Source organism: Hylobates moloch, unplaced genomic scaffold (genome assembly GCF_009828535.3).
Source record: "Hylobates moloch isolate HMO894 unplaced genomic scaffold, HMol_V3 SCAFFOLD_6, whole genome shotgun sequence".
Taxonomy (NCBI): domain Eukaryota; kingdom Metazoa; phylum Chordata; class Mammalia; order Primates; family Hylobatidae; genus Hylobates; species Hylobates moloch.
Window position 1 is genome coordinate 95300741 of NW_026652281.1, and position 125396 is coordinate 95426136.

Here is a 125396-nt window from a genome sequence, read left to right on the forward strand (position 1 = left end):
TTTTAATTTGGGTTTTAATTATGTAAATAAATAGCAACATGAAAACGAGGAGTTCTAAGGTTTGTACATTATCTCTAGGTGAAAGGATTTCAGATTAGTTTGCTTGTAGGATGGTACCACCCAAGATAACAGAGCTCTGGTCTAGTGTTTCCTGAAGAAGAAAGCCAATTTAATACATTCAATACTGACTTCTCTCACATTTTTCTGTAGAAATACTGATTTACTCTATGGAGTTTCCAATGTTTACCTATACCTAAGTTATAGGTAACTTAATATAGGTAACTTAAATAAGTTAAGACGGGCAGAGCATGGAGTTTTCTACTTAGTTCCAGGTGAATTCTTCACATTTCCTGGCTTTTGAAAGTTGTCCTTCCACAAATCTTAAACCCCAGTCATATAATCTCTCCCCACTGACATGGGCAAACACGATGGTTTGTTGTGGATAATAGAGGGAGGCAGCTAATCCCATGAAACCAGGCGGATACACTAGCTTCTTTATTTTTGAACCTCTGGCCAAAAGGAGTCCAATAAGTCCAGCAAAACCAATAACACCAAGTCTCGGAAAAAATCCAGGAGGTGCATTTTGGAGATAGTCATAGCTGTCTAACCCCACTGAACCAAACTTTGCATCTTGGGCTTACTTTGGGAGTACGTGTCCTGACACCAGCTTGTGTATGGCTCGCAATAAGTGTCGGAGCTGTGTGAAGCTTTCTTCTAGCTGGTTCCTTGACTCCTCCACACACTGCGATTCGCCCTCGCGAAAGCTCGTCAACCTTCACGGAAGTTTTGGGAGGTGAGTCCTTTTTCGGTGCTGCACAGACTTCGAAGGTGAACAAGCTCAGGCTGGCTGGCCCCACGGACCCCTCTGAATTACCTTGAACGTGTCGCTGGCAACGGTGGCTCCGGCAGGGTCACCCCAGCCTCGGCCACGCCCACAACAGAGATGTGGCTACGGAGGCCCGGTAGGGCCTTGATTTCTCCAACCACAAGCGAGCCGTGGTGCGGGTGACTGCAGTAGGACAAACTCTGTGCGGCGAAGGCTTAGTTCAATCACCCCTGCCTATGCTCTTGATGGGACTTTCAGTTCAGGTATCCTGCTCTCCTCTGGCACACAGCGTTAATTGTTGCCACAAGCTAAGTCCACCAGTCTCTCCCTACAGGGAAATGAAGTCCTGAGCGAAGTGACACAAATATGGAAAAGGTTTAGAACTGATTTGTTCTGGTAGTCATTCCCAAAGCAGTATCCATTTGTCCTGGTTACTACACCTCCAAAATTCCAATGTCCGAATTTTGCAATGTTTGTATTCTCTTTCCAATATTTGATTGTTTACGTTCTCCTTCAGTTCTATGGAGCTGCCTACGAACCTTCCACTAACACCCATTTTTAAGTTAATTGCAGTGGTCTCTGTTGCTTGCAACCAAAAAGAAACCAAACTAATATATCGTACATGTGAAATTGTAACTAATATATTGCACATATAAAATGGGAAAAATTATACTTCACTCATAAAGGTGGTATCAGTTTTTTTTGTTGTTTTTTTTTGTTTTGTTTTTTTTGAGATGGAGTGTTGCTCTTTTTGCCCAGGCTGGAGTGCAATGGTACCATCTTGGCTGAGAGCAACCTCCGCCTCCTGGGTTCAAGTGATTCTCCTGCCTCAGCCTCCTGAGTAGCGGGGATTACAGGCATGTGCCACCACGCCCGGCTAATTTTGTATTCTTAGTAGAGATGGGGTTTCTCCATGTTGGTCAGGCTGGTCTCGAACTCCTGACCTTAGGTGAGCCGCCTGCCTTGGCCTCCCAAAGTGCTGGGGTTACAGGCATGAGCCACCGTGCCCAGCCAAGTTTTTTTAATATATAAAAATAATGTATATTAAAACTACTGGCTTGGAGAATAAAACTTAAGAGGAACCCAGTAAGTATTGTTTGCTTGGTTTTTAAGATCCTTCCTATGTATTCTCATCTTTATTCCTGGATTCTGCTGAGATGCTCAATGGATCCATGAGTCACATGCTTAATCTCCTCAAATAACTCTCTGGGTGAGAACATACGCACACCTTTTGGTCTTTTTGAGACACTGGGTCATAGTTGTTTAACCACATCCTTGACTTTGTCTTCAGAACACACTTTCCTAAGAATGAATCTTCTAGTTTTAGCTTCTTTTGCAAAATGAATAGGCAGAGAATTTCCCAAATCATGAAATCCTGGTTTTTGTTTAATAGTCTTCCGCAATTTATCTCCCTCCTCTTGCATTTTATTATAAGCAGCAAAAAGAAATCTGACCGTACTTTCAACATGTTGCCTAAAATGTTCAGAAAAACAACCAAGTTATTTGCTTACAAGTTATGCTTCCACATAATTGTAGGACACAATTCAGCTAGGCTTTCTGTCACTATATTACAAGGGTCCCTCTCTTCCAGCTCCCCAAATCAAGTTCCTTATTTTTTTCTGAGCCCTCAGCAGCAAAGCCTTTAATGTGCATATTTCTACGAACATTCTGTTGATGATAACATACATATACTCTAAGATGATAGAGACTTTCTGTCCTGTTCTCTTAACTTACTCCTGAGCCCTCATCAACAGGGCCATAATACCCGTTTTTCTACCAATAGTCTGTTTAAAGCAGTATAGGCTTTTCCTATCTAGCACCTCAAAATTATTTGAGTCTCTACCTATTACCCAATTCCACAGCCATGTTCACATTTTTAAGTATTTGTTACAAGATTTTTAAAGACATTTGTTACAGTTTTTAGGTATTTAGTTAAATATAGCATTTTACATATTTGTTACAGGTTTTAGATATGTAGTTTTTAGGTACCAAAATCTGTATGTTTCCCATGACTCCTATAACAAATTATCACAAATGTGGTGGCTTAAAACAATTATTCTCTCAAAGTTCTAGAGACCTAATATCTGAAATCAGTATCTCTAAGCTGAAATCAGGGTGTCAGTAGGGTTACTCCCTCTGGAAGCTCTAAGTGATAATCTGTTTCTTGCCTCTACCAGCCTCTGGTGGCGGCCACCCTTTCTTGGCTGGTGGTCACATACGTCTAATCTCTGCCTCTGCAGCTACATTTCCTTCTCCTTCTGTGTCAAATCTCCTTCTCATAAAGACACGTGGATTACACTGAAGGTCCACTTGGATTAGCCAAGATAATCCCCCTATTCTAAGATCCTTAATGTAATCAAATCCACAACATCCTTTTCTGCCACATAGGGTGACATTCACAGGTTCCACACGGTAGGATGTGGCTACATTTTGGGGGTCATTATTTAGCTTACCATGTGCTTCCTCTCTTTTTCTGGTTTTGCCTTTTCCAGTGCTGTACAAAGTTATCTCTGTAACCGGCCTCAGTGTGACATTCTGGAAACTTTAAAATTTAGCTGACTAAAATAATTTCACTTAGGAGAATATATGACATTGAAATTTAAATTTTGTTCAAGGGGCTTTATTTACTCTTGTTAATAGTAACTTTTAAAATATAGAACCAGATGGTGATTCAACACACATACACATACAAATACACACACATCTGCCTGTTAGCATAATGTAAATTTTCCGCTTACAATTTTACAAAAAAAAGTTGAGGACATGCATTAATCTATAGCAAATCTGGCAGGAGTTCTTCAATAAAAGATTTTATATGAAGATGAAAATGTTTATTTAGTTTGAAATGAACCAAACCAATCTGTACAGAAGAAACACATAGAATTTTACTATTCCATACAATTGAACATTATTATGTTCAAATACTATAGAGGATGAAGAAGTGAATTCCAGTATTTTTCCAATTCTTTTCCTTCTAAATAGTTGATGTACATTCTTAACCTATTTTAGCTATTAAATTTTTTTCTCTATTATTCCAGGTTTCTGTTCATCTCTTTTGATCCACAGTCTGTACATCCGAGTCTTTTGTCCCATAATTTTTAATGTGAAGTGTATACATTATTTTGTATTGCTGCTGTAAAAAATCATCACAAATGTAGTGGCTTTAAACAACCCAAATTTACACTCTTGCAGCTCTAGAGGTCAGAAATGTAAAATGGGTTAGCAGGGCTGTGCTATTTCTGTGGTCTCAAGAGAGAATTCATTCCCTTGCCTTCTCTACCTTCCAGAAGCTTCCTGCATTTGTTGATTTATGGCCCCAACTTTCTTCCAGCAACATAGCATCTTCCAATCTTTGTCTTTCTTTGCCCAACACATCACTTTTTTCTGACTCTAATCCTCCCCTCCCTCTCTCTGTGATTACAGTGGGCCCATGAGCATAATCTAGGTTAATCTCTCCATCCCAAGATCCTTAAATCAATCACATATGCAAAGTACCTTTTATCATGTGTTGTAACATATTCAGGTTCTGAGACTAGGATTAAAACATCTTTGGGGGTGGGGCACTATTCAGGCTATCACATGGAGTTTGCCAAAATTCAAATCCATGTCTTTATTACTATTTGCAAAAAATCTTCAATGTTTGCTATCACTAATGGTCAAAACTGCATTGTTTGGTTTGTGTAATGAATAACTTTGAAGTGGAATCTGAGACAAAAATTGGACCTTTCATTTGATAGAAGCATAGGCTCCATGACTCTCCTAGGGTAAGATAATTAAACATTCATCTTAATTGCAATAAATTTCTGACTTCTGTTTTAGTACTGCATGGCCCAGAATGTGTGGGCTATTTATACCCTTTTTGTGGGCCATTTATACCCTTTTTGTAAGAGGCAGAGCAAAGAAAAGGAGGGCAATATTTGGAGGAGAGGGACCCCTCTTTCCCTGGTTAAGTTAAGAAGAAATGAACAAGAAACTCAGGGCAAGATCAAGAGAGGTGATTCATCAACTGGCCTTCAACTAGAAAGGTGAAGATAGTCCTTTCTAGTGGTGTAGTGGAATGAACATGACAGAGCTCCCAGGTATGCAGTTCTTTTAGCAAGCTAGTAGTATTGGTCAACTCACTTCACCTCTCTGGGGGAAGAGGTGAGCTCAGCTCATCAACCTCTAAAATCTTAACCAGTAGTAACTCTGAAGGATTAGCCTTGACATTTACTAATGTTGCCTCTCTTGCTTAATATTTTATACTAATGAAAATATTAGTTTGTAAGTACTGGGGAGAAATGTATTTTAACACCTAACAGAATTGCTACTTCTGAGAAAGTGGTAGAGAGGGATTTATCAAAGTCATCTTGCTTATAACAATAAGAAATGTCAGCAGAGGAAAAAAGTGAATAAAACAGTTAAGTATGTTGTAATCTGAGGCTGAAAGATGCTGCCTGAGTAGTGACAATTCCTACTAAGGAAAAATTCTTCTCTTCCAAATCCCATCAGACAACCTTACATGTTCTGCACAGATTTTTACTGCTTACATGACTATATTTAACGGAAAATACGCGATTACTGGAAAACGCTGAGTGACTTGGGAAGCGCTGTGGAAATGTGTTCTTTGGTGGCAATGAGAAATAAAAAGCAGTGCTTTCAACTGTGAGGGGAAATCACTTTAATATTGCCCAGGGTTCTAGAGTGTCGTTGCACAGCATTTTAAATAAATGTGTATTTGTTTCATTTTATTTATTCCTTCATTTAATCAATCAGCAAATATTTATTAAGTGGATAGGCCACACACTATACTGAATGTTAAACAGATGTAATGAATTAGATATAAACCCTATCTTTTAGGAACTTACTGTCTGTCTGGAATAAATAGGTATAGCCACAACTAATGAGGAAACGAGGTATAAGGTATAATTTGCCACATGGACCATACAGAAGTATAGATTAAGTGAGTGTCCTCTGTAGTAAACAGCTAGAATTTGAATCCCAGCTCTACAATTCATCGGCTGTGTTACCTGAGTGAATTATTTAGATGATCTCTGTGTGTAGGGCTCAACAGTGTTGAATAAGTTACATGTAAAGTACTTAAAATAATATCTGCCCCAAACTAGTCTACGTTCTTGGAAATCAGAATAATAGTTACCTTTGGGGATAGAAGAAGGAATATGATTTTTAAAAAAAGGAGCAACAAGAGATTTCTGAGATTTAGGTAACGTTCTGTTTCTTGTTCTGGATGCTAGTTACAGTGGTATGTTTTCTTTTTGAAAATTCAACAAGCTGTATACTTATATTGTTTTTAATTATATATATTTTTTAAATTTAAAGAAGCTTTGAAAAGCAGTGCCTCCATCGTGGTATGTTCAAAACAAATATTTGTTATGCTCAAATCGCAACTCTTAGAAACTCAAAGTGAAGCAGGGAAGGTTCTTGGCTTCACTGGGAAGAAATTCAAGAGCAAGCTGGTGTAGAAAAAAACAGCTTTATTGAGGTGGGCAGCAGTGTTACAGCTCTGTGAGCTCCTGCAGAGCAAGGCTACTCCATAAACAGTCATATTTATACCCCCTTTTATGGACATATTAATTAAGGGGTTGGTTATTCAGAAAAAGCTAGAAAGTAGGCAGTAACTTCCAGGTGTTGCCATGGCAATGGGAAACTGTCATGGCGCTGGTGGACATGCCTTATGAAAACATACTTTCAGTTCCTCTTTCCAGTTCCTGCCAGTCTCCAATCTAGTCCCCACTTGAGTCCCACCTACCTCCTGCCTCTAAATGAGGGGAACAATCACTTCTGACTGAGGCAATGGGCAGTGATTTCAGGGAATAGGCCACTTCAACCAAATTCTCAAGATTAGTTGGATTATGTGTATACAAAAATAGGTGTAGAATTTCTATTTTTAAAAAAGTATGCCATGTATTCAGGAAAGCATAATGATTCAGGGTGTCGACTGTGAAGTCAGATATCTGTCTGAATAGCAGAACTATTGTTACTGGAAAAGGGTCCTGCTCCAGACCTCAGGAGAGCGTTCTTGAATTTCATGGAAGAAAGAATTTTGGGGTGAGTCCATAGAGTAAAGTGAAAGCAAGTTTCTAAAAGAGAAGAATTTTCAACCCAGAATTTCGTATCCAGCCAAACTAAGCTTCATAAGTGAAGGAGAAATAAAATCTGTTACAGACAAACAAATGCTGAGAGATTTTGTCACCACCAGGCCTGCCTTACAAGAACTCCTGAAGGAAGCACTAAACATGGAAAGTAACAACTGGTACCAGCCACTGCAAAAACATGCGAAATTGTAAAGACCATCATTGCTATGAAGAGACTGCATCAATTAACAGGTGAAATAACCAGCTAGCATCACAATGACAGGATCAAATTCACACATAAAAATATTAACCTTAAATGTAAATGAGTTAAATGCCCCAACTAAAAGACACAGACTGGCAAATTGGATAGAGTGAAGACCATCAGTGTGCTGTATTCAGGAGACCCATCTCATGTGCAAAGACACACATAGGCTCAAAATAAAGGGGTGGAGGAAGATCTACCAAGCAAATGAAAAGCAAAAAAATAAAAAAATAAAAAAATAAAAAAGGCAGGGGTTGCAATCCTGGTCTCTGATAAAACAGACTTTAAACCAACAAAGATCAAAAGAAGCAAAGAAGGCCATTACATAATGGTAAAGGGATCAATTCAAAAAGAAGAGTTAAGCATCCTAAAAATATATGCATACAGGAGCACCTAGATTTGTAAAGCAAGTTCTTAGAGACCTACAAAGAGACTTAGACTCCCACACAATAATAATGGGAGACTTTAACACCCCACTGTCAATATTAGACAAATCAAAGAGACAGAAAATAACAAGGATATCCAGGACTTGAACTCAACTCTGGACGAAGTGGACCTAATAGACATATACAAAACTCTCCACCCCAAATCAACAGAATATACATTCTTCTCAGCACCACATTGCACTTATTCTAAAATTGACCACATAATTGGAAGTAAAACACTCCTCAGCAAATATAAAAGAACATAAATCACAACAGAATGTCTCTCAGACCACACTGCAATCAAATTAGAACTCAGGAATAAGAAAATGACTCAAAACTGCACAAATACATGGAAACTGAACAATCTTCTCCTAAATGACTCCTGGGTAAATAATGAAATGAAGACAGAAATAAAGATGTTCTTTGAAACCAATGAGAACAAAGGCACAATGTACCAGAATCTCTGGGACACATTTAAAGCAGTGTGTAGAGGGAAATTTATAGCACTAAATGCCCACAAGAGAAAGCAGGAAAGATCTAAAATCGACACCCTAACATCACAATGAAAAGAACTAGAGAAGCAAGAGCAAACAAATTCAAAAGCTAGCAGAAGGCAAGAAATAACTAAGATCAGAGCAGAACTGAAGGAGATAGAGACACAAAAAAGTCTTCAAAAAATCAGTGAATCCAGGAGCTGTTTTTTTCTTGAAAAGATCAACAAAATAGACCACTAGCAAGACTAATAAAAAAGAAAGGAGAGAATAATCAAATAGATGCAATAAAAAATGATAAAGGGGATATCACCACTGATCCCACAGAAATACAAACTACCATCAGAGAATACTGTAAACACCTCTATGCAAATAAACTAGAAAATCTAGAAGAAATGGATATATTCCTCGACACATACACCATCCCAAGACTAAACCAGAAAGAAGTCAAATCTCTGAATAGACCAATAACAGGTTCTGAAATTGAGGCAATAATTAATAGCCTACCAACCAAAAAAAGTCCCGGACCAGATGGATTCACAGACGAATTCTACCAGAGGTACCAAGAGGAACTGGTACCATCCCTTCTGAAACTATTCTAATCAATAGAAAAAGAGGGAATCCTCCCTAACTCATTTTATGAGGCCAGCATCATTCTGATACCAAAGCCTGGCAGAGACACAACAAAAAAGGGGAAGTTTAGGCCAGTATCCCTGATGAACAGTATCCCTGATGAATGCGAAAATCATCAACAAAATACTGGCAAACCGAATCCAGCAGCACACCAAAAAGCTTCTTCACCACGATCAAGTCAGCTTCATCCCTGGGATGCAAGTTTGGTTCAACATATGCAAATCAATAAACATAATCCATCACATAAGCAGAACTAACGACAAAAACCACATGATTATCTCAATAGATGCAGAAAAGGCCTTTGACAAAATTCAATAGGCTTTCATGTTAAAAACTCTTTAATAAACTAGGTATTGATGGAACCTATCTCAAAATAATAAAAGCTATTTATGACAGACCCACAGCCAATATCATACTGAATGGGCAAAAACTGGAAGCATTCCCTTTCAAAACTGGCACAAAACAAGGATGCCCTCTCTCATCACTCCTATTCAACATAGTATTGGAAGTCCTGGCCAGGGCAATCAGGCAGGAGAAAGAAACAAAGGGTATTCTATTAGGAAAAGAGGAAGTCAAGTTGTCTCTGTTTGCAGATGACATGATTGTATATTTAGAAAACCCCATCGTCTCAGCCCAAAATCTCCTTAAATGATAAGCAACTTCAGCAAAGTCTCAGGATAAAAAAATCAATGTGCAAAAATCACAAGTGTTCCTATACACCAATAACAAGAGAGCCAAATCATGAGTGAACTCCCATTCACAATTACTACAAAAAGAATAAAATACCTAGGACTCCATCCTACAAGGGATGTGAAGGACCTCTTCAAGGAGAACTACAAACCACTGCTCAAGGAAATAAAAGAGGACACAAACAAATGGAAGAACATTCCATGCTCATGGATAGGAAGAATCAATATCGTAAAAATGGCCATACTGCTCAAGGTAATTTATAGATTCAATGCTATTCCCATCAAGCTACCACTGACTTTCTTCACAGAATTGGAAAAAAATACTTTAAAGTTCACATGGAACCAAAAAAGAGCTCACATAGCCAAGACAATCCTAAGCAAAAAGAACAAAGCTGGAGGCATCACACTACCTGACTTCAAACTATACTACAAGACTACAGTAACCAAAACAGCATGGTATTGGTACCAAAACAGATATATTGACCAATGGAACAGAACACAGGCCTCAGAAATAACACCACACATCTACAACCATCTGACCTTTGACAAACCTGACAAAACAAGCACTGGGGAAAGGATTCCTTATTTAATAATAAATAGTGTTGGGAAAACTGGCTAGCCATATGTAGAAAGCTGAAACTGGATCCCTTCCTTACACCTTATACAAAAATTAATTCAAGATGGATTAAAGACTTAAATGTTAGACCTAAAACCATTAAAATCCTACAAGAAAACCTAGGCAATACCATTCAGGCATAGGCATGGGCAAAGATTTAATGACTAAAACACCAAAAGCAATGGCAATAAAAGCCAAAATGACAAATGGGACCTAATTAAACTAAAGAGCTTCTGCACAGCAAAAGAAACTATCATCAGAGTGAACAGGCAACCTACAGAATGGGAGAAAATTTTTGCAAAGTTTCCATCCTACAAAGGGCTAATATCCAGAATCTACAAAGAACTTAAACAAATTTACAAGAAAAAAACAACCCCATGAAAAAGTGGGCAAAGGATATGAACAGACACTTCTCAAAAGAAGACATTTATGCATCCAACAGACATATGAAAAAATGCTCATCATCACTGGTCATCAGAGAAATGCAAATCAAAACCACAATGAGATAACATCTCACGCCAGTTAGAATAGCGATCATTAAAAAATCAGGAAACAACAGATGCTGGAGAGGATGTGGAGAAATAGGAACGCTTTTACACTGTTGTTGGGACTGTAAACAAGTTCAACCATTGTGAAAGACAGTGTGGTGATTCCTCAAGGATCTAGAACTAGAAATACCATTTGACCCCACAATCCCATTACTGGTTTTATACCCAAAGGATTATTAATCATTCTACTATAAAGACACATGCACACTTACATTTATTGCAGCACTGTTCACAATAGCAAAATCTTGGAACCAACCCAAATGCCCATCAATTATACACTGGGTAAAGAAAATCTGGCACATATACACCATGGAATACTATGGAGCCATAAAAAGATGAGTTCATGTACTTTGCATCATTCTCAACAAAGCAACACGAGAAGAGAAAACTGAACACTGCATGTTCTCACTCATAAGTGGGAGTTGAACAATGAGAACACATGAACATAGGGAGGGAAACATCACACACTGGGGCCTGTTGGAGGGTGGGGAGCTGGGGGAGGCATAGGGTTAGGACAAATACCTAATGTAAATGATGAGTTGATGGGTGCAGCAAACCAACATGGCACATGTATACCTATGTAACTAACCTGCACGTTGTGCACATGTACCCTAGAACTTAAAGTATGATAATTAAAAAAAAGAAAGTAAAAAAACAAAAGAATGGCAACTCCATAAGCAGAGCAGCCTGGAAGGCTGTTGGTTGGCTATTTTTATGGTTATTTCATCATATGCTAAACAAGGGGTTATTTCATGAGTTTTCTGGGAAAGGGAATGAGGATTTCCCAGAACTAAGGATTCACCTTCCTTTTAGACCATATAAGGGTAACTTCTGGACGTAGCCATGGCATTTGTAAACTGTCATGGCACTGGTGGGAGTCTTTTGGCATACCAATGCATTATAATTAGGTATAATATGCAATAATTAGTGTGTAGTGAGGATGACTGGAGGTCACTTTCGTTGCCATCTTGGTTTTGGGGGGTTTCTGCAGCCTTCTTTACTGCATCCTGTTTTATCAGAGGGTTCTTTGTGACCTGTATCTTATCCTGTGACTAAGAATGCTAATGTCCTGGGAATGCAGCCCAGTAGGTCTCAGTCACATTTTACCCTGCACCCACTCAAAATGGGAGTCAGTCTGGTTCTAACACCTCTGACACTATGGTTTAATATGTTTTTATACAAACTACTCAAACTTTTTGAAGCAGTTTTCTAATCTGTAAAGTGGGGATAAACATTCCTACTTCACTGGATTATTATGACATCTAAATAAATAGCCTATGCAATGCCTTTGTCATTAGAGATAAGAGCATTAGAAAAATTCAAGAAAAGTTGTGATGATAATGTAATACAGTGATATCTGCCTGAGCTGATAAACGTAAGGTTTATATTGGGTATTGATAAATAGCAGTTTCTCCTAAGGTGGTTTAGTTCATGTAGCCTATAGATCTTATTTTTTTTCATGAACTTTAAAGACGTTAGATGATTCATTAGTACCAACAGACTTTAGAGATATTGAAGTGAAAAAAATATTGTGAGATTGTATGCTCATTTTTTCAATTTTTATTTCTAACAATCATTAACATTATATTTTATGTTCTATTTTTATCTTATGTGGTACTATATTTCTGAACTTCAATTTAATTAAATAAAAAGTAGTAATTACTACTAATTTTCAATTTCCTTTGAAATTTAAAATATTACAAAAAAGCATGTACATATCTTGGTATGAAATTTTACTCAACATCTCAAGCCCAAGTGCATTATTCATTACAAACAACAACAAAAAGCTTATGGGAAAAACAACTGGAATCCACTGAAGTTGAATTATCAGGACATATTGCACAAGAGAGCATCTATCAGAACTACGTTATGATGATAGAAATACTGCATCTGCCATTCTTGATTTGCATAAAAATCAGCATAAAGAAACTTCAGTTAATTCATTTGGTCATTCATTCACCCAACACTAGTCAGTGAATATCTGCTCACATTTGTGGCTCAGGCACTAAAGGTAACATGAAATGGATTACGGGTACTTTCCCAGACTCCTCCAGTCAATACCTGCTCTTTGGAGGCACACTGACTTTCTTGTTATTCCAAGGTCTACTCACATGTTTGTGCAATTGTCTCTACTTGGAATGCCTTTGCTGTCTTTCCAATTAACCTTCTCCCTGTAGATCTCCCTTCCTTTCTATTCAAATATAACTGGCATACCTGTTTTTCTACACTGAGTACATATGCTTCTTATTCTGCCTTCGCTCAACCCTACCTCTATGTACTCAGATTCATTGTCCAGACTTTTCTTTCCTGCCCCAATGCTCAGAAGTCTGATTCCAAGTGCTTCCCCCATTTCCCTACTCTTGCTTTATGTCATTTGTTTGGGCTAAGTCTATGGTACCCAGAAAAAAATCACAAGTTGTGGGATGCAGGAGTCATTGGGAGAGGAGGCCATTCCTTCCTGTGCTCTACCTATTTTAAGCTTTGTTCCTGGCATGGCTGTGTCCTTCGATGATCCCTTTCCTGTTACACAGCCTTTCCTCCATGGCTCCAGTTCACATTGTGCTCCAGCAATTCTCTATTTCTTCTTGCTCATTTTGTAGTGTCTTTTCTGTTTTTATTATTTTTTAAAATTTTATTTTATTTTATTTTACATTCTGGGATACATGTACAGGATGTGCAGGTTCATTACATAGGTAAATGTGTGCTATGGTGGTTTGCTGCACCTATCAACCCATCACCTAGGTGTTAAACCCCACATGCATTAACTACTTATGCTGATCCTCTCCCTTCCCCCATCCCCTGACTGACAGGCCTCAGTGTGTGTGTGTTGTTGCCCTCCCCATGTCTATGTGTCCTCATTGTTGAGCTCCCACTTATAAGTGAGAACATGCGGTGTTTGGTTTTCTGTTCTGGTGTTAGTTTGCTAAAGATAATGGCTTCCAGCTCCATCCATGTCCCTGAGAAGGACATGATCTCGTTCCTTTTTATGGCTGCATAGTATTCCATGGTGTATATGTACCACATTTTCTTTATCCAATCTATCGTCGAGGGGCATGTGGGTTGATTTCATGTCTTTGCTATCGTGAATAGTCCTGCAAGGAACATATGCATACATGTATCTTTGTAATAGAATGATTTATATTTCTTTGGGCATATACCCAGTAATGGGATTGCTGGGTCAAATGGTATTTTTGGTTCTAGGTCTTTGAGGAATTGCCACACTGTCTTCCACAGGGGTCAGACTAATTTACATTCCGGCCAACAATGTAAAAGCATTCCTATTTCTCCCCAACCTCACCAGCATCTATTATTTCTTGACTTTTTAATAATTGCCATTCAGCCTGGTGTGAGATGGTATCTCATTGTGGTTTTGATTTGTATTTCTCTAATGATCAGTGATGTTGAGCTTTTTTTAATATGTTTTTTGGTCGCATAAATATCTTCTTGCTCTTTGTGTCTTAGGGATGATAATGCATTACTACTGTTGCTAGTCTTTGGGTGCTTCGTATCCCTTAACTCTGTTCACATATATGTGTGTGTTCCCTCTACATGTGGTTTCTTGGGCTGGATGTTCTTTCCTGCTGAAGGTCTTACTCATACATTAAGTACGGTGTGTAACTTTGCTAAAATTTTTAATCAAATTATAATAATCTTTTTAAACAAACAGATTTTTCTTTACAAGGATCTTCTGATTGTTAAGCATTTCTACTCTTTTTTTGAAAAGAACAGTGCCTGCATGTAGTGGGATTAAATAAATGTTTTCTAAAATATATAAATAAATACTAATTATATCTATGTGTATGTTTTTTCAACAAATTTTATGTAACAGTTGAGGAGTTTAAAGTCTACCAGATAATGTATAATACTACAGGATGAACAGTAAGTGCTTTATAGAATATTCAATACAATACGATACTTAATACTACAAGTATTAAGAGGAAACCAGAGTTATTACGAGACTTATTAGAAGTGTTGGAATTGGATTTTGAAAAAAATATTTTTAGGTATAATTGATGACTTTGAGAGAGGTTGAGGTTGGTTGCTTTAGTTCCCTACTTTTAGAGGAACAAACAATAATCTGATATGTTCCACCAAAACAATTTTAGCAGAAAGGAAGTCTGAAATTATTTTAATAGAGAAATGGTACAGGGCTGATTCATCCATTTTGGAAGTTAATGTCAGAGGTATAACTTTCATTTTATTATTTGTATAGCTTGAAAAATAAGTCCCAAATAAAAGGCCCTTAACTATGAACACATCTGCAAAGTTTATTTTGTCATGTAAGGTAATATATTCACAGATTTGTGGGATTAGGACATGGACATCATCGGGAACTTGTTATTCTGTTTATCACAGAATTTCTTATGTACGGTGCTCTCTAATGAAAATGTTATTTTCATTAGAATGATTGGATCTCTCAACTACAAATACCAGAAATACATTAAGAATTTTTGAAACATGTCATATGTCAAATTTTGGAACTCCCCGTATGGAAATTTAATGGAGCTGGTATTCATCCAACATTTACCAAGTACCAGAATGGGGCTGAGAAAAATACACAACAAAATGAAACAACAAAGTGGCAGGTAGAATTTACTTTAGTTGTCTTTTTTTGTTGTTGTTGTTGTTTGTTTGTTTGTTTGTTTTGAGATGGAGCCTCGCTCTGCTGTTGCCCAGGTTGGAGTGCAGTGGTGCAATCTCTGCTCACTGCAAGCTCCGCCTCCCAGGTTAACGCCATTCTGCCTCAGCCTCCCCAGTAACTGGGACTACAGGCGCCTGCCACCACGCCCGGCTAATTTTTTTGTGTTTTTACTAGAGACAGAGTTTCACCATGTTAGCCAGGATGGTCTCAATCTCGATCTCCTGAGCTTGTGATCCACCCGCCTCAGTCTCCCAAAGTGCTGGGATTACAGGCATGAGCCACTGTGCCCGGCTAGTTGTCTTGTTTTATAGGTGAGAAAGTTAGAAACTAGATGTCAAATGAGTTGCTTATGTTCACGTCCATAGTAAGTGATATGACAGGAATTTGAGACTAAATTTGGTTTTAGAGTCAGTGATGTTTTAAGGGTACCACATAATTTTAACTCCTACCATTTTATAGTAATGGATTATATGTGGTCAGCAGGGATCAAATAATATCTAAGTTAGGGAATACCTGTTTTATTATATAGATTTAATATGTTTATGTTCAATATCAGTTTAAATTATAGTACAAATTAGTAATATTAGTCAAAAGTTTACAAGTCAAATTGACATGCATTATGCAAGTGCATTTTAGGGATTTTAATATTTACAAGACAAACATTGATCTACCCAGATCAATATCTACTTACTATTTTGAGGCTTTGCTAGAAGAATCTAAAACTTAAAGATTGCTATCTCCTTTTCTGCAGACACTAAATATTACCAAAAATAAATGATTACAAACGTATCAAAGATTGCTAAGTGGTTTTAGAACCCTTGCTTCTTGATAAGAATTTTTAAATTGGCATTTTTTCAGCCTCTGCTTAATACAGACTTGTTTTTACTCTAAACACAGTAAACATCCATTCCACTCTGTTCAAAGGACTGAGAAGTGTTTCAAAGATAGCACACAAAATATCACATTATTTTCTGAGTATAGTCTTTAAAAAAACTATCTTGCAATCACTATTTACCATGATCAGTCAATATGTAGTCTTTGAGAAAAGAACATTAGCTTGTTGAACCATAATTCAAAATAAGTCACAATTTAATCTTATTTTAAAAACACTCTAGTTAATTGTAATTAATGTTTGACAGTTTGAAAGACATCTGTTATATTAACATAATGGTCTTATTGCACATGAAATGCTGCACATTAAAAACTCAGCAGAGTTGAATGAGTATTTTGCAAGGAAAGGAAGAAAATCCTTGATAAAAACATGTAGTTCTGTCTATTGTTTGCTAAACAAATAGGACTTTTTTTCTCTTAACATGATAATTAATGAAATGTATCTATTTCTTTAGAAGGGAAATAAACTTCCTGCTGTTTTGTTACAAATTGATCATTCTAAAGACAGTTTGGTTCTATGTTTTACAGTTTGAAAGTCATTGCTATACTTTGTAATTTCATGAATTTACTCATTGCCAGCTGTGATTATTAGAGGTCACTTAGACTCTTGGATTATTCCATGCTATTTCAACAGTATTCTAAATAAACAAATAAATGAATGAAGCAAAATTCCTATACCAGATTTCAGAGATGATGCTAAACATCCTATAGAAAGCCTCTTCCCCTCATCCAATCTAAGATGTCAATAGTGCCATGGATGACAAACCCTTTCTTAAATCTATAATAAAAATCAAAAAGAAGATTTTAAAACATCAATATATTGATGCAGTAAGGAGTAACTGACATAAGAAATGCGTGGAGGCAAACTTTATAAATGCAAACAAATCTGCATTATTCTCCTGTCTATTATCTATAGATTTGTGTTATAAAAAGTTGTTTTCAAATGTAGCCTTGTCACTCACCTTCCAAAGCAAAAAACCTAGGAGTGACTAATTTGGCAAAGAATTTAGTTCACTAGGTGTTAATGTCTCTCCCTATTTTAAAAAAATTAGGAATCTGAAATAAAGACACTAATTTGGTGTATTAAAATGATAAAAATAGAATAATTTTAAATTGGGACAATGTTAATACACAAAAGTGAACACTTAACTAGAATTGGGCTGAATATTTTACTTAAGTTTCCTCTCAGGAAATTTAAAGAGGAACTCTTGGTAAGATGCAAGACTTTCAGGATCCATAAATTTAATATTACCTATAGTTGATCCTACATTATTCAAGTGTTAATTAACACAATGCCTGAAATGTAAAAGTCACAAATACATATGTGCTGAATTATTCAGTTTGCTGTAGACAGTGAGCAAAAAGTGGTTTGAAAATTCTTCGTAAAACTACAAGCCACTATTTAGAGGCATGGCCCAAATATGCCACTTCTATGCTCATGCTTCCACCTTTCCCAGAAATTTATTTCCCTACCTTCTGTGCTTTGGCTACCTCCTACACATATCCATGTGTGCATGGGCACATATAGCACAAAACAGTCTGATAGGTAAACAAAAAATCAAACTCTTCACTAGGCATAAGACATAGCTAACACTACATACTAGGCGCTGTTCTGGTGCTTAACACATTTTGATATGTTTATTTTTACAATAATCCTATGTTAAAAATACTTTCACCCTATGATGTAATATTCTCCATCTTTTAAACAGTGTCCATAAAACATTCCTCTAATACCCCCCAGAGTTGATAACTATGGGATGGTTCTACTTGCTTGGAATACTGCTTTGTAAATACTATTGGTTGAATTTTAGTTCCTCCAAGGATCAGACCAAAAGCCGTATCTTATAGAAAAAATATGTCCCTATTCTCCCAATTCTGGGAGCTCTTCTCTTTACTCTTAAATAAATTTTATGAGAAAGATACGCAATGTATCAGTTAACTTTATTTGTATAAAAAATCCACTCCCAAAGTTAATTGCTTAAAACGGCAACCATATATTAGCTTTTGTTTTTGTAGTTTGGCAATTTGAGCTGGGCTCAGCTAGATGGTCTTTTGGTCTTGGCTGGGTTTACTCATGCATCTGTGGCTCTGCTTTAGAGACTTGGCTGGCCCTTGGCTGCAGTGATGGGGAAAACTGGGCCATATGCCTCTTGTCATCCAGCAGGGTAGGCCAATTTATAGTGACTAGACAAGTTTCCAAGAGTGAGCTGATGCACTGACTCTGAACGGGCACAGTGTTACCTATGTTGCATTCTACTTGTCAAAACAAGTCACATGGACAGCACGGATTCAAGGTGGGAAATAAAGTCTACTTCTTGGTGGGAGGAGCCATAGAGTCACATGCAAAGGGTCCTGTATACAGATAGGGGAATAATTGTAGCCATAGTTGCAACCAATCTATTCAGTCCACCAACATGTTGGATAATCTCCTTGAAGTTAAGCACATCATTTTGTACAGAGGGCCTGGAATATATTAAAGGTTAAATATAAGATTTATGTCAGTGAATGGTGATTTTTAATTGCATACTTTTCCTTTATTCTTGGTTAAAATGATTTAAAAAGGAATCCAAATCACAGCTAATTTCCTGGTTGTCTGTAATCACTTTGGGTCTTAAATCAAGACTAGCGTGTTTCTAATAGTTAATGGCGTGATTTCTCATTCTCACAAGAAGTATAATTTAAAGGTGAGAATCTACCAATGCATGATACACTTGGAATTAATTTTTTTCTGTTTACATTTTTGTGGAGAAGTAGATAGCACTACACATCAAAGTTAGAAGCATCTACTTTTGGTCAATGACACTTCTAGTAACTAATCCAAAGGATGTTTTGTCTTAAAGTTACCAAAGACATGTTTAAAATGATGTCTGTAGTATTGTTGTTTATAATATATACTTCCCTTTAGTTTCATGCTAAAATGTATACTTCTCTTACATATAAGTGAGATCGTACAGTATTTATCTTTGTGTATTTGGCTTATTGCACTCAATATAATGTTCTGTATGTTGTAGCAAATAATGAGATTTCCTTATTTTTTAAGACTGAATTGTCTGTGAACATATATATAGATCTCAACTTATTCATTCATCTGTCAATGGACACCTAAGTTGATTCCCTATCTTGGCTATTGTGAATAATGCTGCAATAAACATAGGATTGCAGACATTGTGCTTAAGAAGATGATTTCATATCCTTTGGATATATACTCAATAGTGGCATTGCTGAATCATATGCTTGTTCTATTTTTAATTTTTTAAAAAAGCCCTGTAATGGCTGTACCAATTTACATTCCCACCAACAGTGTAAAAGAATTCCTTTTTCTCTACATCCTCACCAACACTTACATTTCGACATTTTCATAATAGCCATACTAACAAAAGTGATGTGTTATCTCATTGTCATTTTGATTTACATGTCCTGATGATTAGTGATGTTGAGCACTTTTTCTTATACCTTTTGGTCATATGTATGTCTTCTTTTGAGAAACATCTATTCAGATCCTTTGCTTATTTTTAAATAAGGTTGTGTGCTTTTGTGTTTTTGAGTTGTATGAATTCCTTGTATGTTTTAGATATTAACTCCTTATTAAATATATGTTTTGCAAATATTTTCTCCCAATTTGTAGCTTGCCTTCACATTTTGTTGATTATTTCCTTTGCTGTGTATACATTTGTAGTTTGATATAGTCCCAATTATTTATATTTGCTTTCGTTGCCTGTTTTTGGTGTCGTATCCAAAAAAAATCATTGCCAAGATTTATGTGAAAGGATGTTTCTCTTAAGGATCTTTTTCTATGTTTTCTCTTATGTTAGCTTCTAAGAGTTTTATGGTTTCAGGTCTTACATTTAAGTCTTTGATCTATTGAGAGTTGCTTTTTACGTATAGTGTGATGTAAAAATCCAATATCATTCTTCTGCATGTTGAGATCCTGTTTTCTCAACATCATTTATTGAAAAGGTTGTCCTTTCCTTATTATGCATTCTTGGTGCCCTTGTGAAAGGCTTATTTATCAAATATGCATGGATTTATTTCTGGGCTCTCTGTTCTGCTGGTCTTTGTGTCCGTTAGTATGCCAATACATACTATTTCAATCACTATAACTTTATAATATAGTTTGAAATAAAAAAGCATGATGCCTCCAGCTTTGTTAATGTTGTTCAAGATTACTTTGGCTACCTGTGGTCTTTTGTGGACCATGTGAATTTTATACTGTGTGATATTAGGTGATTTTATATATATATATATATAAAATATATATATACAGTTTTTTTGTCCATGTTTCCTGGCTCATAACACCCATTGCCTTTGTTACAATATTTTGTTATAATGTTTGGGTGCTTTAAGCCTTAGGAGCAGGCCTCAGGAAATAGAATCTCTCTCTCCCTCTCTCTCTCTCTCTGTCTGTCTCTCTGTCTCTGTCTCTCTGACCTTATCCTTCCCTCCTTTCACCTGCCCAAGGTAAGACTCTAACCTGATTTTGAGGCATAAGACCCTTATTCCAGAAAGTGTTCTGCCCATACTTTGGAAAAAGAAATGCTAAACAGAGAGACCAAGAAGAATCTGTACAGGCAGCCTTGCTGGGTTTAGATCGTACCCTTTTTGTCCAATCACATTTTGACATGGTTGTCCATGCTTCAATCATGGTCAACCAACGACATCTCCATAAAAGACCCAAAGGACATGGTTGAGAGAGTTGTGGACAGCTGAACACGTGAATGATCCTGGAAACTGGCGTGCTTAGGGAGGGCATGGAAGCTTCGTGCCCCTTCCACCATACCTTGCCCTACCCATCTCTTCATCTGTATCCTTTGTAATAAACTGGTTAACATAAGTAAGTGTTTCCCTGAGTTCTAGGAGCCACTCCAGCAAATTAATTGAACACAAAAAGGGAGTTATGGGAACCTCAACTTGAAGCCAGTCTGTCAGAAGTTCCAAAGGCCCAGACTTGATTATTGGTGTCAGGATGGGGCAGTGCAGGAATTATGGGGAGTCTGGGAACTTAGCCCTCAACCTGTGGGGTCTGACACTGTATCTCTAGGCAGATAGTGTCATAATCGAATTGGAGAATACCCAGCTGGTATCCACCACAGAATTGATTGATTGTTTGCTGGTGGGGAGAAATTCTCATGTATTTTGGGACCACAGAAGTTTTCTGTGTTGATAGTTGTTACGTTGGTAGGAGAGCAGAGGAAAAACATGGTCTGAAGATTTTTCCAGAACAGATTCTTTTTTTCTATTTCTGTGAAAAATACTGGTAGAACTTTGACAGAGATTGCATTGGATCTGTAGATCACTTTGGTAAGTGTGGACATTTAACAAGATTAATTCTATTGCATAAGTGCTGCATGTCTTTTAATTAATTTTTCAGTTTATTTCATCAATGTTTTAGTTTTCATTATGCAAGTCTTTCACTTCCTTGGCTAAATGTATTCCTTAAATATTTTGTTACTTTTGATGTTATTGTAAATGCAATTGTTTTCTTGATTTCCTTTTAAATAGTTCACTGTTGATGTAAAAAAATGCTACTCATTTTTGTATGTTGATTTTATATCCTGCAACTGTACTGAATTTGTTTATTTCAACAGTTTTTAAAATAGAGTCTTTAGAGTTTTCTACATATATAATCATGATGTCTACAAACACAGATTTTTGGTCTTCCTTTATTATTTGGGTGCCTATTATTATTAGTTTTTTTATCTAATTTTTCTGGCTGGGACTTCCAGTAGTATATTGAATAAAAGTCACAAGAGTGGGCATTCTTGTCTTCTACTGAATCTTGGAAAGAAAGCTTTTAGTTTTACTTCATTGATTGTGATGCCAGATATAGACTTTTCACTAAATGGCCTTTTGTGTGTGCGTGTTGAGATAAGTTCTTTCTGCACCTATTTAGTTGAAAATTTTTATCATGAATGGATGTTGAATTTTGTCAAACATTTTTTCCCATATCATTGAGATTATAATATGGTTTTCATCTTTTATTTTATTAACGTAATGTATCATATTGATTGATTAGTGTATATTAAACTAACTCTGCATCGCAGGGATAAATACTACTTGCTTAAAGTGCTTTCAACACTTTGAATACTTCATCTGATTCCCATCTAATCTTCAAGTTCTCTACTGAAATATTCTATGCTAGTCTAACAATACTCCCTTGTATAAAACTAGTCACTTTTCTGTTGCTGCTTTCAAAATTCTTTTTGTGTTTATTTTTTGACAGTTTGATAATAAGGTGTCTCAGTGTGAGTCTCTTTGGATTCATCTTATTTGTTGTCTTTTGGGTTTCCTGGATCTGTTTATTTCCATCTCCAGAGTTGGAAAGTTTTCTACCATTAACTCTTTGATTAAGCTTTCTGCTTCTTTTACTTTCTCTTCTCTTTATAGAACTCTCATAATGTGTATATTAGCCTACTTTACAGTGTCCCGTAAGTCCCTTAAGTTGTCTTTATTCTTTATTTTTCTCTACTCTTTATTCTTCATTTTTATTTCCTTTTTGCTTCTCTGACTGGGTGATTTTTAGTTCACTCATCCTCTCTTCTGCTTGACTGAGTATGCTGCTAAACTCCTCTACTGCATTTTTAATTAAGTTATCATAGTCTTCAGCTCTGTTTTCTGCTTGGTACTTTAAATACTTTTTTTCTATCTCTTTGTTGAAATTCTCAGTTTGTTTATTCATTGCTCTTACAACTTTAGTGAGCACCTTTATGACAGTTATTTTGATTCTTCTTGGATAGATTACATATCTCCATTTTATTAGGATTGGTTTCTGGAGATTTATCTTGTTCTTTTGTTTGGAGTATATTTTCCCATTTCTTTAGTTTCCTTAATTCTTCCTTTGGTTTCTACACATTAGATAAAATATCTGTCTTTGCCCCTCCTCACAGACTGCCTTGTACAGAAGATGAACCTCGCCAATCAGCCCAGACAGATATTCTGTTTGCCTTCCAAGCTTTGGTGCTTGTCCAAACCACTGCCTTTGTTCTTGGTGGCTCCCAGTAAATGAGAGTATGCCAAATTCCATCAGTGCACCAACACAGGTGAGACAGAAACCAGTTTCTTGAGTAGCAGCCAGAAAAGTTGGAGGTGCTAGATGCATTAGATGCATGGCCCAATTCCTTCTTTCATCAGTGAGAAGCTAGGAGTTGAAGTTTATTATCTGTTTGTAGTGAGCATGGAGAAGAATTGTGGCAAATGCCTGCATTCTCCCTCAGATCATATGCAATTTCAAACCATTGCTTTGCTTTCTGTCCCCCATGGTCCTAGCAAATGCTAGGCCCCATCAGTTCTCAGAGACAGGAAAGTTAGAGGCAGTCCTTGGGTAGTAGCTAGAAAAGTTGGGGGGATTGATGACTATAAGCCCAGTTCCTTATAGTGAGAAGCTGCATTCTTGGTGCAGCTCATTCCATGAGCTGAGAGGAGAGGAGCCAAGGGAAGTGCTCACATGCCTGTTCAGTCTCTAGGCCACAGGAAGTGTCCACATACCCATTCAATTTCAAGGAAACTAGTGATTTCTTGCCCAGTCAGCTCCTGGAGACAGGCAAGTTAGAAGCCAGATCCTCTGGAAGCAGCTAGAAAAGTCAGGACATTGGATGTGCGGTCTAACCTCTTCCAGCGAGAAGCTGAGAGTTCAGCTTTGTTGCCTGCTTGCTTGGTGATGAGCTAGGAGGAAAAGGCAAGGAAAGTGCTATGCATTTGTTTAAAGCCACCTCTTTTTTCTTTCTGGTCCATGGGGACTAATAAATGCTGAACCTCATTCAGAGATAGATGAGTGAGCTTGGAGCCAGTCCCTTGGGTAGCAGTCATAAAAGTTGTAGTGCTAGATGTGTAGTCTAAACAAACTCTTTGTTCCTCAGGGAGAAGCTGGAGTTGGGGATTCCCTCCCAGTTGTATGGTGCTGTGCTGAGAATGAGATTTATGACAAAAGTATGTCTTACCCATTTTCTACCCATGTCAATGTGGAATAATTTTCTCATTTACCAAGTGTGTGGGAGACTTTCAACTAGTTTATGGATTTCTCTTAGAGGTATTGATCCATGCGTAGCTGTTTATTCAGTGTATCTGTAGCTAGAGGGAGAGTCCAGAGCCTACTCCTCTTCTGTCATGTTGCTGATATCACCCGAGATAACTTTTCAAACAATGATAATTACTTTCCCAGGGAATAATGGTGGTGTTTGGATTCCTAAGTGTTTGTTCTCTCAATGTCCCTCGCATTGAAATTCTTCTGATTAATTTTAGTATTAGGCTGTTACTTCTTTTCCCATTCCTTTAAATTTCTTTCTTTCTTTTTTTTTTTTTTGAGACAGAGGCTCTCTCTGTCTCCCAGGCTGGAGTGCAGTGGCATGATCTCATCTCACTGCAAGCTCCGCCTCCTGGGTTTTACGCCATTCTCCTGCCTCAGCCTCCCGAGTAGCTGGGACTACAGGCCTGCACCACCTATGCCCGGCTAATTTTTTTTGTATTTTTAGTAGAGACGGCGTTTCACCGTGTTAGTCAGGATGGTCTCAAACTCCTGATCTCGTGATCCGCCCGCCTTGGCCTCCCAAAGTGCTGGGATTACAGGTGTGAGCCACCGTGCCCGGCCCCTTTAAATTTCTTCATATCTTTTAGTGTGCCTAACTCAGGTGTAAGAAAACAGCATGTTGCATGGTGAGAGTGATGCCACCTTGAAGCAAAACTGCCATGATGACCACTGTCTGACCCTCACATAGGTATTCTGCAGGAAGGTCTTTAAACAGTGCCTGTAGCATAGATAAAACCTCAGAAAGATGCTTCTCTAACCTACCCAAACATTCATGATCCTTTGGCAAGAAAGTTTGAAGACATGAACAGCTTCACCTGTCTTATCCTAAAAGCTTGCTACTTAAAGGCTATTTTCTGGATGGTGAATATAGAGGATCCACTGTCTCACAGTCACTCAAGGCGTCATTTCTGTTCTTTAGTCCCTATTCCTTTATTTCTTTCTGAAAAACTGGATTTGTCAGCCTCTTTATTTGGCCTCTCATCTCCCCCAGCCTTTGGGAATAGGTTTGCATATACACGAGTTCAACCCAGAACACTCTGGTAACTGATATTTTTAATTTGATATTTTTAATTTAATTTGTAAACCAGGATATCAAATAGCAACCATTATCACAATTGTGGCAAGACAGGAATACATGGATTCTGAGTGAATATTCAAGAGACTCCCTTTTAGCAAAGAGTAGTTGACCGCAGTGCATGGCCTCTGCAACATACATTTTAGAAATCCTGAGTTCTTTTTGCGCTTTTTTTTCCGATACTCAGTTGTGCACAAAGAATATTGAACATGTTTCTAGGCCAGAAGATTTTCAGCGAGAGAATTTTTAACAGAAATAACATAAATGTTGCAATTTACAGAGCATTTAGGAGTCTCAACATTTGTAACCTTGAAGAGTAGAGGGGAAAGGAAATGAAAGAACTTGAAATTTTAACATTTTCAAAGCTGTTCCCTTCATAAATTTTTCTTGTCTTAATATGGTGAAAAACTGATCTAACTAGTCATATTTCATGGCTGGCTTAGATTTTTTACCAAGCAGTATTTCCCTGGCCAAATGGACCATTTACTTATTTATAAAAAGTGTTGTGGTGAGAAAGTTAAAACATACTTTCTCATTCTTACCTATATGAAAAGAAAATAGATTGTTCCCTTAAGGACCTTCTCCAAATTGTCTATATTGTACATCACACTTACTATTTATTGAGCCCTTGGTAAATGCACATCATTGTGAGAAATATTTTTCTTGAATTAACTTGCTTTGGATTTTTAAATGATCCTTTGGGAAGGAGAATATAATAATACTGATTTTATAAATGAAGGTACTGAGGCTCAGAGAATTTATGATATAGAGGTGACAATGAGACAGAATGAGATAATTAAATGTCCAGATAAGTGATTTTTGAACCAATATTGATTTTCATGGGGGCACTTTGGAGTCTTGATATCTATAATTGTGAAGAGCAGATAGGGTCCAAAAGATTACTATGAACTGGCCTGAGTTATTTTAAATCACAGATATAGAGGAGGGACTTACTACCAAAGTGACCTTACTACCAAAGTGACTACCAAGGCTACGATACTTTCTTGGAAACACAATCCTAGTATTATAGACTGGATGGTTTGCTCTGGATGTGAGACCTTTGGGAAGGAAGAGTGTCAGTCCCCTTGATCTATCTGAGAGTATCTCTGTTATGTTGATAACTCATCTATTAAATATTTGGCTTAGTTTAGGATACTCTATACCCTCAAGTTCAACCCTTTGTAGGGTGGAGCAAAGATGCCCCTTGTAAAGGGAGGGACAATTTGGAGTTTTACGTCATGTGAAGTGGTACATTGGATTTAATCCAGCGTCATTTATATCAGCCTACTCTAAATGGGAGGCTTTAGGGAGAAGTCTGGCTAGGAGCGGAATTGAGAGTTGCATCAGTTTTTACATTTTCTTTAATAGACAGCTTAAAATAAGAAGAAAAACACTGTGAAGTTTTGGATGGGATGAAAATTATGGAGATGGGTATGTGCAAAGTCAATGTGACACTAAGTTTCGAATGAGATCCTGAAAGAGAAAAGCTTCTGTCCTTGGCACTCAATTAGAAAATATTAATACTGGGAAGATAATCGTTTTTCCTGACAGGTAGAACAACATTGGTGGAAAGACCAGTGCAAAGAGAAAAGAGAATAATTGATGAGATAACTATCCAACCCCATTTCCTGAAAAAGCAAGCCCACTTCTTCAGAAATAACAGGTAGAGCCAGCATAACTTAAAAAAGACCAGTGATGTCAAATCTATGACTATTCAAGCTGCAGAATTTAGCCTTGGCAAATAAAGAAAAGGCTCCCAAGATATCAAGGGAGAAATTGTCATCAGGGGATGCTGAGGAGAATAGACACTGTCAAGGAAAAATAAAATTCATTCAATTAAGCGAAACTCACTTGCACACTTTGGTACTGAACATTGTGATAGGCTGGGAAAACAATGATTGCAGGATGTAATCATTACCCTCAAGGCAAATTCAGTTTGATAAAAATGAGGTTCTAGGAGTTGCACTTAAAAGCCCCAGAGTTACACAACTTACTCATTCTCATTCTCTTTTACTCACTCTCACTTGATTACACTTTCCAAGCAACAGGTGCCATTGCATAGTGGCTTTCATATTTTTAAGATGTAATTTACAGAAAAGGTTGCACACTTTTTTCTACCTGCATGTCAGATTTTGTGGGGCAGTAGAGCCTCCTGCTGAGAAGAGATGTAAGTCATGAATGAACTCTGTGGGAAACAGCATTATGAAACAGAGATTTGGGTATAAAATGACAGCAGGGATGCATGTATACCACATACTCACCTCTTCTGTCTGTTAGATCTTTTGTTTTACAGAAACCTGTCTTTGGAATATTGAATATAAAAATGATTTGTGAACTTCCATGTACTGTACAAGCATAATGATTAATCATACTTTATTATTTCTACAGTCCACTTTTATGTGTGAATCAGTGAGTGAGTCTTGGTGCCCTGTGCTAAAACTTTAAGGCCAAATATCTTCTTTATTTGGTCCTTGTAGGAGTAAGCAATAAAAAATGTTGCACACACCTCAATTCCTCTGAAAATCTTTCATAATAGGGCCTTATTTTTACCTTTGTTATAGTACTTAATAAGTCATAATACATTTTGGAAGAGTTCTCAGGCTATTCCAAAATGAGATGAGTTCCTTAGGGAAGAAGTTGTGTCATTGATTCTGGATGTCACTTTTATACACAAAACATTTTCAAAAGATAAATGAACAAAGAAATTATTACAAGGGAAATTGAAAAGAAGAGAGGAAAAATGGGAGGGAGGAAGGAAGGAAAGAAGGAAGGAAGCAAGGAAAGAAGGAAGGAAGGAGATTTCTGTTAGAAAAATTAGAAACAAGGAATAAACAACTCATACTTTCTTTGCTTATGAAACCACATGTTTTGTAGCATTAGTATCACCTTTCTACTACTGGTTGGAGATGAGTTCTGGGGTGAAACATGCAGAAATGGATTAAAAACGATGTGCTATGGGTAATGTTGCATGCACTAATATTATATGCTTCACTGCTCATCTGGTTATTCACTTTTTACACCAGTCCTCAGGGACCACATAGATGAGACATTTGATGTCATGGTTTTGTGTGATGATCATTGTTAATTTGGAGGCAATGTTTGCCTTCTCTTTAGTTAAGTTGATAGGCCCTGCTGGTAAGCACGGCGTATTAAGCAGAACCTTGAATAGAGTAAATGTGGATTGAATATTGATAACAGATAAGCTTTCAACCTGGGCTCATGTGGAGAGGAAGAGAATGTGGAATTATGGTACTTAAAGGCCCAAAATGTTGGTGATGTTTTCTAATGCAGGGATTGGCAAAGTTTTATGGTAAAGGACCAGTAATAAATATGGTGAGTTTTGAAAGTCATACTCTGTTATCACTACTCAACTCTGCCATTATAGTATAAAAGCAGCCATAGACAATACATAAACGATCATGGCTGTGTTCCCATAACACTTTATTTACAAAAACAGGTGGCCAGCCCACAGGCCATAGTAGACAGTAATATAATATCCATGTGCTGCTAGAATTATAGTACTGCATCACTGTTAGTCATCCAGCCTTTTAAAAAATTATTCTGGTATCTCACTACCATATGAGTCAAGCTTTTCTAAATAGAGATGTGTGCGTGTGTAATGTGAAATTGTCATTTTTGTTATATGTCTGGACTGTGACCACACATTAATTTAGATCTGATCTTGGAAACAGCAGTGGAGAAGACAACTGTTTTCATGTGAGATCCGCTCCAATATTTGAAGATGGCTGCCATATTCTTTTATTTTAAATAGTCTTTTAAATTTAGAACACTTTTATGTTTACAAATATCATTGTAAATATAATACAGAGACTTTCTACATATTCTATATTGTTTCTTCTATTATAACAGAATAGTACACTTGTCACAATTAATGAACCAATGTTGATACATTATCATTAACTTAATTTTATACATTATTCAGATTTACTCATTTTTCCCTAAATGTCTCTTTTTTTCCTCCAAGATCCCATCCAGGATACCAAATTACATTTAGTAGTCATGTTATATCACACTCCTCTTTCCTGTGACAATTTCTCAGACATTCCTTATTTATAATGATCTTGAGAGTTTTGAGAATTACTGGTCAGTTATCTTGTAGAATGTCTTTCAATTGGGATTTGTCTGAAGCTTTTCTCATAATTAGACTGGAGTTTTGGGTTTTCAAATGAAGACTATAGGAGTAAAATACCATTCTCGTCACATCATATCAAGGGCACATACTTTCAACGTGACTTACCACAGTTGATGTTAATATTAATTACCTGTAGATGTTGTGTTTGTCAGGTATCTCCACTGGAAAGTTATTCTTTTTTTCTCCTATTCCACACTGTATTCTTTGGAAGGCAATTGTTATGTGTAATCAACACTTGAGTGAGGAGTTATGCTCTGCTTCTTTAAAGGTGAAGTGTCTTCACAAACTGCAATTCTTCTGCGTTGGAGATTTGTCTATCTCCCATTTACTATCTATTTATTTAATCATTTATATCAGTTTAGACTTATAGACATTTATATTATATTTTGGATTATAATCCATAGCTACTTTATGATGTTGCTCAAATTGTTCCAGCTTTGGTCACTGTGAGTTCTTTCAGCTTGCTCTTGTGTCCCTTTGACATACCTCAGTGACTGAATGTGTGTGTGTGCGTGTGTGTGTGTGTGTATTTATCACTTCCTTACCTTCTGGATCTATAAGATGTTCCAGGTTCATCTTGTATATTTCTTATCCCAGTCCTAAAATTAGTCATTTCTCAGAGAAACCCTCATTCTTTCTATTGGAGAATGGTATTAAAAACCAAGTTCTGAGTATTGGATGTGCTCATTGCTACTGAGATGTTACAGCTTCCAGGACCTCTCAGTTGACAAGGAGTTACGTGTGTATGCTAACCCATGCACACACACATACCTACAAGTATTTCTGTGCCTATAGTAAGCTAAACGTGAGTTTATACTGATGTCTCCAATTCAGATCCATTACTACATAAAATGCTCTTTTCATCTTCCATTACTTATCTGCAATATCCCTTTCCAACAGTGAAAAAACTTGCTTCTACCTCTACCATCCATGTACTTAATTATTCAATTCCAGTATACATGACACAGTGGTTTTAGAACCATTAACTTGTATACTTCTGGGGAGCAACTTTATCAACTAGAATATAATACTTATGTACACTTCCTTTTGCCTCTAGTCCTACAGACTTTATTCACATTTAAAGTTACTTGTATCAGCAACTTATTCCACCTATCCGACCACCCACTTCAGTGAGGTTGTTTCATAAATCTGTAATGAATTGTGGTTTTGTCACATTCTACATTGGATCTTGAGATTCTCCAGCCTCTTAAATTTTTTTAAATTTGCATAGGTTAAGTATATTCATTTCTGAAAATGTGATTATATTAAGTATAGTCATCATTATAGTCATCATTACAGTGGCTTACAGAATAGTTTCACCACCCTGAACATGTTCAGTGTTTAATTTATTTAGCCCTCTCCTTTTCCCCACCCACTGTATTCCTGGCAAGCACTGATCCTTCATTATCTCTGTAGTTTTGCATTTTCCAGAATGTCATATAACTGCAATGGTACAGTATATAGCTTTTTCAGATTGACTTATTTTGATTAGCAATATGCATTTAAGATTCATCCATGTCATTTCAGGGCTTGTTAGTTCATTTTTTAAAATCTCTGAATAATATTCTGTTGTATGAATGCTCCACAGTTTATTTACCAGTTCTTCCTTGGCAGAACATCTTAGTTGCTTCCATTTTTATGATTACAAATAAAGCTGCTGTAAACATTTATGTGCCAGTTTCTGTGTGGACATAAATTTTGAAATTAGTTGGGTAGATGCCTAGCAGTGTGACTACTGAATTGTATAATAAGATTTTGTACAGTTTCGTAAAAATCTGCCAAGCTATCTTCCAAAGTGGCTGTACCATTTTTCATTCTTGTCAGCAATGGATGAGAGTTCCCGTTCTTTCACATCCTCACCAGTAATTGCTATTGTTAAGCTTTTGGATTTTAGCCATTCTAACAGGTGGAGAGTGGTATCGCATTTTTTAAAAAATTAATTCCCTAATGACAAGTGATTTTCAATATCTTTTCATATGCTTTCATTTCATATGCTTTCATTTGCCACATGCATATCTTCTTTGGTGGTGTCTTAAATGTTTTATCTATATTTTAGTTATTTTTATCATAAGTTTTTAGAGTTCTTTGTCTACTTTGGATACAAATTCTTCATTAGATATGTCTTTTGAAAATATTTTATCTCTGCCTATGGCTTGTATTTCATTTCCTTAATGGAATCTTTTGCAGATACTTTTAAAATCATAACGTTAATAATGTTCAATTTATGTTTTTTTCTATTATATGGTGTATTATTATTATTGTATTTTAATCTCCCCCCACTAAACCCAAGGTGATGTATATTTTCTCATATGCTTTCTTTTTAAAATTTTAGAGTTTTTCATTTTAAACTTAGATCTTATGATTCATTGAAATGAGTTTTTGTGCAAGGTTTAATGTCTGGCTTTGGGTTTGTTAATATTATTTTGTACATCATTATTATTTAATAGAGTGTTCAGTGTTTCTGGATTATTTCTTGTAAAGACTATCATTTCTCCTTTGAATTGCCCTTTGCTCTTTCATCAAAGATACATTGACCATATTTTGTGAGTCTATTTCTTGGCTCTCTTTTCTGTTCCATACTTCTATATGTTTTTTCTTTTGTTCCTACTGTACCATCTTATTTACTGTACCTTTTAAATAAGTCTTGAAATTGGGTAGTGTAAATCTCCCAGCTCTGTTTTTCTTCAGTATTGTGTTGGACATTCTAGGTCTTTCCTCTTTCCATATAAACTTTATAACCAGTTTTTCAATAGCTACAAAAGAGTGTGCTGGGGTTTTATTGAGGTTGCTTGGAACCTGTAGAGCATGTTGGGAAAAATGACATTTTAACAAGATTGAATCCTCCAATTCATGAATCTAGAATATCTATTTCAGTCAAAGTATTTATTAATTTAGATTTTTTAATATTCTTATCAATATTTTTATAGTTTTCTCCATATATATCTTATATACATTTTCTTAGATTTATACCTAGATATGCCATATTATTGTGCTATTATAAATAGTAATTTTAAAATTCAAATTGCAATTGTTCATTACTGGTATGTAGAAAACCAATAGACAATATATACTAACCATATATCCTATCTCCTTCTGTACTTGCCCATTAGTTACAGAAGTTTTGTTGTTATTATTGTTGTTTTGATGATTTTTTAAAGACGTTCTAGATAGATAATCATATCATCTGTGAAGAAAGCTTTATTTCTTACCTTCCAGTCTGTATACTTTTGTTTCCTTTCTTATTTTATTGTACCAGCTAGTAATTCAGTGCACTGTTAAATAAGAATAGTGGCAGGAAACATCTTGCCTTCTTTTCTGTCTAAGCAAGAAAGCATATGGTTTCTCGCCAATAAGTATAATGTTAGCTGCAGAGTTTTTGTAGATGTTCTTATCAAGTTGAAGAAGTTTACCTGTGTCATTAGTTTGCTGAGAGACTTCCTCATGAATTAATACCGGGTTTTGCCAAATTTTCTGCTTCAGTTAATATAATCATGTGTTTTTTTTTTCATCAGCCTGTTGCATTGGTTACATTTATTAATCTTGGAATGTTAAAGCAAACTTGGATACTTGGACTAAATCCCAACTGGTTGTGGTATGTTTATTCTTTTTATCCACTGTTCAATTTGCAAATATTTTATTGAGAATTTTTGTATCTGTATTCATAAGAGAGATTAGTATTTAAGTTACTTAATTGTTATGTCTTTATCTGGTTTTGGTATTAGGGAAATGCTCACTTTAAAAAATTTTCTTTTCTTGTTCTAATTGACAAATAAAAATTATGTATTTATGGTGCACAACATGATGTTTTGAAATAGGTATATGTTGTAAAATAGTTAAATCAAGCTAATTAACACAATCATCATTTCACATATTTATTTTTGCAGTGAAAACACAAAATCTACCCTCTTAGTAATTTTGAAGTGTATAATCAGTTGTTATTAATTATAGTCATCATGTTGTCCCATACATTTTGATACATTATGTTTCTATTTGCATTTACTTCAGAAGATTTAAAAATTTCTCTTAACACTTCTTTTTTTGAAGCACAATTTTCCTGGATGTAGAATTCTAGATTTGTGTTGTTATTTGCTTTCAACATTTTATTTCACTCTACTCTCTTTTTGAGTGCATGATTTCTGGCAAGAGGTCTACTGTAATTCTTATCCTTGTTCTTCTTATAGGTAACTTGTCTCCCCCACCCCCACCAACTGACTTATTTCAAGATTATCTCTCTGTGTTTGGTTTTGTGTATTTAAATATGACATCCCCAAATGTAGGCTTTCTTTTGTTGGGGGAGAGGGTATTATCCTATTTGGTGCTTTCTTAGCTTTTTAGATCTGTGGTTTAGTGTCATTAATTTTGAAGAGTCCTTGTCCATTATTACTTCAAATATTTCTTCCACTCCATTTTTTCTTTCCTCACCTTCAAGTATTCCAATTATGCCTATATTACAGCTTCTGAAATTGTCTTATAGTTCTTGGATACTGTTGTACTTTTTATTCATTTTTCTCTTTGCATTTCTGTTTAGGATATTTCCATTAACCAATGTTTAAACTTGCTAATTTTTTCTTTGGCCATTTTTAATTACTAATGAGCTCATCAAAGGCACTCTTGATTTTTGTTATAGTGTTCTTGATCTCTAGCATTACCTTTTGATTCCTTATTGGAGTTTTTCCTCTCACTTGCTTATATTATCCATTTGTTCTGGCAACTTACCTATTTTTCCTATTAAAGCCTTTAATAGATAAATCAAAGTTATTTAAATTCCTTATCTGATAATTCCAACATGTATGTCTTATCTAAGTTTTGTTCTGATGTTTGCTTTGTTTCTTCAGACTGTTTTTTGGTGTGTTTTATAATTTTTTATGTTTAAAGCTGGACATGTTATATTGGGTAACATGGAACTGGAGAACATAGGTCTCAAGTGTTAGGATTTTGTGAATCTGGCTAGGAGTTAGGCTTTGTTTACTGTTTGCTGGTGCTGTACAGTTCAGAGGCTTTAATTTTGTTTAGTATCATTGTTTTTGTCTCTCTTCTTGACTTTGAACTTCCCCAAATACTCCTCCGAGGGTCTATTTCTTGCAGCTCCTTTAACTGTTATCCACTGTTGGTATGGTGGTAAGGTTTGGAGCAGGGAAGTTCTATATAATCTTTTAATTAAACCTAAGTCTTTTAGTGGGTCTGTTTTTCTTACCTATGACCTCCAAGATGTTTCTTCTTATATAGCCCCCTCTACTGTCTTCAGGTAATATAGAGAGACTGTATGTGGCTGCATGGCAAGGAATTCCCTTTTCCCATGTCTCTAGGACAGGCTCTGATAAATTATTTTTGCCTGGAGAGTTATAGATAAAATTTTTGGCATAGTCACAATTATTCTTTATTCCTCCCCCTGCAGGGCCATGTGAGGATCTTTCTTATATCTTTCTTTACCAAGAGCACTTGGTAATGTTTCTGAACACAAAGCCCATGAATATGTGGGGCCCTCCGCAAACTAGTCCACCGTCAACCTCTAGCAGTTGATCAAAATTGCCCTTTAAATGTTTCTACTTCTTTATGGCTTCAGTAGCTTCTGCTTCAGGTAAGCAGATCCTGGCTTGATTCTCTGGATTTGCCCATCTCTCCAGGTTTCAGACTCTTGGTTTGTCCTGCTAACTCTATTCACAAATAGCCCCCCCAAAAATTATTGTTTTTCAATTTGCCCAGCATTTTCTTCTTGTTAAGGATGGGACTGATGACACCCAAGCTCTTCCAGCTAAAACTGGAAGTCCGTCATATGCTTTTCAGGGTTTCTTTTTCCTTTGTCTGTTTAAATGCCAGTTCTTTCAAATTTTTTTTTATAGTTTATGATTTTCAGGTCCTTTGAAAACATTTGAAGGGTGGCCAAGAACAAAATTACTCTCTTAATTTGGGATGAACCCAACTGGCATACAATATTCCAGGTGTAGTCTAAGTAATATAGAGAATGATCATCTCATTTATTAATGACCTGAAATAGCTTTTTTAGAAGGTTTAGTATTTTGTCTTCATTTTCCTCAGTGTTGACTATGGTAGTGGAAATATTATGGACACTTAATAGATTCTGTTTCTGGATGATTTTATGGAACATTCTGTTTTAAAATAATTCTTGTAAATGTGTAGAAAAATCATGAGCTATGTTATCAGGTTTTTTATGTATGTGTGGTATTAAAGTAGATTAGGTAATTCTTCTACATTTTGTGAAGAAATTAAAGTTTTATCCAACAATTTACAGAGGATTTTACAATATACAGTTTTTAAAATTATATCAACTTTCCAGGCTATAGAACAGGTCTTCTGTAAATTGCAATGCAAACACATCTTCCACGTACCTTTTGGGATTGTTGAAGGATTCAATTTAATTTTTGAAAATATCTGGTAGAATGATTTGTAAATAGTAAGAGAAAATCAAACTATAGCTTGTCTCATCCTCATTTTATTGGTGAGAAATCTGTAGTGCTGGAAAACTACTCCCATTCCCAAAGTCATGCAATTAGTAGACAGATGACTAAACCTTTTATTGGATTCTAGTCTTTTCCCACCTCTCTATCAGACACTTTACAAAACACTACTATTATTTTGGGATATTTTTACTCTTCTTCTTCCGATTGAAAAACTACAGAATAAACACCAACAGTTCCAAGACCCTGATTGTATTTGATGTATGCATGAATCCCTTTCACAGCAAAATTTTCAAGAAATGTAAGCTGGACTAGGTTTTCTAAAATCCAGGTAGAGTGAGTCCTTCCGCATTCCCAAGAGCGTGGCTGTGCTCACAGCAGCAAAGGACGTTGTTTGAGCCTCAGCCACACAGCAGTGTAGCCTTTAATTAAATGATGCTAAAACATATGGGAATTAACAAAGAGATTAAGAAACTAATAAAGCAGAACGTAGTAATGTTGATGTAAATGGAGGGGGACTCCATGTTGGCAAATCAAAAAAAAGAGAGAGGGAGAGGATAACCCATGACAAAGTATAGGATTATAGAACAAGGATCTAAGTAAGCATTGAGTGGTAAACAGGAACCTAAGGTCATTTAGCCCAAATCAGATTCTATATTCCAACTACTGAGGACTTTTAATGGGGAGGTTGCCTAAATGCTTTTTGAAAACTCAAGTGAATGGAAAGACACAACGTTAAGAGGCAGCTTATTGCCTTACATCATTCATTTTCTCAGTCTCCGAAGTTCTCATTACTCTGTTCAACAGATGCCTATTGAAGCTTATCATGTGCCCCTGCTGTCCTAAGCATAAAATTTATGGGAAATAAAGACAGACATGGTTCCTGAACTCATGAAGAACACGTTCATGCCTGTGAGAAAGAATTTCTTATATTAAGCCACGATGTGTCTCTAATTGTTCCTCATCATTTCTTTTAATCCTTTCAATTCTGTAAGACAGTATAATTTCTTACTATGTGACATTGTGTCAAATAATCAAAAGTAGCTATTGTGTTCTAGAATATCTTCTACCTTCTTGGCTAAATGTTCCCATTTTCTTGAATGTCAGGTTATATATTTTTGGATTTATAACAAAGGTATTAAGTTATCCAGATAATTTCAGAAGGAGTAAAAGGGAAAGGACCTATCTTTATTGTATTTCTACCATGTGCTAGACCCATGGATAGTCTCGTACATCCAAAATGTGAGGCCCAAGAGTGTATAGATCTTGTTCGCTGCTATATCCCAATTCCTCAAGTGGCATCAGGAATATACTATGCACTCGGAACATATATGAAGAATGAAAATACCCGATCTTTATATCCCTTTTAAGATGAGGAAATTTGTCAGGTATACGAGAAGTATTATTCCAGCATAGGTTGACAGGCCCTACATAGAACCTAGTATAAGCAAAGTACTGCTACTATGGCCCTCACTAATACTACTAATATCAAGAATTATTATTTAATACGTCATAAAGATGGGAAGTGACATAACTAGATCTAGGCGTTCAAACGATGTCTTCAGAGATGTATTTTCTTTCTATCTTGTAGCGTAGCTTGATTTCCACTCACTTATTGTTTTCTTTTCTAAAAGCAACATCTTCTCTAAGTACTAAGAGGGACCACAAACAGCTCTAGGCTTACTACACAAACCTGTTATGAGTCACAGTTTTAGCACAATGCATAACTTTGAACAATGCTTTGAACAGATGTATTCATGAAAAATGTTGCAGACTAAGTTTTACTTTTAAAAATTATTTTTGTTGGAAAGAAGACAAATTTCATGGAACATGTAAGTTATTTAGTTATAGCAGAATTGTGGAATAATCAAAATATTCCAAAGAATTGAATTCTATTTTGTAATGTTTGGAGAAACTGATAAAACAGGGCTGCTCCCTAATTGGATTTACCTGGGCATGGAAAAACAAAAAAACAATGTCCGTATTTCCTTGAGAGACTGATGACGGCTGGAAGGCAGTGAGCACTGGTACAAATGACAAGGCCAAAGGATAAGCAGTATGATCTTGAATTAGAGTAGTACAGAAGATCATTATTATTCCAGGCAAGGTATTAGGGAGTGAAATGTTACCAATGTAGTGGGTTTCACCTAATTTTCATGTTGTATTACATATGCAATAACAGAGACATAAGAAAAATAGCTAACAATTATTGAACACTTCATGTCAAGCACTACTTTTTAAAAATTTTTAGTATATACCTTTATAATCCTTACAAAAGCCATGTGGACTGGCAAACTACATTTCCATATTTTGGATACAAATAAGATGCACTGGTAGATTAAGAAATGTACCTAACGTTAAGGTTGCACAGCAAATATATAATGAAGCCAAGGTTTATAATCTGACAATCTGACTTTAGAACCCACACAGTTAAGCATTAAAATATACAGCTTGAAAATGCAATTCCAAGATAGAGTTAATTTAGTGAAAGCTTTGATTAATTACATTGCAGTAGTGCTTCTAAGAGTAGTTGGATTTCCAAGGATAAATAGAAGATAAGGGAATGGACATTTTAGACATGTGCAAAGGCATGGCATATTTGGGGAATCATAGTTCGGTATTCTTCACTTTTAATGGGTGAGGAGAAAATGATGGAAAGATATATTGGAAAGAACAATATGGACACTTTACATCATTTCTTTTATGCCATATTAATAATGAAAACCACATTTTGAGTCACTGCATTTTCAGAGTATTTTTGAACTCAGAGATATCAGTATTTACCACTCTGTATTTCTCTCCCCCACTCTGTTCCAATTTAGAACTTGGTCAAGGGGAAGGAGAATAAATGAGCAACTCCAAAAAGGAATTACTACAATTCACAGTATCTCACCACAGCCCATTTACTGTATATGATTTATATGTTCCATGAAAGTGTTCACATTTCAGAGCATTTAAAACAAATGAGACATTTATTAGTGTAACCTTTATTCTGGTGATGATTTAAGCCATTTCAAAAGTAACTAAAAGAGAATCACCATTTCCCTCACACTTCAGTCTTCCCCATGTCCCCATCAGCCCACAAAATGCTTCAGTAATTTTAACTTTCTATACATCTTCCCAAATACGTAAATAATCTATTGTTCTAAAGGTCACAAAGGTAGAAGATCACTTTGAAATGTCAGGACAGTAAATGAATTGGCAATGTGGTGCCATAAGTTTGGAAATGTCTATTACCTCTTTATCTTTAGATACAGGTGGGCATTGGAAGACATGAGATAGTTGACCTGCATGTGAAAGCTTTGGGGGTACTTCAAGAAACAGAAGAATACCTAAAATTGTGTAGGCTCTAACATAGCCTAACCACTTCTCCCCAGAACGAAAACTATCAAGTGTCTAGCAGACATAGCATTTTTGCTGGCCTCCTTGTCTCTGCTCAGATGGGATAAAACCTCATTAAAACACCAAGTCTTAAAGACATAGTTCAGTCACAGACCTATTTCACATTAAAGGCCACCCCGTGACCATGGTCTTAAGAGTTCACTCACAACTTTCAAACATCCCACGAATTTGCAGTTAATGGGAAGTTTGATAAATTCTCTCTCATCTTAACTGCTTTTCAGAACTGCCATCTTTCTTGATAGATGTCACAGCCTAAAGAAAAGATTTCTAATATGTTAAATATCACCACAGGGTTGAACATCCCAAATTATTTTTGCATATTACCTGGGTAACTTTTAATCACATTCTCATAGACATATGGGGCATTAGAATTGGACAGATTGTGCAGACCTCAGAGCCACATCTGAACTATGAGGCTTACTGCGGGCAGCGGGGGGCACAGTGGGGAGGGCAAAGACAGATCAGGTACATAATAAAGGACTCAGAAATAGGATAGGAACCATGAACTCTTCCTAGAAATTCTGTGTTTTTTCCAACATTACAGGGGTGCCCACGCTCCCACTTTGCAAATTAACCACTTTCCCATGTGGGCTGGAGACCAGAAGACTAAACGACCTCAATTATAGCCTGTAGCTGTAAATAAATAAATTTTTTAATTTGAAAGTCTCCCTCCAGTACCATCTGTCAGAACTGAGCTATGTCCAGCTACAGAACTATGAGGGCAAGGTCTATTGCCCATAGAAAGCTTCATCCTCATTTTGTCCTGGTGAATTCACAGCCCATTTCTCAAGCAGGTACTAATCTTTCAGACTGGGATTTTGATCAAAATATTTTGTCTGGCAATGGTTGTACTGAGCACACCTTTCTGCAGTTATTATAAGACAATCAAGGGTGATTACACCATACTTGATCATTTTCTTTTGTCAGTCTTTACTATTCCCAAATTCAGACAAATCTTTATGGTGACTCATGATACTCAGACTCAGTGAAAAACTGCTTTTTACTTGGGTGGCAAAATAATCTGTACAGCAAACCCCCATGACACACAATTTACCTATATAACAAAATGGCACATATGCTCCTGAACCTAAAATAAGTGTAAAACAAAACAAAACAAAACAAAACAAAACACTAGATTCAAATGGGAAGAGAAAGGTCTGAAGCATCTATTATGTGTTACACAATGTGTTAGCTCCGTATTAGTAATGTAGGTAATAATAGCCCCATTATTCAGGGGAAGAAGGAAGGTTAGATAGCTTGTCCACATTATTACACAGGTGTTACGCAGGCCCAAGGTGTTACACAGGTAGTATGTAATAGACTTACACTTGAACCTATGACCATCTGACCCATGAATGGAAAATTACAGCTTAGCTAAAGAAGAACCCCAATTTAAAAAAAAGCAGATCAAGCATTGCCTAAAAATAGAGTTAACATGTTCTCTCAGTTTAGCATTCTTATTTATAAAATGTGTAGAAGAAAATGTTTTCACAAGAGAAGTAACCCATAAATCAGTAACCCATAAATCACCCTCTAAGAGCTTTAAATGTATATTTAGGTGCAAAACATAATAATAATGTGAAATCATGAACTATTTTCAGTCTTAGAACAAAAGCCTTGTTTGTCAATTTCTAATGGGGATGTAAATAGGAAGAAAAACAGATCACACATGTGCTTCTTGTGGGCCAATGTGTGCTCCTGGTGAAAATGTCATCATGGCCCTCCTTGACTAGAAAACTTTCAAAGCATTCCCAATGAAAATGGGATCTGGGTCCTTATCCCGACATACACAAACTTGCCTTCCTCTCCAATTTCATGTCTTCCCCCACTTGCTCTCACCTGATTCTCACCAGCCTGTACCAAGCCTGAAGCTACCTCTGCACATGCCAACATTTTCCTGTTTAAGGATCATTACTGGAAAGCTCTTTCCTCTAAAATCTCTGTGGCTCACACTCTCCCATCCTCTGAGTTCACACTTACATAGCACCTACTCAGGGAGCAGTTTCCTGTGCTTCCCTTGTCACTCTCTACTCCCTTGCCCTGATTTATTTTTTATTCTAAGTAACTCATTTACATTATTTTTATCTTATCTGCCTAGCTGACTAACTCACAAGCTTGATGAAGACAAGGGCTTTGAGTGTCTTATTTATTTATTTATTTTTATTCCCATATGTTTTCGAGGAACAGGTGGTGTTTGTTTACACAAGTTCTTTAGTGGTGCTTTGTGAGATTTTGGTGCACCCCTCACCTGAGCAGTATACACCGTAACCAATTGGTAGTCTTTTATCCCACACCTCCCTCTTACTCTTTCCCTCAAATCCCCAAAGTCCATTGTATCATTCTTATGCCTTTGCATCCTCCTAGCTTAGCTTCCACTTATGAGTGAGAACATATGATGTTTGGGTTTCCATTCCTGAGTTACTTCGCTTAGAATAATTGTCTCCAATTCCATCCAGGTTGCTGGGAATGCCATTATTTTGTTGTTTTTGATGGCTGAATAGATAGATAGATAGATAGATAGATAGATAGATAGATAGATAGATCGATCCATCAATCAATGAGTGGATAAATAAATTGTGGTGTATATATATAATTGTGGTGTGTGTATATAATTATATATATATAATTGTGTATGTATATCACAATTTATTTATCCACTCATTGATTGATGGACATTTGGGATGGTTCCCTATTTTTACAATTGAGAATTGTGCTGCTATAAACATGTGTGTGCAAGTATCTTTTTCATATAATGACTTCTTTTCCTCTGGGTAGATACCCAATAGTGGCATTGCTGGATCAAATGGTAGTTCTACTTTTAGTTCTTTAAGGAAGCTACACACTGTTTCCCATAGTGGTTATACCAGTTTACATTCCCACCAGCAGTGTAAAAGTGTTCCTTTCGGCTGCATCCCTGCCAACATCTGTTATTTTCTGATTTCTTGATTATTACCATTCTTACAGGAGTAACGTGGTATAAAAACATTGTGGTTTTTATTTGCATTTCCCTGGTTATTAGTGATGTTGAACATTTTTTCATATGTTTGTTGGCCATTTGTATATCTTCTTTTGAGAATCGTCTACTCGTGTCCTTAGCGCATTTTTTGATGGGATTGTTTGTTCTTTTTTCTTGCTAATTTGTTTGAATTCCTTGTAGATTCTGGATATTAGTCCTTTGTCAAATGTATACATTGTGAAGAATTTCTCCCACTCTGTTGGTTCTCTGTTTGCTGATTGTTTCTTTTGCTGTGCAGAAACTTTGTAGTTTAATTAAGTCCCACCTATTTATTACTGTTTTTGTTGCATTTGCTTTTGAGTTCCTGGTTATGAAGTCTTTGCCTAAGCCCATGTCTAGAAGGGTTCTTCCAATATTATTTTCTAGAATTTTTATGGTTTCAGGTCTTTGATTTAAGTCCTTGATCCATCTTGACCAGATGGATTCACAGCTGAATTCTATCAAACATTCAAAGAAGAATTGATATCAATCCTACTGATACTATTTCATAAGATGGAGAAAGAGGGAAGCCCCCCTAAATCATTCTATGAAGCCAGCATCACCCTAATACCCAAACCAGGAAAGGACACAACAACAACAACAACAACAAAACTACAGATAAATATCCCCAATGAATACAGATGCAAAAATCCTTAACAAAATACTAGCTAACTGAATCCAACAGCATATCAAAAAGATAATCCACCATGATCAAGAGGGTTTCAGATTAGGGATGCAGGAATGGTTGTGATACACCACATAAACAGAATTAAAAACAAAAATCACATAATTGTCTCAATAGATGGAGAAAGAGCATTTGACAAAATCCAGCATCCCTTTATGATTAAAACCATCAGCATAGAAGGGACATCCCTTAATGTAATAAAAGCCATCTACGACAAACCCACAGCCAACATAATACCGAATGAGAAAAATTTGATGGTATTCCCTCTGAAAACTGGAACAAAACAAGGATGCCCATTCTCACCAGTTCTATTCAACATAGTACTGGAAGCCCTAGCCAGAGCAATCAGACAAGGGAAAGAAATAAAGGGCATCAAAATTAGTAGAGAAGAAGTCAACTTGTCACTGTTTGCTGATGATATGATCGTATACTTAGAAAACCATAAAGACTCCTCCAAAAAGCTCCTAGAACTGATAAATGAATTCAGCAAAGTTTCAGGATACAAAATTAATGAACACAAACCAGTAACTCCTGTATACACCAACAGTGACCAAGCAGAGGGTCAAATCAAGATCTCAACCTCTTTTATAATAGCTTAAAAAAAATAAGTAAAATACTTAAGAATAAACCTAACCAAGTAGGTGAAAGACCTCTACAAGGGAAACTACAAAACATTTCTGAAAGAAATCCTAGATGATACAAACAAATGGAAACACAAGCCATGCTCATGAATGGGTAGAATCAATATTGTGAAAATGATCATACTGCCAAAAGCAGTCTACAAACTCAATGTAATTCCCATCAAAATATCGCCATCTTTCTTCGCATAACTAGAAAGACAATCCTAAAATTCATATGGAACCAAAAAAGAGCCCACATAGCTGAAGCAAGACTAAGCAAAAAGAACAAATCTGGAGGCATTACATTATCTGACTTCAAACTATACTATAAAGCCATAGTCACCAAAACAACATTGTACTGGTATAAAAATAGGCACATAGACCAATGGAAAATAATAGAGAGCCCAGAAATGAAGCCAAATACTCACATCCAACTGATCTTTGACAAAGCAAACCAAAACATAAAGTGGGGAAGGGACATCCTGTTCAACAAATGGTGCTGGGATAATTGGCAAGCCACATGTAGAAGAATGAAATGGCATCCTCATCTCTCACCTTTGAGTGTTTGGTTCAATGTTGTATCCTGCCATACGGGAGAATGCCTAGCACATTCCCCCATGTGCTAGGCAACAATAAATGGTTGCTAAATTAAGAAATGGGCTTTTATTGTCACTCCAGAATAGTCATGTCTACCCAGGTTGCCATCCTCCAAAAAAAGTCACTGTCAGTTAAACCTTGGAAACTTGATTGTAGGCTTTTGAAGACCCACAAAAACCACCAGATTATTGCCACTGTAATGGCAATAATGCAGAAACAAAGTAATAGTAGAAAAAAAAACTACTGAGCATTGATTATAAGGCTGATATTGCACTAGAATCTAAGTTCCATAATTCAGGCTTTGCAAACATCCTTACTGATGAAGAATCTGAAGCTCTAAGAAGTTACGTAACTTCCTCAAGGTCATCTATTGTTAAAATGATGTGGTTTAAATTCAAAACTACTTTATTTGTCCTTATACCCTCCTCTTTGTATAGTACTGATAGTCTGAATGGCAGTGATAAGAATAAGCAAGATTACACTTTATTATGGCAAAACTACTTTGAATTGCAGTCATTGGTCACCTTCCCCAACTTCATGTGCTACAGTAACTGAAAGATCAGAAAACTACTAACATCAAACAATGGTATACATCACATACATAATAAAAACACAATCAACACAGCTGCCCCGATGATATTTTGACCTGAAAGAATGCATGCATGAAACTTTTTTCTGTACCATGCCCAACAGACCACTTAACATTTCCAAGCTAATCAGAGGGGCAATGTGGGAAGATTCAGACCCCTGAAAAGCCTTAGCAATATCCACTGTTTTTCCATATAATGTACTAAATCCTGCCTTTCAATTTCTTGACAACTTTTTATTTGAAAATCTTTCTCATCTTCAAATACTTTACTATTTAGTTTTTTATCCATTAATTCAAAAAATATTGATTGTGATTTCTCTTACATGCCATGCACCACTGTACTAAGTGGGAAAAAAATGTTCAGATTCTCTGCATTTCAGGGGCTTGCAGTATGGTTTGGTAAAGAAATCTAAGCAAGCAAATAAACAATGATCTAATTTTAACTTGCACTAAACATCGTGAAGGCCTCAAGATGTTATGATAGAGAATAATGGGTGAGGGGTAACCCTTAAATAGGGTGGAAAATTAAAAGATGCTTTAAGTGGGAAAGGCTACATTGAGGACTGAAGGACAGGAAGAAGCCAGGCACATGAATGCCATGAAGAAACTTTCAGATAGAGGAAGCAGTAAGTGTGTAAGTCCTAACACTGGCTAGCTCAACGATTTGAAGACCTGAATGGAAATTGGGTAGCTGACATAGGGCAGGCGAATGGAAGAGTAGAATGAGCAGAGATTTGAAAAGTCTACAAAGGTCAGACTGTACAGTATGTAAGAGCTTTGAGTTTCATTTGAAATGTGATTAGATCCTTAATGCTCACCCTAGAAGAAGTTTTAAGCAGAAGAGTAAAATAGTATGCAGTATACATTTTAATTTTTTGAGACGGAGTCTTGCAGTATACATTTTAAATGCTCACTGTGTCTCCCATGCAGAGAGCAGATTTGTGTGGAGCAGGAATTAGGAGGCTGTGAGTCAGTTTGGTGGCCATGGATGTGGTAGAGGAGAAATGAAGACAACAGGACTGCAAGCCTATCAGCTTAAAATTTGAGACAGATGGATTTAAGGTGTGTGATGGACTTCAACAAATTTCTTTTTCTTCCAGACTAGGTCATTCAAGCTTTCTCCTCTTAGACATGAGTTGAGTTTGGGAATAATGAGATATCATATTGCCAAAGAGAGAAACACATTGATTTTTCTTATAGTGCTAGTCACAAAATATAAAGGAGAAATGAGTGGATTATCAAATTTGCTCAAAATGACAATAATAATAATAAAAATAATCTGAACAGTTGAGGAAAATGCAGAACTTTGCCCCATTAGATCCTGTCGCTTCTTCTTCCTGCCATTCCATTTTGCAACGTGTTCGTGCAGCAGTACAGGGCTAATGGTACTCCCAGAAAGGCAAAAGAATGTGGAATAGCAAAGCATTCCCTATATAATTTCCACAAGAAAATGAAGAGAAGATTTGTATGTATGAATTAATTTCTGTCTACCATAAACAGTGAAACACATTTCATATGTGTTCTCTTATGTATTTGTGGTCCCATCTTTCAAATGAAGAAATAGATCTTTCTTCCACAGTCCTCAGCCAACAAATGGGAAATTATAGGTACAACCTTCCCTTCAATACAACAAATAGCAAGCCTTTATTGCCTTACCACATAGTTTCTTATTTGAAAATAATAGAAGTGTAAATAAAATGTTTTGGCTTTCTACGTTTTTATTACCACTGACATTGTAACCTTGAAAACTATAAAGGCTCACAGCTATATAAGATAATTTTAAAACACTGTCTCAATTCATAGCATTTACATCTCCTCCAGACCTACAACATTAAGTCAAAGACAAATCATAGCTATGTTTTATTACCTGGAGAGGGTTACTGCAGTATTTTAACTATGAGCACCTGAATTTCCTTCTTTTTCTGCATAGATTTGGTTTGGACAGTACTGTATAGTGGAGGTTGGCCCAGGAAAGACCGAGAGAAGAGTAGGGAACCGAGATCAGGAAGAAAGAAAAACTAATACATTTTGTATTTTCAACCAAGATATCACTGTGAGCAGCTGCAGCTGAGGTGAAACTTGCTGGGGAATACTGGAGAACAGTGTAGAATCTCAAAATTATTCTATCCAAGGGGGAGAAAGCTAGAGTATTTATATAACCATTCCCATCAATTATTGGTTGTGGGTTGCCCTTGGGGTGGTAAGGAGCATTAATTCCCTGACATTTCTTACCTGCTATGCACACTGAAAGAATGGTTCCAATGTCCAGAGATGCTGACAAAGAGATGAAGGTTCTGGGAGTAGGAGGGCAAGTAGGTGCACAATCAGGCACATAAGGGCAAAAAAGCATCAAAATGTTAACAGTGTTGTTTATTAATGGTGAGATAATGGACAATTAATACATGTATTCTATTTATGTATTGATATTATATAAATATTTTATCATAAACATGTACTACATATGAAAAGAGAATAAAATGATAGCCGAGGGATATTTTTTCCTGACACTTCAGCATTATTCTCTAGGTACCATACTATTAAGAACAGACACTTACATACTTTTTAAAAATGCCTTCTAAAGATGCCATTGCTGAAAATCTAGTGTCACATTAATTAATTGCTTTTTATTTAGTTCTTCCTTTTTAGAGGGTTCATATAAGAATTGGGTTTGCTTTCATTATTATTATCATTTTTCAGTTCACCATTTTACATCAGAGGACACACACACTGAGCCAAGACCCTAATTTATACCATCACTGTAAGACATCGCAACTGAACTCTGTGTTGTAAAATGGTGGTGGTGGGAGAAGGGCTTCCTGCAGAGGAGGGAATAGGTTTCTGTCCTATCTGAAGATTTCTGCCTGTAAATGTAACAATAATCCCTTTGGTCCAAGGGAACTATTGCCCAGATTAATATTTAGGTGTAAATTGGAAACAATTTTAATCTAATAGGAGGAAATCAGAAAGTTTTCATTATTGCATATTTTATATAGTCAGATTCACAGATATATTACCCAGTGTTGGGTATGTTACTGGTTTTGACCTAATTTCAATACCAAAAAAATCATACTAATGTATGTTCTTCTTTTATTCTTTAATTATTGTCAGAACGTGACACTTAAAAGGTGAAAAGTTTTAATAGAAGAATGATCATTTATTATTTAATTACACCGTGATAAATACTTTATGTTAAAACACAAAGAAATAAAGTTTGAAGTTCTTTTCCTATTTTATTCCAAATAAGAGATATTAATTAATTACTTCAACATTCTGTACCCATGATCCTTTTTGCCTCCTATTTATCTATCATCTAAATCTATCTGTCTGTCTGCCATAAAATGCTTAAAATTAATGACTCAAGTTTCTGCTATAAAAAGTTACAGGAGGAGGTATTTAAAATCAAGGAAAATAATATAGCAGAAATATGAAAAAAATAGAACAGAAATCTATCTAAGATAAACAACATTAAAAAATCAACAAAGCCAAAAGTTGGTGCTTTGAAAATGTTAATAAAATTATGAACACATCTCTAGTCTGAACCAATCAGAGAGCTAGAGATGGCACAAGAGTGAGAACAAGCAAGCAGGTGACCAGCAGGAGAGAGAACGTGTAAAACACGACCAAAGTTGAAGAGGAGATTCCAATGTAAACTTTAGTCATCTTCAAGGGACAGTAAGGCAATATTGGAAATTAAATTGGATAACTTAGATGAAATGTACAAATTTCCTTGAAAATCCTAACTTAGCCTAAACTGAAACACAGAAATGGTAACTTTTGTTGTTGCTGTTTTGAGATGCAGTCTCACTCTGTCACCCAGGCAGGAGTGCAGTGGCATGATCTCAGCTCACTGCAACCTCTTCCTCCTAGGTTCAAATGATTCTCCTGCCTCAGCCTCCTGAGTAGCTGGGATTACAGGTGTGTGCCGCCACGTCCAGCTAACTTCTTTTTGTAAGAAATGGTAACTTCTAAGGGCTCTATAACTACTAAAGAAATTAAATTTTTAAAGTATGATTTTATTATATAAAAATAAAAATAGAACAAACTAATATATTCTTTAAGGATATATGATAAAACTATAGAATAAAGTGAAGGCATAGTCATTATGGAAGTCAAGATTAAGGTTACCTATAAAAATGAGCTGGAGCAATGGGGAGGGCTTTTAAAGTCCTGGGAATACATTATGTCTTTAATTGGCAGGAGATTTATGTGGGTATTTCCTTTATGATTATTAAATACTCATACTTTAGTGTGTGTGTATGTGTGTGTGTGTGTGTTGTGTGTGTGTTTCAAATAATCACTCCTCTTTAGGTAGATGTTCATGAGAAATAATCAGGAAAGCTGTTTTCATTGATATTTCCCAAGGTCAGCCTCATTATCTTCCCAGGGACTTCCCACCACTCCCCTGGTAAACTTACTATATCTCTTCCCAAAATATCTCTTCACCCATAAATCCATCATCATTACTGATGGGCCCATGCTCTGGTAACCCAAGATCTGAAATCAAGCCATGCCAGAGTGAACATAGTGTCTTTTATTCCTGATCTCACTCAGAAGCCATTCAAAGGCAAAGCCAAATCCTAGAGGACAGAAGATAGTAATGCAGTCTCATTACCCTTTTGAGATCTGTTTCCTCAATCACAGCTTCCCTCAACACGCCCAACTCATAGCATCCTTGTCTCCTTCAATTCTGCTGTGCCAAGCTCTCCCCGTGGGCACTCAATCCCCATCACTTGTCTTAAAGCAGATGCCTGAGGGCCATAAACCTTTCTCATCTATCCTTTTCTAGGACCTGAGCCTTAGTGATTTTTCAATACTAAGAAACCTTCTTGAAATGGGCAAAATATAGCAAGATATTTTTGGCTTTTCTTTTTGATTATGTCCCAAGCCCTTAACAGTGAGCATTGTAATGGGCACTTTATAGATGTTCACTCATCAACTTTTAATTAATTAACTAACCCCTGTGAAGCATTCCACTCTAAACTTGTGGTTCTGGTAGAACATGGGATTGCTTTAGACACCCAGCTATCAAATTATGAATAATTTAAAACATTCTCATACAGAATCACCAATTCTAAATGGCTTCACTAGCTTTCAAGTAATAGAAAATTAATGACTAATATTATACTTAAAGAAAGACAAATGGAAAACAACAACCAAAACTTTAACAACATATTTTAAAAATTGAATTTACCAAAATATAAAATAGGTAATACATTCTGACCAAGACAGATTGATTACAAGAATGTTAGAGTTGATCAATATTTTATGCAATTTACACATTGGTGCAGAAAAAAAAGTCAAAATTTAGCATCTATTATTGATAAATACTCTCAGAAATCTAGACATAGAAGGGAATGTTCTCAATGTAATAATATGCATCTATAAAAAGCCTTAACTTAATAACATACCTACTGGTTGGCCCTTTGGGAAATCAGAAAAAAATAAGAATATCACCTCAAGCATTTCTCTTCACCATTATACTAATGATCCTAAACAAGGCAATAAGGAAAGAAAAATAAATGAAAGAATTTAGTAATTATGAAGTAAAAAATCTTTCGACTTGCAGATGATATGATTATTTATATAATCAAAAGGATCTCAAAATAATAAACAGATATAATAAGTAAAGTTAGCAAAGAAGAGTGACATCAGCAAGATGGCAGCATTGGTGATGTAGGCCTTTTTCCTCCAATAAATAACAACAAATAACCACAAATGATGTGAACCTAGTGAGAGCTCAAGGGTCCATTTAAAAATCTGCAGCAATGCAGCAGAACAAAACAAACAAACAAACACAAAACAAAAAACAGGACACTAACCACACAGAAAGAATAGCTGGGGACATTGGCATAACTGAGAAATCTGGTCATGAATAGAAACAAAGAAGGTTGGAGGCTATCAGTATCATTAATGCAGCAGGTCCCACCATGGTCTGCAGCAGACTGCTCTGCAAAGGACATTGACATTTTTTTTGACACTGAGGTAACTAAGAGCCACCTCTGCCACAAATCCCATGGCGAGGGAGAAATGGCTGTGTCCACCTCCAAGGAGTTGCTATGGTGCCACACTAGGACTGAAGCTGCCACTCCACCCAACCCTATGTGTACCCCTGACCCCAGAGCTACAGTCACTCCATACATGCCTACACTCCAGAATCCTGCTCTGTGGCCTCAGTGCATTTGTGCCTCAAACACTAGAACCACTGCTGCTGTGACCTAGCCTCTATGTGAACCTTGGAGCCCTGATCACTCTGTGCATACCTGTACTTTAGACCTTGGCTTGACAGCTGCAGCAGTTTCTATAAATCTATGCCTGTTCACCCTCCAGATACCAGGTCCCTGACTGATCAAGAAGACCATAATCTTACAAACCATTATGAATGTGATAGTAAGATATTTGTGCTTCAGACGTTGATGACACTGCTGCCCCAGATCCTGGAGCCCCAGTCGCTCCACAAATACTCATGCTTTAGACCTTTGATTTGTGGCTGCTCCAAAGGTGCCTCACATCAGACACCAGTGCCACCACCATTGTAAGCATATCTGCAATCCATGTCTGGTACAAAGAGTCCTTGTACATGACTTCCTCAACAGGAGAAAAATAGATCAGGAGGACCCCAGAAGCCTTTGACACCAAAGACCCCAACATCCCTGCAGACACCCATAGCCTTGGCAAATGGACACCTTTGGAATCTTTACCAACATTGATGTCAGCTAACGGAGACATCTGGAGACTACACTGTTGTGTCCTCATGAGAGGCAGAACTGCTGTAGCCCACCAAGCTGGTGCCCTACACCCACACCCACAGGGGAAAATCTTTTCCCACTAAAACCTATCCATAAAGTCTGGAAGAGGTGACTGCTGCACCCAATGCACAGATAACAATGCAAGGCAGCAAGAAACAAGAAAATCCAAGGAAATACCACCAAAGAACACAATCATTTAAAATAACTGCAAGCCCCCATGGAAATCTACAGGTTACCTGACAACTCAAAATAATTGCTTTAAGGAAGCTCAGTAAACTTCAAGAGAGCACAAAAAGTTAATTCAACGAAGTTTGATTATTTGAAAATCAAATTCAATAAAAATAATAGATGAACAAAATGAGATGTTTAACAGAAATATTGAAATCATAAAAAGAGCCAAAAAAGTCTACACATGAAGAATACAATGAATAAAATAGAAAATGCAATAGAGAGCATCCACGGCAGCATTGATCAAGCAGAAGAGAGTCCATTAAAAACACCAAAAGCAGTGGCAACAAAAGCCAAAATTGACAAATGGGATCGAATTAAATTAAAGAGCTTCTGCACAGCAAAAGAAACTACCATCAGAGTGAACAGGCAACCTACAGAATGGGAGAAAATTTTTGCAACCTACTCATCTGACAAAGGGCTAATATCCAGAATCTACAATAAACTCAAACAAATTTACAAGAAAAAAACAATCCCATCAAAAAGTGGGTGAAAGATATGAACAGACACTTCTCAAAAGAAGACATTTATGTAGCCAACAGACACATGAAAAAATGCTCATCATCACTGGCCATCAGAGAAATGCAAATCAAAAGCACAATGAGATACCATCTCACACCAGTTAGAATGGCCATCATTCAAAAGTCAGGAAACAACAGGTGCTGGAGAGGATGTGGAGAAATAGGAACACTTTTACACTGTTGGTGGGACTGTAAACTAGTTCAATCATTGTGGAAGTCAGTGTGACCATTCCTCAGGGATCTAGAACTAGAAATAGCATTTGACCCAGCCATCCCATTACTGGGTATATACACAAAGGATTATAAATCATGCTGCTATAAAGACACATGCACACGTATGTTTATTGCCGCAGTATTCACAATATCAAAGACTTGGAACCAACCCAAATGTCCAACAAAGATAGACTGGATTAAGAAAATGTGGTACATATACACCATGGAATACTATGCAGCCATAAAAAATGATGAGTTCATGTCCTTTGTAGGGACATGGATGAAACTGGAAACCATCATTCTCAGCAAACTATCGCAAGGACAAAAAACCAAACACTGCATGTTCTCACTTTTAGGTGGGAATTGAACAATGAGAACACAAGGACACAGGAAGGGGAACATCACACACTGGGGCCTGTCATGGGGTGGGGGTAGGGGGGAGGGATAGCATTAGGAGATATACCTAATGCTAAATGACAAGTTAATGAGTGCAGCACACCAACATGGCACATGTATACATATGTAACAAACCTGCACGTTGTGCACATGTGCCCTAAAACTTAAAGTATAATATAATAAAATAAAAAAAAAGTCCATTAAGTCAAAGACAAGATATTTAAAACTATTCAGTTAGAGGAGAAAACATAAAAAAAGAATAAAAAAACCCCTACAAGATTTCTGGAACAACATAAATAGATCTAACAGTTGCATTTTAGAATTAAAGAGGGATGAGAGAGAGAAAAAAAAAGCACAGAAGATTGTTTTAAAAAAAATACTGAGTGAAACCTGTCCAAATTTGGGAAAAATTATAAACATTCAAGTACAGGAAGTTCAAAGGTCTCCTCAGATTCAACTTAAAGAAGACTACACCAAAACATATTATAATCAAACTATCAAAAATCAAAGATAGAGCAAGAATCCTGAAAGCAGCAAGAGCAAAAAAATCGTGTCTTCCCATACCAGGGAACACCCATAAAGCTATCAGTGAATCTCAGCAGAAAATTTGCAGGCCAGGAGAAAATGATAATATATTCAATTGAATGAAAGAAAAAAAACTTGCAAAATAAAGATATTTTACTTAGCAAAACTGTCCTTAAGAAAGGAAGGAAAATAACAACATTCCCAGACAAGCAAAAGCTGAGGGAGTTCATCACCACTAGATCTGCCTTACAAGAAATGCAGAGATTCCATTCCAAGTTGGCCAAATGGGAACAGCTCCGGTCTGCATCTCCCAGTGTGACTGATGCAGAAGATGAGTGATTTCTGCATTTGCAACTGAGGTACCTGGTTCATCTCACTGGGACTGGTTGGACAGTGGATGCAGCCCATGGAGGGCAAGCCGAAGCAGGACAGGGCATCACCTCATCCAGGAAGCGCAAGGGGTCAGGGGATTTCCCTTTCCTAGCCAAGGGAAGCCGTGACAGACTGTACCTGGAAAAATGGGACACTTACGCCCAAATATTGCACTTTTCCAGCGGTCTTAGTAAATGGCACACAATAGATTATATCCCATGCCTGGCTTGGCAGTTCCCACGCCCACGGAGCCTTGCTCACTACTAGCACAGCAGTCTGAGATACACCTGCCAGGCAGCAACCTGGCAGGGGGAGGGGCGTCCGCCATTGCTGAGTCTTCAGTAGGTAAACAAAGCAGCGAGGGAGGCTCAAACTGGGTGGAGCCCACTGCAGCTCGACAAGGCCTGCTGCCTCTTTAGTCTCCACCTCTGTGGGCATGGCATAGGTGAACAAAAGGCAGCAGAAACTTCTGCAGACTTAAATGTCCCTGTCTGACAGCTCTGAAGAGAGCAGTGGTTCTCCCAGCACAGTGTTTGAGCTCTGAGAATGGACAGACTGCCTCCTCAAGTGGGTCCCTGACCCCCGTGTAGCCTAACTGAAAGACACCTCCCAGTAGGGGCTAACTGACACCCCATACAGGTGGGTGCCCCTCTGAGACGAAGCTTCCAGAGGAAGGATCAGGCAGCAATATTTGCTGTTCTGCAGCACAGCCTCCACTGGTGATACCCAGGCAGACAGGGTCTGGAGTGGACCTCCAGCAAACTCCAACAGATCTGCAACTGAGGGACCTGACTCTTAGAAGGAAAACTAACAAACAGGAATAGCATCAACATCAACAAAAAGGACATCCACAACAAAACCTCATCTGTAGGTCACCAAGATCAAAGATCAAAGGTAGAAAAAAATCACAAAGATGGGGAGAAATCAGAGCAGAAAAGTTGAAAATTCTAAAAAACCAGAGAGCCTCTTCTCCTCCAAAGGATCGCAGCTCCTCGCCAGCAATGGAACAATGCTGGACAGAGAATGACTTTGAAGAGCTGACAGAAGTAGGCTTCAGAAGGTCAGTAATAACAAACTACTCCGAGCTAAAGGAGGATGTTCAAACCCATTTCAAGGAAGCTAAAAACCTTGAAAAAAGATTAGACGAATGGCTAACTAGAATAAACAGTGTAAAGAAGACCTTAAATGACCCGATGGAGCTGAAAACCATGGCATGAGAGCTATGTGACACATGCACAAGCTTCAATAGCCATTTTGATCAAGTGGAAGAAAGCGTATCAGTGATTGAAGATCAAATTAATGAAATGGAGTGAGAAGAGAAGTTTAGAGAAAAAAGAGTAAAAAGAAACAAACAAAGCCTCCAAGAAATATGGGACTATGTGGAAAGACCAAATCTATGTTTGATTGGTGTACCTGAAAGTGACGGGGAGAATGGAACACTCTTCAGGATATTATCCAGGAGAACTTCCCCAATCTAGCAACATTCAAATTCAGGAAATACAGAGAACACCACAAAGATACACCTTGAGAAGAGCAACTCCAAGACACATAATTGTAAGATTCACCAAGATTGAAATGAAGGAAAAAATGTTAAGGGCAGCCAGAGAGAAAGGTCAAGTTGCCCACAAAGGGAAGCTAATCAGACTAAAAGCAGATCTCTCAGCAGAAACTCTACAAGCCAGAAGAGAGTGGGGGCCAATATTCAACATTCTTAAAGAAAAGAGTTTTCAACCCAGAATTTCATGTCCAGCGAAACTAAGCTTCATAAGTGAAGGAGAAATAAAATCTGTTACAGACAAACAAATGCTGAGAGATTTTGTCACCACCAGGCCTGCCTTACAAGAGCTCCTGAAGGAAGCACTAAACATAGAAAGGAACAACTGGTATCAGCCACTGCAAAAACATGCCAAATTGTAAGACCATCGATGCTAGGAAGAAACAGCATCAACTAAGCTCCCTAAGTGATAGTTTTTTTCTCTTACCCAATTCAAAAATTGAATATTTTTAATTAAATAATTTATAAACCTTGAATATGATTTCTGATTTTCTTAGGTTGCTTAATTTTCCCTGTATCTGACATATCTAAGGTGTTACTGGTCAACCCTTCAAAGAGTACTCAAAAAACGTTTAAGAGTTTAACCAATTCCTGACATTGGATTTCATAATCTGGGGCATGTGTGATTTTCTCTGTGTACTCCAGTGAAAGGGAGCTTATTGAATATAAACAAGTTAACCTGTAAGGGGAAAACAGTTGCAGAGTTGTTATGAATGGGTAAAGGGTTAGGTAGTCATTACTCTTGCTGTTACTACTATCGGGAAGTCGGGAAATTACCCCATTTACTGATTTATGAATTCACTCATTCAGTCAGTTATTCCTTTGGTCATTTATTTGTTCATCTGCATAATTTTTCAACAAATATTTTGTGAATGCCTAATGTACTATGTGCTAGGTGTATGTAAAACAGAAACATTACTCTAAATGTTTCTTTTATATTTTTAATAATTTTACACAAGGGAAAGGTGTACATAGATTCTTTGAGACAGCTTTAGCTGCAAAGGAGTCTACTGAAATTCCTCACGCTCACATGCTGTTTTCAGAATGTCAATGCCTAAGGTAGAAATTAAAGGCCTCTGGGAGTTCTGGAGAGTACAGCCATTGGACAGACCTTAAAACAAGGAGCCAGTATTGTCCCAAAGGTGAGAATATGACAATTGCTATGTCATGCCCATGAGTAATCACTGAATTAATGCCTCCTTCAAAAATTCTGCCAGGGAACTTAGTTGTGTGCAGCACGTCTTGTTTGTTCTCAGGTTTGTAGTACTAACAAGGCTTCTTAACAATTAATTACACCCCTGTTTTACAAATGTGAATGTTTTCATTTGTGAACTTTCTGGAGAACTTCAGGGAAATTTAAATTGCCCTCCAACAACTACCCAGTTCACTGCCCTGCACTATGCAAATTTGATATTAAATGATCAAGTATGAACCAAAGCCTCATGAGGTTGTGGAATTCCTTGATTTGGGACCAGGTGTATAGAGATGTTCAATTATTAAATAATTAGTTTGGAAACAATAACTAATGTAGTTTAAGTCTCTTGCTGATTTCCTAATGTTTGTTAATTTAAGCACCTGTGTCTTCCTGTAACACTTTCAGAATGCTTACCGGGATATGTCTAGCATGTAAATTAACAATGAATATAATTACCTTTTTGCAACTCACTCCAGGTGCCTAAGTGAGTAAAAATGAATTATGACTTTGTCAGAAAGAGTTCAATATTCTGAATCTAATGATTTACAAAATCATTTAAATGTTTGGCTAAGTAATAATGTTAGTGTTAATTAAAACACCAAAATATTATATTTTTAGGTTAACCAAAGGTTCCATTAAAAATTCAGATAAATAATTATATAGTAAAGAGAAGCAGTTATTTTAGCATACCTAATCTGTTCTCTGACTATTTCAAGGATGATTGAAGTTGTAGATGCATTTTCCAGCCTTCAGCGAAGTCCCTAATTCTTTCCTTTGACCTTCCCCATTTTTCTTGGAAGCGAAACAACATTTATCTTTGCAGAGAAATCATCCCATTGACACGTAAAATTCATGTTCAAAATTGCACTCATTATCTTCTTATAAAGTCATCTCGATAATATCATCACCATTCCCTCATGTAACTAAAAAAGAATGTGAAAATCATTTTAGATTTATCTGTCGCCCTTCAGCCCTACATCCATTAGTTAACAAGTTCTGGTCATTTTTCTTCAGACTCATCACCAAATTCCCAACCAAACTCTCATCTTATCTTGCTTACTTTATCCCGGTATTGTCTTCCTATTGAGTCATATTCTCCCATCTTTAGGACTCTTGTCTCTAGCCTGAGCTGTGACCTTCAGGCCATCTTCTGAATATAAGAGTTATTTTTCCAAAGTGCAATTAAAAATAAGAGAAGGAAGAAAATTCATGTCCCAAAGGTGCAGTTGCTAATGAATTGGAAATGGGAGGAGTTTGTTTTGAGAGATAAAAGGAACACATATTGTTATTTTGAAACTATTCTGGATGTCAGATCTTTATGGAATCTTATTCATCAAAAATTATTCAACTAGTCGTTTCACATTTACACATATTCCACATGTGTAAAATGGATATCTTTAATGGATATAAACACTAAAAATAAACAAGATAAAAAGTTTAAAAGTATAACGTCTTCCTAGTATTGAAATATGCAGATAATGCCTTTAATTCTCAAATGAAATGCTCATACAGAGATAGTAAAAGACATATAATCTTATGGCATAATTATAGGCAGATCATCCCTAATCATTATTTCCCAATTTCACCCTAAGTCTTAAGGTCAGGCAGTGGATTTATATGTAAGATGTTAAATTTGTAAAAGTGCCATGTTAGCACAAATTGATTTGATAAAGACTGGTAGAACTTTTCCTAGAATAGAAAGAAAATGGGTAAAATGATCTTTTAAAAAGTCTGTGACTTTCATGGCAGATCGGCAGGGGTACCCCATTATGTAGTGTAACATGTATTACTACACTCGTAACAGTGCATATTAAAATGCCAGGAAATAAACAGCAGGACTGAAGTAGGAATGAGGTTGCCTGCATAGGGCATTTCTTAGAAACATAATTACAGCATCATTGAAGCATGAAGGTAGCCACACATATTTGCAGCTGCTATAATCAGTGTAATTGGCCTGCCATTTCCTCTGCACACCCTTCTTCGGTTAAGACTTTAGGAGTGTTTCTGCTGGAATGATATAGTTAATGCCCATTTGTTCTCTCCATGCATTAAATCGTGCTGTTCCTCTCTTCTACTCATATTGCTACTGTATCATATGGCATTGTTTGTGGAGTAGATTCAACTGTCAAATGGACTTTCAGATTTTCTATCAGAATGGAGTTTATAAAACAATTAAACATAAGTCTTGTTTTCATTGTTGTTATTCTTCTTTGCATCATTTCTGGGTCCAGTTATGAATATCCACCTCATTAGCTCCTCTCTGCTTGGATACCTTGATTGTCACTGGCAGAGAAAGAAAGAGGAAAATTACTCACAAATTGCTAGAGTTAACGAGGGCAAATTCTAAGGCAGGATATCTCAAACTTACCTCCTAATGGTTATTCTACCAAAAAGGCAAATGTACTTAAACAAAATAAAATAATTTGTTTTTGCTGAAAAGATCATATGTAGTGGATTTACAAAGATTATATATAGATAGTTACCTTTAGCTTTGACAATAATCATATATTTATAGTCCAAGTAATTTTAGAACATGACCAATCTTTTCCCTAAATATTGAGAAGCAATGCTGATATCAAAAGTCATTTAAAGTTTAAGTAAGGAAAAAACATAGTAGTTAGAGAATACATTATTATTTTATATTAATTATGGTTGCAGTGGTAATTAATGGGCTCAGAACCGGGAGAAATAAGACAAATTATAAATGATTACTGATTCCTTCTGCATCTGGTCATGGTGGATTAACAGGGATTGGACTTACCCTCCTACAGTAAACACTGAACAAATGATATAAAATGACTTATTTTAGACAGTGGGAAGAAGCACATAAGATCGTGACCCCTGAGAAAACGGAAATAAGCAAGGCGAGCCCCGTGATCATGTCGGTTTTCTTGCAGACACATTCCAATCCACAATGTTGGCAGAAAAATCCAGAGTGTAGCACAGTGGTTTGATGAAATGAGGCGGTAGATATCTCACTGCAGAAAAATTGAGGCAATTATTGAAGAATGATTGAAATAATTTTACCTTAGTGTTGTAGTTCTTGTGGTATCTTTGAAACAGTGAGGAAAGTATAATGAGAATTGATCATAATACACAAGAAATAAGAAATAAGAAGGAAGGCAGGAAAGAAGAGAGAGAAAAGAGAGATGGAGACAGAAGGGAAGAGAAAGAGGGAGGAGAAGGTAGGGAAGGAGAAGTGGAGGGAGAGGAAGAGGGCCATGGGAAGAGGGGAGAGAGAAAAGAAAGCAGGAAGAAAAGGAAGAGGGAGAAGGGGAGGGGAGAGGAGAAAAAAGGAAGAAAGAAAAAAAGGAAAGGGGGAGGGAGGGACAGAGGATGAAAGGAAGGGAGGAAGGAAGGAAAGGGTGAAAGGAGAAAGGAAGGGAGAGAAAGAAAAATAACATTTGTAATATGCATGCTATTTAAGATTTCCATAGTCATCATGGATTTCCCAGCAATGAAAATATAAACATTTCATGTTTCATCTTTTCTCTTTGCTGTGTGCTTAGGATGATGAAGGTGAAGGCATAGTCAGAGGAGGGAAGCTGAAAATATGAAAGTTTATGTTCTCACTGTTTTGAAACCCTTTGTTAGTGTGGGTAATCTTAAACTGCCAATATGTAACAAGTACTGATGTTGCCAGATAATCGGATATATCATTTTTTAAGAAGCGCTGTTTAGATTTGATAAATCCATTTGCATATTTGCATTGCATTCAGTGGTATTTCAGGGGAGGAATATACTTGGGGCAGGATCTGGTTTCTTTGGATGGGCTCTTTGTTCTCCTTATAGCAAGCTCTGACGTGAATTCAGAGAGGCTGTACAGACAAATAGACCTTCAGATGAAGAATTTAAGTGTAAGAAGAAAAATAATCTTACTAAATAAAGTACCTTACTACATCTTGGCAAACATAACCATATGGCACTCTTATCTCCTAGAGGTATACAGATGTTATCTTTCAGGATATAGAATAATCCACCTTCATCTTCTTTATTTTACTGGTCTATCTTGATAGATTAAGGCCAATCTTATAAGTTCATTGGGATAGAGGTGGCAAATAAAACTTAAATTTTCCTCAATTTTTGTCTCCTTACACCAGTATGGTCTTAGTTCTGTAAAGAATTATCAATCATAGTTTATAATGGAATCAATTGATAATTATTAACCATTATGGGTCATTAATACTTTATAAAGCATGCTCGCATATATATTGTTCCAAAATAACTTTTTTGTGAATTTATATTTCAGACTTGGTGCTCTACAGGTGAAATATGATTATACTGAACTCATTTAGTCTTTGAAATTAATTATAGGTGATAATAACTATCCTCATTTTAGAGAGAAGACATAAGAGCTTTAGGAAGGAATCTAGCCCATGTTATACAACTGGAACTTGAGGGGCAATGTAAAGACCCAGATTTGCTCTGCCTCAAACCTAAAGCACCTAAATATCATGATGCCTCTTTAGTATCATGTTTTACATTTTATAAATGAAGAAATGAGGGGGTCAGAGAGGTGCTTCACCTAGGAACATGGAGTTACCTAAGGACATGCAGTTACCTAAAGAGGACAATTGAGATCTATATTCAGATTTTTCATAAAAAATCTTTGAGTATTTTTTCCTACTCTGTAGCAGCTTCTCAAGTTGTTGGTCATATATAAGTGTAAGAAATATTTCTCAGGTGCCTTTCCTTTGTAAAATGCACAAGTGTTCCTATGTCAGAAAGGTCTTCTTCAGGTTGCACATTCTATATAAGTTGTAATGAGATACATGTGGGCGTAAATATATTTCTGACTGTAAACTATAATTACTTAAAAAAGTAACTGTACTAATTTTTAGGGGGTCTAGGGTTGAAAAAAATATGAGAGTAACTGATGTAGATGTAATTTTAATCTAAGGCCAGGTGCTTCATCTGAGATAATTTAAGTGACAAATCCCTGGATAATTCAGGGGGAAAAGAAGCAAAAATTAACATTTTCTGAGCTTTATTAAAGTCAGCCTATATCTTTTTTTGGGAGATTTCTTTGTTCTTAAAAGGAGGGGTTGGCAGAGTGTGGATGAATCCCCAAAGCACCATTAAGAATGCCTTGGACTTGAAATAAGGATGACTGGAGGTTGAGGTTTTAAATTTGTCACTCATGTCATGTATGTTGCTTAACCTCTCCGATTTTCATTTTTCTCATCTGCAAATTTAAATCCTAAAACCCAGTCTAATGGGCTATTTTGAAAATGGAATGTCATAATGTACATTAGAATAGAATGACTCTCTTAGTAGATGAAATTTCAATTATATGATGAATGGAAGAAAATGTGAACCAACATTTTCAGGAGCTTGGGAATGGGTGCACCAGCCCAAAAAAGTGAAGGTGAGGAAAGACGAAACAATAGCATTTACTACATGACCCTGGGGTCTATAACATCATCATTTTCACTGAACTGTAGATAACATATAAATATTCTCTTGGGCCCTGATTCTTAACAGAACAATTTTACCAATCAGATACCTAAAAAATTACATGAACTACATTAAACTATAATTCTACTCATCGTATATATCTTAACTCTTTCCAGCATTATATATTTTATGTAAATCAGTACAAAGGTATGCATAAAGGGAGAAAAATGAAGTAAGTTAATAATCATTACTTCTTCTCCCCAACCTCTTCCTTCTATCAAAGCAGTGAAAGTAGCTAACAGTAAGTGGTAACTATCATTCTTGTATATTAACTTAGTGAATACTCACAGCAACCCTGTGGATTAGCTACTATTATTATCCCCATTTTTCAGGGGAGAAAAACAAGACTAGAAAGATTAAATAACTAATTTATTCATATATCTGGATTTTAAAATCTAGCTTTAAATCTTCCAGCACTTGAGTCTTGGTATATTCTTTGTGTGTATTTTCCAAAGTCACACATCTGGTGTCTGAAGTCGATGGAATTTAAAACCAGAAATTCTCACTCTGGAGTTAGTGTTGTTAACCAAAGTCCTTACTGTGAGAAAGACATCATGCTACATCTTTTCATATATGTTGTCTCATTAAATTCTTACAATAATCTTATAGGAGATGAATATTAATACCTATATTTATAAATGAGGAAACAGGCACAGAAAATTTGAATTCATTTTCTAAACTGCATTGACAAAGCCTGTATTTGCCTGTTGTTGTTTTTTTTTCCTTTTTTTTGAGACACAGTTTCACTCTTGTTGCCCAGGCTGGAGTGCAATGGCACTATCTTGGCTCATTGCAACCACTGCCTCCCGGGTTCAAGTGATTCTTCTGCCTTAGCCTCCCCAGTAGATGGGATTACAGGTGCCCACCACCACGCCTGGCTAAATTTTTTTTTTTTGTATTTTTAGTGGAGATGGGGTTTCACCACGTTGGCCAGGGTGGTCTCAAACTCATGACCTGAGGTGATCCGCCTGCCTCAGCCTCCCAAAGTGCTGGGATTACAAGCGTAAGCCACCGTGCCTGGCGCCTGTAGTTTTTCAATATTTTGCTATCTTTGAGTCACCTGGCTATTTGATTTCTCTAGGGTGAACAGCCAAATAAGTGAAAAAAATGACAAAGTGAAATATGGGTGCTTATTGGATAACATTAAAGGTGCATATTAACAGAATATTAATGGAAACTTTGGTATCTGGTCAGGAGAATAAGTGTGCCATTGACAGGTGAAGAAACTGAAAACGAGGCTGATTTATAGATATTAGAGTTCATCATAGGGAGGGAAGAGCTGCCCGTCCATGACACAAAGATTGAAATCAAAGTTTCCTTCTACTGAATAGGTTGGTAGAGGATGAGAAAAAAATTAGAAAACACTGTGAGAACCACTGGGATTGACACATAAAGGAGAACCACAAGGCCAGGTAAAGCCAGGAGTGAATATGGCATAACCCTGAGACTATTGGCAGAGGCTTCAACTGATTCAAAACTTCTAATCAGCAGTCAGGATGTGGGCTCAGGCGTGGAGTCAGGTGGAATCTGAATTTAGAGACATTAGTACTATCATCTATAAGAATATAAATATTAGCCCATTATTCTTGGCCCCCTGCTTTTGATTGTGTGTGTATCCTTTGGCTGTGAATAAATGCGTGCTTTTGCTCATCTACAAATTCAAGCTATGTCTGTAGAAAATACCAGATCAATATTGAAAAGAATAGAGTCTAGAAGATAAAGTCTGCTGTGTTTGCGATGCCAGCAGTCTGGTTCAGGAATTTGACAGGCCGTGGCCTTCAGATAGCACATCCTTAGTCATCTTTCACTCAGTTCTATTTTGTACTCCACAAAAAATTCTGTCCATATCTCTCACATGGATATAATTTTTTGTGTATATTAAACTCAGTAAATGACTGTAATGTTACTTGACATCATACTTTACTGAATGCTAAAGTGTTGGAATCGCTCCCAAAGTAGTTACCAAACTCAAAGAAAATAGTTGAATATGCCGGGTGCTGTGGCTCACGCCTGTAATCCCAGCACTTTGGGAGGCCAAGGTGGGTGGCTCACTTGAGGTCTGGAGTTCGAGACCAGCCTGGCCAACATGGTGAAACCCTGTCTCTACTAAAACTTCAAAAATTAGCTGGGTGTGGTGGCGGGCGCCTGTAATCCCAGCTACTCGGGTGGCTGAGGCAGGAAAATGGCTTGAACCCAAGAGGAAGAGGTTTCGGTGAGCCAAGATCCCAAGATCGTGCCATTGCACTCCAGCCTGGGAGACAAGAGCGAAACTTTGTCTCAAAAAAATATAGTTGAATAAAACAACTTTACAGATATAGACAGTTGAAAACATTTTTTCTGTTGCTTAATTGTATCCTCTGAGGGGTTATAAATATGTCTGAGAAGAATTACATGGTGAGATAAAATAGCAAAATTTTTTGTTCTTAGTATCTACCACAAAACACGTATTATTATAACAAAATATGAACTGTGGTTCTAAAAAAAGTAGAAAGTGAAATAAAAAAAACAGGCAGTTCATCTTCATCTTTCTTTTTTTTTTTTTTTTTTACCAGAATCTTAAACATGGTCAAAAAAGTCTCTGTTTGGATTTATTCATTTGATATTTATTGAATTTAGCCAAAACAAGCTAAAGACTTCTCATCCATAGCATATTATTTTAAAGTCATGCAAAACAATTGTGCTTCAGCTAAATTATTTTGTAGATTGTGAAAGCATTTTAAGCAATGAGCAAAAATATTCTGCTCTTGATGTTTTGGAGGGAGAAATCAATAAAACCTCTTAAGTATGTGACAGAAAAAAAGGAGTATTATATAGGATACAAAAAGCTTTATACTACAGTTAGTCTAATGGTCATAACTGTAAATGGTATTGGAAAATGTATATAATAAATTAAGTCTCACAAGCTCTGAATTTGCTGCGGACAATTTAAAGAGGATTTCCTTACTTCTTCCCTAGGGGAGATGGGTGGGGGATCTCTCACAGGCCTGCCTCCTCACCATCCGACATTTCAAAGAGACATATATCGGTCTCCAAAGTGCTTTAAGGCAGCTGCAAGCAAGTGTCACTTTGAGTTAAATGCATTATTAAACTGTTGGAAAATATTGCTTGTCAACGGAATTTTCCCAAATGATAAAACCTTTTACATTTTGCACAACAAGCATGTATTGGGCATCTAATGAATTGTTTGGCATATTGTCAATAGTTTCTGTGACAGAAAACTGAAGTTTCATTTGAGTCTTTGCTCAATCTGTTGCACAAAATGAAATTGTTATTTCTTGTGGCTTTATTAAGATATAATTCACATGTCATACAATTCACCCATTTAAAGTGTAAAATCCAGTGGTTCTTAATATAATCACAGTGTTACCAAATTCTAATTTAATAGTCTAATATTCTAATATTCTAATAATATTATCAAAATATAATTTTAGAACATTTTCTTTACTGCAAAAGTAAGCCCATGTATACCATCATTCCTCCTTACCCCCACTGACATTCACCTCAGCCCCAGACAACCACTAATCTACTTTCTGGCTCTAAAGATTGGCCTATTCTGGACATTCTATATAAATATAATTGTGAAACATATGATCTTTGTTACTGGGTTCTTTCACTTACCATGTTTTCAAGGTCCATCTATGTTTTGTATCAATACTTCATTCCTTCTGATGGCACAAAAGTCCATTGTATGGAGGTACCACATTTTATTTATTCATTTATCTACTTAAGGACATTTGGGTTGTTTCCACTTTTTGGTTACTAGGAATAATGCTGCTGTGAAGATTCATTTACAAGTTTTGTGTAGATGTATCTTTTCATTTCTCTTGAGAAAATATCAATGAATGGAATCGCTGGGTGCAATGATAATTCTATGGTTAACCTTTTGAGAAGCTGTTAGACTGCTTTCCAAAGTGACTGCACCATTTTACATTCTCACAAGCTATGTACAAGAGTTCCAATTTCATCACACATTCTTGTTACTATTATCTGTTTTTTTTAATCATAACCACCTTAGTATTTATGAGGAGATATCTTACAGTGGTTTTGATATGAATTTTCCTTATGGCTAATGATGTTAAGCATTTTTTCATGTTCTTATTGGCCTTTTGCACATCTTCTTCGGAGGAATGTCTATTCAATTCCTTTGCCCATTTATAATTGGGTTATTTGTCTTTTTAATTTTTGAGCTGTAAGTATTCATTGTATTCATTATGTTTTTTAGATACTAGTTTTTTGTCAGATATATGATTTGCAGATTTTTTTTTTATGTTCACTTTGTTACTGCTTTTTTTTTTGAGATGGAGTTTCACTTTTGTTGCCCAAGCTGGAGTGCGATGGCGTGATCTCGGCTCACTGCAACCTCCATCTTACAGGTTCAAGTGATTCTCCTGCCTCAGCCTCCTGACTAACTGGGATTACAGGTGCCTGCCACTACACCTGGCTAATTTTTGTATTTTTAATAGAAATGGGGTTTCACCATATTGGTCAGACTGGTCTTGAATTCCTGACCTCAAGTGATCCACCCTTTTTGGCTTCCCAAAGTGCTGGGATTACAGGCATGAGCCACCATGCCCAGCCTTTGTTACTGACTTCTGATTTAATTACATGGTAGTGGGAATGTATACTTGGCATAATTTAAATTCTCTTAAGTTTATTGAGGCCTGTGTAAGGCCCGCTACATGTCCTGTGTTGGAAAATATTACATATTCACTTGAGAAGAATGTATTTTCTGCTGTTGTTGAGTGGAGTATTCTAGGTTCTAGGTTCTAGGTTTATTAGATCTAATTGATTTATAGTCTTGTTCAAGTCGTCTATTTTTTTTTGACGTACCTTGTTGTTCTATCCATTACTGAAAGTGGGATATTTTAAGTCTCCAACTATTGTAGTTGAATTCTGTGAGTTTCTGGTTTATTTATTTTGAGGCTCTGTTTTAGTTTTATGTATACATATTTATAATTTCTATATGATGCTGATGGACTGACCCTTTTAGCAGTATAAATATCTCTTGTAATCTCTAGTATTATTTTTGTTTTAAAAAATCTATTTTTTCTATTTCTATTACTATAGGTACATTAGCTTTTTTTTTTTTTTTTTTTTTTTTGAGACAGAGTCTCACTTTGCTGCCTAGGCTGGAGTGCAGTGACACAATCTTGGCTCACTGCAACCTCCAACCCCCAGGCTCAAGTGATTCTCTTGCCTCAGCCTCCCAACTAGCTGGGATCACAGGCACATGCCACCACACTCAGCTAATTTTTGTATTTTTAGTGTATATGAGGTTTTGCCATGTTAGCCAGGCTGGTCTCGAGCTCCTGGCCTCAAGTGATCCACCTGCATTGGCCTCCCAAAGTGCTGGGATTACAGGTGTGAGCCTCTATGCCCCACCACTCAGCTTTCTTTTGGTTGCTATTTGAGTGACATATCTTTTCCACCCTATTACTTTCAATCTATTTGTGTCTTTGGATCTATAATGTGTATCCTATAGATAACACATCGTTGAATCATAGTTGTTGTTTTTAAATCCAGTCTGAAAATCTCCGTTCTATCCACTCACATTTAATGTTGTTATTAATATGGTTGGATTTATGTATGTCACTTAACCTTTTGGTTTTGGTGTCTCCAATCTTTTTATGTTTCTCTGTTCCTTCATTTCTTTCTTTTGAATTGAGTGAGTATTTTGTAGTAGAGCATTTTAATTTGTTTAGTTCTTTTTTTCACTGTATTTTTTGAGGTTTTTAAAAAGTGATTTCTATATGATTTCCCCACAATATACATGATCAGAATCAACTTTAGATTTACACCAACTTAAATTCAGTGAGAAGTAGAAATCATATTTCTAGATAGCCCTATACTTTCTTACCCTCATTTTGTGCTATTATTTTTAAATGCATTATATTTACATATGTTACAAGCCCAAAATAACATTACTACACTTTACATGAGTTTATGCTATCAAAGGAGCTAAGAAAACAAAGGAGAGGAAGTATATATTTCTAGAGTTTTGTTATATTAACCTTATTTATCATTTGATCTATTTCTGTGGATTCGAGTAACCATTTGGTGTCATTTCCTTATTCAATACAGCTTTTCTTTCATTCTCCTCCTTTGTGCTGTTACTGTCAAATATAATCCCAACAAAACAATTACAAGTACATATTGGTTGTTGAATACAATCACTTTTTAAAATTTGTTAATGAAGAAATAAAAAGAAATATGAATTTATACTCTCTTTTATAATTACATAATTATCTCTAATGGCACTCTGTTTTTTCATGTGGATTTGAAATACTTTCTGGGATTACATGTTTTCAGCCAGAAGAAATTCTTTCAATATGTCTTATAAGGTAGATCCGCTAACAACAACAACAAAAAAATCTGTTTTTATTTATTTTTGAAAGTCTTTATTTTGCCTTCATTTCTGCAAGGTAGGTTTGCTGGATATAAGATTCTTAGTTGAAAGACTTTGAAGATGTCATTCTACTTCTTTCTGGACTCCATTGGTTGTGATGAGAAATCAGCCTTTCATGTTATTGGAGCTTACTCGTAAGTGATAACTTTTCTTCTTCTTGCTGCTTTTAAGACTCTCTTTGTCTTCTGACATTTTTACTAGGATGTGTCTGATATGGCTCTTATTGTGTTTATCCTACTGGGCGGTTATTGAAATTCTTGGAAGGGCAGGTTAATGTTTTTCATCAAATTTAAGAAGTTTTCAGCTATCATTTTTTTGAATATGTTTTCTACTCCTTCCTTTCTCTATTCTGCTGATACTCCCATTATTCCTGTGTTGCTGAGCTTCTGACTGGTGAGAGTTTCTCTGAGGGGCAGATCGTTTTTCTTCATTAATTTTTTTCTCTATTTTTCAGATTGCAAAATCTCTGTCTCCAAGTTCATTAGTTCTTTCCTCTGCTTGCTAAAATCTACTGCTGAATTGCTGCAGTAAATGTTTTATTAAAATTATTGTACTTTTCAGTTCCAAAATTTTTTATCTCATAATTTTTATATCTTTATTTTAATTCTTTATTTAATGAGACATTATCACACTTTACTTTTTTTAAGCATAGCTTTCCTTAGTTATTTGAATATATATATAAAATATCTATTTTTATATTTTTGTTCTTATCTAGATCTAACATACCTCTGTGCCTTCTCAAAAGCAGTTTCTATTGCCTGTTTTTTCTCCTGTTGACTCGGAGTTACATTTTTTTCTCTTTATTTGTGTGTTTTGTACATTTTTGTTCTAAAAACTAGACATTTTTAAAAAGTCTTGTAACTACCCAGAATACTAATTTTTCACTCTTTCTCAAATCTCTCTTTGTATCTTTTCTTGATTTCTCTGTTAAGCTGTCGGCCTTAGTTTGTATCACAGAAAGCGGTTAGCCTCCACTAATATCCACTTGTTTGTTTTATTGTTTCCAATTATTCCCTGGGGATATAAATTGCTCTAGTCCGATTCACTTAAATGCAGGCCATTTTTCAAAGGCAAATTTTGAGCCCAGTTTTTGAGATTTGTTCCTTTTTCTAGCTGTCACTTCTTGGTTCTCTCATTAAACCTATAGCTTGTTTGTAGCTTTTCTGGAGCTACCAGCATCCTCTTAATTGCTAGGCTTGACCTTTTCTACATTTATTCCAAATAAAGTCAGTTTCTTTGTAGAATTTCTCCACCCTTTAAGCAAAACCTCTGCACCACTACTCCGGAGCTTGGGAAGGGGAGAATGATCCGCTTTTCGAGGAATGACACCCCCACTTCACATGTGGGGCAATGAGGTGGAGAAGCAGCCTCTGGTTTTCTTGGTTGCCTGTTCCGTGGTATAACATCTAACTTATGAGCAAACTGAGTGGAGGGCCCTTGGGGCCACTGTATTCTCACTCTACCACCCCTGGGCTCTTGCTTCTACCTATGAATGGGAGCTGAATGGATGAAGAAAACCTGAGACCTCTTGGCCAGTCTTGTGTAGCATAGGGGTCCTGCAACATGTAGCTGGGAATATGAGAAAGACTGGCAACCTGCGTCTCCCAGGGAGATAATGTCACCCCTAACTGAGAAGTGGAGGGAAAAGGAGTCCTGTGTTCTTGACTGCACCCACCAAAATGGAGCCCCCATCATGCTGAGTTGGGTGGCTGGGAGTGGGGGAGCTAGTCTTGGCTCAATTACCACAGGCTTGCTATTCTTATTGAGATTTAGTAGATTTTTAAAAAATAAGTGTTTCTTCACTGGCTGCATTGCCTTAAGAAAATTTCCAGAGATTTGCATTATTTTAAAATATACACTTTCACCAGTTATGGTTGTTTCCCTAGTGACAGGGTCTGTGTTACTCTTCATATCACCATCTAAAATTATCTTTTGAAAGGAATTTATCCAATCTGAAGGCAATTCCCTAATCATTTCTATGTCAAAGAAAGAGGCCTCTATGTATAAAAAGTAAATTTTAAAAAGAGCCCTAATATTCACACCAGAACAGCTCTTTCCTCTTACTATTTTGATGCTGCCAGCATGTGATATCTCTCTGGTATTAATACTGGACCTGAGCCATTTTCCAGACACTGAACTTTGAAACTCATCAGAAGAATGATTGAAATACTAACAACTGGGATGTTTTTATTCTAAAAATGTTCAGTTCTTATTCTGAAATTATCTCAGTTCCCTCCTTACATACAGTAAAGACAAATAAAGGAGATGCTCATATCTGGATAATATTGCATTATGTGACCACAGAGGTAGTTCTGAATTTTCATGAAATGCTTTGTTATTACTATAACAATAACAATACATAGCCAGTTCTAGTCTTCTAATACTAACATCAGTGCTTAAGAGGTAGGTACCATTTTACCCCCATTTAACATGTGGGGAACTGGAAACTTAAGTTCACATAGCAAGCAAGTAGTAGAGGGGAGACTGAGAACATGAATCTCAGACAGATGGATTCCAAAGCCTCAGTCTTTACCTTATAATTGTTTCACACTGCTCTAGTGTTAACCAGTGCTAGAAACATTCATTAAGTACTGCATTTTACAAAATATTGTCCAGAGATCCCTGAAAATCCTCAGTACTCATTCAGGGATCCATGAAACTATTTCATAAAAGCTACTTTCATAATATAAAGACATTATTTGCCTTTTTTATTCTTATTCTGCTTCTCTCACTGGTATACAGTGGGGTTTCCAGAGGCCACAATACTCTGATTGGGAATGCTTCATTTGTTTGTATAGCTTTGTATCCTATATCTCCCTTTCTATTGCTAATGTGTTAAACATTGATAGATATAACCCAAACATATGAGGATCTTTGAAGCTATTTTTAAAATTGCAATGTAATCCTAAGACCAAAAAGTTTAGTTTGAGAGCCACATATTTAATTAATGCTACTGTAAATTATTCTAAACCATGTGGAACCATTGTTCTCCTATTTCTATGTATTCAATATTTTTAGATTCCAAATACATGTGAGATCATGCAGTATTTTCTTTTTCTGTGTCTGGCTTGTGTCACTTAGCATAATGTCCTCTAAACTGTTCCACGTTATTGCAAATTGTACCATATCTTTCCATTTTCAAAGCTGAATAGCATTTCACTGTATATGTATAGCACAATATACAATTTAAAAAACATACTTGGAAGGAATTGAGTTTACATAACATACAATTTATAATTCCACGGTTTACAGAAAGAAAAGAAGTCCTTTTGCCTGTGATTTGACATCACTAAAATTTAGTATTTTTACATTTTGCTTTCTTAATTTTCCTATCTTTAAGTTTAGAGTTAAAAGTGTAATTATAGTGACAATTTACCCTAGTTGTCTGATAACATATTATATTTTACTTATGTCAAAAATTGGGGAGTATCCTTTTTAGATATTTTATTGGTTCTATGTTATAATGTGCTTTGAACTTTTTAAAAATAGAAGTAACTGTAAATGTGAATTTTGTAAATTCAATACACTTATGTTAATGAAAGTGGTCTGACTTAACACTCTTCCCTTTCATCCTTTTTTTTCTTGTTTCATTCATAAAATGACATTCTGCAGATGTGAGATAATGGAGGAATCAATTTTCATAACTGTGTTGTGAGAATTTCACAAAAGTAAACAAAAACTTAGCTGGTCTGACATCTTGAATAGAGTTTTTTCTGTTTACTTGCAGTAGTTTTGCTGCATTAATTGAAACTTAATCACTCAGGAAATGGGGTACAGCACATCTCAGAGTATTTCACCCAAGATCTGAGGAGTCCGGGGCATTTAAACATCAACTCCTGACAGTCATTGTTTGAGGGCCATATTAGTTTTCCAGTGCTGCCACAACAAAATACCACAGACTGGGGGACTTACACAATAGAAATTTGTTTTCTCACAGACTTGGAGGCTAAAAGTCCTAGATCAAGGTGTTGGGAGGCTTGGTTTCTTCTGAGGCCTCTCTTACTGGATAGCAGATGGCTGCCTTCCAATGTCTTCACCTAGTCTTTCCTCTTTGGCCATGCATCCCTGGTGTCTCTGTGTGTCCAAATTTCCTCTTCTCATAAGAACATCAGTCAGATTGGATGAGGGCCAACCCCATTGACCTCATTTTAACTTAATCGCTTTAAAGGTCCTATCTCCAAATACTGTCACACTCCAAAGTCCTGGAGGGTAGAGTTCCAACATATGAATTTTGTGCTGGCACAATTCAGCTCCTAGAGAGGGATGTGCTGGGGTAGGAAGATTTTTTTTGAACTACTTCTGATATAGGCAAAGCAGGCTCAAGCTGCCAGTATAAATCTATGACAAAGAAATGCAGCTGTTCCCAGCTAGAAGTCAAACATGCACTGCAACTGTGAGGGCAAGGGTTTATGGGTGGGGCAAAACAACATCTTCCATCTCTACAGACAAAATTACAAGTATCCTAAGGTTGACCTTATCAATTCATACATGGTGTAGTCTCTTTGTTTCAAGAGAGTAATGACCATATACATGCACATTTGACCAAATACATCTATCTACATTCTATGTAAGTACTGAGATAGCAAAATAAATGACACAAAGGGATCATAGTCTATCGGGGTATATGATGTGAGTTCATTCATGGAAGAGATAGAGCCATGGGACACGGTGCCATGGGAGAGAGTGAGGAGATGAGGATACAGGTCATCGAATAGTGAAGGCTTTCATGCAACGGTGACTCTTGAGCTGAATCTTGGAAAATAGATAGAAATCCATAAAATTGGCAAGAAGGTTGAGACAGAGATATGGAAAGAATTTTGCATATGGAGTAAGCAGGGTGGAGGTGGAGAGATAAGGATGGTGCATTAGTGCACTTAAATGTCCTATGGCAATGAGCTAGCATCTTTCAGTAGAGATGCTGGTAGAGAAGGCAGCTCTACTCTCCGCTTCTTAGATTATAAACTATAGAAGGAACTTATTCACAGGTATTTTGTACTCAGCAATGCATTCAGAGGCTTTTCCCTTTCATTTTTTTTTCCTCATACAGTTGCAGAAGAGCAAAGTGACAAAAAGTAAACTAAGGCTTTCTCTGCAATTAGGACTAAGCAGTTAAAGTTGTTCTCTCTCGCTTTGTCTGTCTCTCTATCTGTCTCTCTCTCTCTCTTTCTTTCTCTCTCTCTGGAGGACCCAAAGCTGCTGGCAGCTGAGAAAAGCCACATGGAAGGATTTTTTATGCCAAGCTGGCTTGAATCCCAGAGTCATGCATATTCCTTTGAAAAGGGGTTTTGACTCCAGGCTAAGAAACTAGACTATGTTAGAAGGGAATATTCTCATCAAAGTCAGAGCATTTGCATTTAATTCAGCATTTTGCTCCATCCCAAGATAGCTTTTTTAGTTATTGCAAAATGTAAGACACTGTTCCCCTGAGAAAGAAAAAAGGAATCATCCACTTGCCTTTTGAGACTTAAAATGAAGTGATTCCACAATTACCATGGGGTTGGTTAGAACTGTCTCCCTAGGTAAAAAGCGATCCTGTTTACTTACGGTGCATGCATGCATACATGTGCCTGTCTACTTTAAAAAGGGAAGCAAGCAATCTAAAATAGAAATCTTTAGAATTACATGGACTTTAACACTTTTAAGGTTTAATGCATGGCTAACTTAAAGGCCAGCACTAATTGTCCTAAAGCATAATATCTTCGCTTGTAAAGAAAGTTAGAAGAAAAATTATAGAGAAATTGGGCAATTTATGTTAACTTCTGCCAAGGATATTACTAGACCAGGGAATATGTTACTCATCCCATATTACATGAGACATGCTTATACTAAAAATCATTTGTTGTTCATCTAAAAACCAAGTTTAACTGAACGTCCTGTATTTTTATTTACTAAATATGGCTAACCTAGGTCACTCAAATTCTAATTGCAAGTACCAGAACTCAAGCCAGGATTGCCTAAGCAAAGCTAACATTGTGAAGCATTGTGCACTATTGATAGAAATATATCGTGGCACTATATTCAGTATTTTCTTTTCTTGGCTATGGAAAATGCTTGTGTACCGGCGTGCATTTATTTGTATGATAGTTAAAAGGCCAGTGTTTGAAATTCCTAACACCGAGGTTGGAATTAATGCTCCTCTGCTCGTCACTTATGCAATGTTACTCATATTTCTCTCAGAACCTCAATGTTCTTACTTGTTAAAGGTGGATTATTTTGCCTCCACTGATATGTAGGCAAATACAAGTTGACCAATTGGCTTCTGCCTGACCCTGCATGAAAAGTTAAACTTGAATTATTTCATTAAACCTTCACATGCAAACTCTGAGGGCAGACACTTGTAATAAGAATTCTGACTCCGTCGTTGTTGTTGTTGTTTTCTTTCTTTTCTATTTTTTTTTCTTTTACTTTAAGTTCGGAGACCCATGTGCAGAATGTGCAGGTTACACAGATAATACATGTGCCGTGGTGGTTTGCCGCACCTATCAACCTGTCATCTAGGTTTTAAGCCCCACATGCATTAGGTATTTGTCCTGTTGCTGTCCCTCCCCTTGCTCCTCACTCCCCCGACAGGCCCCGGTGTGTGTTGTTCCCCTCCCTGTGTCCATACCAGCCTTAAAGCTTCACCTCTCCTTCTTCCCTGCTGCCTCGCTTCTGGGCAAGCTGATAAGAAAGCCTGAGTGCTCCCTCCTTTTGGTGTTAGAAGAATGTTCAAACAATGGAAACTCTCATCACATCCCCACCCCAACTATCATAAAAGCCCCAAGCCAATCTCCTTTCCTTGATCTCTCCAACCACTTAAGGATCAGTTTCGGAAGCCTGCCCTTTTCTCCCCAGGAAGACTCATTTTGTGACTAGTAAACATTTCATACTCTCTTGGGGTGTGTGTGTGTGTGTGTGTGTGTGTGTGTCTTCAGTTTTAACATCTGAACCAAACTTTGGAAGGTGGTCCATCTTATTTCTTTGGAGTGGCTACAAAACAATACTATTATTTCCGTAATTTAGAGATGAGAAAACTTGGGCTTAAATGAGGATTAACTTGCCCCAATCACACAAACTAGTAAATTATACATCTGACTTTAGAGCCGCAGCTTATGGTGTTAGGAAGATAAAATGAGGTCATTCATAGGAAATGTTTAGTCCAGCACTCAACACATGTTTAATGCCCCATAAATACCACCCACATCTAGGTAAAATGGGGAGGTCGCCATGTGTGACATTAAAGTAGGTTATTGATTCACTCTTGTGCCATCTGCACCGAACTCAGAGCTTTCCTAGAAATAAAGGTTTACATGCGTAGCAAACAACCATCTGATGCTTGCAAACACTCTATGGCTCTCTTTTCAAAGCACTGAAAATGCACAGCTTCCATCAGTCCAAGACAACAAGTTTATTTTCCAGTCTCACATATTTCATCCCCCGGTTGTTTGCTGGAAGCTGCTGGCTGGCTGTCAACATGACAATCCCCATCTGTCATCCGTGTATGTGTGCCGTCTATGCACGGCCTTTCATGGAGACTTGTAGGATATGTCTTCTATTTGCCGGGAAGGTGGACAGTCTGCCAAGACATTTATGAATCCTAGTGTTCTCTGCCTCTCTGTGTAAGGTACAGTCAAACCTCCCCTAATCTGAGAATGACATCTCCTGACACCTCTGTGATATACCAGGAAATCACTAGGGGGACAAGCATAGACCAGTAGAATGGGATGGCTGGGAAACTAATGGATTCTCTGTCTTAGAATAATTAGAATCATTATTACAAATACTTTTGAGCTAAAACCGCCCCTCTAACTCTCTGGTAGTTGGAGAACATGTGTTCTCTACAAAGAACCCCTCAGATTTTATTTTGCATGGCAGAAAAATATTTAATAGGTAGCAAAATTACCATTATAGCTAAAAATACTTTTCTTGAAAATAGAGTCTCATCAAGGACTAAGACATATATACTCAACAGAATCCTAGAATATTAAGCTGGTCTTTCTTTTTTTTAAATTTTATGTTAAGTTCTGGGACACATGTGCAAAACGTGCAGGTTTGTTACATAGGTATACGTGTGCCATGGTGGTTTGCTGCACCCATCAACCCATCATCTAGTTTTTAAGCTCTGCATGCATTAGGGTTTTGTCCTAATGCTCTCCCTCCTCTTGCCCTCCACCTACCGACAGGCCCCAGTGTGTGATGTTCCCCTCCCTGTGTCCACGTGTTCTCACTGTTCAACTCCCATTTATGAGTGAGAACCAAAAACATGTTTGGTTTTCTGATCTAACAGCCAGTACTATTTCTCCTCCTCCTCATTCAACTCAACTGCTGCTACCACTGTTACTATAATTACTACTACTACTGCTGTTAGTAATTGTAAGTAAGCATTCCCTAATAGTAGCTAGTTTATATACTACATGCTATTCTGTGTGTGCCTTATATGCAAGATTCCATCCTCATTATTATACTATTAAGCAGGATTTATTACCTCCCGCTTTTTTGAATGAGGAAACTGTTACATGAAGCTGTGCCCATGTAGCTACTTGCTAGCTAAGCAAGGATTTGATCACTGCTTCTTTGGCATCTAATTATCTTTAAATATCACCTTGTTTGGTATTGTAGTTCAGATATCTGTCCACTCCAAACCGCTTGTTGAAATTTTATCTCCAATGTTAGAAGTGTGGCCCAACGGAAGGTGTTTGGGTCATTGAGGCAAATCCTTCATTAATAGATTAATGCCCTCCCTGGAGGGAGCAGAGGTGTGAGTGAATTTTCAGTCTCTTAGTTCCTAGGAGAGCTGGTTGTTAAAAATAGCCTGGCTCTTTCCCCAGTCTCTTGCTTCCTCTCTTGCCATTTGGTCTCTACATACATCATTTTCCCTCCATCTGTCACCATGAGTGGAAGCAGCCTGAGGCCCTCACCAGATCCCCAATCTTGATCCTTCCAGCCAGCAGAACCATAGCTAAATAGACTTCTTTTCTTTATAAATGGCCATCCTCATATAAAGGAATATAAAGTATTCCTTTATAGCAATACTACATGGAATAAGAAACCTGGCATCTTCTGGTAGAGAAATCTGAATCCCAGATAACATGGTAACTAGTTCAAGGTTATAGGATAGGATTTCTAGAATTCAAGTTTGCTGGGCCACAGATAAATACTGACTCTCATTTTCTTTCCTTATAGAGCAGTAAAATGTTAATTCTGCATCCTCAGTGGTGCCTTTTCTAGCTTTCGTGCTAAATAAAGGTCCTAATACTAGAAAGGACACTTTGCATACTGCACTTACAAAATGCTACTGCTCTGAGACAGAAGGTGGGAGGTGCTCAGTGTGTGAGTTAGATATGCATGTATCTGTAGCAATACTCTATATGTCCTTCTCTATCCTTCCCTCTCCCTCTGGATTTTTCTAATATTATATTACATTCCCTTCTTTCAAGAAAAAACAGTTATCTATTCTTTTTGAGATAAGCCCATGACACATTACATGCATCTCTTTTACCATTTTTCACATGGCTCCTCAATGATTTTCATATCTATCTGTGTCTCCTAGACGGCAAGCAACCTGAGGGTGAGAAGTGCATTATGTGTTTATTGGCATCTCAAGTTTCTCAAATAACAGGCCCTTAAAGTCTCTGTAATGATTTTGCAGATGACTGACTGAATGACACTGAAATTGCCACTAGCTGGCAAAAGTGTTTTTGCTTGCTTCATTGAGGAGGGAGAAAAGGAGGTAACAGGTGAAACACAGGGGCTTGAGGGTCAGAGTGACATTCAGAGAGATACAGAGGAGATAATGTGGATGTTATCTTGTACACTCAGCTCCATAAAGTTGTATGAAGGACAAGCTAACATTAAGGAGAAACTGTAAGGCTATTTCTAAAAAGATTATTCAATTACAGACATTTCTCCTGAATATAAGAGTTTCATACTGATTCAGAGTAAAGGATACTTGGTAGCGTCAAATCTTTGATGTTTTCTGGGAAACAAAGAATGTGTTCAGTGAATGCTCTTTCATGCATAGAATACGATCAGTGCTATTCACCAGGTGACCCTTAAAGTGTCACAGAAAGACGTGAAGCTTCTGAGGGTGAAAAATTGCATCCAAAATATGCCTTTGATTTGCTTAAGGCACGTTAGAGGGAAGCATTCAGAATAGGAATGAAGTTTTAAAAGGACACTAACGAAAATAAGAAGCAACTTTAATATCTTCACTGTTGAACATCATGAGGTATTTTACTAAGTGGCTTAAACGGAAAATATTTTTTTAAAAAGGAAAAGGATGACAGGCATCATTGAGCTGAACTGGAGAAAGAGTTTTAGGTAAATCCTCAGCGATATTGTATAAATAAGTATTATCAACTCCTGGAATCATAGCATGGTGTCCATACATATTCAGGGCAAATTGTTCCTCAAATGTCAGCATATTACATTGCAAGTTTATATCTGATTTTCTGTCTGTTCTCATATCTAGGTCTCTTTTGGAGTTGTTGATTTCAAACCATACTTTCCCCTTCCTCTGACTGGGTAACACTGAATATTTAGGGCGCTAAGAAATCAAAACCCAGAAGTTGTCAGTACTGAGGCACCTGCTGTGTACATGCCCTGAATGCATGAGTGGAAGACAGAAGCCTGTGTTGGTGGAATTCATGTGGCAGCAAGAAAAGATAAATGTGCACACTAGCCTCTACTCTCCATAGGGGATGAAATGATTATAAACAGGGAGTACTACTCCAGGGGTGTTTGTAATATGCAAGGAAGACTCTTCAGGCCGTTTTCGTTTTGGGGGAGTAGAAAAATAAAGCAAAGCAATAAAATGATGGCTATGTGAAAAGATGGACTAAAAAGAGGAGATGTCATAACTGAAAAAAAAAGTTGCCTTGTTTGAATACATCTAAAACGCAAAGGCTGAGGGGCATCTTCCTAGTCCGTCTCCTTGTGCCATTTGTGTACCTCCCACAAAAAAAAAAAAAAAAAAAAAAGATCAGGATGATTTTCAGTTGACTGCAATCCCTTATGCCCTTCCACAGATCCTGAACCACACACAAGCCTCTCTTGGTTAGTGTGATACGTTAAGCATTTGACCAATTATCACATAACAATCTTCACAACCACACACTGGAAAAAATGATCATCACTAGTTTTACAAATGACTTAAGATTTTTTTTTGAATAGATGCTCACTAACGTACTAAATCCCACACCCACCAGCACCATGACAGTTCTGGGAACATTCGTATTTGGTGTAAAAATGAGTGACATCACGGTTCCGAGAAATCTTCACTTTTTTCCAGAAATCTTTTTGAATATTCTACCCTTTGGTTAAAGAAACCTGTAAAGATAGGAACCCCAAACTTGAGTATGTCCGAACTCCCTTTTCTTGAGTGTGTATTTTAGCTCTGCTATTAATTCCCATACTTTCAGTATTTTCTGATTTGTTCTTGATTTACCTCTGGTAACAAACAGTATCTAAAAGCCTGGACACTGGCCTGGGTAAAGATCCCACTGGCATTTGGGGATCTCTCTTATCCCACTGGTGTCACTTAGACAGATGGAATTATTTCTCTGAACCCCTTTCTTATATTAAAATGAGAATAATCATACTTACATAAGGTCATTTTAAGGATTGGCTATGATATGTCAAGTATTTAGCATAAATATAGGATGAATGAAGGGCAGTGGTGATGCTGGTGGTGATGACGATGGTGTTGAAGATAATGATGCTTAATATGCCTATGCAAGAGGGAAGGGAGAAGCAAGTCTGATTTTTCCCTCTTCTTTTAGAAATGCTGCCATCAGCAAAACTCATACTAACCAAGAGAGGTTATGTGTGGTTCAGGAACTTTGGAAGAGCATCAGGGATTGCAGTGAACTGAAAACTATCCTAGGTTGGTGTGGGAGGTCCACAAAAGGCATAGGAGACAAACTAGGAAGAATGTTCCTCAGACAATGAGATTTTGGTTACGCATATTCAAATCTGTGTGAATCTGGCATCAGGAGAAACAGCTCATTAGTATTTAATGCTGACAACCTGAATTCTGAATTATTTTGTGTCAATTAAACTTCATAAGATAACTGTGAGCTAAGGGTGCTTAACAAGGTATGAGGTGTTGAGGACACAGAAGAGTGCAGTATGTTTGATTGTCCTGCTTGGGCCATTTGTTCCAATTAGATCTGGTAAAAGTAGCATGCTTGGAGACATAGAAACATTTTAAAGAGATGGGAGATGTTTGATTGGACCTGAATAGAACTGGCATCTGTAAGAGAGATTCTGCACAAGTCTTTGGGCAAAAGGTGAGTGAAAACTATAGGAGACAAGTTTCAGGTTAGCACAAGGGGATAGAAATGCCTAATAATAATAATAAAAATTATAGTAATACTAATAAACGTATTTTAAGGTAGCATAGGCCACTAAATGTGGCCTGTCCTTTCCTTAAAAGCATCCAAAAGATGTCAGGTAGCCACTAAAAAAAATATTTTTAGAAGGAAAGACCTGCCATAAGTGCAATATTGAGCTATATTACTCGAAGATTACCTTCCACCCCAAGATTTAAGAACTTGGATAGAGTAAGCTATTCATTTTTCATGATGTTTGTATTTTCACTGTATTAATACCTCTAATAGGTTGACTGCAAGTGCTGGCAAAACACAGTGAAGAAAACCAAAATATTTCACCACAAAATATACTTCTTTGACATGTTAACAGAAGTTGCCTTGCAAAACTGTTTTAAATGGGTGGAGATTTGCGTCTGTAGAGAATCAGCACTCTACAGATTCTGCACTCTTTGAGGTCCTCCCTCATCTGGATCTAGGAAAGATTGAGTCTGACATCTTTAAATGTCCAAAAGAAACATTTACAGTTCTTTTATCTGGAGGCTGCTACCTGTGAGGTTCATCTAAATAACAAGACCATCTTTGCCATTCAGGCCTCCTCTTCTCCCCTTCCCATAACCTGGCCACGTCTTTGAGTTCTTATATTTTGTATGACTCATATGCATGTTATTAGATGCATATGCCTTTTCTCCTATGTTAAAAGAAAAATGTTAGACAAATTAAATTTAACAGAATTTAATTGAGTAAAGAACAATTTGCAAATCAAGCAGCCTATACCCTGTGCCAGAATATGTTTAGAGAGACTCCTGTGCTGTCCTTTGGTTGGAGAGGATTTATGGACAGAAAAGTGCCATAAACGAAACAGAAGTGAGGTACAGAAACAGCTGGATGGGTTACAGCTCAGTCTTTGTCTTATTTGAGCAGTTGGTGCCCTGTGATTGGCCAACACTTGCTGATTAGTACAAGAGTGAGTTACAGCCCATTTATGTATAGTTTACAGGTCACTGTATATGGAGAAACCTTTAGGCCATGCTTACAAGGAGACAGCTTTAGGTTAAACTTAATTTAACACCTATTAATCTGCCTTTTGCCAATTAACTTTTCAGTGAATCTTCAGAGGGCAAAGGGGAAGTTTTCCCTTGGCCCCTACAACAAAGATGGGCAAAATGGCAACTCTTACCATTATAAATTTTTAACTAAGTGTGTAAACTTAATTTTTCTTAAAATAAATAACCAAATCCCATCCTAACATGTATCTTGTGTTTTAAAAATTTCTATTTTATTCTTTCCCTGCCTTAGTCTAATTAATGGCTGCTGGGTATTATAAGCAGGTCAGGTGTATTCTTCAAGTATTTTATGCATAATAGAGGTTGAGATGATGTTTTTAATCTAAGGTAACAAAGATGATTATTACTTAATAAATGGCACTGACTTTGTATATTTGTGCAAATTTAAGAGCTAGAAAATCATGTTCGGTAATAGAGAATTTTGAATTACCTAAATTTTCCCAGTAATTTGATAACAATGATTTCTCATTCAGTAATTATTTTTTGAGGTGCTAAAAATGTAATAAAATAAAATCTTCATGATTGCCAAGAACAGAATGAATTACAACTATAATCTCATTGTCACTCAAGAGTAGGGAATTAGAATACTTTAATGGTGTCTATGGGATGTGTGAGGTGGACACTTCCATACGATGAGAAGCATTTTGTATAAATGATTGACTGGGTCCTATCTCTGGTGTGTGACTGGAACATCCCGGATGCCACACATACCCCAAACTGGATAGCACACAAATTTACATTTGCATCCATCTGTGTCTTTTTGACTATCTCTGTTATTAGTCTTCTGGTGGTTCACCATCCATGGGAAAATGAAGCAGATCAGAAATGAACTCATTAGCTCTCTTATGCATCTAATAAGAGTGGTGATAACTACAGATTTCAATCTGTAGTCCCCTGTAGAGTAATTCTCATTTTTCTAACCTGTCATCAGATAACATTAAGGTCTCAGTGAAAAACAATTGTCTTTCCAAATCGTCTTTCGGGTAGCTGAAAGTAACAATTAGGCCACTTATTAGTCTGATTTTCCTAACTAGAGGTAATAAGCTTGTAAGGAAAATAAAATTTGGTAATTATACATATCAAATGTCTAGCATGTTCTCTGGAAAGGTAAATTATATGTTGTCATACAAACATACAATAGGCAGAATTTCTCAATTACTGTGTAATGAACATTCTGAGAGGAAGGCAGAATATGAAAGTGTAATTACAACATCTTAATACATGACATTCTGGTGTCTTTTTTTGCATTTTCTTTTTTTCTTTTTGTTGTTATTATTATTATTATTATCGAGACAGGGTCTCGCTCTGTCATCCAGACTGGAATGCAGTGGCACAATCTTGGCTCACCACAACCTTGGCCTCCTGGGTTTAAGTGATCCTCCTACCTCAGCCTCCATTCTGATGTCTTTAATTGAACCCCTGAAACAAACTTAAAATTCTCTACTATTCCCACCCCCACAAATATTGTGTGACAAGTATTTTACAATCACTTCTATTTCAGAGGAATTCTAGATATTCCTGCACTGGAATGTTATAGCAATGTCTTAGATTAATTACTCAAAACATTTCAGCAGTCACAAGATTTGATTTATAATCACCAATAAACCATATATAATTAATATTGATGACATATGAAATGTAGCTTCTATTGTGCACATTTATCCAATAATGGCATGAGATGGTCACCATCCTGATTGTAAGTTTTACTAAAGGTCATGTGGTAAGTCAGGAGTGTTCTTCACAAACAGAAATATCTCAGGTAATGAATTGAATTTTAAGCCTTTGAATGATGACACATACATACACAACCTGAATTTCTTAAGCCTTTCAGCAAGTATAAATCAAAGCACATTAAATGTTTAGGCTTGGAAATTCAGCTCAGCTTCAAGTTGGGCTTTGTGGTTGATTATCCTTTTCCAAACTGTTCAAAGACATCATCAATCAGATTTGAGAATCCTGGAATGAGTATTAAACTCAGCACATGAGTAGATTAGAGTCCAGCAATAAGAAGAAATGTATATTTTGATTTATTTCATTAGGGTTGCTTTCTGAAGACATTACAGATTGCAAAACTGTTCTCCCGCATTACCATGATGAGATCATTCTGCAGAAGTGGTGCTAATGTCTGTATTTAACAGAGAACGTTTGCAATGATAGATAGAAACCAAAACATAAAATCTGCAAATCAATATGTTTCTGGTTATTTCTAAGTGTTGCCCACATTTGCTGGAGACTGAATCTACTTTCAACCAAGGAAAATATATTAGCAAGAACATCCTGAGAATTAAATTATAAATGTCTGTTATAGATTTTCAATGTTTCACAATCATGATCTTGTGAATAGTTATTTCCTGTGGCTTTGGCCCATTGCAGTGTACATTTTTTTCTTTCCCAATAGCTAACTCTGAAATGGATGGTATTAACTATGATCATTTTTTTTCTTTTTTATCCTTTGCTTTCTACATTGCTCTTGATGTCTTAATAGAAACATATCTTATTACGGTAACATCACTGTCAGTCATTTTATAAACTGCTGATACTAGAATCAGGTCTAAAAGGTAGCTCACACCTGTAATCCCAGCACTTTGGGAGGCTGAGGCAGGCGGATCACGAGGTCAGGAGTTCGAGACCAACCTGGCCAACATGGTGAAACCCCATCTCTACTAAAAATACAAAAATTAGCCGGGTGCGGTGGTCATGCACCTTTAATCCCAGCTACTCAGGAGGCTGAGGCAGGAGAATCGCTTGAACCCGGGAGGTGGAGGTTGCAGTGAGCTGAGATCACGTTGTTTAATCTTACGAAGTTTATCAGCCTTTTGGAAGGTCTTGGTCTGGTCCCTAAGGTTATGATAGATCCTTGACATCTACTAAATTCTATCAAATGATGCACCCTGAAGGATGCAGGAAGCATTGACATTAGAGTAAAGGAATAACTGACATTAGAGTAAACAAATAATTGTCTAAAATTTAGGCCAATGCTAGTAATTATAATAATAAACAACTGATGGTATTTGAACTTTTACTATATTATATGCCAGACTGAAATACTTATTTAACATGGATGATCTTAATTCTCATGATTTGCTCAACCCTATGAGGTAGGTACTGTTATTAACCTGATTTAGAAGTTGGAAAACTGAGGCTAAGGGAAGCCACATCTCCCCCAAAGTAGTATGACTGCTAAGAGTCAATATTAGGATTTGGTTGTAAGCATCTACCTTCAGGAATTGCACTTGTAACGCCGCTGTGCGAAGACCAGCTGTCTGAGTGTCTGTGTAGAGGCATGTGAAAATGCCACGTGATGTTTTACCAAACATGTTCTGGTCTCACCCAAAGCACCTGGGACCAGTCTGGCAGCATGGTGCCCTGGTTGGATGGGTAAGGATGCAATAGAAGAAAAGAAAGAGATAAAATTATTTTTTCTTATCCATATTAATTAGACTACTAAGGACCCTGACTTGTAGTACAGTTAAATGGTATTCAAACTAGAAATGCTTAAAATTTTTTGGCAATCATTTAAAAATTGTGAAGAATATTTTTTCACTTCCCTCTAAGGGCCATTTGTTCTCACATTCTAGTATGTTAATTCAATAGAGTTGTTGGCATAAACAAAGGCGATTTATGTTATAGGCTAGTTTTAACATGATCTCATTCATAAGAATATTAAATTATTTTAGGCAAAGTGGCTGTGTCAAACTGAATAGAAATAAAAGGAAGGTGGTAATTAGACTATGTTAAAATATAACCTCCGAGGATATTAAGTATGCAAGAGCTCATCCATGAAAAATTAGACTGCAAGAGGTTATACCACGTATTAGGTTATTTTGTAAGATATCAAATTACTTCTCATGAATAAATATGGCTAATAATGGTAACTCTATAATTTACTGCTATAATATTAAAAATACTTTTTGACTAAAAATCCAAACTAATTATATATTGATCCTTTTTATTATCAAATACTAAGTTAATATGAGTTAAATGAATAATTTCTGCTAACTTTACCAAACTTTGAGAGATTCTACATTTTAAACCCTATTTACAACATATTTTAATAAATACTACTTAATGAATACTGAGATTTAAATTTCAAATGGAAATAATACACAAATTATTTTACCTTGTGGTAAGTATGTCAAGTAGCCTGACAGAGTAAAATGAGGGTCTTTCTTACATGTCCGGTATTTTGCTAAGTCCTGAGGTTATATGACAAAATAAGAAAAAATAAAACAATTACAAAGAGTTAGTCATATTTTAAAAACTTACCATTATATATATATATACACACACACACATATATATATATACACACACACATATGTATGGCTGCACTCCAGCCCAGGTGACAGTGCGAGACTCCGTTGCAAAAAAACACACACACACACACACATATGTATATATATGTGTATATATGTGTATATTTATACTTATGTGTATGTATATGTGTGTGTATATTTTTAATATACACACACATATGTATCTACATGTATATATATACATATGTGTGTGTATGTGTGTATATGTGTGTGTGTGTATATATATATATTTTTTTTTGCAACGGAGTCTCGCACTGTCACCTGGGCTGGAGTGCAGTGGTGTGATCTTGGTTCACTACCTCTGCCTCCCGGGTTCAAGAGATTCTCCTACCTCAGCCTTCCGAATAGCTGAGATTACAGGTGCCCGCCACCAAGCCCAGCTAACTTTCTGTATTTTTAGTAGAGACGGGGTTTCACCATGTTGGCCAGGCTGGTCTCTAACTACTGATCTCGTGATTTGCCTGCCTCAGCCTCCCCAACTGCTGGGATTACAGGTGTAAGCCACCATGCCCGGCCCCTTTTAATATTTTTAGCTGTGAAAAGAATGCATCAAATATAATGACATCCCTGTCTCATTGATGTGAAGAACCCCCACGGGGAAATAGGCTAAGGAAAAGGAAAAATCTATGAGGGGGCGGAAGTGTACATAAGAGAAGGTGCTGTCCATTAGATTCTGGGTATCTGATAGCCTGGGTGCTGGTTTGCTTTGAATTTCTCTCTTTCCAGGTCTTACTCAACCTCTTCCCCATCTTGCTTTTGTCTCATGCTCATCTGCTTTGTCATTTCACTTGCTTACAATACTGTCAGAGGCGTTTGAACCAGAGCGACTCCATCTTGAATAGGGGCTGGATAAAATAAGGCTGAGACCTACTGGGCTGCATTCCCAGGCTGTTAGGCATTCTAAGTCACAGGATGAGACAGGAGGTTGGCACAAGGTAGATACAGGTCATAAAGACCTTGCTGACAAAGCAGGTCTCAGTAAAGAAGCCATCCAAAACACACCATAACCAAGATGGTGACCAGAGTGACCTCTGGTCGTCCTCAATGCTACACACCCACTAGTGCCATGGCAATTTATAAATGCCATGGTAATGTCTGGAAGTTACCCTATATGGTCTACAAAGGGGAGGCATGAATAATCCACCCCTTGTTTAGCATATCATCAAGAAATAACCATAAAAATAACCCTCGGGGCTGTTCTGTCTATGGAATAGCCATTCTTTTATTCCTTTATTTTCATGATAAACTTGCTGTCACTTTGCGAATTCACCCTTAATTCTTTCTTGCATGAGATCCAAGAACGCTTTCTTGGGATCTGGATCAGAACCCCTTTCCAGTAACAATACCGTTTGCAGAAAATTCTTAGTAGTGAGGGCACTAAGAGAATACTTCCCCCTTTGCTGTCTGTTGACTGAAAATCATTGACAAGAGGCAGATCCATAGAAGAAAAGGCATACAAATTTACCTGGTCATGGTTTTATGTGACATGGGAGTCTTTAGAATGAAGACCCAAAGATACAGGGGAAACTGTTCATTTTTATGCATGGGTTCAACAACATATGGACAGCCATGTAGAAATATTTTGGTACAAAAATGAAACTACCCTGACAGAGTTGACAAGAATTGCATGTCAGTTTCTTGACAGAAATATAGTTATAATTAAGCCTGAATCAGGCTGCATTTTGGCCTGTTTCCTTGTTGCTGAAAGTCAGGTAGCACCAGATACCGACCCTTTCCATCCCCATTGTTCCTATAGATAAGAGTTCTGACATTAGAGTCACAAGAATGATTAAGAATTGATTTGCATCCCCATTGTTCCTACAGACAGGATTCTGACATTAGAATCATAAGGCTCCTCTTTAAGGATTCTTGGAGACGTTTTTTAGACACCGAATTCCCAAACCCAGTTCGAGGACTCCCACAGAGGAACAGGATCAGCATGTGGATACAGCTTCTTCCTCTCCCTGTTCCATGGCTTCACCCTGCACTCTTCAACAGTCAGTGATCTCTGATCACCACACTTCAGCCCACTTCAAAATCCTTAAAAACTTAACCCCAAGTTCCTCAGGGAGATGGATTTGAGGTTTCCTCCTGTCTCCTCATTTGATGGCCCTACTATTAAACCTCTTTCTCTGCTGCGGGCTGGTGTCTTGGTGTATTGACTTGCCATGGGTATCAGGCAACGAACCTATTAAGGTCAAAAAAAGGTTGTAACCTAATGCTAACAGACTTAGTGGCGATATCTAGCAAGACCTGTCTATCTATATTCATCTTGGCCTCTCTGCACATTCATTCCTCTTCTCTGAGCATGGAACATGACCCTCTCTAGAATAGGGGTCTTATGACTATAATGAAACAAGGTAGGTCAGATAATTTCTTTAAGGCCAGGTTTTACACAGGAAGGTAGGGAGGGAAATTGGAGAAATATTTTTAGGGTTTGTGGCTGGCTTGGGAGAAAAGGGGTTCTAGTTTTTATGACTAGCCTCAGGGGAGAATGAGGGGCCAGAGACAGGAGGTCAGGGGAAGGTCAGAGAGAGTTGCTTCTGAGGACGTCATTATGTGGTATCATTTTCTCAGACCCTACATTAGCTAAATAGAAACCTTTGAATAAGTTTCCTAGTAAAAATCTCCATCCCATGCACTTCTCGGGCCCCAGAATGAACAGATAAAACTACTGGCACTCTGCCTTTCCTTAACTATGTTTAAGCCTATTGGGAAAATACACATAACAGCAAATAATCCAAATGCAGCAAGGCATCTGTCCCACTGTTTATAGAGTGAAGTAAGAACTGAGAAGGAAAATAAACTCAAATCAGTCCGGGGAAGCTCAGAAATTTTTCACAGAAAGCCAAGCATTTAAACTGATGATTAAAAGTTTCATAGGTACTTACTAGAAAGTCTAGCATAAATCAGGCAGCCTAAGTGAAGAGAAACAGTGGGAAAAGTGAATGGGGGTAGTGGACAGCATAAAATATTTGGGAAATTCAAAGTTTAGCATTCCTGGAGTATGAAGCTGCATGGGTATTGGATTTAGCAGAGGAAGGAGTTTAGTCTATGGGGATACACAGAATTATTCCTATGGAGAGTGCTGTAAAAATCCAGCTGCAGGCTTCTTACCGTTGTTCAAACTTCAGTGCTGTGTTTATAATTTGCCAAAGGGCACATTTGCCTGGAATTTCAAATATCACACATCTACAGAATGATGTCATAATTTCTCCTAAATCTACTTCTCTTGTGCTAGGAGCATTTCTTTAAAACCACACTACAGGCCTGGGCCCGGTGGCTCACGCCTGTAACCCCAGCACTTTGGGAGGCCGAGGGGGTGGATCACTTGAGATCAAGAGTTTGAGACCAGCCTGGCCAACATAGTGAAACCCTGTCTCTACTAAAAATACAAAAATTAGCTGGGTGTGGTGGTGGGCACCTGTAATCCCAGCTACTTGGGAGACTGAGACATGAGAATCATTTGAACTCGGGAGACGGAGGTTGCAGTGAGCTGAGTTCACACCACGGCACTCCAGCCTGAGTGGCAGAGCAAGACTCTGTCTCAAAAAACAAAAAAATCTCCTCACTACACACAACTTTGAGTCACTCATGTTTGAAGTGTGTTGTCCAATATACCACCAGGAAGGATAAATTATAGAAAGAAGAGTTTTATTGGCAATATTAGTTTGCAAGCCAGAAAGAGACAGTCTCCAGCATGGCCCAAGGAACTCTCTTTGAAGAGGGAAAGGGCAGTTTGGGTTTTATGGCATTATAGCACCTGTGTCACAGAATAGATTCATACATATTCAGCACTTTTGGGGAAAAGATACACACATTTATGAGAGGAGTCAAGAACATGTGCAATGGGTAAACATATATGTAACAAACATCCCATATTCACTGCGTGGCAGGGTTTTAACATTAAAATGAGGTAGAATTTGGTTCTTCACATCAAAAGGTGACCTGTAGGACACAAAGTTTGTGTGCCGGCTCTTTAAGCTGGCTGAAACTGGCTCAAGATCTGTAGTTGCTTTTCAGAAAAAGAAAAAAAAGAGTTTGTAAGGCTGGTCCTTTGTCCAGTCAGAGTTGTAATGGTTTAGGTTGTAAATCTGAGTTAGGATGGGCCTGATAATTTGCCTGATAGGTCCTATTAGGGAGTTTAGCAATAGTGTGGTTTTTCTTATAGCCATAGGAATTTAGGAAGGTGCCATGCCAGCTGAGTCCTGAACACAAGTAGGTAACTTTTGTTTTCTTAGCCTTAGGGTCCATCTTAGTCCATATAGGGGTATCTACTTTGGTCTCTCAGATCACAAGTCTCAGAGTCATATTGATAGGCTTTACCTCCCCAAGCCTGCCTATATCACTAGTAGCCTGTGATATTGTGAAATACAGCCATCCCTTGGTGTCCCGGGAGGCTTAGTTCCAGGACCTCCTGCAGATACCAGAATCCATGAATGCTCAAATCTCATATACAGTGCTATAGTATTTGCACAGAAGCTATGCACATCCTCCTGTATATTTTAAATCATCTCTAGATCACTTACAATAACTAACATGATGTAAATACTATGTAAATATTTGTTATACTGTATTGTTTAGGAATTAATGACCAAAAAAAGTCCATACATGTAGTACATGTTCAGTACAGATGCAACCATCCTTTTTTTTTCCTCAAATACTTTCGTTCCAAAATCGGTTGAATCCACAGATATGGAACCCATAGGTACTGAGGGCTGACTGCAAATATTTTGGATTTGATTCGCAGTTCCTGACTCAGAGGTCCTAAAACCTCTGTAACTCTTAAGTGACTAGACCAGTAGGAGTATCCTTTGTTAGAATATTTGGCCTTTTGTCCTGGATTGTAGAACAGCTCTGGAGTGATAAAGGAAAGAGGAGTGTCTTTTGTTATCCCTGACAAAACCAGTGATGTGGTTGAAAGACTGGAACTTTCAACCCTACCTCCACCTCCAGGGAGAAAAGAAGGACTGACAGGTGAGTTGATCACCAGTAGCCAATGATTTAATCAATCATGCCTGTGAAATGAAGCCTCCAAAAACCCAGAGGACTGTGTGTAGTGAGCTTCCAGGCCAGTGAATAAGGTCGTATCCACTATGGGACAGAAGTTCTCGTACTCATGATTCATCCAGACCTCACCCTATGTATGTACTGATCTCACTGTTCATTTGTAGCCTTTAAAATAGCCTTCTGGACCAATTAGTAATTGGTGAATAAATTATCTATTTTACCCTTGAAAATCAAGCTGCGTCATGACTTCAGATATTTGGTCATATATGGGTAGACATAAGTAAAGTATTTCCCTGAACTCTAGTAAACATAGTTAGGGAAGCCTTCTTACTAGAGTTTACCAAATTTAAATACATAGACAATTGGAGATTTTATTACGTATTACACATAGACGTAATTTTTTTCTTTTCATTTAAAATTATGCAACCTAATTTCAGACCAAGAATTAGAAGATCTGGAAATCATAATATAATAAATAAATCTTAAGAATTAATTTAGCTGTCCATTTCTGGTAGCATTAAAAGAGTTTGAGAAATTTAGAAGCAATATCATCTGGATATTGAGAAATAGAGCGATATCAGATGTGATATCTAATAAAGTGTTTACTAAAGTTTTTTGAGCCACTCTAGTAAATCAATTGAATTCCAGGAGGGGTGGTGGGATCTCTGATTTATAGCCAGTTGGTCAGAAGCACAGGTCGTAATCTGAGGGTAGTGATTGGCATCTGGAGTGGGGAGAAGTCTTGTGAAATCTGATGCTATCTTCAGGTAGATACTGTCAGAATTGAATTAAATTATAGGACACCCCACTGGTGTATGCTGCCAGAGAATTGCTTGGTGTGCTGGAAACACACACGCACACGCACACACACACACACACACACGGTCACAGAAGCATTCTGTGCTGTGTGGTATGTGTGAGTAGAGAGAGAACAATTTGCTTTTTCCTGTATTTGAATGGGCCGTACACAAAGACCTACATTGATTTATATTCTAGGACTTTCTGACCAAAACTACTGCAAAGATAAATAGGATTGGACCAAGTCAAGGATTCCTCCATCATGCTCTTTGTAGTTCTTCTGCAGTTCTTTATGTCTGGAACATTCTCATTGCCCATCACATTCCCTAATCTAATGCTGAATTCACAGATCTCATGAAACTTTTTTACAGGTTTTTAAAATGTGATATTCTTCTCTGAACACCCATAGTACTTTAATATCTTCATTTTTTTTTTAGGAGAGCGGAATTTATATTTATTTTATTTTATTAATATTTTAAAAAATTATTATTATTATTATTTTGGAGACGGAGTTTCGCTCTTGCTGCCCAGGCCGGAGTGCAATGGTGCAATCTTGGCTCACTGCAACCTCCACCTCCCGGGCTCAAGCGATTCTCCTGCCTCTGCCTCCCGAGTAGCTGGGATTACATGCCCACCATGCCCAGCTAATATTTTTGTATTTTTTAGTAAAGACAGGGTTTCACCATATTGGCCAGGCTGGTCTCGAACCCCTGACCTGAGGTGATCCGCCGGCCTTGGCCTCCCAAAGTGCTGGGATTACAGGCGTGAGCCACTGCACCCGGCAGAGAGTGGAATTTATTTTTAAAAATCTCCCAGTTAAAAAAGAAGGGGTCCTGCCAACAGGCTCCCACCTCACAGATTAAATACCAGGCCACCACACACAGGAGCTGAAAAGGCCAGGCTCCTCCCTCCTGCATAAGGCGCAAATCCCCAGTGGCTCCACCCCATTCTCCTAGTGTGCAGGCGGGCCCCCAGTCCATGGTGAGCATGTCCACAGAAAGCCCTGAGCAAGTTCCGTCATTCACAAAAGCATCTGATGTAAACACTTGTAGGGTGGGTCAGAAATTCTCCCGGGGCCCTCCCTTACCTGCCTCCTGCATCTATCAATATCATTTGCAGTAACATGGATGCTCCTGGAAGCCACTCTGCTAAGTGAATTCATGCAGGAATAGAAAACAAAATACTGCATGTTCTCATGTATAAGTGGAAGCTAAACATTGGGTACACATGGACATAAAGATGGGAGTGACACACACTGGGGACTAATAGAGGGAGGAAGGGTGGAGGGGGCAAGGGTTGAAAAACTACCTATTGGGTACGATGCTCACTAGCTGAGTGAAAAGATCATTTATAGCCCAATCCTCAGCATCACACAATATCCCAACAAAGCTGCACACATAACCTGAGTCTAAAAAAACAGTTGAAATTAAAAAAAAAAAAAGTATGCACCTCTGAAATTAAAAAAAAAAAAAAAAAAGAGTATGCACCTCTAATCCTAGCTTTATGAGAGGCTGAGGGGGGAGGATCACTTGAGGCCAGGGGTTTGAGACCAGCCTGGGCGACGTAGTGAGACTCTATCTCTACAAAATATTTAAAAATTAGGTGGCTGTGGTGGTGCATACCTGTGGTCTCAGGAACTCGGGAGGCTGAGGTGGGAGTGAGCCAGGAGTTCAAGGCTGAAGTGAGCCATAATTGCACCACTGCACTCCAGCCTGGGTGACAGGGCAAGACCCTGTCTCAAAAATATATATGTAAATAAGATAAATAAATAAAATTTAATATTTTTTTGAGACAGAGTCTCACTCTTTTGCCAGGCTGGAGTGCAGTGGCACAATCTGAGCTCACTGCAGCCTCCACCTCCCTGTTCAAGCGATTATCCCGCCTCAGCCTCCTGACTAGCAGGGACAACAGGTGCGCACCACCATGCCCAGCTAATAATTTATATATATAAAATACTTTAAGTTCTAGGGTACATGTGCACAACATGCAGTTTTGCTACATATGTATACATGTGCCATGTTGGCGTGCTGCACTCATTAACTCGTCATTTACATTAGGTATATCTCCTAATGCTATCCCTGCCACCTCCCCCCACCCCACAACAGGCCCTGGTGTGTGATGTTCCCCTTCCTGTGTCCATGTGTTCTCATTGTTCAATTCCCACCTATGAGTGAGAACATGCGGTGTTTGGTTTTTTGTCCTTGCGATAGTTTGCTGAGAATGATGGTTTCCAGTGTCACCCATGTCCCTACAAAGGACATGAACTCATCATTTTTTATGGCTGCATAGTATTCCATGGTGTATATATGCCACATTTTCTTAATCCAGTCTATCATTGATGGACATTTGGGTTGGTTCCAAGTCTTTGCTATTGTGAATAGTGCCGCTATAAACATACATGTGCATGTGTCTTTATAGTAGCATGATTTATAAACCTTTGGGTATATACCCAGTAATGGGATGGCTGGGTCAAATGCTATTTCTAGTTCTAGATCCCTGAGGAATTGCCACACTGACTTCCACAATGGTTGAACTAGTTTACAGTCCCACCAACAGTGTAAAAGTGTTCCTATTTCTCCACATCCTCTCCAGCACCTGTTGTTCCCTGACTTTTGAATGATCACCATTCTAACTGGTGTGAGATGGTATCTCATTGTGCTTTTGATTTGCATTTCTCTGATGGCCCTTGATGATGAGCATTTTTTCATGTGTCTGTTGGCTGCATAAATGTCTTCTTTTGAGAAGTGTCTGTTCATATCTTTTGCCCACTTGTTGATGGGGTTGTTTTTTTCTTGTAAATTTGTTTGAGTTCTTTGTAGATTCTGGATATTAGTCCTTTGTCAGATGAGTAGATTGCAAACATTTTCTCCCATTCTGTAGGTTGCCTGTTCACTCTGATGGTAGTTTCTTTTGCTGTGCAGAAGCTCTTTAGTTTAGTTAGATCCCATTTGTCAATTTTGGCTTTTGTTGCCATTGCTTTTGGTGTTTTAGCCATGAAGTCCTTGCCCATGCCTATGTCCTGAATGGTATTGCCTAGGTTTTCTTCTAGGATTTTTATGGTTTTAGGTCTAACATTTAAGTCTTTAATCCATCTTGAGTTAATTTTTGTATAAGGTGTAAGGAAGGGATCCAGTTTCAGTTTTCTACATATGGCCAGCCAGTTTTTTAGGGGCTTCCAGTGTTCTGCTAGTGTTATATTTCAGAAAGAGAAACCTGTACAACTATAATTATAAGGTTTTAAAGAGAGATACTGAGACTCACCCATTTATTTTGTTATTTCCAACAGTTTTTATCTTTGGTTGAATTAAAAATAAAAAGGTACATGAACACAAACTACCAAATGTTAACTTTTAAAATTCATATATTTGTTTGGAAGATCAAGGCAAGTTCTCTGCAAGGAACACTGGGATGCTGAAAAGTTACATTGATCTATTATAATGATCCTAGCTACTTGTATTGGCACGGCAGATTAAAGTTTCTTTGTAAATTGAGAGATCTGGGCTGGGCGTGGTGGCTCACGCCTGTAACCCCAGCACTTTGGGAGGCCGAGGCGGGCAGATCACTTGAGGTCAGGAGTTCAAGACCAGCCTGGCCAAAATGGTGAAACCCCATCTCTACTAAAAATACAAAACTTAGCTGGTCATGGTGGCAGGTGCCTGTAATCTCAGCTACTCAGGAGGCTAAGGCAGGAGAATCACTTGAACCCAGGAGGCAGAGGTTGCAGTGAGCTGAGATCGCACCACTACACTCCAGCCAGGGCAACAGAGCAAGACTCTGTCTCAATTAAAAAAATAAAAATAAAAATAAATAAATAAATTGAGAGATCTGGAACAATGGGAACAGTACCACATCCTATGTTACTTTCTTTTCCTCAGAAAATCTGCTACACATTGTGTATCTACTATGCATTTTCCCTTGGAAAATTGAATTTTCCTCTCTCCAATTCAACTCAATACAAATTTCCATGACTCAATCTAATTTATTACCCACCTCCTTTGGGTGAGCAAGAAAACTTTGGGAAAATTGTCTTTGCAATAAATTATGAATATTAGCAAGATACCAACCACAGAATTAGATATAACCTGAATCACATCTGATATGTATTTCTTAATATCTAGATAATATTGCTTCTAAATTTCTCAAATGTTTTAAATGCTATCATGAATGGACAGCTAAATTAATTCTTAAGATTTATTTATTATATTTGGATCTCCCGAATTTTTTTTTTTTTTAAACGGAGTCTCGCTTTTTCACCCAGGCTGGTGTGCAGTGGCACGATCTCGGATCTCAGCTCACTACAACCTCCACCTCCCGGGTTCCAGCGATTCTCTTGCCTCAGCCCCTTGAGTAATTGGGATGCTACCACGCCCATCTAATTTTTGCATTTTTAGTAGATCCTGGGTTTCACCATGTTGGCCAGGCTGGTCTCGAACTCCTGACCTCAAATGATCCATCCATCTTGGCCACCCAAAGTGCTGGGATTAGAGGCATGAGCCACTATGTCCGGCCTCCCAATTCTTGGTCTAAAATTACGTTTTATAATTTAAAATGAAAAGAAAAAATATTTTGTGTCAAAATCCCCAATTGTCTATTTAAATTTTGTAAACCCTGGTAAGAAGGCTTCCCTTACTACGTTTTCTACCTGGCTTCAGAGATCAGAATGTAGGCTCCAAGAGCATGGTCTAGCAGGGCATATACAACGAGTTCTATATATTTTTTGTGGACCAATTAGTAATTGGTGAATAAATTATTTTACCCTTAAAAATCAAGCTGCATCATGACTTCAGATATTTGGGTACTTTTGGTACTTGAGACGGATTATAGGGAAGAAGGTTCTTTACTATGCCAAATTCATAATTTCAATAGTAGCATTTCCTTCCTCCCATGAGCCAGAAACTCTGCAACTCTGTCACACACACAATGTTACTTCATTTCAAATCTTCCTGGGTTATTGATCAGTTTCTGCATGAGAAATGGAGTTCCCGTAAGTAAAAATAACTCGCCCAAAGTTACTCAGAAAGTTAACTGCAAGCATGATATTGAAACTGAAAGCTCTATCCACCTTAGCACACTACCTCCATTCCAAGCTACAACAAGCTGTGTCCTAGCCTATCTTACTCTCTAGAGTTATTCCTAATAATTCCCTTCCTCATGGCCACGTAGTGTAGTATCTCTCAGTCAATACTACTATGCTAGGGTCTCCTTATACTTTATTCCATCAATATATTTTTTATTAGACACCTTCCTAAAGAGCTCTCAAATTCATCCACTCATCTTTGCTTTAATTATAGCTGTCATCTTATTCCAAGCTACCATTAATTTTATCCAGAAGAATGCAATGACTTTTTTTTTTCCCCCGGACGGAGGAGTCTTGCTCTGCCACCTAGGCTGGAGTGCAGTGGCGCGATCTCGGCTGACTGCAACCTCTGCCTCCTGGGTTCAAGCGATTCTCCTGCCTCAGCCTTTCGAGTAGCTGTGACCTCTTTATTGGTTTTATCAAAGACCTCTGGACCATCTCCAATATTTTCACATCACCCTGCCTACCCTCTTCCTCATCAGCATTAACCTGTCAGTGGATTCCCATTGCTCTGAAAAGAAAAAATATATATATTTACGAGACCTACAAGGCCACTGCAAGCTTGGTCCTGTCTAACCCTCAAATCTAACCTCACATCAGTTTATACTTTGCTATTTGACTTAATTTTTTAAAGTATTTATTTCTTAATAATTCATATTACATAACATATTTGGGGGTATGTACCATTGACTTTATATTCAACATGACTCCAATGCTCAGGCCCTGGAATTAGTCTGAGTATAAATCCTACTTTGGCTTACCTGGTATGGGGGTTTGTCATCTTTAATTCCTTCTTTTTCTTCAATTTTATTATTATAAAGTAGGTGCTAATCATAGTAACTATCTCATAAGGTATTTGTGAGAACTAAATGAAATAATATAGAAAAAACGATTAATGCACTCAAGCACTGTGTATTTTATGTTTATTTAATTAATGTTCACCCCCTTCATGGAGTTGAGATTTTTAAGGTAAATGACAGCACATATTATGTCTGGTGTTCATTACCATGTATCACAAGTGCTTAGGATAGAGCTGACATAGTATGTTGATAAATGCTTATTAAATGAGAGAGTAAATGACTGGATTTAAGTTTTACAACAAAACTGGTAAGATTGTCTGAGCTGAGCCCCTTCATCTGCCAAGTAAATGCCTCGCATTTTTTGAAGACCCAGCATGTAGCTTATTGCCTCTTTGAAATCCTTCTGTGTTCTCTGGGGTATTGAAGAACTCCTACTGAGATAACTCCACCTACCGTATGCAAAATTCTATAATTACCTTTGTAACACTTCGTATGTTAAATATTTTTAATAGATATTTCTCTTGAGATCAGAATATTCAGGTCAAACGATGAATTAGAGAAAGTTTCTTCTCTCTAAAGATTTACAAAGTAGTCGAAGAAGACAACTGTTTATTAATTCATTCATCCAGTGAAGTAGTGGGGATACTATGGTGTTTATTGTACTGGAGGAAAAAAGAACAGAAAAATTAATAAGTAAGTGTAATGATGGAGATAAGTGAGGGATAAGTGACTTGTATAAAGAATAACAGAAAAGGATTTTCTTTAGGTTAGAATAACTTTAATGAAGCAATGATATTTAGCTGGAACTCACTGACAGGAATAAGGAGCCAGAGAGAGAAGTAAAGATATGATTGTGGTCTCAAAGCATAGCAAGAGACTGGCCCACTGAGGACACCTGATGCTTGCCGTCAGAATGAAAGAAGTTAGATATGGTGGGGACAGGGGGTAAGGGATAAAGAAAAGCAGCAAAGCATTTTTAGCATGATTTTAACTTTTCTCAATTTTTCCCAAAATCTAAAAGGTAACTGTTACTTAGTACTGAATTCAAATTTTTATCCTTCCATCTACATATTTTGAAACTCATCATTGTCTGCCTGAACATCTGCATTACTTATTGGTAACACAAGAACTTTGCAACTCTGGAACAAGAGATTCAGTGTGAATCAAAAATGTGTTTGTTGTAGTTAACCTCTTAGTTTTGTGATTTCTTGTTAAAGTATTGCAACTGGCCAGGCACGGTGGCTCATGCCACGGATTACAATCCCAGCACTTCGGGAAGCCGAGGGGGGCAGATCACTTGAGATCAGGAGTTCGAGACCAGTCTGGGCAACATGGCGAAACCCCATCTCTACTAAAAATACAAAAAATTAGCTGAGTGTGGTGGCGTGCGCCTGTAATTCCAGCTACTCAGGAGGCTGAGGCACGAGAGTCGCTTGAACCCAGGAGGCAGAGGCTGCAGTGAGCTGAGATGGCAGCACTGCGCTCCAGACTACAGCCTGGGCAACAGAGGGAGACTCCTTCTCAAAACAAACAAACAAACAAAAAACCCACCAAAAACTAAAATGTATTGAAACTGTTTAAAGAGTTGATCCCATTTAAGTATTCTCTGTTTGTAAGTTCATATTATAAAAAGAGTTAACTAGACCAAGCCCCTGTCAACTTATTACTGCATGGCTCTCAGCTGCCTTTTATCACCACGTTTTCCCTTCACCATGCTTGATCAATTTGAAGATTGACACAGAATGTGTTTCAGTGATCTGCTTTAGCATCTTTACTCTATTTTGGTGTCAATCAATCCACCAACAGTTGGATCTCAAAAATGACTGTTTAGTTTATTGAAATTATAATTTTTAATTTCTTATCCATAGTCAGAGATTCCTCAAGACTTTTGGATTTTTTTCCTCTTTTCCAAAGACTAGTGCCACTGTTTTAAATCCTGGCTTTTTCTTTTTTCTAGATAGCTAGGAATGAAACCGCAAGACGTTTTTTATTTTAATAATGAAAAGTTACATTTGGATCAGTAGTCTAAATACTACAAAGATGCCAATTCTCTGAAAATTTATCTACGGGTCCTACCAGAATTTTCTTCATAGGTATCAATAAGCTCATCATAAAATTCATACAGGAAGGCAAAGAAACTCAAAGGGCCAAAACAAACTTGAAAAGAATATTGAAGCAGGAAAGGTCAAATAACTGATTTTAAGGCTTACTATAAAGTTACAGAAATTAAGCAGTATAGGATTGGCCAAATTGTAAGTATATATAGACCCATAGAATAGAATAAAGATCTGTAGAGATTAACATGTACAAATCTCGTCAATTGAATTTTGACAATAAAGAATCACATATTGCATGTTTTTTAATATTAAGTACCAGAACAGGCAAATTTAATCTATGGAGGAAAAATCAAAATAATGGTTTCTTCTGTAGCCATGGGAGTGATGATTGACTTGGAAGGAACATGAGAAACACTCTTAGACAATGTTAAGGTTCCATTTTTTGATAAGAGGTTGGGCTACACAGGTGGATGCATGTCAAAATTCAGTAAATGTGTAATAAGAACTGTAAATTTCATTGTATTTAAATTTTACAACAAATAAAAATAACTGCAAACAAAAAGAGCAATATATTTTAAATAACTGTCAAAATTGTCTAAGATGAAAATTTGCAAGAACAAAGTATTGCTAAACACACAGGCAAAATTCACAATGATTTCTGGAAATAGAGACCTCCTTACTTAGATGTTATTGATATCTCTAATAGATTTATTTTTTTTCAGTTAGAAATTTCATATAGAGAATGGGATGTGGAGAAAATATTGAAGCAGGCCTCTAGAATATCAACAAAGAGATAAAAGGGATAGGAAATAGTCCTAGTGAAGAAAGATAAAAGGATCTTGGGTCATTTTGTGTAATTTTCAGAACAGAAGTTGAGAAATTGCTTATTGGCCATCTTCCCCATTTATAAAGGTAATGTATTGTGTTCATAGAGACCCATGGAACTACTGGGAATTTCGAGTTCATTTAATCCACCCTCCTTTATTACAAGTGACCACACTGATGTCCAGGGAGCAGATGTGACTTGCTGAAAATCTTGCAGCTCATTAATGGTTGAGCTTGGTTACAGACTTTAGCATGATTGAGATTCCAGGTATCAAACTAAAAGTGAGTACCGTGTCTGCAAATGTGAGAACTCAGGGAGGAAGTCTTAGAAAATGCTATTCTATTAATACAGACATACGCAGTCTACTGGAAGAATATTGTCCTCACAGTGCTTCATTCATATATCTGTATTTCCAAAGTCCTTAATTGCTTCCTAACTGTCCTACATAGATAATTCAAAGTTACCACAAACCCACCTCCAGTTCTAGAGACAAGGGCTCTGATTGAAATAAGTGGGTTAATCATATCTTACTTGCCACAGTTTTTAGATCAGTTAATCCAAGCCTAAGCCAACTGCTACCATGGCTTCCTCTAGATATATTAGCTGATTTGAGTTGTGGTTCAATTACAAAGTAAGTCAACATTTTGCCTTAGAATCTTAAACATATTGATCTCATTTTGGACATCATGGGACACAAACAGGAAATATAGGATTTCTACGGCCACTTTTCTTGAAGTGAAGGTTCTTTGAACACTCAGTTGAAAACACTGAAGTAAACTGAGCCAAGAAAATTACAATAAAAAAAAGTAAGGATAAATAAATCATAACCTTGACCAAATTATACCTAAACTCACTCTGCATATTTAAATTACATAATCCACTAAATTCTCTGTAATTTTTAATTGTCTTCCATGGGTTGTTTTTTTTTTCTATATTTACAACGAAGATATTCCAACTAATATCAGCCAGAAGAAATATTTCTTTTAAAGAATAGATCACTAAGAGTTATTTATTTTTAACAACTTAATTACTAAAGTAGATAAAGGAATATTTATTGTAAAATGCTAAGCACTTTGCATACATTATTGTGTTTAATTCAGACAACAGCCTCTTGAAGTAAGCAATACTGTTATCTTCATTTTACAAATAGGAGAAATGTGGCAGGTAAAAAAGAATGCTTCTTAAGGATTGTGCTTATGTTCACACAGCCAAAATGTGGCAGTGTTGGCATTTGGCCCAGATTAGTTTGATTCTAGGACCATGACTAAGCACCTCTGTGTAACACATGCATTGACTTGAGGCGTGTAGGATACAAAGCAGGTATTTATTGACTTACTGACAGGGTCAACCCTTAAAGTCCTACGGAAGTCTTGGAGTCTACAAGTTTCTGGGACACCATCATTTCACAGAAGAAGAGGAGGGGAGGAAGGAGAAAGAAGCAAAGAAAACAAAACAACACTCTGTTTTTCCTATCTCCTTTGCTGGAAAGAAAGAAAGTATTCCAGGCTTTAAAAGTACCGAGGACATGGTGGAGACATATATGTCCACTTACGCTTGTGTTGTTCCTCATGTCAGGCTGCCCCGCGTTTACTCCAACTTCATCTGTTGGCAACTGAGCACCAGGGGATGCACTCTCGCATTGAGAAGCGCAGAGAGCTTCCGCTCCAGACACAGCCGTTTGGAAAACAAAATGCCTGCTCTTCCCATAATGCCTTGCCAACAGATGGGACCTCATGAGGAATTCATGATGAAATCCAAAGATGTGACACCAAGGAAACATCTACCCATAGATGATTCACAGTAACAGAATGCCAGTAAATCAGTGCAACTTGCTTCCTGCAACTTCAACCATCTGAGACTTCTGTAGCTTCAAGGCTAAGTCTTTAATGGCTGAGTATGGTCGAGCACAGGTGTTTCAGGAGTTTAATAACCATAACAAAAAAAATAACAAAGTTAACTGTTAACCACTATTTTAATTGAAAAAATATGTAAGGTTTACTTAAAATAAGGTAGAATTAGCACTGTTTTAATATTGGATTTTAATTTCCAACATTCTTCTTTAAATGTACTTCAATAAGGATCCCATTCCTTTCTTTCATTTCTTTTTCTTCTGGCAAAGTACTGAAAGTATTTTTCTTGTAAGAGACGGAGTCTTGCTCTGTCGCCCAGGTTGGAGTGCAGTGAAGCGATCTCGGCTCACTGCAAGCTCCGCCTCCCGGGTTCACGCCATTCTCCTGCCTCAGCCTCCTGAGTAGCTGGGACTACAGGCGCCCGCCACCACACCCGGCTAATTTTTGTATTTTTAGTAGAGACGGGGTTTCACCGTGTTAGCCAGGATGGTCTCGATCTCCTGACCTCGTGATCCGCCCGCTTTGGCCTCCCAAAGTGCTGGGATTACAGGCGTGAGCCACCGCGCCTGGCCAGTCCTGAAAGTTTTTATAGACTCTATACACTTGAGTACTTGTATACTGGACACTTTTAAGAACTCACCTATTTAAATAGACTCTCAGTTGCTGCATTAAAGTTTGCCCATGCTATACATATATCTGTAAGGAATAATGGTTTTGTCTCCTCTTTTTCAAATTTTGTTCTTTTTATTTTGGTTTGCTTTTGTTTCTGCTAAGTATATTGAATGCAACCTCCAGAACAATGTTTAATAATAGTAGCATTAAATTTTAGTCATGCTTCTGATTTTAATTAGACTACCTTTACTATTGCACTATAAAGATAATATTGGTGGTTGTTTTGAAAGAGATTATTTCTTTTTTAAGAAACTATATCCCTATGATTATTTTACTAGATCATTATTATTTTAATGAAGCTACATGTTGATGTTTATACATTTTAGATATATTTTTAAAAAAATGGTAGGAAGAGAATTGTCAAGTTATCTGTTTGGTACAGGCCCAAGACTTGAGTGAGGGGATGGAGAGTTGAGATAGAAAGTCCTGTATCTTTCTACATTTTAATATCTGAGCATTCTTTGTTGCATAAACCATAATGCCCCTTCTCCATATTCTATCAATAGGTGCCTTTTTAAAATTCATTCTGGAATGTAGTTATATATTTGTCAATCTTAGTTTATTGTTGTGATGTGATTTTTATTATTTTTCCATGTCTTCATAGACATTTTTTTAAGGGACACTGTAAAAGGCTACATCAAAACCTGATGGAGACATGAAATCTCAGGCCTCAAACATGGTCACTGCTCAGCCCGTCATTACTTTCTCAATACTCAATTCCTTTTAGAGGAAAAGCGTCTATATGGTTTTAGAGATTAGGTTTCTGGCCTGGAATGCCTGCTGGTTTCCTACTTACTATGCTAAACGTCCAAAATGCTTGTTCGTTCATGCATTTAAGTGAAAAAACTGCTCAGTAGCTTTGGGGTGGTGTTCTAGTCTCTCTTGTTTTCTGAAAGACAACAATAAGTTACAGAGATATCTTATAAACCACCTTTGCTTGCCTTGAGGCGTTTATTCAGTCAGTGAATATTTTTCCGTGCCATCTGAGCACCAGGCATTTTGCTGGGCACCAAGGATACAAGACTGAGTAAAGAGGACATAGCCTCTGCCCTAATATAGACTAAAGGGTAAACAACTCAGCTAGTAAATAAATATGTTTCTCTGCTCTTGTCTGTACTAACCAACAATGGTAAGTACTCTAAAAGGAAAGAACTGTGCTCAGAATTATAGAAAGACAAGGATATGTATCCATTAGTCAAGTTCTCATGGGAAGCAAATGGCACACTCAATTGGAATCAATAAAAGGGAATGTAAAAGGGAATGATAAGACCATTTCCAAAGATGTGGGCAGGGTGGAAGAAACTACAGAGGACCATGCAGAATCCTGAAATCAGGAACAACTGCAGGCCTGGAAGGGTGAGGGAAGGAATGGTTTTCAAGACCCAGTGACAGAGAAGCCCAGATGAAAGGGCCACCTGAAAGAACACAGCTACCCCCCAGCACATGGGAAAGCCCAGACCATAAAATCCATGCCTTGTAGTATAGTTTGAAGTCAGGTAGCGTGATGCCTCCAGCTTTGTTCTTTTGGCTTAGGATTGACTTGGCAATGCGGGCTCTTTTTTGGTTCCATATGAACTTTAAAGTAGTTTTTTCCAATTCTGTGAAGAAAGTCATTGGTAGCTTGATGGGGATGGCATTGAATCTATAAATTACTTTGGGCAGTATGGCCATTTTCACGATATTGATTCTTCCAACCCATGAGCATGGAATGTTCTTCCATTTGTTTGTATCCTCTTTGATTTCATTGAGCAGTGGTTTGTAGTTCTCCTTGAAGAGGTCCTTCACATCCCTTGTAAGTTGGATTCCTAGGTATTTTATTCTCTTTGAAGCAATTGTGAATGAGAGTTCACTCATGATTTGGCTCTCTGTTTGTCTGTGATTGGTGTACAAGAAGGCTTGTGATTTTTGTACATTGATTTTGTATCCTGAGACTTTTCTGAAGTTGCTAATCAGCTTAAGGAGATTTTGGGCTGAGACAATGGGATTTTCTAGATATACAATCATGTCATCTGCAAACAGGGACAGTTTGACTTCCTCTTTTCCTAATGGAATACCCTTTATTTCCTTCTCCTGCCTGATTGCTCTGGCCAGAACTTCCAGCACTATGGGATCTAGAACTAGAAATACCATTTGACCCAGCCATCCCATTACTGGGTATATACCCAAAGGAGTATAAATCATGCTGCTATAAAGACACATGCACACGTATGTTTATTGCAGCACTATTCACAATAGCAAAGACTTGGAACCAACCCAAATGTCCAACAACAATAGACTGGATTAAGAAACTGTGGCACATATACACCATGGAATACTATGCAGCCATAAAAAATGATGAGTTCGTGTCCTTTGTAGGGACATGGATGAAACTGGAAAACATCATTCTCAGTAAACTATCGCAAGGACAAAAAACCAAACACCGCATGTTCTCACTCATAGGTGGGAATTGAACAATGAGAACTCATGGACACAGGAAGGGGAACATCACATTCCGGGTACTGTTGTGGGGTGGGGGGTGGGGGGGCGGGGACAGCATTAGGAGATATACCTAATGCTAAATGACGAGCTAATGGGTGCAGGAAATCAACATGGCACATGGATACATATGTAACAAACCTGCACATTGTGCACATGTACCCTAAAACCTAAAGTATAATAAAAACAAAACAAAAAAAAAATTCCATGCCTTCCCTTGCATCTTCCTCTATGCTCTTCTTCTGGTGCTCATCATGGACTGGATTCATTAGGAAGCACAGGGCCAGAGTGTCTTTGCCTGTCACACACTCTTGTCAGCTCCCTTTGGAATGGAGCAGGGTGTGAAAGGGTGGGGAGTGGATCTGGAAGAAGAATGGAAAGATCCAAAACATAAGGAAGTGACCTAATCTGAGGACTAAGAGAAGTTTGTAAAGTCAGAAAGTGCTTGATGAGAATGCAGAACTGATGGTGACACTGATACTCGATGACAGCATTGCTTTGAGGAAGTCACTTATTCTTCCCCTAACCCAGTGCCATATCAGAAAGTTAATAATGATAATACGTACTGTTTGGGCTTACTATGAGGATGAAAAGAAAAAAATGATGTAAAGCCCTTTGAGTTGTACCTGGGCCATATAAAAAGCTACATGCTAAATGTTATTGTGAATATTAGTTTGTTTTCTGCTGTAATTGTTCATAGTAGTCAGAAATGTCTCTGCATTTTCCTGGACAGAAGAGTAGTAAGGCAAACTGGCACACTTGAAATTAATTGGATGAAAGAAGTGGATGCTGCTGCTAAAAGAGAAGTAAACCATATTGCATTTTTGTAAATTAGTAGTTCTGCCAATGCCTGGCCAGGAGAATTGTGAAGTTCTAAAGAGATAATTCATTATTTAAAACAGAGCAAATATAGCTACAACCTAAAAGCAGTTGCAGGTTGACCTAGAAGGAAGGATTTCTGGAAGACAGCTGAAATATTTGGGGTTTTCACTATATCCGGGCTCTTATGATGCATACTTTAATTCTCACAACACACAAGAATCATGCAAGATGTATATTTATGTGTGCATGTATCTGTATATATGCATAAAAACACACATAATATACAAGGCACAATCAACTTTTCTTGCCACTATCCTACCCCCTCAATCTTCCAGAGACTTAGGAGACCAAAAAGGGGAGGTTCTCTAGGCGGAGAAGAGTGTTAACACTTAGCTACGCATTTGGTATGGCTTGATGCTTTTTAAACTCTAAATTGTAGATGATTGAAGTTTCCTCTAAAATCACTTTTGGCTTCAAAGATGATTACTTGTATAAATTATTTTTTAATGGAAGAGGGTGGGAAGAGTGGATGGGGATAACTAATGCAGGCTTCTTTTCATACCAATTTTCTATCTCAAAGTAAAATTTAATTTAAGTTCTTGAGGCCTTCAGTGTTAATGAGTATTTATTCCTCTTTTTCTTATAAAAAAAAGATGAGCATTTTTAGCATGATTAAAGTTGATGACAATCTCATTTCCATAATTACAATGTATAGCTTTATAAAAATGTAACCAAAATAATGTTCTTTGTGTGTGTGGAGTGTGTGCATTTTCTTTTTCAGGAGAAAAGAAATGGAGATTTGTTTGAAAGGGAGAGGTTTTCATTTCCCGATATTTTCCCACTGGAGATCAGGTGTTGGTAGATGGTTCACGTGAGTGACATTCTGTCTTCTAACCCTCAGCATCCTCATCTCCTGTGCACAGATGATCATACCTAGGTGGCAAGGTTGTTATGAGGACCCAATAAGATAATGAAAGGAAAGAGGAATTTGAACAGGAACAGAATCAGAGTAATATTTAGTATGATATTTATAATTCTCAAAAAATGATGCAGTGGTTGAGTTCAGGCACTGAGACAGACAGGGCTTAGGTTTGAATCTGAACTCTGGCTCCATTAGCTCATTAGTTTGAGAGCAAGGTGCATGACCTCTGTAACCATTTATTCCTTAATCTGTAAAATGGGGTAACAGTGGATCCTACCTCAGGATATTGCAGTGGGTCAATGTAGTAAAATGCTTCTATCACAGTGCCTGACACATCATAAGGACCCAATAAATGTGTCTGTTGTTATTGATAATATTGTAGTTGCTGTTATTATTGAATAAGGCAATTTAAGAGAGAAATATTTGAATCTATGTTCTTTTTGTTGTGTTCTTTCAGTCTCAATTTTCTGGAACACTAAGTTTCCACTGAGTACAGCACTTAAGTGAAGTGAAAAAGGCAGCTAGGTTAGATCTTGCCATATTATTCTTTCCAGTACCTTCAATGACTGGGTTTAAAATTGTGATGTAAATGTAACAAAGTTACTAAGCATGACATCCAATATAAAATGTAGCCCGTTAGAATAAACATATGGATAAAATATTTCCTGTGGGTAATCTGGTTTTACCAACAGCTTTGCCAATGTGTGTCACATAGTTCCTCACTAAAATAAGTCTGAATGAAACATTTGGGTCCCTCTGGCAAAGTTGTAGCTTTTGTATCTTAAATATTAGATAATCAAATTCAAAATTATCTCTAGCATCCTATTTCAATTCCACAAACATGGTGAAATATACAGTGTAGCATCAAGTGACACAGACTGTGTCTCAGCCCATACCTCTCTGATTCAAATACCTTCACATTTTCACTTGAAAATTCAGGTCTCCTGACTTCCAAGGCTGCATAGAGTAATGGATATAAGCATGAGCTTTCCAGTCATATAAATGTGGGCCTGAGTCTCTTCTTTCTCGTCTACTGGCTGTGTGACCTTGAATTAGTTATTTAACCTGATTGTCTTCATCTGTAAGACTAGGATAATGGCTCCAATATCACAGGCTGTTGCAAGGATTAAATTCAATCATGAATGTCAAGTCCTTTCCACATAATAAGTATCAATAAATGGTGTTTTTTATCTTTTCTAAGCCTTGGCTATGCTAGGTTCAAATATGGTATGGTGGTGAGTGATTAAACTTCACTCAGAATTTTCCATCACTGACATTCTAAAAGTCAATTTATTTTATATATATATATATATGCTGAAAGCATGTTCTATGCCAGCTTTATCATTATTATTTACACACGTGTGAGTCAGCTTTTGAATCAAGTGGTTAATAATTTGAATGGAGTTAGTGGAATCCTGATATTGATTACTCAATGTTACATTTTTATCATTTCTGACAAATGGGAATTTTTAAGATAACCTTGGTAATTTATCTTTAAAAATTTGACATACAGTCCCTTGAGACAAATTCATTCCATTTACACAAGCCTATTGGAAGAGCTAAGCATTTGCTGTCATTTTTCTTAATGAAAAATCGAACTGCAAACCATCAAAGTTACCAGGAAAACATGATTTTATAAATGAAGGATTTTTGATTCCCTAATATCCTGAAGGTGTTTTTTGTAATGGCTGCATTGTTCTGGAAATCTTTGTTTTCTTGCATGTTGCATTTAATTTTTCCAATCAAAATTACCACCTCTGATCATATGAGTATATATGAAGGGCCTATGGCTGTTGATATGACATAAAAGCTTTAGTTCATTTTGTTATATAAAGTCATCGTCATTAAACACATATTTCACATATGGAAGTCATTCTGTTGCCACAACTCTCTAAGTTAAAATTTTAGCATAAACTCATGGAATATTGCATTTTCAAAAGCGTATTATATAGCATCTTTAGTAACTTGCAAAGTTTTTTTTCCCACATACATTCACTGCCTTAGTCTATTTGGGCTGCTGTAATAAAATACCATAAGTTGATTAGCTTATACATGATAGAGATTTATTTCTTATAGTTCTGGAAGTGAGAAACTCCAAGATCAAGAAACTAGCAGATTCAGTATGTGGTGAGGGGTGTTTCCTGCCTCATAGATGGTGTCTTCTAGCTGTGTCCTCATGTGGTGCAAATCACAAGGCAATTTTCTAAGATGTCTATTATAAGGACAGTAATGCCATTCGTGACCCACCCTTATGATCAAATCACCTGCCTAAGGCTTCACCTTCTAAGGCCATTACACTGGGGATTAGGTTTTGAACATATAAATTTTGGGGAGACAGCCATTCAGACCACAGCATTTACCATATTTTTTCTTCCAAAATTTCTACAGGAAAGATAAGGCAGTTATTTTCATTTAATCAGTGGGAAAAATTGTAACTGATGCAAAGCCACATGGTTAATAAAGAGTAGAGCACAGTCTATAGCCCAAGTTTTTTGGTGTATTTTGTTCAGTGTCATTTCCACCTAAATTACAAATAACTCCTTCTGAGTTCATTCCTTTATCTTTGCATATTTGTTCAGATGTAACAGTGGATCCAATGCAAAATGAATTAACCATATAAGAAAAAAAATGATCATATCTTATAACAAGAAGTCCTAACATAAGTAAGATAGTTAGAGGTTTGATAACCTAGTTAGAGGTTTGATGTTGACAGGAAGAATCTGTCTCCATCTTCTGCCCCGCTGTGCTCTAGCAACGAATGTGTTCCTCAGGCTAGTGCCCCTAATGGTCAAAAGATGGCTAGCAGAGATGTAAGGAAAAACTTGCTTCATTGAAAAGAATGGCTGAATTTGAAAGCAAATTACACAGAGAGATTATTGTAAATAGCATCAGTACAATTCAGTCAACACTGAAAGCATAAATTCAGCCATTATTGGGATGATTTAATTAAGTAAACTTCCTTGTGCAGGCAGATTTTAAAATGGCATAACCTGATTTCTGAAACCCATAAAAATCTAAGAAGCCAAAGACAATTATGTTTTCATTTATTCATATCGTAAAAACAGATGCAATAAATGGTTGGGGCCATCTGAAGATATTTTACAAGCTGTTCCATCTACTTACTGGCATTCTACCCAAGCAGTGTGGGTGGTTCTGAGCTCTGAGTCATCTCTGTCAAACAGTTGCATAACTTGGCAGGAGATGGAACCATTTTCTTTCCTTTCTTTCTTCCCTTATTTTTTATGTCCTGGAGTGGATAGAAGCACGTCATTTATTTTGTTTTGTTCCACTTCTAAGACAAGGGGGAAAAAAAGTTCTTTTTTTATGTACTTGTTCAATGTTTCAGAGTGCCTTGGCTGGTAATTTCCTAGAAGGGTGGTTTTAGGTGTCCCTTGAGGGTGAGATAGAAGCTGTCAACTATTGCTTGCTTGCCAGCATAAATCTTTTCACTGGCTATGCCCATCTACTTATATACATCTTCCACTTGCTCTGCCCCTGGTGTATTAGAAGTAAAATATGTGCTGAAATTCACCAACATAAAAAAATACATAAGTTCTTATCTGATATTTACATTCTTCCCGTTCAAAAAAAACTTCATACATCAAATTTCACCCAGATAGTGGCTCACGACACTATATAGTATGAGGACATGAGAAACAGGCATGAATTCAGGCTTAGGCAAAAGTAAGAGCTTATGTGAATCCTTTTTTAGGTGGTCTTATACAATAATTTTTAATTGCTTCATTCATTTTATTTTCCTCTCATCAAGACGTGAAGGAGTAAGTTAGAGAAGATTTTACACTTTCTACACGGCAAGTAGATATGCGGATGCCTAGAACGTTAAGTGATTTGTCCAAGATAATAAATATTTGAATTGCAAATGGATTCTGATTTTGAATGTATCCGTAAAACACTCAGTATTGGTCAGAGAAAGTATGAATGAAGAATCTCACTGGAGAGTCTAGTCTGGAATCTCACATTGTTGTGATCTATGTGCAGATCCTTTTTCCGGGCTGAAACACACATTCTCCCAACTACCTGGAGTGTTGTCAGCTGATAGGTGAAATTTTCTCTGAGAATTGTCCTCAGATCACAAAAAAAAAAAAAAAAAAAAAAAAAGGCCCCCTCTTCCATAGTCATGCCCTTTCCTTTGGGACATTTCTCATCCACTGATTGTTCAATATGGGGGTGAAAATGCCTAGTTTCTTAACCTCAAGTCATGACGACTTTAATGAAAGTTTATCCCAACCCAAAGCTCCCCATGGAATCAGCTGGTAGCTTTGTCGTCAATGCACTGAAATTAAATTGCTCCAGACCTCTGTCTGATCATACTTCTGTCACTTTCTAATAATCTTTCTACATGCAAATCTTTTTAGAATTTGTCTCCTGGGGGATCTAGCCTAAGGCAGGTAGTGTCAAAAAGAATGAAGATCTGACAAACGATTTTGGTGTTAGACTAAATGGAGTATGCCCTATTGCCTGGCATACTATGGTTGTGCAATTTTACAATTTTTCAGTTGTGGTAAAATGAATAAGGTATTGGTGAAAGAAAATGTGCTGGCAACGGTAATGTCTCTGGTATATGGGAAATTCTAGAGGAGGTAGTAAATTATAGGACAATGGAATTAGATAAATGACAGCTAAGTGTAAAGTCAGCAGGCACTGTTAATGTCATATGGAGAAACTCTTATCTCATGCAATCAAAAAGCAGAAAATAATTCAGGTCTGGCCTAGGACTTAATGAATGGCAGAATATTAGAACAGGTTGAATTCTCCATCTTAGAAAATAGACTTTGCCAAAATCAGACTCTTGATTTGGAAAGACTAGGATCTTCTGAAAATATGAAATGGAAATATCTTGGTGGATGTATCCAAATGTCTCAAATCTCCAAATGCCTTACTATGCTTTGGGCTTACAGAAGTGGGCCACTGTGACCTGTTAAGGAAAGTATTCCAGTCTTCCTTGACAAAAATATAGAGAACTTTGCCTGCAGGACCATAAAAAGAATACATCTTGGAATGTACCTCCAATTCCGTTTTGACCACCAGACCAATGAGTCAGGTCAAGTCATGATACAATTTGGCAAGGGAAGTGCTGGGCATGAAAGGAGAAAAAAGAACATACCCAAAGATGGGTGCAGGACCTAGCCAAAATGTACTCGAGGAAAAACAGATTTTGTATGGAAGGATCTTGATGATGCTGCGGTTGAGGGGGTCATAAACTTGTGTAAGAGAAGGTTTAGTATCCCGTGATACATACGTTAACATCTAGGCAAGGACTCTGAGGGCCAGTGATAGTATACCTTTAGGGTGGTTCTTGGAAACTTGGATAAAAGACTGCCTCATGCTAAATGACATAAAAATGCCAGGATTTCCATGTTAGACAACGGAAGAAGGAACCAAACGGCTCAGTGAGGTGGGCATGATAGAGTTGACATACTAGGTAAGCTAGTGGTGTCCATAAGAAGTCTGTGTGCCCTAGGAGCTTAGCAGTAAGGGATGTAATAGTGAGAGAGCATTGGCATTGTTGTGAAAGTCAAAGATGGTTGTGTTTTATAGGCCAAAACCAATGGTAGGAAATGTTTTCAGGGAATTGGGCTAATTGATAGCAATGCAGTGATAGGATCTTAAAATAACAGTGACAAGGTCATAGTGTCTAACTGTCAGATAAATGGCAAGGTCAAAGTGGCAGTCAGGAGGAGTTACTTGAGGAGATCAGTGGGGTTGGTTAATAGAAAATAATATTCTTAAGGGCAAGATAGATGGGCAGCTAACAAGGCTATACCTTGAACAATATAATGGAAAGAAATTATTAAAAAAGGGTTGATTAAGAGACCAAGTGCAACTACACAAATTAAAAAAGCATTATCCCTTTACCAGTTTCTGATCCCAAGCCAGTGCTTAGGCCTAGAACCCACTGATCAAAAAAAGAGGTTGAATGTACAGGACTATGGAAATTGTATTCAGTAATAATCTTTATCCTTCCACAACAAAACCTAAAGCCCTTTTCTAGAATTATTATAAATTTGGTAAAAGAAAATGCCCAAACATTTCAAGAACTGATGGATACAGGGCCTAAAATGTTCTCTATCATGACTACAGTGGGAGACGCATGATTCTGTACTTGTCAAAAACCATAGAATTACGTCTCACAAAAAAATGAATTTTACTATATGCAAACAAAAACAAATCAACAAGGATATGGGTGGAAGGGTATTTCAATTGGATACTGTAAGGCTAAAGACAAACTGTATGTAAACACTGCCCTGTAGTTAGTAAAGTTATTCCTCTCAAGGGTATGGGCTAGCAAGTTTAACAACTTTATGTATATTTAAATGTTGAACAAATAATTAAATACATTATTTATAATGAGAACCAAGTTTCTCATGTTGATAAAGAAGTTACAAATAAAGAAAAAAAATGGCTGAGATAAAGCATGTTGGATTGAAATTGAAAGTATCAGTATGAACTTATGGTTTCAGAAATATATAGAGAATAGGAGGATGGTTACCAGAGTCTGGGAAGAGTAGTGCTTGGGGGAGTGCTGTGGGGGAAGGTGGAGATGATTAATGAGTGCAAATATAGTTAGAAAAAATAAGACCTAGTATTTTATAGCACAACAGGAGGATTATATTCAATAATAATTTAATTGTACATTTAAAAATAACTAAAAGAGTATAATCAGCTTGTTTGTAACACAAAGAATACATGCTTGAGGGGATGGATACCTAATTTTCCATGATATGATTATTACACATTGCATGCCTGTACCAAAATATCTCAGGTACTCCATAAATACATACACCACAATGTACCCACAAAAATAAAAAGTAAAATAATTAAAGAAATACATACAGATAAAAATGTTGACTGTTGCCTTTGCTGTGCAGAAACTATTCAATTTGATGTAGTCCTTCTTGTTTATTTTTGCTTTTGTTGTCATTGCTTTTGGTGTCATATCCAAAAAATCATTGCAAAGACCAATGTTAAGGAACAAAAGCTCCCTATGTTTTCTTCTGTGAGTTTTAAAGTTCCAAGTCTTAGATTTAAATCTTTAGTTCATTTCTAGTTAATGTTTGTCCATAGGTATAAGGTAGGCTTCAATTTCATTCATTTGCATATATAGATATAGATATCTATATATATATCTATATCTCTATAGATATATATATCCACTTTTGCCAACACCATTTGTTGGAGAGAACTTTCTTTATCCATTGTGTATTATTTGTGCCCTTATCGAAAATTAGCTGACTGTATATGCATGGATTTATTTCTGGGCTCTCTATTCTGCTTCATTCATCTATGTGTCTAATTTTATGCCAATAACATACCGTTTAGATTGCCATAGCTTTGAAATATATTTGAAATCAGGAAGTGGGATGCCCCCAACTTTGTCCTTCTTTCTCAATATTACTTTGATTATTTGGGGTTATTTCCAGTTCTATATGAATTTCAGTACTTTTTTTTATTTCTGTAAAAAATGCCATTGGAATACTTATAAGGATTATGTTGAATCTTTAGATCACTTTGGATAGTGTGGTGGTTAATATTGACAGTCAACTTGATTGGATTGAAGGATGCAAAGTATTGTTCCCGAGTGTGTCTGTGAGGGTGTTGCCAAAGGAAATTGACATTTGAATCAGTGGACTGGGAGGGGCAGATGCACCCACAATCTGGGTGGAAACCATCTGATCAGCTGCCAGTGCAGCTAGAATAAAGCAGGCAGAAGAAGGTGGAAAAGTGCAGACTTGCTGGATCTTCTGGCCTTCATCTTTCTCCTGAGCTGGATGCTTCCAGCCTTCAAACATCTTCAACTCTTAGACTCTTGAACTTACCCCAGTGGTTTGCCAGGGGCTCTCGGGCCTTTGGCCACAGACTGATGCTGCTCTGTCGGCTTCTCTATATTTGAGGTTTTGGGACTCAGGCTGGTTTCCTTGCTTCTCAGTGTAGATGACCTGTTCTGGGACTTCACCTTGTGATCATGTGAGTCCATACTCCTTAATAAAGTCCCCTTCATATATACATCTATCCTATTAGTTCCATCCCTCTAGAGAACTCTGACTAATACAGATAGTTTGGACATTTAAAACATTAATTTTTTCAATCCATGACACATGATATTTTTCCATTTATTTGTGTCTTCTTCCATTTCTTTATAGTTTTTGCTTTATAGTTTTAGTGTACAGATCTTTTACCTCCTTTGTTAAATTTCTAATTATTTTGTTCTTTTTGATGATTTTTAAATGGAATTGACTTTTTATTTCTTTTTCAAGTATTTCATTGTTGATATGAAGAGGAATTACTGATATTTGTGTATTGGTTTTGTACTCTGGAACTTTGCTTAATTTATTTTTTAATTTGAATCAATTTTTATGAAGTCTTAGTGGTTTCTACATGTAGAAATGTGTAATCTGCAACTGGAGGTAATTTTAATTCTTTCCTTCTGGTTTATATATCTTTTATTTTTCTTTCTTGTCTAATTGCTCCGGCTAGGATGAGTACACTGTTTAATAAAAGTGGCAAGAACGGGCTTTCTAGTATTGTACTGCAGCATACAAGACAAACTTTCAGTTTTACTCCATTGATTATGATATGATGGCCTTCAGTGTGTTGAGATAAGTTTCTTCTCTACTTATTTTGTTGGAAGTTTTTATTATGAATAGATATTGAATTTTATCAAATACTGTTTCTGCAACTATTGAGATGGTCATGTAATTTGCATCTTTCATTCTTTTAATATGGTGTATTACACTGATTAATTTGAGTATGTTGAAACAATCTTGCATCCCAGGGATAAATATTACTTGGTCATGGTGCGTAAGCTTTTCTGTTGTGCTGTTGAATTCAGTTTCCTCATTTTATTGTGGATGTTTATATCTATGTTTTTTGTGGTGTCTTTGTTCAGCATTGTTATTAGGGTGATGTTGGCTTCAAAAAATGGCTTTGAAAATGTTCTCTTTTTTTCTGTTTTTTGGAAGAGTTTAACAAGAATTGCTATTCATTCTTCGAGTAGTTAGTAGAATTCACCTATGAAAGTATCTGGCCTTGGGCTTCTCTTTGTTGGAAAGGTTCTGATTCCTGCTTCCTTATTGGTTTTGGTCTGCTCAGGCTTTCTGTTTCTTCTTGATTCACTCTTGGTAGGTTGCATATTTCTAAGAATGTATTCATTTTTCACAGGTTATCCAATTTGTTGGCATATAATTTGTTGTAATAATCTCATGATCTTTTTCATTTCTGAGGCATCTATCTCGTATTGCGTCTTCTTTCATTTCTGATTTTATTTGAGTCTTTTCTCTCTTTTTTCAGTCAAGCTAAAAGGGTCCCTCAATTTTAGAGACAGGGTCTTGCTGTATTGCCCAGGCTGGTGTGCAGTGGCATGATCATAGAACGTAGTTTACTGCAACTTAGAACTGGCTGGGTTCAAACGATGCTCCTGCCTCAGTCTCCCAAAACATTGTGACTACAGGCATGAACCACCATGCCTGGCCTCTATTTCCTTTCTATTCTCTATGTGGTTTACTTCTGCTCTGATCTTTATTATTTACTTTTTCTTTGGACTAACTTTAGCCTTAATCTGTTCCTCTTTTTCTTTTACTTTTTTCTTTTTTTCTTTTTTTTGCAGAGCCTCGCCCTGTTACCTGGGCTGGAGTGTAGTAGCAGATCTAGGCTCACTGCAACGTCTGCCTCCAGGGTTCAAGTGATTCTCCTGCATCAGCCTCCAGAGTGGCTGGGACTACAGGCACGCACCACCATGCCCGGCTAATTTTTTTCATATTTTTAGTAGAGATGGGGTTAGCCAGGATGGTCTCAATCTCCTGACTTGTGATCCACCCACCTCAGCCTCCCAAAGTGCTGGAATAACAGGCGTGAGCCACCGCACCCGGCCCTGTTCCTCTTTTTCTGGTTCCTATAAGTATAAAGTTGAATTGCTCATCTGAGATTTCTTTTTCTTTCTTGCTTGCTTTCTTTCTTTCTTTCTTTCTTTCTTTCTTTCTTTCTTTCTTTCTTTCTTTTCTTTCTTTCTCTTTCTTTCTTTCTTTCTTTCCGTCCTTCTTTCCTTCCTTTCTTTCCTTCCTTCCTTCCTTCCTTCCTTCCTTCCTTCCTTCCTTCCTTCCTTCCTTCCTTCCTTTCCTTCCTTCCTTCCTTCCTTCTTTCTTTTTGGAGTTTTGCTCTTGTTGCCCAGGCTGGAGTGCAATGGAGTGATCTCAGCTCACTGCAACCTCTGCCTCTCAGGTTCAAGCAATTCTCCTGCCTCAGCCTCACGAGTAGCTGGCATTACAGGCATGTGCCACCACACTCAGCTAATTTTGTCTTTTTAGTAGAAACGGGGTTCCTCCATGTTGGTCAGACTGGTCTCGAACTCCCGACCTCAGATGATCCACCTGCCTCGGCCTCCCAAAGTGTTGGGATTACAGGCGTGAGCCACCGCACGCAGCCGATTTCTTCTTTTTTAATGTCAGTGTTCATCATTGTAAACCTTCCTCTTAATACTGGTTTTGCTGCATCTAATAAGTTTTTATTGTTGTGGTTTCATTTTAATTTGTCTTATTTTTAACATTTCCTTTTGATTTATTCTTTGACCCAGTGGCTGTTCAAGAGTGTGTTTAGTTTCCAGAAATTTGTAAATTTGATTTACTTGCTGTTATTGATTACTAATTTCATTCCGTCGTGGTCAGAAAAGATACTTGGCATATTTTGACCTTCTTATATATAAGAATGTATAAAGTGAACATGGAGCATTCTCAGAATATATCACATTAGGTCTCTCAGGTGGAAATTTCTATATATGTCTACTAGTTCCATTTGGTCTAATTAATGTAGTTCCCAACCAATGTTTTCTTATTAGTTTTCCTACTATTATTATTTGAACATGCAGTTAGCTGTTAAATCTATGAAGAATAATGGAAATAAAATATTTTATTTTGATTTAATTTATTCCTTTTCAATGTTCTTTTTTTGTTTATATAGATCTGAGTTTCTGACCTATATTATTTTTCTTCTGAAGAATTTCTTGTAACATTTTTTGCAAGGTAGGTCTGCTGGTGACAAATTCTGTCAGTGTTTGTGTGAGAAAGTCTTTATGGCTCCTTCACTTTTGAAGAACGACTTCTCTTGATAAAGAATTAGAAATTTGTTGCGTGGAGGGGGCGGTGTGTATCGACATTTCACTTCACTCTTTTCTTGCTTCCGTGGTTTCTGAGAAGTCTCATAGAATTCTTACCTTTGTTCCTCTATAGGTAAGGTTTGCTTTTCTTCTGGCTTCTTTAATGATTTGCTCTTGGTCTTTGATTTTCTGAAGTTTGAGTATATGTCTAGGTTTAGTTTCTGTGGAGTTTGCTCTCTCTCTTATTATCATTATTTTATTATTATAATTTATTCTTCTTGATGTCTTCTGAACTTCTTGAATCTTTGGTTTTGTGTCTAATTGTAATGTAATTTTTCTACATTTCTTGATCATTTGTTTCTGTCTTTTACATTCTTTTTTTATTAAGAAATTTTTCTTGCTATTCCTTCAAGCTCCCTGATTCTTTCATACCCTGTGTCCAGTGTGTATAGCTCAGCAAAGGTATTCTTTCTTTCTGTTATAATGATTTTGATCTCTAGTATTTCTTTTTATTCTTTTGTAGAGTTTCCATCTCTCTGTTTACATTACCCATCTTTTTTTTTTGCAAGCCATACTCATTTTTTATTAGAACCCTTAGCCTATTAGTCATAGTTGTTTTAAATTACCACTGTGAAGATCTAACATCTCTGTCGTATCTGAACCTGGTGCTAATTCTTGCCGTGTCTCTTCCAACTGTGGGGTGTTGGGTTTTGTTTTTGTTTTTTTTTTTTTGGCCTTTGATTGTACTTTGCAAATTTTTGTTGAAAGAAGTACATGATGTGCTGAGCAAAAAAGGAACTGAGGTAAATAGGTGTTTAGTGAGATTTTCTGTTTATATGGATAGGAGTTTGATTGTGTTTACTATTTGCTTTAGCTACAGGTGTCAGAAGCCTAAATTTCCTCTGGTGTTCTTCACTTTCTCTCCCCTATTTTATGGGAGTCTTATGTTAATGTATATGTGTGTGGAGACATTCTATAATCCTATGATCAGATTTCAGTCCTTTAATGAGCCTCTGTCCCTCACAAGTGCTCCTCATAATTTTTGCCCCCTTGGATGTGACAGGAAGGCTAAAGCTTACCGGAGTTGGTTATTTACCTTCTGGTTGGTTGGGTTCTGACAAAATCCATCAGTTAGGTTATGGTAAAATAGATTTTCCTCAAGGCAGACCTTTTTGCTGTTCTGGAAGTATTCAGAATGGCTACTTGTCCCGTCACTCTGCAGATTTTCACTGTGAGAACCTGGTGGGGCTCCTGGAGGTAAAACTTACAAAAGTATCTCTCCTGAGTAGCTCTCCTAAGACTGAGCCTCCCTAGTGTTTTTAACACTTACACTTGCCTACACTGGGCCTCCAGGAATTTGGCAATTACAGTTTAGGTATTCTTACCCTAGAACTTGTTTCTATGGGGGTTTCTATTATAGGGCTTCTACTCTTGTACGTTGTTATTCGCTTTAACTACCTGTATGTATCTCCAATTTGAGGGGCAGTAGTTTCCCCTGTGACCTTCGTTGTTTGCCAGATTTAGGAAGAGTTGTTGATTTTCAACTTGTTCAGCATTTTTGTTTTGTTTTGTTTTTGGTTAGGTGAGTGATGACTTCCAAACTCTTTGCATGCCAGACTGGAAACTGGAAGTCCTCCTCAGATTTAACTGCTAAGAAATTTAGTACTTCCTTCGAGAAAGTCTTTGGTGTTTATTTTAAAAAGAGTAGGGTGTTCTCAGCTAAACTTTTTTTATAACCAACTGAAGAACAAAGCCAAATTTTTGTTGATTGAGCAACTGAATTCCTCTTTTTGAAAAGCCTGTTGCACAGTGACACTATACCTGCTTTATCCAATTTTACTTTATCTTTTTAAATTTTATCTTTTTTTTAATAAAGATATGGTCTCACTCTGTCACCCAGGCTGGAGTGCAGTGGCATGATCATAGCCCACTGCAGCCTCAAACTCCTGGTTTCAAGCAATCTTCCCACCTCAGCCTCTCAAGAAGCTGGGACTGGCTGGGTACTGTGGCTCACGCCTGTAATCCCAGCATTTTGGGAGGCCAAAACAGGTGGATCACTTGAGGTCAGGAGTTAGAGACCAGCCTCACCAACATAGTGAAACCCCATCTCTACTAAAAAATACAAAAAATTAGCCAGGTGTGGTGGCGGGTGCCTGTGATCCCAGCTACTCAGGAGGCTGAGGCATGAGAATTCCTTGAACCCGCAAAGCAGAGGTTGCAATGAGCTGAGATCGCGCCATTGCATTCCAGCCTGGCAACAAGAGCAAAACTCCATTTAAAAAAAAGAAGAAGCTGGGACTACAGACACCTGCCACCATAAAAATTTTGTATTTATTACAGGATTTATATTTAGTTTATATTGATGCATACATTTGTGCAAGCTGCCTCAATTTCAAAAATTAAAACTATAGGTTTATACATTATATTTTGTTACTAGTTAACAGAAAGGGCTGAATTCTATGCAAGGAGAAAAAGGGAGGAAAAACAGTGTATTTTTCCCTTGAGAGTCTCAGTTTTAATCTGAGGTTTGTTCATCTAACTGACATCACCCAGTTCAAATCACTTCTCCACAACTCAGTTTCTTCACCTACAAAATGAGAAGTTAAAGTTGGAAAGGACCTTATAAATCTTTTCTGGAGGGGCAATCCGAGGGGTGGAGTCAAGATGGCCGAATAGGAACAGCTCCGGTCTACAGCTCCCAGCCTGAGCGACACAGAAGATGGGTGATTTCTGCATTTCCATCTGAGATACTGGGTTCATCTCACTAGGGAGTGCCAAACAGTGGGTGCAGGACAGTCGGTGAAGTGCACTGTGCGCGAGCCGAAGCAGGGTGAGGCATTGCCTCACTCGGGAAGTGCAAGGGGTCAGGGAGTTCCCTTTCCTAGTCAAAGAAAGGGGTAACAGACAGCACCTGGAAAATCAGGTCAGTCCCACCCTAATACTGCGCTTTTCCAACAGGCCTGGAAAACAGCACACTAGGAGATTGTGTCCCGCACCTGGCTCGGAGGGTCCTATGCCCACGGAGTCTTGCTGGTTGCTAGCACAGCAGTCTGAGATCAAACTGCAAGGTGGCAGTGAGGGTGGGGGAGGGGCGCCCGCCATTGCCCAGGCTTGCTTAGGTAAACAAAGCAGCCAGGAAGCTCGAACTGGGTGGAGCCCACCACAGCTCAAGGAGGCCTGCCTGCCTCTGTAGGCTCCACCTCTGGGGGCAGGGTACAGACAAACAAAAACTCAGCAGGAACCTCTGCAAACTTAAATGTCCCTGTCTGACTGACAGCTTTGAAGAGAGTAGTGGTTCTCCCAGCACGCAGCTAGAGATCTGAGAACAGACAGACTGCCTCCTCAAGTGGGTCCCTCACCCCCGAGCAGCCTAACTGGGAGGCACCCCCCAGTAGGGACAGACTGACACCTCACTCAGCCGGGTACTCCTCTGAGACAAAACTTCCAGAGGAACTATCAGACAGCTGAATTTGTGGTCTCACGAAAATCCGCTGTTCTGCAGCCACTGCTGCTGACACCCAGCCAAACAGGGTCTGGAGTGGACGTCTAGTAAACTCCAACAGACCTGCAGCTGAGGGTCCTGTCTGGTAGAAGGAAAACTAACAAACAGAAAGGACATCCACACCAAAAACCCATCTGTACATCACCATCATCAAAGACCAAAAGTAGATAAAACCACAAAGATGGGGAAAAAAAAGAGCAGAGAAACTGGAAACTCTAAAAAGCAGAGCACCTCTCCTCCTCCAAAGGAACGCAGTTCCTCACCAGCAACGGAACAAAGCTGGACGGAGGATGACTTTGACAAGTTGAGAGAAGAAGGCTTCAGCCGATCAAACTACTCTGAGCTACGGGAGGAAATTCAAAACAATAGCAAAGAAGTTAAAAACTTTGAAAAAAAATTAGATGAATGGATAACTAGAATAACCAATGGAGAGAAGGGCTTAAAGGAGCTGATGGAGCTGAAAGCCAAGTATCGAGAACTACGCGAAGATAGCAGAAGCCTCGGTAGCAGATGCGATCAACTGGAAGAAAGGGTATCGCTGATGGAAGATGAAATGAATGAAATGAAGCAAGAAGGGAAGTTTAGAGAAAAAAGAATAAAAAGAAACGAACAAAGCCTCCAAGAAATTTGGGACTATGTGAAAAGACTAAACCTACGTCTGATTGGTATACCCGAAAATGACGGGGAGAATGGAACCAAGTTGGAAAACACTCTGCAAGATATTATCCAGGAGAACTTCCCCAATCTAGCAAGGCAGGCCAACATTCAGATTCAGGAAATACAGAGAACGCCACAAAGATACTCCTCGAGAAGAGCAACTCCAAGACACATAATTTTCAGATTCACCAAAGTTGAAATGAGGGACAAAATGTTAAGGGCAGCCGGAGAGAAAGGTTGGGTTACCCACAAAGGGAAGCCCATCAGACTAACAGCTGATCTCTCGGCAGAAACTCTACAAGCCAGAAGAGAGTGGGGGCCGATATTCAACATTCTTAAAGAAAAGAATTTTCAACCCAGAATTTCATATCCAGCCAAACTAAGCTTCATAAGTGAAGGAGAAATAAAATACTTTACAGACAAGCAAACACTGAGTGATTTTGTCACCACCAGGCCTGCCCTAAAAGAGCTCCTGAAGGAAGCACTAAACATGGAAAGGAACAACCGGTACCAGCCACTGCAAAAACATGCCAAATTGTAAAGACCATCGAGGCTAGGAAGAAACTGCATCAACTAACGAGCAAAATAACCAACTAACATCATAATGACAGGATCAGATTCACATATAACAATATTAACTTTAAATGTAAATGGGCTAAATGTTCCAATTAAAAGACACAGACTGGCAAACTGGATAAAGAGTCAGGACCCATCAGTGTGCTGTATTCAGGAAACCCATCTCACGTGCAGAGACACACATAGACTCAAAATAAAGGGATGGAGGAAGATCTATCAAGCAAACAGAAAACAAAAAAAGGCAGGGGTTGCAATCCTAGTCTCTGATAAAATAGACTTTAAACCAACAAAGATCAAAAGAGACAAGGCCATTACATAATGGTAAAGGGATCAATTCAACAAGAAAAGCTAACTATCCTAAATATATATGCACCCAACACAGGAGCACCCAGATTCATAAAGGAAGTCCTGAGTGACCTACAAAGGGACTTAAACTCCCACACAATAATAATGGGAGATTTTAACACCCCACCATCAACATTAGACAGATCCATGAGACAGAAAGTTAACAAGGATATCCAGGAATTGAACTCAGCTCTGCACAAAGTGGACCTAATAGACATCTACAGAACTCTCCACCCCAAATCAACAGAATATACATTTTTTTCAGCACCACACCACACCTATTCCAAACTTGACCACATAGTTGGAAGTAAAGCTCTTCTCAGCAAATGTAAAAGAACAGAAATTATAACAAACTGTCTCTCAGACCACAGTGCAATCAAACTAGAACTCAGGATTAAGAAACTCACTCAAAACTGCTCAACTACATGGAAACTGAACAACCTGCTCCTGAATGACTATTGGGTACATAATGAAATGAAGGCAGAAATAAAGATGTTCTTTGAAACCAACGAGAACAAAGACACAACATACCAGAATCTCTGGGACACATTCAAAGCAGTGTGTAGAGGGAAATTTATAGCACTAAATGCCCACAAGAGAAAGCAGGAAAGATCCAAAATTGACACCCTGACATCACAATTAAAAGAATTAGAAAAGCAAGAGCAAACACATTCAAAAGCTAGTAGAAGGCTAGAAATAACTAAAATCAGAGCAGAACTGAAGGAAATAGAGACACAAAAAACCCTTCAAAAAATTAATTAATCCAGGAGCTGGTTTTTTGAAAAGATCAACAAAATTGATAGACCACTAGCAAGACTAATAAAGAAGAAAAGAGAGAAGAATCAAATAGATGCAATAAAAAATGAAAAAGGGGATATCAGCACCGATCCCACAGAAATACAATCTACCACCAGAGAATACTACAAACATCTCTATGCAAATAAACTAGAAAATCTAGAAGAAATGGATAAATTCCTCGACAAATACACCCTCCCAAGACTAAACCAGGAAGAATTTGAATCTCTGAATAGACCAATAACAGGTTCTGAAATTGTGGCAATAATCAATAGCTTACCAACCAAAAGGAGTCCAGGACCTGATGGATTCACAGCCGAATTCTACCAGAGGTACAAGGAGGAACTGGTACCATTCCTTCTGAAACTATTCCAATCGATAGAAAAAGAGGGAATCCTCCCTAACACGTTTTATGAAGCCAGCATCGTCCTGATACCAAAGCCTGGCAGAGACATAACCAAAAAAGAGAATTTCAGACCAATATCCTTGATGAACATTGATGCAAAAATCTTCAATAAAATACTGGCAAACCGAATCCAGCAGCACATCAGAAAGCTTATACACCATGATCAAGTGGGCTTCATCCCTGGGATGCAAGGCTAGTTCAACATACACAAATCAATAAATGTAATCCAGCATATAAACAGAACCAAAGACAAAAACCACATGTTTATCTCAATAGATGCAGAAAAGGCCTTTGACAAAATTCAACAACGCTTCCTGCTAAAAACTCTCAATAAATTAGGTATTGATGGGACATATCTCAAAATAATAAGAGCTATCTATGACAAACCCACAGCCAATATCATACTGAATGGGCAAAAACTGGAAGCATTCCCTTTGAAAACTGGCACAAGACAGGGATGCCCTCTCTCACCACTCCTGTTCAACATAGTGCTGGAAGTTCTGGCCAGAGCAATCAGGCAAGAGAAGGAAATAAAGGGTATTCAGTTAGGAAAAGAGGAAGTCAAATTGTCCCTGTTTGCAGATGACATGATTGTATATCTAGAAAACCCCAACGTCTCAGCCCAAAATCTCCTTAAGCTGATTAGCAACTTCAGCAAAGTCTCAGGATACAAAATCAATGTACAAAAATCACAAGCCTTCTTGTACACCAATCACAGACAAACAGAGAGCCAAATCATGAGTGA

At 37.3% G+C, this 125396-nt stretch overlaps 1 long non-coding RNA gene and 1 pseudogene across 3 annotated transcripts; both read right to left on the reverse strand.

The window, feature by feature from the left end:
* Window positions 1-306: 306 nt before the first annotated feature.
* LOC116470602 (MICOS complex subunit MIC26-like) lies at window positions 307-51375 on the reverse strand (annotated as a pseudogene).
* Window positions 51376-57946: 6571 nt separating this feature from the next.
* On the reverse strand, window positions 57947-102240 carry LOC131383790 (uncharacterized). 3 transcript variants are annotated; one of them, XR_009214072.1, is made up of 7 exons: window positions 102075-102240; window positions 98116-98301; window positions 97601-97704; window positions 85759-85834; window positions 84857-85004; window positions 59162-59378; window positions 57947-58683 (listed from the first exon to the last, which is right to left on the reverse strand). It is a non-coding gene; the product is annotated as an uncharacterized LOC131383790 (long non-coding RNA). The 3 variants fall into 3 exon arrangements; XR_009214071.1 differs by lacking the exon at window positions 59162-59378; XR_009214073.1 differs by lacking the exons at window positions 57947-58683; window positions 59162-59378 and adding an exon at window positions 75678-75818.
* Window positions 102241-125396: the final 23156 nt, after the last annotated feature.